Source organism: Megascapheus bottae, chromosome 21, assembly GCF_031878675.1.
Source record: "Megascapheus bottae isolate mThoBot1 chromosome 21, mThoBot2.hap1, whole genome shotgun sequence".
Classification (NCBI taxonomy): Eukaryota; Metazoa; Chordata; class Mammalia; order Rodentia; family Geomyidae; genus Megascapheus; species Megascapheus bottae.
The window spans coordinates 25,709,885-25,854,063 of NC_143529.1; the positions used below are offsets into that span (position 1 = coordinate 25,709,885).

The 144,179-nt window shown below is 40.7% G+C and overlaps 1 long non-coding RNA gene across 1 annotated transcript; it reads left to right on the plus strand.

Moving 5' to 3' along the window:
- The first annotated feature begins 14,190 nt into the window (after positions 1-14,190).
- LOC150048827 (uncharacterized) lies at positions 14,191-117,546 on the plus strand. The gene is made up of 3 exons (XR_016539151.1): positions 14,191-14,292; positions 47,309-47,429; positions 117,468-117,546. It is a non-coding gene; the product is annotated as an uncharacterized LOC150048827 (long non-coding RNA).
- The last annotated feature ends 26,633 nt before the right edge of the window (positions 117,547-144,179 follow it).

Here is a 144,179-nt window from a genome sequence, read left to right on the forward strand (position 1 = left end):
TAATCTTTTGGTCAGAGTCCCTTTGGCTATATTACCTCGTGGTGATGACAATGCAGAAATATGTCTAGAAGGAAGAGATCACATCTTGAAGCAGGAAGCCAGAGAGTGATTCAGGGATTGGACTCAGTGTCACAAAAACTCAGGGATCCTGGGAGAGCTCTCTGAATTCTTTCCAAGGTTAGTTACCCCAGTGACCTAAAGTGCTTCCTCTAGGCTCCGTGCTCTAAAGGCGTCACCATCTTCCACATTGCCATTACTGAGGACTGATTGTCCAACCATGATTGAACCTTTGAAGGACACACTTAGTGTTGTCTAAGCTGTGGGTAATGGTTCCAGGGAACTTAGGTAATACAGGATACTCATATAAGAATATGTGAGGATACTCACGCTCAAGTTTCAACATGTGACATTCTGAAAATGTCTTTTACTTTCCTGCTGCTGACCAGAAATGGAGTTTTATGAAGAAATATTTCTCTATACAGCAAGTCTCAGATGTAAAATGTAGGTATACTGCTAGGGTGTGGCTGAGATGTTTCAGAAAGTCTATAAGTTCCAAACTTAAAAAAATAACAGTATCAGAATCTTTGATAGTATAAAAGCCAGTGTGTGTTTTGGTGGGGGGGGGATGGTTTGGAATGGTTAACTTTCCAACACAATTGAGGCAAATTGTTCTAGTAGCTATGACATTTTTTAGTCATATACATGCCTTCATTTGTAAAACATGCTCTGGATAGGTATCTATCTTTAAAAACATTCTGTAGGATCAAGTTAGAAGAGTATATACAAGTCATACTGGAATATGCTGGGTTTCTCTAGGAAAACACACATATGAAATTGCTTGCATTACAATTTTTGCTCACATCCTCCTCCCCCCTCAGTCCCCACCCAGAACATTTTTTTTGGTGGGTCGTGGGGCTTGAACTTGGCCTGGGCACTGTCCCTGAGCAGAGCTCAGCCTCCTAAGTAGCTAGGATTACCGGTGTGAACCATTGTTCCCAGCTACCCAGAACATTTTTACCTGCACGAATAGCAACAAGTCAAATTATGATTATTCAAACTTGAGTATCTGGTAAATATATGAAATTAGTCTGTAATTTCCAAGAAAACAACAGTCCTAATTTGCTGCCAATGATGAAATTGAAGCTTTGGGACAATATTAAAAGATGTAGGGAAATTTGTACAGACGACTGGGAGCTTGATAGCATCCTAATACTTGAAAGTCTTTTCTGATGAAATCACAGGAAAACAATTGTGACTTTTTGATGTTAAAAAATGCAATGTGTCAACAGTTGGAAAAATTGTAACTCAGAAAATCAGTATTTTCCAAATGGCTAATACACTGATGTTATACAATTTTCTTAGGTAGAAGTCACATTCCAAAGTGTAAGACAGACTGGTGAAGGTAATTGTATAATAAATTCTTCTATACAATTCCACATTGTAATGAAGCTTTAGGAATTTACCACTTGTTAAATTTTGGTGTAGTATCAGAGACAGTATTCATAATTACTTGAAGAGACTATTAAAATACTTCTCCATTTTTCTTGTACTTTTTACAACTGTGGGAGGCTAGGTTTTCTCATGGTTTAGTCCGAACAATATTTCACAGCAGGCTGAAATCAGAAACAGATAAAAAGTTAGCTGATGAGACTTAAGAGATCTTTAAAAATATAAAATGGCTAGTTGCAGGTGGCTCATACCTGCAATCCTAGCTATTCAAGAAGCTTGAGAATCAAGGTCCAGCAAGTCCAGGCAGACAAAACTGCCTAATGGTGAGACTCTTGTCTCCAGTTAGCCAGCAACAGCTAGAAAGTGGAGATGTATCTCAGTGGTAGAAGTGCCTGCTTAGCAAGTGAGAAGCCTTGAGTTCAAACCCCAATACCCCAATAAAACAAAAAGAGTTCCAGGATAGCCTTGGAGCTGGGAGCAAGAAAGAGAACAAAAAGAAAAAGAAATAGAGAAAGAAAGAAAGACAAAAAGGAAAAGAGAGAGGGAGAGAGTTGGGAATAAAACTTGATGGCAGAGTAGTTGTCTAGTATACCTGAGGTCTTGGGTTTTATGTCCAGCACTGTAGGAAAATCTAAAAGAAGTCCAAGAGCTCAAGAATGTTGGTAAGTTATGGTGGATTGCGTGGCTTCCCTGGCAAGAGGTGGTGAGGCTGTGGGTAGCCTGTGGAATGTTACGGGAAAAGGTGGGGTTACAATACCAGATGTTCTCATTTTTAAAGAAAAACCAGAAGTTCTGGTCATTAGGTGAAAATTTTCAAATTTTAATATTGGTAATACATTTAATATTTGGTCATACAAAATGTTTTTAGCATTCTATGGGGGCCGAAAGAAACCAACTGGGGCAGGGTGCTGCCACAGGACGCCACCTCTGCTCCAGGACTGTAGGTTGATAATGCTCTGTACTTAGAGGATTAATATGTGTCTGTGATGAAAATTTTGTTATTAAGGGTTTAAAGAATTAGTAAGGATTTCCAAATTCTGTGTAGGTGATCAAACTTCTTTAAAAAACATCACACACAAAAAGCGCAAATGGCTGGAAGCATAGCAGACTATTGTATTCTGCATGGTAGATATTGTGTTGAATCCATTGGGGTGCCTGGAGGGAGTAGTGAGAGCTTTTCCTTTCTTCCTCTTAATTCCTTTTCCTTTCAAGGAGTGTTTTTTTTTTCTTTCCTTACTTCTTACTGTAAGGAAACTGATTCCAGACAGCATAATAGCTCTTTGTTTTATTCCAATATGGTTGTATTCTTCTGTTCTCAAAGCTTTCCCTCTTTATAAGTTGCACCTCCCCCTGAAATAAAACAATGTGGGATTCCTTAAAATTTCAGAAGCTTCTAGCTCCATTTTAATCCAAAGTGGAAAAACAACTCAAAAGTAGCCCAATTGGAAAAAAAAGTTTTCAAGATTGTCTGAATAAAAAGGCCTTTTAATTTAATGTAAAAGACTAATTTCAAGAGCAAAGCAATCCATAGAAATTGGGCTTTTATGTTTCTAAATCAAAAGACTTGAGATTTGTAGAGTATGAAATCACATGCACTTATGTGTTTCAGCTCCATTTTTAAAATTTTCTGTATATTCTAAACAAGCCTCTTCATGATCAAACTTACAAGTATTACTTCCCTCAGAGCAATTGAGGTCAACTTTTTGTACTGACATCATCATCTTTTTCATTTATAGGAAATGAGAGCAAAATAAATATGGAAGGCTTATGGTGCAGTAGAAACAGGTAAGAAGGAGTCCGATTCATGAATTTGAATTTTCCTCCCCTATTATACTTGTGATGGGATAAGATATTGAGTAAACATTTTTGAGACAAGGTCTTACTGTGTTCCCTGGTCTGTTGTCAAATTCATAATCCTTCCAGAGTAGATATTGAGTAAAATTTGAAGCTTCATGAAATTTACCTGGTTTTTTGGTTAACATTAGAATGATTAGGCTAGTTGTGAAAACTAAATGAGACTCTAGCCCACCAGGAAAGAATGGTAACTACAAGGTAATAAGAGCTAACCATTATTGAGGATTGATTTTTATGTACAAGGTATTATAAATCTAAATACACTCTATGAATGAATTTACTTAATATAGTGACTTCTTCAGAAAGGTGCTATAATCATCCTCAGAGATTAAGCAATTTGTACAAGATTACATAGTTAGAAACTTGAGCAGCCAGGATTTGAACCTTGGCAGCAAGAGCTTAATAATTCTCCCCCTCCTCCTTTTCTTTTCTGTCTCTGCTTTAGACACTTCCTATGTGAGGCTACTGTGATACTTATGAACAATCACAGGAGGTTGGATGGTGGAAATTCCTGATTTTACCTGCCCACATGGGTTGGAACAGATAGCTACATTCCTACCTGAGTTTTCTTACAATGATCACATTGAGTCTAATAAACCTTTTAATAGTCAATTTTGAGGGGATTACTTTAAGACAAAAGAATTTGCAAATACAGAATTTATTCGAAGGTGAATAGTTATTTACAATGAGAAAGAAAAAAAAAACATTTTCAGGTTGGATACTGATGGCTCACACCTAATCCTACCTCCTGAGGAGTCTGAGTTGGGAGAATTATAATTCTAGGCCAGCCCAGCCCCCTCCCTCCCCACTCCCAAAGTATGAGACCATATCTCAGCAGAAAAGCCTGGGCCTCTGGCTTCCTGATGCAGAAGGAAGTATAAAATAGGAGCATCTATTTCAGGCCAGCTTAGGCCAGAGGTGAGAAATTATCTAAAAAACAAACAAAAAAGAGATAAAAATAGAACAAAAGCTAGAAACAGGGCTTAAGTGGTACAGTTACAGCTTAGGAAGTTAAAGTTCTAGGTTCAGCCTTCAGTATTTATAAACAAACAAACACAAAGCTAATAAAAGCTTATGCCTTTAATATAAAATACTTGGGAGGCAAAAATAGGGAGATCATAGTTCTAGGTCACACCTGGAAAAGAATTACTAAGGACAGATCTCGAAAGGACAAGCCAAGTGTAGAGATGCACATGTATAATCTCAACTACACAGAAAACAAATAGAAAGATTCCAGTCTAAAAACCATCCTGGAACTAAGCCAAGAGACACTCTCTGATAAAACACAAAAGTAAAAAGATGGGGACAGGAGTTTAGCCTAGTGGTAGAGTGCTTGCCTAGCATGCACGAAGACAGGGGTTCAATTCCTTGGTACCACATACATAGAAAAAAGCTGGAAGTGGTCCTGTGGCTCAAGTGGTAGAGCTGTAGCCTTGAGAAAACCCAACGACAGTGCACAGGCCCTGAGTTCAAGCCAGGACTGGAAAAAAACAAGCAAAAAGAGATGGGGATGAGGTGGGGCAGGACTCAAACAGTGAAATCCTTGTTTAGCAAGCATGAAGCCTTGAGTTAAAAACCAGCTGCTGCCCCACAAAAGAAGATAGAGAACACAAACATACAACAAATTCCAGGGAACATGGCTTCATATGACAATAATTTTCCTAATATCATTTTCTATAATGAGAATGTAGAGACAATTCAGTTGGTTGGAACTTTAAAAAGACAGTTTGGAAGCGTTCCTTTTGAACTTCATAACTTGTTCTTGGTAATGCCATGTACGTTCAGGTTGGCTGTCAGATTTGAGAAAACCGCTGGCGGGTTGCATTTGTAATTGAGCTGTTCCAGCTGATGTAGTCTGTCTGTGAGACTGCTGAGGGCTTTCCCCAGAAGATCCAGGAATTCTGATAAATTTATTTCACATGTTTCTCATCCAAAAGGAAAAAAAAATCAATGATGCATTTATAATTGTATATGCTACATCATTGAGTATATTTCCGCAATAAGAGAGAAACTTCTGTTCTCTTATTAGGCATTAATAAGAACCAAATCTTCCACTTACAATTTTCAATTTCTGATGATTGGAAGAATTTTCCACAGACTGCTTTCTGGTTCCATACATTTCAAATTATGTTTCTTCTTCAGCACCACATAACTTCCATACTGGATACTACAAGATCCATGCAGATTTTCAAGATGATCTCTGGTTCTTATCCTGGGCAGGATAGGTGGCAGAGCGAGTTGCAGGGCTGTTTCTAAATGCTGTTGCGATACCAGCACAGTTGATAGCAAGATCATTGTGCACAGAAATGACTGTGAGCCACCAAAACAGCCTTTTAATTTTAACCTTCTGTGCCCCAGCTCAACCTCTGTCTAGCTCCATCTCTAAGCTACCCATCTATGGCCAATCTGCAACGTCTGCCACTAGGGAACAGCTCAACAGAGACAGAGCAGAAGGCTTACTGGTCTTAGCACCTTGCATTTAATATGCTGACATTTTGCACATCTTATGAAAGCCATCAACCACACAAACATTGTGTTTCAACTGAGTTTTGTTACAAACTGGGTAATTTCAGAGATCACTCCACGGATTGGCAGAAAATAGTTTAAGAAAAGATGTGTTATCTTGAGATGACTTAGTCTAATGGTAACTAATCACTGAGCAGTAGGCCCCCAAACAGGCAAAAGTCAACACTATTTAGTCATGAATCCTGAGTGTATAGACTCAGATTTAGAAGCACTGAGTATCACTATAATCAGCCTGTCAAAGCCTTTGAAAATCTTCTAACTGTGAGAGTGGGCAATTATGATTTGGAGTAAAATTTCTAAGGCAAATATTAATACTTCTAGAAAACTGTGTAACACAGAACTTTCTTAATTATTTATGAATGTTTGAATACAATTGCTTCATAAAAATCATGAATAGAAAAAAAGTATTGGATGTATTGTTTGATAGTATTGATGTTATATTTTTAGTCTTGATCTATTTGCGTAATTAAATTAATAAATTAAAATGCTATAACTGCTCTGACGATTTCATCTGTATGCTTGTATATATAAGTATCCACAAACTCTCAGTGGTATAAAAAAAACAGGCATGTATTTATCATTGCTGTGAGTTCAGGCTGCCTGCACTCAAGCTGAGCTAGCATGGGCTCTAGGTTGAATTCAAGCTTGTACCAGGTACTGTCATTCTCCCGAGTCTAGCAAGCAGCCAGGGTTACATTTTGCCTTGGGAGTGGCAGAACCTTGAGAGATCAAGTCCAACTGCAGGTGCATTTTAAACCATCACCTGCATTATATCTGCCACTATGCCACACTGGTCTTATGGGTAAAGGCAAAATGAAGGGCAGAGATGTAACTTCTATTTACCTGGAGTTGATATGAGAGGTCATGACAAACCTCTCTGGCAGTGTAGAGGCTCATGTTCCCTTCACATTGTTTTAGGAAGAAAAACAGCTGATTGAACAGTACTTGAATCAATATTAAATTCAATAGTCAAATGTAACTAATAAGCACAGTCTTAGTGGTTTAGAACCATAGAGGATTTATACCCACAGTCCTAGAGGCCAGGAGTCTGAAATCAGTAACTTTGGATTGAGGTTGAGATACTTCAGAGCTATCTTTTCTCCAGAGGCTTCCACATTCCATGGTTTGTGGCCATATCACTCTAATCTTTCCCACTAGCATTGGCAGACCTCTCTCCATTTCTTCTTCATGTCTACATTCAGGTCTAAAATCCACACCTTCTAACAGCTCACTTACACACTCTCACAACCCTACACTTCAGCTGCCTTCAAGCTGCTGTTCTTTTGAACGTTGACATTGCCTTCCTGGTAAGGTAAAGGAAAATGGTTGATGGAGATTCATTTTATGATAGTCAGAGTAGCGAGGTCTAGAGGAAGAGACAATAACATCTGTGCTTGATTTACATTCAGATCCGAGTCCTTCTAGGACATCCTTCCTGTCTCTGATGGAGATGCTACTTCTTCCCCTCCCCTGTGGCTTTAGTCTAAGATGAGAGCCTAAGTCTGCAGGGTCCAGGTAACATCTTCCAGCCTCAGTGTAGAAGGCATGGGAGTTCCCTCAGTGTGAAAGGCTCTCATGACTGATTCCATAATGACTTTGCAGGCTTGCTTCGGAAGACAGGAAGCTGCAGCTTAGGGTTTTCCAAGTGCATGACAGGGAATGCCTCTTACAAGAATGAACTTATGTTTTTGATTAAATGTCGAAACTTAAGATGGAAAGAATAGGGCAGACGTAATCCAGTAGCTTAATTTTTATAAATGAAGTAACTGAAGTTCTGATTGATTAACCTTTACCAGTCACAGAACTAGTGGCAGAGAGGGGACTGAATGCAGTTTTGTGGTTTCCCACTGCAGTGGCTGGGTAGACATTGTAGTCATGCACAGTTAAGTGATATAGTGTATCCTGCAAGGTGTACTGCTGTTTCCTATTTGCACAACACCAAGGGCATGCAGGTGAATCTGGATGGCGGAGGTCAATCACTTCATGTGGCTTCTTTCTTTCTTTCTTTCTTTCTTTCTTTCTTTCTTTCTTTCTTTCTTCTTTTCTCTTTCTTTCCTCCTCCTCCTCCTCCTTCTTCTCCTCCTCCTTCTTCTCCTCCTTCTTCTCCTTCTTCTCCGTCTTCTCCATCTTCTTCGTCTTCTTCATCTTCATCTTCATCTTCTCTGCCAGTCTCAGGACTTTAACTTAGGTTCTGGGCACTGTCCTTGGGCAAGAGCTCTACTACTTGAACCACAGTACCAGCCTTTTTCTATGTATGTGGTACTGGGGAATCAAACCTAGGGCTTCATGCATGCTGGACAAGCACTCTACCACTAGGCCAAACTCTTGGCCCCTTCATATGGCTTCTTGCTGTAATTGGGATACATGAGGCTGTTGCTGGTATAACTTGGTATACTACTTTTTTCTTTATAATTAGGAGTACATTTAAACATAATGATAAAGGTATAGTGCAGAAAATACAATAAGTAACAGTCTGTTATCATTATTAAGTATTATGTGCTGGTCATAACTATACATGCTGTACAATATGTATAACTTTCCACAAACACATGGATAATGCACTTAGCTATGGTGTTATAATGACTCACACATCTTTAGGTGGTAGGAATATTTTAACTTCTCTGTCACTCTTATTGTTCATTTATGCTTGTATGAGGACTTGAACTAAGGCCCTGGGTACTGATCCTTAGCTCTTTTCTCAAGACTGGTGCTCTAATCCTTGAGCTACAGATTTGCTTGTAGCTTTTTGGTGGTTAACTGATGCTAAAAGTTCTTGCCTGGGATGCCTTGCAGTGGCAATCCTTAGATCTCAGCCTCCTGAGTAGCTAGGATTATAGATATGAGACATCAGCACCCAGATCCTGGACTTCTGTTTTGTAAGTGGTCTACTGATGACTGCAATGTCATTATGTTGTGGATGCCTGCGTTTGAGATACCAGACTTTCTGAAGACATTTCTTTCTCTGCAATAATCTTGGGATCTATGGGGATTATCTTCTTAGGCCACAGTATTGTGCTTCTGCTTTTGTCTCTCATGGAGTTTCCCTTTCATGAATCCCCGAAATCTGAAATGGTGAAACATAGAGAATGACAAAGTTACTTTGTGACCATGCTTTATAAAGAATGCAGCATGCAATGGTAGCTGGGAGGCTCAGCTCTACAGGTCATTGATCTGTAACTTTGGGCATGTTACTTATCTGCCCTCCCCACTTTGAAGTTCCTTGTCTTAAGCATGGTGGAGATAGTGGTATTGACCTCCTATGCTGTTTTAAGGAGTCAGTAAGAAGACATCTTGAAACTGTGCAGACAATCCAGTCACACAGTGAAGACCCGGCACATGTCATCTCCCTCTTGCCTTCCGCCAGAGGACTCCTCAGCTCCTTGGCTTTCTGGGTTCTGCTAATTCCACTTCCTTTTGATTCTGCATAATTAAACTAACCTTTTGTCCCCTTTTGATTAAAGCAAGCCACACTTCTGTTACTTGAAACAAAGAATAATTTTGAAAAGTTCTAATATTTCAGGGAAATTGTTATGTAATAGCATGGCTCCCATCCAGAATGTGTATGTAGGTGTATTCTGGTAGCACAAAATGAGCATACACATTCTGTTTGACAAAAAAATTAAAAATCAATATTTGATGCAATAAGTACTAAAATGTAATGTGTGCTGATGGCACTTTACATCTGTGAGTGGAAGTCGAGCCAGTTAGATCTATATAAAGAGGGAATAGACAAATTGATCCAGATAATGATATGTGGGGAAATGGATCATCATTAATATATTCAAGAGCTTGTTATCAATGCTTAAATTACCAAAATATTGACTCAAAAAACTTTATCTGCTAATGCTTGCAGAGAAAATTGCTACATCCTACCATATTCATCAGCTCACAGAGTTCTAAATATGTGTAATATGCAACTATAAATAAAAAAAATCAGCCAATACATTTAGGGGCAAAAGATCATTTTGATAGTCTATATTCCATTAGGGGGAGCAAAACCTAATGTGATGCACCAAATACACTTTTGTTTAGCAACTTGCTGTCTTTGTGCTTTACATAAATTAGATATATAGCAGCAGGTTCAATTAACTTTACAGAATAAAAATAGCAGTTTCTGAAAGCAACCTCAAGACATTTCTGTGTAACTCTACAAGATGCCTTCATGCCATTCAATGAATATAATAAGTGTGCTGGTAAAAATAGCATTTGCATTGAATTTGGAGTAGAAAATAGAATCCGTGGGGATATTAATCTCCAAATGAATGTCCAAGTCCATTAAGAGTTTTAATGCTGCATTTGAAGTTCATAACTCCAGGCATTTCTCTGTCTAACTTAGCTTTGGCAAATGTTTATTTTAGGAAATGCTCAGTCATCTGTTTTACAAGCTGATTTTCTTTACACCTGGAACTTTTCACAAAAAAGTTGTCAAAATCAGCTCCATTTTTTCTAGGGAGATTTGATTCATTGTCCACTACAGTGTAGGGGACATGGAAAAAATGTTGAGCATTGGAAATAAGAGGACTCACAGAGAGATCATAGCCTGTCCTTTGCTAAAAGGATGTAAATTGAAGCCTGGAACAATGAAGTGCCAGAAATCACATAGGAACCTGGCAGATGCGAATTCCTGGCCAATCATGGTCCAAGATTCTTTTTACCACTGTCTCTAATCTTATGTAGAGAGAAATGAGCCCTGAAGAAATTAAGTGACTTGCTGAAAAAGGTGAAGTGGCTACTTACTAGCTGAGGACCAGCAAACCTTTTGATGCTTATCTGCTGGCTTGGTTCTGACCTGGTGATCTATGCAAAATACCCTGTGATATACGGATCACTAATCTTCCCAAATCTATTAAGGTTTCTGTTAATGAAAAAAACATCAGTTCCATTATAATTACACATTAGGTTGAGTATGGAAATGCCATTGGGAAAAATATGGGCTCAAATGTGTGCAGTCTATAGATCTTTGCCTAAACCAGCCCATATGTACCAACAAGAACCCAGTAACAAGTGCATTCTTTGGGGTTTGGTGACTGTGTTTCTTACTTACGAGATAGTCAGCTGGTGGGCTTTCAACTTATAGAATAGATCTACTCTAACATGCCTATCTCTCTCGACCTTTTGAACCTTTCCTCTTAGGTAAGAAATGTAAGACCCAAACTGTAGCACAATTCTGCTTTCAAAGTGAAGATGTAATGAGCCAGCACAAATAAACCTTCAGCAGGCAGCTTTCCATCTTGGAATTTCTTTCTTTCTTTCTTTCTTTCTTTCTTTCTTTCTTTCTTTCTTTCTTTCTTTCTTTCCTTCTTTCTTTCTTTCGTTCCTTTCTTTCTTTCTTTCTTTTTGTGGATCATGGGACTTCAGCTTGGCCTAGGCACTGTCCCTGAGCTCTTCAGCTCAAGGCTACCACCCTAACTCTGGGCCTGGGCATTGTCCCTGATTGCTTCAGCTCAAGGGTAGCTCAAGGCTACTGCCCTACCCTTGAGCCAAGCCCCACTTCCTGTTTTCTGGAGGTTATTTGGAGATAGGAGTCTCAAGTCCTTTTGTGTCCCGGCTAGCATTGAACCTTGATCCTCAGATCTCAGCCTCCTGGGTAGCTAGGATTATGGGGATGAGCCACCACGCCTGTGCCTGGCCTTAGAATCTCTTTCTAAGGATCCCAACTTATGATACCAAAGAAGTGAAAATGTAAACTCAAACCAGTTCTTTGGGAGTTCTACGTGGAACTGAGGCTTAGTACCTTGATTGGATGTAATGTATCTGTCCTCCTGGGAAAAGGGTATTAAAAGGTTTTAACCATGTTGCTCTGAGCTATTTGCATCTGCAGCCCAGGCCTCTGTAGGGGGTTTCAATTCATGAGCAATCATTATTATATGCCTAAAGGGAAATGCCTTGGTGTGGGGCACATGAAGGGCAGAGAAGGGGGCTGCAGAAAGAACTAGAACATTACTTTCTTGTTAAGGGAAGTGGTTTGTAATATGGGGCAGTATGAGAAATCAGAGTGACAAGAAAGAGACAGAATAAGAGGGATCATGCTTAGATTTTCTCTTATAGTCACCTAGCTGAACTACAGTCCTTGAAAAAAATAAAAGGTATCTGGGGGCAAGAAAAGTCTTCCTACATCTCAGAGAGCACACACTCCTTTCCTTTGGAGCTCTAAGCAGTAGCTCTTCTGCCTTCTGCCAGCTCTGATGTGAGAGTCACTCTGATCAACTCTCCAGACTTTCTTGACTGTGGTCGGGTTGGATAAACAAGGCTACTGGGCTTGGTGAATATGGAGGAGTTCAGGGCAACCTTGTGATGCTCCCTGAGGAGGTCTTGGGGGGGAGGGGAAGGTGGCTCATGTGTGAAGAGACCTTGATGTTGGCTCCATTTCTTGGTGGGCCATGGGTGGCCAGGTGCCTGTGGCTAAGGGCTGGAACTGCAGCTGGATATGTTCCTGTGATTCATTTCTATACCTCTTGGGTGGTATGCTGCCCTGAAGGCCAGGAGAACCAATCCAACTTATACAAAAAATAAAAAAACAAAACAAAACAAAACAAAACATGGATTCCCTGCTCAGGTCTGTAGATGTCTTGCCAGGCTGAAAAATGTGTTCTGCAGAAGGCTCTGCCAGCTGCAGTTTGTGGGTAAGGGGTGGGGTGGAGAGAAGCCTGCTGGATAGGCAGGGGGTTGTCATTTTTAGACCATGACTAATAAGAAATCTGGATTTTCTCAATTGTAAAAGCTCTTCCCACTCTTTCCTTTCCCTCTCCACAAGGTAATTGCCGAAGAAGTCTAGAGCTCTGGAGTTGTTTTATGTTCTCCTTTGATGGCCTAAAGTGAATTAGAAGCTGGAAGACATTGTACATGGGAAACACTATATGTGTATTGTGTATTACATCTTAAGCTGGATGTTATATGAGAACAAATGATTTAAGGGAATTTGGGCACACAAAAGAGATTGGCAATCTTCTTGAGCTCAACATTTGGCCCAGATTAGCAACTTTCAAATATTCATGTTTATATTTGAATACAAAGATTTCTTATTTCAAACCAATTGCTGCTGATCAGTAGCATAACTTCAAATTTGTTGCAGCCTACAAGAATGGGGAGGAGAAGAGGGCCAGAGTGACGTGGAAACTTTGAACTTAAGAGCTAGAAGACCTTGGATTTTTTTTTTCAGTTCTTTCATTTGCTAGTGGACAACTTTTAAGTTCTCTTCCCTTCCATTTATTCACTGATAAAATGAAGAGTAAAGATTCTTATATCACTGGGCTGTGGGGAAGAAAAATCATAAATTCTACACAAATGTTAAGTGGAAGTATGTTAAGTGTGTGTATGTGGTGTGTGTGTGTGTGTGTGTGTGTGTGTGTGTGTGTGTGTGTGTGTGAGACCACTTAAGAAGATTGAAATAATACTCTAGTACAATTTAAGTCCCATTCCTGATTTTAAGATAACCTTGTGAGAAAAATTTGAGACTAAGAAAGGGTCAGATATGAGTCACAAACAGGACAATATATAGCTATAGGAAACAGTTATTATTGAATCCAGTTCTCCATTGGATATTTTTTCATGAGTCCTACATCCCAACAAAATTAACATTCTTTCCCTCATATTTTATAATTTTTATGTAGTTGTTCACCACTAGCTCTAACATTCAAAAGAAATACTTCTCTTGCCTTGTCTGCTCCCCTTGGAAATCACTACTGTAGTTTCTAACTTTATCTTGTGGGACCTTTTCCGCCTCTGGAAATTCAAACTATGTCGTTTGCTTTTTAAAAAGGCTCATCCCCAGTTCTATGACAGACCTGTGTCCCCAAATAGTCCACCCATGTTATGTATCAAATCTGCAGTATAATTACATTAGGAGTCTGATACAAAGTAAGCAGTTAATTTGTATATTATCCCATAACATTATGACAAGAGCTAGACAATCAATTGTGTAATAGGTCAAGGAAAGGGGAGGATCATGAAACCATGTTAAAACTATATTATAAAACCTTTGCTAAGCTATTCTACTTGTGGAGGGAACTGATATCTGTTGGGATGCTTTTGGTTGTAGTAGAACATTCCCTGTGCAATCTAGGCTTAATAAGACTTGTTACCTCACTTAAGAAAAGTCTAGCTAGAGCTCAGTCAGGATCCAGGTTCATTTCATCATGCACTAACCTTCATGTCTCTTTTTCTATTTTCTTCTGCATGCTGATTTCATCCCCATGTTGCTAATGAGCAGGCTTCAAAGTACTAAACCAGGAAGCAGAAGTTCATCCAAAGAGAAAGAGGGTCCACCTCTTCTCGCGTCTCCATAGAAGTAACAGAACTTGGAACACTTGAATAAATTTTTTTTTGAGTCACACTGGTTACAGTTGAGTCATATGCCCAATTTAATACTTGGCAAAGAAGAGCAGATTACTTACCATGCATGGATTAGGATGCCTTAGTGTTCACGCTTGCAGCTTTGGTAGGCTATCTTTCTGAGTGTTGCAGGTACTCTGTCTCTTTGTCTCAGTCTCTCTCTCTTTCTCCCTTGGAGTCATTTCACGTTTTCCTTCCCCTTCTCCTACCTTCCTTCGTTTTATTTTTCTGTCTAAGGCCATGCTTTTGCTCATTGGCTGGCACTCTACCACCTGAGCCATGCCTCCAACCCCCACATTTTGGACTCTTCAGAGGATAGAAATGGAAGAAATGGATTGGGAAGGCATTGTAATCGTAAGGTTTAGATTTAGAGGACGTCACACGGTCCTCTAAAGGCAGTAAGGAACTGCAGCCCGGATCTGAGTGATGGAGACACCAGGCGGAAAGAAAGTGCTTATCTGGGGAAGGGGCGGGGAGAAGGTGTGGCCAGGTGGAAAAGGTGTGGCCCACTCTGTATGCAAATAAGACCTCAGAGCTTGGAACCCTCCCTATATCCAATGAGAGGTGTGTGTGTTGGGGGGAGGAGAACAGAGAGTGGTCTAGGATGTGACCTCAGAGAAAGGGGCAGGACCTCAGAGAAGTTACCTGAAGGTAATTGCCTTCAGGTGTGCCAGTTACCTAGGTAACTTAGGTACTAGGTGGAGCTGGAGGCGCCTTCTGCATGAACCTTACAGTAGTGTGTCCCATGTTTCCATTTCAGAGTGGATTTCTTACTGTACAACTTCAGGATTTCAAGATGGAAAATATTATTGAGAAAAAGACTGTCATTATTGAGAAAGATACTTAAAGAGCTCAGGTGGAAAAGAAAACAAAATGTGTGAGGATGAATTAGAAGTGAAAGTAAGATGAGGCTAAGATGATGCTGGGAATGTGTTTTTCCCTCTCGCATGTGTGTGTGTGTGTGTGTGTGTGTGTGTGTGTGTGTGTGCCAGTACTAGGATTTGAACTCAGGCCTTGAGCTTACTGGCTTGGCTGGTACTCTCACTTGACCCACTCCTCTGCCTTGACTTTTTGCTGGTCATTTTGGAGATGGTGCCTCATGGATTTTTCTTCAAACCATGATTATTGCCAGGATTATAGACATGACATACCAATGGTTGGCTCCTTTTAAAGAAAGACGCTGAAAAACATTCTTCAGATGGAAAAATCCCCAGAAAGGTTTGAAGACTTCTGACATAACATTCTTGTTTTCTTTTCACTTAAATTATGCAGAAGTAGAGCTCTTGAGGGAACATTTCCGAAAGTTATGAGAAATAATTTCAGAATATAGCTATAAAAGAGGAAAATCATGATTTCCTAGACCGAAGCAAGCACAGCTGGCAGTTGGGAAAAGCAATATAGGTTTTTGATTCTAAGCTGACTTAAAATCCAGATCAAGCCCAGGGAGGCTTTAAGTTTGAAGTAATTATAATTCTGTGTGATTTGGAAAGAATTCTAAACAAATCCAAGAATAAAGCTAAGTTGGGTAACAAAAGCTGCCACTGATGATAGATATTATTTATTCTTTTTGTACATACTTAAATGTGCTTTATATAAAAGCTTGCTCTGTAAAAAAATCATTGACTTTATCGACCGCTATTGTTCAAGTAAAGGACTCATGTTATGCTCCTAGAGTGGTAGAAGAATCTCAGTTGTAACGACAGGCAAGTGGGGGAGTACCCATCTGTGTGATGCTGCCCTTGCAATGGTACCCACAGAAAGTGAGGCAGGCATCACAGACTGGAGTGACACTGAAAGCTTTTTCCGACCTTACAAGTAGCCCCAGCTCTTGATTGGGGCCAGTAATAACTCTATATCACAGGTGATTACTTCTTTCCTGAACCCTACCTTGAAGAATGAGAAGCCAGTGGTGGGTTGACAGACTTTTCAGATAGTGGGTTTCTAGAAGCCCTAGATGACTTTATGTCCAAATTGTTTCAAGTGACTCTCAGATTTTAATTCAGAAGGATTAGCTGCGGATAAACTCTAGCAGCTGCAAAGCTGAGTCTCTGAAAAATTTCAGAGGTGTGTGCTTGTGTACAAAGGAAGTTAAGGTCCCAGGGAATGCTATAGACTGTGGAGGGAGGGTGCACAGAGATTGGAATCTTGGGCACCCGGCTGGGGTCCTTGGCTGAGCTTGGACCTGCCAGATATTAATGAAGGAGTGAAAGAAGTTTGAATATGGTGCTGGATGAATTTCAGTCCTACTTCTGATGAACTTTAGTACCATGCTGTGGGTATTTGCCTCTGTAGCTCTTCCAATGGCCATGCCAATGGAAGCTGCACACTTTTTTGGGGCCTTGTGGATTAGTTCATTTCCTGGTTCTGGAAAGGAGAGCACAAAGAAATCAATTCAATGTGAGATTTTCATAAGGTGAAGAAGGAAATCTCACAGCCTGGCTCTGAAATAAGATCATTATCCTCTTGGATGAGAATGCTTTTACTTTCAACAACAGCAACAATGATCGCATTATTTACCAATTATCTTCTGTTTTGTAAAGATATTTTCTACATGTTTTCTTAGATCTTTTTGCTAGTCTTGGGTCTGGGCACTGTTCCTGAGCTTAAGGTCAGTGTTCTACCACTGAAGCCACAGCTGCTCCGTGTGTGTGTGTGTGTGTGTGTGTGTGTGTGTGTGTGTGTGTGTGTGATTCACTGGAAATAAGAGTCTCATAGACTTTCTGCCTGGACTATCATTGAACGGTGATCCTCAGATCTCAGCTTCAAGAGCAATTAGGACTACAGGCACAGGTGCTTGGCATCTTTGATCTTTTTTATCTTCACAAAACATCCTACATAGGATGCATTATGACTCTCATAATGAAACAGGATCAGAGATATGACTATGGAGAAGTGGATGGAGATCTCTGGTTCTCCAAAGCTTCAATCTACTCAGAGTACCATGCCCTCCCTTGTGAGCCATGACGTGAAGTTAGCATTCCATTCACTGCGGCGTCCCTCCAAGGTGATTTAAAGATAAGTGGATTATGGTTATGCAAATTGGTCTTACATAAGTTAAAAATTCCCTCATAACTCCACAAATAGCTCATAATTTGATTTCTTTTTGTGGAATATGATAATGATTCTACCATTATAAGATATCATCATTTCTACATAAGACATATTTTTTTTTCTCTTCAAACCTATTGGCTGAGGGGAAGTCAAATCAACATACCCTAAATTCTGTTTTTAAGTCATGATTAGAGTCGACCCTGTATAGAACAAAAGGAAGTAAATTTGAAGCAAAGATTGATGGGTACCAGATGGCCTGGAAAAGGGAGGAAAAGAGCTTTGCAGGAAAAGACTAAGCTGAGGATCATCCAAAGTTGTTACAAAGCAAACTTCAGACCTGCCCACTGCTTTAATGCATACTCCTCTTCTCCTCGTGCCTGGTAAATAATTAGAGTCTGGGCTGAGAGAATGAATGTTCTATACCGTATCAATGGTAAAGAACAGATGAAGTTGAGTGGAGCCCTCATTGAGGTTTAAGTGAAAATTTGGCTTCAAGTTTCTTCACTTTGTTTTGTTTCAGAATCCATCATACTGGTGGAGTTAAAAAATATGTATGTGTGTGGTGTTAATGTGTTCGACAGCATGATTGATTTAACAGATTCTCAGTGAGTCATACCAGAGGCCTGGTCTCACAATGGCAGGACATCAAGCTTGGGAAATGTGTTTTACTTTGAGTAACCAGTGAGTAAGTCAACGACTTCCACGGGCTTGTTTCCACCCTTCCTTGGATTTGCTGATGAGCTGTGTGTGATATCTGGTGGTGGCACCGTTACGAGCGAGGGTGGCTAGGGAAATGGCAGCACCATTATCCAGAGTACTCCAACTTGAAGTACTGGAAATATAAATAAAAGATTGTCATGGCTTTCTTGGTTTTGGAAGAAAAAAGCTTTTCAACAGCAATGTTATTCCATTAAGGTCCTGCTCTCCTTGCCAGCAGTTCACTGAGGAGAATGAAATTTGAAAGGGGGTGGGGTGGGAGGGAAAAGCCAGTGGAGCCTGGCCTCATTAGTCAGTAACTGGATTCATGTGGGGTCATTATGTTGATGTTCCCCACATCATGTGCCCATTGCATCGGGAATTGTCGTGCCTCCCCCGATCCTGACTGGAACACATTGATCCTCACATACACCAAGAAGACTGACAGGAAAGCCAAATCTTGGGGCCAGAAAAAAACTTTTCTCTCCCTTTGGTGCAAAGATCATACTCTTTTCACTCAAAGACATGGACTGTTGAAGTTTCCACTCAGGAGTGAGACAGTTAATACCACGAGGCTAAAGCTCCTGAAATCCCTCATATATTTATTTAAAAATTGTTATTATAAAGTTGATTACGGGGGGGAGGTTATAGTTACATAAGTCAGGTAATGAGTATATTTCTTTTTGGACAATGTCAACCCTTCCCTCATTCTCTCCCAGTTTTTTTTCCTCCTGATACCACCCAACAAATTGTATAGTTTCATTTTCTACATAGTATCTAATGAGTACCACTGGTGCATTTGTCTACCCTCGGTCCCTCCATTTCTGTGCCCCCTCTAGCCCTTCCAAAGACAGATAAACAAAGCAGACAAAAAGAAAAGAAAAAAATAGCAATGAAGAAAAAAGCCATTCTGTTTCCATTCCTGGAATTCATTTTTGATAAATATTATTTAATAGGATCTGATGTACATAGGCTTTGTGCCCCGATATAGTTCTTTAGGCAAAAGAAGTTAGAGAGATCACTTCCCAAATTTTTCCAACTTCCCTTGGCTTCTGGCTGGCAGTTGGTCTAGCATGTCCTGGTTAGGGCAGTGGCAGCTGGACTATGGCAGCATCTAGAGTCAGACTAGATGTTGCTGAAGGGCTGAGGGTTCTCAGTGGCCTGAGTCAACCCGGGTATTACTAGCTGGCAGGAAGCTGAGCTCATGGCTTTTGCTGTTGGCAGAACTGTGCTCACTAACAAATCTTGGCATGGGAAAGCTGGGCATGGGCTTTAGCTAATTGTTTTTGTCATCACTGAGGAAGCAAACTCTGAGAAGATGAGTGACCCATCTAAGACCACAGAGTCACTAGGTGTGAATCAGAGAGTAAGTCGTTTCTGGTTTCCTGGCCTCAGTTGCTCTGCTCTAGCCATCATACCACTCATTCTGGGACTCCCTTGGGACTCTTGCTGGGTTGAGTCTCTGGCCTAGATTGCCGAACCCTGGTTGTGCAGTAGTAGGGACTTGGTTGTAGAGCCTTCAGAAGCCCTTAGGAACAGCTGCCCTCAGGAGGACCCCTTCTTTGAGCAGGACAAGCTTGTTTAGCACCTTGCAGGAAGCAAAAGAGAATGGATCCAATTACATGTTCAGAATACAGGAACCTCCTTTTCTACACTGTATTCTCCGCTCTCCCATGGTGTATGAGTTGCTCGTTAAATTAATGTTTGCCTGTCTGCTGTGCCAGAGGGATAGACATTATAGGCCAATTAGAGATAAAAATCAAACCAACCAGAGTTGTCCTTTTAAAAATTAAAAGTCCTTTTTATGTGCTGCAGAGGTGTCGGCATTATCATAAAGACTAATTAGGACATTTTACAACATCCTGGTAACGGGAGGAAACAATATTGTTAGTAACTTTAAAGATTGTTAAGCATCTTTGGCACTTGGGGTCAGATATTTAAGACACTTTCTGTTCTCACCTGCTGTTGCTGCAGGAAGTATTTTATTGTCTCATACGAAGAAGTGAGCATTTTGAAGGCATAAATGCCCAGCTGTAATGGATGGTCCTTCACTTTGCAAAGCCCTAAAATGGGGTCTCCAGGAAGGGTTGACTGTGATGCCCCATGAAATCTGTAACACGATGTCTATCAGCTTGCACTCAAGGCAGTTTCTGTTTTGGCTAGCAGGAGAAAAAACAGCTTCTTTATCCTGGTACTGGCAGCAGGATAGAACCATGGGCAGTGTATACACCTATTAAAAAATGGTGCCCTTCAAGCAGGGTATGGCGATGCACACTTGCAATCTCAGTATTTGGGAAACAAAGAAAGGACGATGGTGAGTTCAAGGCTGGCCTAGGCTTCGAGTGAGACCTTGTCTCAGAAACAGTCAGAAGCAAAGAAAAGTCCATCCTGCTCTTCATTTGTAAAGAGATGATTCTCCTGTTCTCTTGCATTTTAGAAGACACATTGGAAAGCACCTCAGAAAAGAAGGATGAGGTGGGGGAGTCCGTGGAGTGATTCTTCCAATTCTTCCTAGAAACTTTGAAACCTGACAGTTGACAAAAGGTTGGTGTTGAGTACTGGTTGGCTGCTTGGTTAGCAAACCATTGTCATTTCTAAAAGAACTGAATGTTGTCGTGGAATTTAGATGTTCTCTAACAGGGAAAATAAATCAAGAGTAGACAAAGAAGGGTAAATGTATCACAGAAATATCTGAAACTCTGAAAATCTACACAGGGAGATTTCCAGAAAGCTAAGGAAATCTTGAACAGTTCCCAGTCGAAGGCTGTGCATTTAAAGTTATCTGTGAGACTATTAGAAAGTCTTTCACATTTTCAGAAATTTTAATTGAGACTAAAACCACATAATTAGGCTTCACTTAGTTATCAGTGAGAACAGTAGCTATTTACTTTATAGTCTTAATGATAGAACAAGTGTAAAGAAAACACAAGGCAGAGGTAATACTTAATTCTCAGCTTCATGCTCTGGGATTTTGCTAAGTGAACTATTGGTTTTAATAAAGATTTTTAATAGCAAAATTTCAAAATATAGTCCTGAAACATTAGCATTTCCTGTCTACTTGTCAGCCCCACTCCAATTTTAAAAGATGTTATCTCTTTTTGCAAGGCTGTTTTTAAAACTGTGCATATAATACAGTTTCATTAAACAGAATCAGAAACAAAAGAACCAAGACCTACCATTGTTTTATATACTTTAAAAAATGCTTTTTCCCCTTTGTGAATAGGTTTAAGTTTTATATAATCATAACCATAGTATTTATGCAATTTTACATTCTGTCCTTTTAACCTACTATACTATAATGTTTATCCATGTTATTTTATGGCATTTGTAAATACAGTGCTCAGTGGCCCTGTGATCAGTTATTAAGTAACTATATTATACTTTCTCCTATTCCAGATGACAAATATTCAATCTGTGATTAAGTATGCTTCCCTTCTTGCTGGCCAGTGTGTGGTGTGCATACACACACACACGTGTGTGTGTATGTGTGTGTGTGTGTTTTCTTACAAATGGAAACCTTTTTCTAAAGGATAGATCACAAGTAGTATTGGAGATTAACTTTCATTCCTTTTATTGCTACTCAGATTCTTTATTTATCATGTTTTGGCAACTAGTTGTAATTCCTCCACTATGCAAATGTATTCCTCAATTTTCCTCCTCTTTTCAGTTACTTTATCTCATTAGCCACAGGTTTACAGTTTTAATGCCATTAAATCCATGTAGCTTTTCTTTGTGACTTTTTCTAAGCTTTAAAGCTTAAGAATTTCTCTGCACTCCAGAGGCTTGATAAACATTCAATTCAATTTCCTTTTAGTGTCTTCCTATGACTTAATTCTCTGGTAGTTTACTCCTTAGTGCAGCTGTAGGGGTATACTGTTCTTTAGATATGGATTAAATGTGTTCCACAAAGGTTCATGTGTGAGAAGCCTGACTTCCAGTTTAAGAGTTAGTAGGCCCTTTAAGAGGTGGGACCTATGGGTGTAGAGATACACACCTATAATCTTAGTTACTTCTGTCCTCCGGCTTATAGATAGAGGAGCACAACTTGAGGTCAGACCAGGGAAATACAAAAGACACTATCTGAAAATAACTAAAAGCAAAAACAGCTAGAATTGTGGCTCTAATGGTAGCACGCTTGCCTACCAAGAGAAAATTCTGAATTCAAACTCTTGATTCCCCATCTTAAAAAAAAAAAAGTGGTAGGAAGATGTTAGCGTATTGGGGGAAGTGCATTTGGAAGAGATTGAGCTAATTTTCATGGAACCCTGATTACAACTATCACTAGTTATTTTTACATAATAGATGTATAGTTAAAATTCAAACAAGTTTTGTAGATGTTACAGACATGCAACCCCTCACTGAGAAGGGTCTTAAGTAGAGTCTGCCAATTATAGAGCCCATGGGAAATGTGATCCTGTTGCCTAGAGCTTATGAGCCTAGTGTGTGAGAAACACACTCATTCATCCAAACTCCAAGGATGGACTTGGAGACAAGAAGTGCAGCATATATGAGACTTGGAGGGTGATTTTGCAGACTGGCGTCTGATGGGCACACATACTGTGAGGAGCAACCATAAGAAGTAATTTATCCATAGTGTATAAGATCCCTCCCTCAGTTCCTCATTGGTTAAGCACCGTAACATTTACACCCTCTCTTGGATGTCCAAGTTTAATTATTTTCTATTGGATAATTCAAATATATGTACTGCATGAGCTTGGTTGAACTTTAGAAGCGGGCTTTTGTCTTTTCTTTTGTTATTAGGAAGGCTTTTCTGGGTATGTTGGAAAGACTTCTAGCACATACATAAGTTTGAACCATTTTCTCATTTTATTGTGGTCCATTCTTCCTCTTGATAATCAGATCCCTCATAATTGGATCTATCTGTGATTGTCTTTGTTTCTAATACATAAATTAATCTCATCTGCAAGTCACTATGCAAACAGGCTACTGGTAATATTCCATTTATGCTCAAATGTGTTATCTTGAAAATAGACTGCCACTGATTATATTTCTAACCGAATGTATTTATTTTTATTTATTTACTTATTTATGCCATTTCTGGGGCTTCTGGTACTGTCTCTGAGATTATTGTTACAATTTTTTAACTCAAGGCACGGGTTCTTCTGCTTGAGCCACATCTCTACTTTGGCCTTTTGGTGGCTAATTGGAGATAAGAGTCTCATGAACTTTCCTGTCTGGTCTGGCTTCAAACTGTGATCCTCAGACCTCAGGGTTTACTGAGTAGCTAGGATTATAGATGTGAGCCACCAGTGCCCAGCTTCATTTATTTTTTTAAATTTTAATTTGTTTAATTAATTAGTAAAATACTTGTAGTATTAGGGATGGAGCTCAGGGTCCCATACAAGTGCTCTACCATTTCAGCTACATCCTTGGTCTGCTTTTTTATGTTTTTAACTGGTTGACAATTATATGAAAATTCAAATTTCAGTGTAAAATAATAAATTTTTATGGGAACACACCTGGGCTTATGTGTTTAAGCTGAAGCTACGGCTGCTTTTGCTTTGCAATGGCAGACTTGAATAGTAGCAGACTGTGAGGGCTAGAGAGTCAAAATAATTCAGTATCTGGAACTTTAAGGAAAAAGTTTGTGATCCTTGTCTAGAGTACTGAATTGATTCAGTGGTTCAATGGGTCAATGGAGGAGCAGCCCAGAATATTTTGTTGCCGTGCCATGACTGAATAGTTCTACTGCAGTCCTTGGACAGGAATCTGCTGAAGTGATTACAAACTGCAAGTCTTATGTTTTTTGCTACAAAGTGAACAATGGGGACATCCTGGAATGCTGCTGCAAAGTACATCATAAAGTAGAACTAGACCACTGTTGAGCACATGGCTGAACTGGAAAGCAAGGGCATTTTCAGAGGTGGCACACAAAGTGGAAGGACACACCCACAGCCAGGAGGGCGTTGCAGCTGACCCAAGGGGATCTGATCTCAGAGAGCATGTTGGGGGAACCAGAGACAAAGTTTGGGGGCCAAGGGAGAATTTGACTATAATCCCGCGTCACCCCAGCAACCCCAAGTAACATCAGGACTTCTGGAGGGCATCACCCCTACTGGAAGTATGACTTAAGAAAAATTCAGAGGGAGATTATAAGGAAATTTAGTATCTTAATCTTTGATTACAAATAAGGAAAACATCTTCCCTGAGAATCCGTAACACAATTGCACCTCCTACTGATTTAGTGCCTGATTTATGCAAGGTGAAAGAGGTGAAGACCGTGGGATATTAAGGTAATTCCAAGCTGGTGGTACATTTCAATAACTGGAAGCAGCAAATATCTATGCTTTCTAGAGGAGTAAAGCTCCAAACAGGTGTTACATGCCACTGCCTCACGTGAAGTTCCAATGAATGTGAGCTCACACACAGACACAAATACACATATACACACACAGTGTACACAGTGCAAGAACCTGTGAAGAACCATGAGTGTGCATTAGAACAAACAACCGATAGTGGAAGAAATTCAACAGTATTCCAGGGGAAAGACCTAAGTGCAGAACTCCAAAGAGCCATGACTTCTAAATTCAAAGAAATAAAAGAGCAAATCAAAAGTATGAAGGACTGAAGAGCTCAGGGACAGTGCCCAGGCCCAGAGTTCAAGCCCCATGACCGACAAAAGTAAAAAAATAAATTAAAAAAAAGGGGGGCTGGGAGTGTGGCCTAGTGGTAGAATGCTTGTCTAGCATGCATGAAGACCCAGGTTTGATTCCTCCATACCACATACATAGAAAAAGCCGGAAGGGTTGCTGTGGCTCAAGCGATAGAGCTCTAGCCTTGAGAAAGTCCAAGGACAGTGCTCAGGCCCTGAGTTCAAGCCCCACAAAATGTATGCCAAATGTGAAAATAGTACTATGTCAGTTCAATCTACTGTTTGATGTTGTGGGGAAAGCAAGAGCACTGTTTTATCCTCAGTGGGTGGTTTATAAAATAATTTTTGGAATGATCTAGAGAGTGTCCTGAAACGTATGTGTGAAAGAGTTTGAGATTTTTCTTTTTTTACTGGTTGCCTGAGGAAATACCTCTTCTGAGAAGGAATGGTGAGGTGTCATGGCCCAATATTTAACTCCAAGCTTACCATCCTGGAGAGCGCAGTATGTGGCTTCTTAAGAGGCTCAGGAGCCTTAAAAATACAGCTAAGTTTCAGGACTTAAATAAGGGCAGGGAGTACAATTAGCCACCTCAATCCTGGACAAAACAGTATACTGAAGTGCTATTATGCTGGTATAGATACCAAGAGGCAGGAAAATGATGATCAGAAACCTTAAAGGGAAATATGATGGACTGAGGAAGAAATTACAGGCAAGTGGAGATTGCGACAGTGTTAATAGCCTGGCAAATTAATGGACAGAAGTGAGAGGGTGGAAGAAAAGGTTAAGAGTGACTACAGAGCTGGGAGTGTTGCCTAGTGGTAGACTGCTTGCCTAGCATGCATGAAGCCCTGGGTTTGAGCCCTTGATACCACATACCCAGCAAAAGCCAGAAGTGGTGCTGTGGCTCAAGTGGTAAAGCACTAGCCTTGAGGAAGAAGTGTCCAATGACAGTGCCCAGTCGCTGAGTTCAATCTCCAGGACTGGCCAAGAAAAAAACAACACACACACACACACACACACACACACACACACACACACACACAAACACAGTGAGTACAGAAAAAGCTAAGGAGCTAATTTAAGCTTCAGGACGCATAACGCAAATCTATTATATCTGAAATCTGGTGTCTCACCAAGATTCTTCTGTGGGAACGTAGTGCCAAATGTGGCAATATTAACCCTGAGACATTGAGAAAGCGATCAGCCTCATGAATAGGCTCAGTACTCTTCTACAAGAGAGCTTGAAGGAGGCTTGTTGCTGCTACTAGATAAGGACAGGGCAAGAAGGCACCATCTTTGAAGAAGATAGCCAAAGCTTAGGAGACCTCAGTTTTCTGGTATCTTGAATTTGGACTTGTCAGCTTCCTGAACTGTAATCAACAAAATTCTACTGTTTATCAGTTACTCAGGTGAAGACATTTTGTGATAGCATCGAGTGGACTTAGACATTGTCCCAAGGAGTTCCCAGAAAACCAGTGTTCCAGGGCAGATACAGTGAGAGAAACAGAGAGACAACTTTCTTTCAGACTCAAGTCTCAAGTTTGATTTTAAGATCATTCTTAAAATCCTTTCTAATTTACACATTTGCCTTTAAAAAATCATTTACAGCTCTAATGTTGCTATCCCTTTGACATTTCAGCTCCTCTGCTCCTAAACATTATACTCCCACCTTCTGAAGCCTGATTTTATAGGAAAATGTGCCCAGAAATGCTCTGATTCTGCTCGAACCTATGTTTTCTGTCTGATCTACATAGGTTAATCTTATTGTGAGACAGCATGCAATTAATGAGACTTATTATGTTAATGAACATGCACGTTATTATTTAATAATTGTTAGTGATAAAAACAATTATGGGTTAATTGTTCCAAGTACTATTAAAATAACAAGCCGAAGGATGAATTAATGTCTATAGTTTAATTAAAAAGAAATTCCAACAGAATTGGGAGCAAATGAGTGGTACACAGGAGTCAAGGAACATGGCTGATGTGCAAGAAAGCTAACAGCTGTCAATCTAAAACAACAAATGTCATGCAAAGGAGATTTCAGTGTGTAAAATCTGGGCAGAGTTCTTTTAAGTGTGTTTTGAGCAAATCAGAACTACTAGACAGATCCCAATTTGGAAAGACACACCAACTTATGAATATTGGGACTGTATGGTGGAATTTAGTGCTGATATCAAGAGACGATGAACAAGGAACACAAGGCATAGGTGACATGACCTGTGAAAATCACTCAGTGACCTTTCTGTAAGTCATCCTTCCAATTTCTCATTTTTCTTACTTATCAAAAGAAGCTTTAAATAAGGATAGGAATATACTAAAGCTATTTATCTTACCTTTATGAGAATTAGACTTTGTGGGCCTTTGTGCTTGTATATACATTTACCCATGAGTACATGCTTGCTGACATACAGATGCATATAGATGGTAGATGTCTATAATTAGCATATTTAATAGAATTCCTTATGAATCAGTTGTCTTAAAAGTTTCTGAAAACAATGCATTGAAGAACTGTTTGCTGTTAATGACAAAGCAGGCTATGAGGGCAGACGTGGGTTTGGGGAAAGAGTGTCATAATCGATAAACCATGTCTGGCTTTTGCATTTTTTTATTATTGCTTTAGAATCTTTTCTTTAAACAAATCCATTTTACATTGATTAGTGTCTGTTTCTTTGTTTTACTTGGACTCAGTGACTATTGAATTGAGAGGGAACTTGGAGCTGATGTAGTCTCAGCTGCTCATTTGATAGGTATGGAAATGGAGACCAGAAAGCAGACATTATTTACCCAAACTAGCAGAGTAGATAGGTAGTGAACCTGAAGCTAGAAATCCAGCCTAGCACTTTTTATTAGATACTTTCTCCATACTGTCCTTTCTGAGAGTAATCACATGATATGTCACAAATAATAACACTATTTTATATATGTAAAAGTTTCCCAAATATTTTCTTTTTTTATTGTATTTTATTGTCAGGGTGATGTACAGAGGGATTACAATTACATTCATCAGGTAGTAGATACGTTACTTCTTGAACATTGATATCCCTGCCCATGTTTTTCTCCCACTTTCCCTCCCCCCACCCCCTCTCAGTCATCTTGTTTTTCCCCTTCCCTTCCCTATTTCAAATAAGCAAATTACCGTGTATACAATATACCTATAAAATAATACTATTTTATGTATGTAAATGTTTTACAAATATTTCCATATATGCTATTTTACTGGACTCTCACAACACCCAAATGAGACAAATTTAAGTATTCTGTGTATATTGTAAAAGATGGGAACACCATGATTTTCTTTCCCCCAGGTCATGTGCTAAGGGAATGCTGGCAGGGCTTCTGGAAACCAGTTTGTTCAGTTCTGGCATACAGGTTTTGCATTATATAGGAAAACATAGCATAAGACAGTGGTGATTTATTTCAAGAACCCTTGTAGATCTTGCAAATACTTTTTTTTCTTTCCAAATACCGGTCCATCACAGTTGAATGTCTTCTCAGCATACCTCACTTTGACCCTATACAGTCTATGAGGAAGTGAGGAGGTCAGACATTTAGGGTGTGAACAGCTCAACTGTTTAAATAATCACGTTCCACACCAACTAGGGGTCACAAATCTTAGTCCAGTAATTCAAGCGGTGCTACTTGTGAAGGCAGAGCTTATATAGATAGTAAAGAAAAAAAGAATGTAAGTGGTGAACGTGGCCTAGGAGACAGAAGGGCTAGAGGAAAGGCCTCAGAGGTGGAGATGAGTATTATGCCTTTGGCCATTGTCTTCAGGCTTTCATGAAAGGCAGTTGTTGGCAAACAGTGTCAGAGGTGCAAAGTTGACACTGAGACTTACGCCTTTTTCACTTCCTATTTATGCTTTTGTTCCATTTGGGATAGCCCGGAACAGTAGCTAAAATGAGTAAGTCTTTCATTCAATTCTTACAGATCCTAGTAGATGTGAGAAAAACCAATTTAAAAAAAACAGCATTTATTAAGATGAGCCTATCATGGCAAAGTAAATGCTTATTTTGAATGCTAAGAACTATTCAGAATCTTCTAGGTGTATTAACTCACTGAATTCTGACTATGCTATGAAGGAATTTCCTTGGGTAGGTGAGTAAATCAGGGGACAAGAAATAAAATGTCTCTCTCAATGCCATACCATGCATAAGTGGCAGAGTTGGGATTCAAATCAGGGTTCTGGGGATTCATCAGCGATTGATCACTGAACAAATAGTAAATGAGGCCAGCCAGGATAAATAAATCCTTGGCCTCTGAGCTGTCTTTCCTTCAGGCTATGCTACTGGGTTCCTTGCTTGAGGTGTAGACTCTGTGCCCATGGGATATAAGTGCCTCGTTGACCCTAAGGCTGACTGTGAGGACCAGACATTTAACACCCACTAGGTCAATTTCCTGTGAGACTGAGAAAACCACAGGCTAAAAAGCAGCTGTGCTGCTACTTACCAAGGAGGGGTTCTCCATCTGAATTAGAACATGCCAGTCTAGGGGAACTGAGCTTAGAAGGGTGACGGTGATATTACCACACCCTTCTTTACCTCTAGGTTCTGGGGATATAAGGTAGAGACAAAAGGAAGCGAGATATAGTTCTCAGTATGTATTGAGAATCAGGGCGATTTTCGCTGCAGAAGGAAAAGACAATTGGGACCAAGAAAAATTCTCTATCTTCATTGACTTCAGTAGCAGAAATGTCCGTGTTGCTGGGTGAGGTGGCTCACATCTGTAATCCTGGCTACTCAGGAGGCTGAGATCTGAGGACTGCTGTTCATAGCCAGCCCGGGCACTGAAGTCCGTGAGACTCTTATCTCCAGTTAACCACCAGAAAACCAGATGTGGCCCTGTGGCTCAAGGGATAGCTAAAGTGCTCAGGGACAGTGCTCAGGCCCAGGTTTCAAGTCCCATACCCAACAGGAAAGAAAAAAAATGTCAGTGTTCTAGTAACTTTCACCGTTTTCAACCAATTTCCCCTGATAGAAAAAACAAAAAGCTTTTTCTCAATGAAGTCTTCGGGTAAGTCTTGTGGCACTTTGAGGTGTCAAGATCAGGATGCAGTTCTGCCATGAAGTCAGATGTTTTCCTCATCTGATCAGTGGTTGTGGAGGGATCACGGCCACCTACGGGTCCACAAGCAAGGTTTTTGTGACATGAGAAGAACCATAGCCGTCCCCCCTCGTCCAAATGTTTTACTTCTGATCAGAGAAGCTGTGGGTAGTCTGCTCAGCCTTCCATGGCTGTCTCCTGAGTCCCTGGCTTGAGAAAGTTTCAGTACAAGGCGAGTGTTGCTTCTGCGTAGTGGCTGCAAGGCCGTGTAAGAATCAGGAATTCAATCAGAACAGAATAGTAGTATTTTAAGTTACAAGAAGCCATCTTCAGGGTTGGAACCAACAACCTTCCCTTTGTTCTTTCAAGATGGCTTGGGATTTTTATAGATTATAGTCTGTGATGATGTTAGCTTTTATTTCAATCTACCTAGTTGCTTGTCAGTCTCAGGAGACAACCGAGAAGGAAATACCTTCTTTTCTCATTAGCGAAGGGTGAAGTCTTTCCAGTAAAAAACCAACCAAGCAGACAAACATTCTAAATGTTTAAAGAATCTCAACATCTCTCTTAGAAAAAAAAGAAAAGCGTCACATCACAGGTTATGGGAGTAAGAACACATTTTTTTTTCAAATTTACAGGCAGAAGCTATAAATTTAGGGCATTGTTATTAGCTGATAAATTAAAAATCATTTAATAAGTTCATGTTCCCCTTTGAGAAAAGCTGTACATACAATCCCCAATCAACTTCCCCAACAAACTTCCCTCTAGGGTCTTGTTTATGAGTGATTGCTTGCAAACAAGGGGCTGCTTACTGTCAAAGTTTCATGAGCTACTGGAATGTCTCTTGCCTGTAATCCTGGCTACTTGAGAGACTGAGACCTGCAGTATAGAGGTTCAAAGCCAATCTGGGCAGAAAAGTTCATCTCCAAACAAACAAAAAATGCTGGACAAGAGAGGTGGATGAAATGCTAGCATGTCAGCCACGAGCAAGAAAATCTGAGTGATAGCCATGAGTTCAAGGCCTGATACTAACAAACAAACAAAAAAAAGAATGGCACCTATGCCCAGAGTTCAAGCCCCACGACTGACAAAAAAACAAAAACACAAACAAAAAAACCAATTATCAGGAACAATGACCAGACCCTAAGTTCAAGCCTCAGGAACAGCACACACACACACACACACACACACACACGCACGCACGCACGCACGCACGCACGCGCGCGCGCGCGCGCGCATGCACATGCATTTATACACCTCTAAAATTTGAGGTCAACTAAGGTTATATAATGACTATACCGTAAATGAAACACAATTGAAAGAGTCTAACAAGTTAATTTAAGTCAGAATTAAGGTAGTCCTGCTTTTAACTTTTTGTTTTGACACACGTTCAGATTTAACATTCAAAGGTGCAAGAATAGCACAAATTTTTTTTTATGCCCTCTGTGTAATTCTCTAAATGCTAAAATTTTACCGGTTTGGTTCTCTCTCTGTGTCTTTCTCTCTGTCTGTCTCTTTCTACTTGACTGTGTAAGACAAAGTTGCAGACATAATAGTTTTTGACTTGTACATTCCTTAGGTATGTTTTCTAAGATATAAGGACCTTTTATTATATGATCCTAGTATAATGATTGATCAGAAGTTCATATTAATACAATGTAATTATTTGACCTATAAATCATATTCAGTTTGTGCCAATTGTCCAAACAAGAAAATAAAATCCTGGGCCATGTGTGGCCTTTGGGTGTTCTAGCTTTTTATCTCACTTTACTCTAGCTCTATTTCCTAGTCTTTATTCAAAGAAGTTATCTGTTTCAAAGCATAGAATAGGTTAAATGAGAGAGTGAAAATATCTCCAGACTACCTTTTCTTTTCATGTTTGTAATTAGGATTTCATTGGGAAAACAAGTTGCATACTTGGTCTCTCACTTAAAGGCACTATTTCCCAGTTTCTCTTTAGATGTGACCATTTGGTGTACCTATTGGGCAATGTAGTGAGTGTGGATGTAGAGAAAGCAACCTGTACAGGTTTCTGATCAAGTCCTTCAAGGGAAAAAACGGGCATTGTCTGTCCTTGGTTGTTTGATTGTATACTATGGACAGGGCCTGAAAGCTGGTTATTAGCAAGATATCTGTTACTGTGAAGCTATCATATCAGCCCTTGTTTGCCTCACTGCCCAACTCTACACACTTTTCTCTAACATTAAAGGACTTAAAACATAACTGTCATGCTATTAGCACACCCAGGGCAGTGAATAATTACTCAATTTCAGAAAATATATGCACATTTTTCTTTGTGATTTTAGTTTTTTTATGTGAAAAAAAAACATCTATCTTGAATGAGTCACTATCATTTTGTGTCTCTTTCTGTTTTTTTGGGGAGTGGGAGCCCCAGGAGAGTCCTGGAGCTCAAACTCAGGGCATAGGTGCTGGCCCCGAGCTTTTTTGCTCAAGGCTAGCACTCTACTACTTAAGCCAGAGCTGTACTTCTGCCTTGTTTTGGTAGTTAATTGGAGATAAAAGTCTGATGGACTTTTTGGCTAGGCTGGCTTTGAACTACAATCCTTATGCCAGTGATGTGAGCTGTAGGTTCCTACTCAGCTTAGACCTGTTTCTTATACTGGCTTGTCATGGTAACCTGACTAATAAAATCATTGAGCTCATTGTTTGAAGATTTGCTTAAAGCTCTGGAAATCTATCTGCCAAAGCAGAAAAAGAGCACAGCATTTTACACTGTAACAGTGTAACAATGTGAAATTTTATATTGGTAATTTTATTAAGACTAGATTTCTGCTCTCTGTGCTTGTTTAAAAAAACCAATACATTTCCTCATTTGCATTAGTGTCAGAGTATATTCTTTGTGAAAATATGAAGCTGTCTTTGTTATGCAAATCTACGAGTAGAGGAATTTTTTACTTAAAAGACCTGCCCCTGCAATTTCTGTACTTTGACCTCAGATGGCAGTAGAGTTATTTATGATTGGAGAGGGCCTTGCCTGATGTATCATTACTGGGTGTCCTTAGCATAAATCCCTAAGGGAAATGTTGGCCAAAAACATGGTCTGTTTACTTAAAAAAGTGCAATGTAAAATGAAGAAAATAAAATTTCACAAAAGTACACACAGAACTCTTGGATAAGTGCTACATGGATTCTGTAGAACATGGTCTTGACATTGAACTTTAATAAAAGTAAACTTTTTTCTTCTTTTCTTTCATCCCTTCCCCTCCCTCGGTCCTCCCTAGCCCTCCTTTACCTTCCCTCTTTCTCCTCCTCTCTCTTCCCTCTTCTCTCCTTCCTTGTTTATTCTCTTTTCCTCTATTCCTATTCCCTCCCTCTCGCCCTCCCTCCCTTTACTGCTAACATTTTTTTTTTCCAGGCCTGGGCTTGGGCACTGTCCTTGGATACTTTTTGCTCAAGGCTAGCACTCTGCCAATTGAGCCACACCTCCACTTCTGGCTTTTTCTGTGTATGTGGTACTGAAGAATTGAACCCAGGGCTTCGTGCATGCTAGCCAAACACTCTTACCACTAGGTTATGCTCCCAGCCCAACATTTTTATTATTCCTAAAAACTTAGGTTGAGAGAAAAACAAGTAATGGCTTCTTAAGCTTATCAAAATTTCTATTCATCATTGGCTAATATTCTTATGGTATTTTGTCTCTAAGACATCTTCCCAAATTTTCTCTTCCTGAAAGTTAACACAATTTGAACACCAGTAGCCTTGAACTGCACACAATATTATTTCATTTAACTCATCTTTTAAGGAAGAACAAGATTTGCATTGGTATTTGATTCTTGAATATAGATAAAGTTATTTCATGTGGTTTGTTCTTTGCCTTTCAAGAGATAATGAGAAGGGAATATTCTACATTGCCAAAGAAGAGGGGAAGCAGCAGTGACTGTCTTAGTTATAAAACAGATGCTAAGTCTGGCAGAATAACGTTGTATGGCCTCTTTCCTGTGGCTTTGTCACTGTATGGGGGACATATATTAGAAGATGAAATCTATACATCTTTGATCTACCCAGGGCAACTATATGCCTAGAAAGCTGCTTCTTAGTACTGCTTGAACAGGGATAGAAGAGTCTTGTCCAGCTCTGTCCACACCTCCATGTGGTTCCTTTGTGAACTTTTCCTTCTTGCTCTTCAGAGTTCTGTAAAATTATATGTGCATGTGATAGACATGCATCAATATAATCTGTAGCTTTATTCATAGTGTCAAGAAAATATGCAAAAGATATAACCCCAAATAGAATAACTTGCGTATTCATGAAATGTTTCTTGAACCTACATTACATGTCTGATGCTGTATGAGGCATCGCAGATATCATAGATTTTTATTTTTGTGAGTCATGGGGCTTGAGCTTGGCCTGGGTGCTGTACCTGAGCTCTTCAGCTCAAGGCTACTGGCCTACCCCTGAGCCTGGGTGTGTTTTTGAGCTCTTCAACTCAAGGCTACCACCCTACTCTTGAGCCAAGCCCCACTTCCCATTTCTAGAGGTTAATTAGAGTTAAGAGTCAAAGGTCCTTTTGCGCCCAGGCTGGCTTTGAACCTTGATCCTCAGTAGCTAGGATCCTGAGTAGCTAGGATTACAGGAGTGAGCTACCACGCCCATCTTCAAAGAACCTTCTAAAATAATTCTTGTCTCTGCCATACATATTTTGAGGTCAAAGAACAGACTAATGACTGACTTGAAATATGAAGCTGCCAATTTTCCTTTAACTCTCATTTTTTAAAAATATGAATCACTGAACTTGGTAACAAATGCTCTGTCTTTATTAGAGTTTCTCTTTAATAATGGTGAAAATGAAGGGAGTATTTTTAAATATGAAATCGAGTCTCAACTATGTTGTGACTCAAATCAAGGCTGGGGGTGTAGCTCAATGGTAGAGTGTCTCTCTAGTATGTGCTAGGCCCTAGGTCTGGCCCTTTGTTCCAAGGGAAGAAAATTAAACAGGCAACCTTATTTGATTGTGGATGGAACTCAATGGTAAGGTGCTCTTGTAACATGTGCATGACCCTGGGTTTAAATCCCCAGAATTCCAGGGAGGGAAGGTGGGGGTGAGACCCATGTAGCTCAGATTACAAACTGGCTAAAAAATAGTGAATCTATGTAACACAGGAGACAGCTTTTCAGTGACATGTTTGGCCTTATAATAGGACAAATTTCCCCACAATTTTTAGTGTTTCTTTTTTCTCCCATAAATAAGCATATTATATCTGATAGTGACATTAGGAAGTATTGTTCCTATCTTCATTTTATATGTGAGAAAACTTGGGCAGAGCGTAGATTAACAGCTCATCCTAAGTCATAGACCAGTGAGAGCCAACCAAGATCTAAGTGTAAACTGCTGGGCTCCAGGATTCGCCTTTCCTGCTTCCCTGTTCACTGAAGGTCAGGCCCGCATCAATGGCCAACATACATCCCTCCAGTTTGAAATTGCACCTCAGTTCAACTAACATGAATGAGAAGTCAATACAACCAGCATGCTCACGAACTTAACCATGGAATAAGGGAGGGATGTAGCCATTAAAGCTATGATGAAAAGCAGAAAGCAACCGGTGCTGTGAAAAATAGAGAGCATGTTCCATCAGCACAAAAGAGGAAGACAAAGAGAATTTGTCATGATTTTAGTGACTGGAAAATTCTTAGGTTTTCTTTTTTTTGTGTGTCTCTGATCTTTTATTGTCCCTATCCATCTGAGATATGGTTTTATTCTTGTTGGGTAAGTCTTTTTTTTTCTCTCCTCCTTTACTTTGGAATAATGCATTGGTTGTCATTTCTGTTCTAAAACTACATGCAATTTTATTCAACAGTCTTCATTTGGCTTGAGTTTCAGGGCACTGAACTTCTTGTTGGTTAAGTACAGACTGATTTATCCCATTTTCCCATTATACTTGAAGTCTTGGGGAGCATACATTTCAGCTGTCCCTAATTTGAGCTGAGGGCCAGGAACTCATGTAATAGGTACTGCATTAGTTTGTTACTATTTTCATTTGCTACAGAAAAATGTCTGATACTTGGTAGTAGATAAAGAAGAAAGGTTTTATTTAGCTGACAAGTCTGGAGGTCCAGGATCTTATGGCCATGGCCAGAGCCTCATGGCTACATGACAAGGTAAAAGGCATGACAGAGATGTGTGGGAGAGGGAGACGGAGATAGGACATAGGAAGCTACCCAGATGCAGGTGCCAGACTTGTTCTTTTTGTAGCATCTCAGATTACCAGGGTCCAAGAAAGCTATATTCATCATTCCTGAGGGCACCCCCCCCCTCCAGGTAATAATTCCCTTCCACTAGGCCTCACTCTTAAAGGTTCCAGGAACTGTCAGTATCACTACACTGAGGAATTGGCTTCTAGCACATGAATCTTTGAGGATGCATTTAAACTATAACTAAACCATGGCCAGTAAATACAAATAGGAATTCCTTCTCCTCCCCACACCTATTTATCATACTTCCTAGTTTAATAAACTGTGTGTGCATGTGTGTGTATGTGGGTGTGTGTGTGTGTGTGTGTGTGTGTGTGCATGTACCAGTGCATGTGCAAGCCAGTACTGAGACCTGAGCTTGAATGCTGTCTAAAGAGACATTTTGGTTCAAGGTTAGTGCTTTACTACTTGGGCCACAGCTCTACTTCTGTTTTTTTTTTTTCCCCATTTAATTAGAGGTAAGTCTTGCAAATTCTCTGCCCAGGTTGGTTTCGAACCTTGATCCCCATAGCTCAGCCTCCAGAACAGTTAGTATTACAGGCATGAACCACCACAGCCAGATGAGTCTGGTATACTTTTGACACTCTACACTTTTTATTAGGACAGGAAGAGCTGTTCATTAAATAAATTAACCATTAGCTCGGGACCACGAGTGTCTATATAGACACAGGCGGTTAATTTGTCAATCACTAATGCATTGATGACCCAAAGAACCTGAGACCATGCATGAATTTAACCAGCAGGAGATTGAAACATGGCTGCTAGGAGATGGGCCAGCTCAGAGCTCCCACAATTCAATGGAAGTTCCCCAAACGAGACTTCCTTCCTCCATAAAAAATGGCTACTCTTGGCATCAAATGCTGAAAATATCCACAGTGTTGAGACCTATCGGTTCCCTTTTGACTGTTTTTTTTCCATTTTAAAATAAATTGTACTCTTTCTTACTTGTAATCTGGCCTAATGTTGTCTGAGAAATAAAGAGAGCTATAAAGAAAGAGAGAAAAGATCTTTGTGCATTTGTCATACTGTGGGCAAAAAAAGAGACCTGACAGTAGCTTCAATTAACAGATGAGACCCCAGAGAATTTCTCAGCCGGATCTTCCCCCAGTGTTCTGTCTAATTGAGTTGGGGAGAAAACAGTCTTTGCAGGGACCTTGGATGGCTGCCGAAGGAAACCACAGCAGCTTTAGTGGAGCCAAAAGCTAAAAAATCTCTGCCGCACTCTGGGTTTTTTCTTCTTCTTCTTTCCTCACACTACTCTTGCAGACAACTGAAGCACAGCATCCCAAGGAGGATGGCCTTAGAGAGAGGGGGTGAATAAGAGCTCTGGGATGGAATCTGAGGTTCCACTTTCCACAAACTCTGCCACCAGTGGCCTGCACCACTTGGAAAGGCTTCTTCCAGCTGTGGGCCTCACTGTCTGCAGTTGCGCATGGGTGAACCAGAGGCCTGGACTCTTTCAATTCTGAAACTTAGTAAGTCTTTTTGGCCACAGAAAAGAGAGAGAAAGTGAGCTGGGTATCGATGGCTCACGCCTGTAATTCTAGCTATTCAAGAGGCTGAGGCTGAGATCTGAGGATTGTGGTTTGAAGCCACCCTGGGCAGAAAGTCCACGAGACTCTTATATCCAATTAACTACTCAGGAAAAGCTCGAGTTGAAGTAGTGCTTGTAGCTCAAGTGGTAGTGAGCTAGCCTTGAGTACAAAGAGGCTCAAGGACAGTACCCAGACCCTGATGTCAAGCCCTAGGACCAAGGAAAAAATTAATAGCTTCAAGGGGATAGGTCTGGAAATTAGAAAGGGGCACACATAATTGATATCCTCAAAATCGATTTAAAAATATTTTCACCAGGTACTGGCTGTTCTCTCCTATAATCCTATCTACTCAGAAGCCTGAGATCTGAGGATTGAGGTTCAAAGCCAGCCTGAGCACAAAAGTCTGTGAGACTCTTATCTCCAATTAACCACCAGAAAACCTAAAGTGGCCCTGTGGCTCAAATGGTAGAATGATAGCCTTGGGCTGAATTGCTCAGGAATACCACCCAGGCCCAGAGTTCATGTCTCATGACTGACAAAAAAAATTCTTATTATCCTTAGTAGTAGTAGTAGTAGTAGTAGTTGTTGTTGTTGTTGTTGTTGTTGTTGTTGTTGTTGTTGTTCTTCTTCTTCTTCTTCTTCTTCTTCTTCTTCTTCTTCTCCTCCTCTTCTTCCTCCTCCTCCTCCTCCTCCTCCTCCTCCTCCTCCTCCTCCTCCTCCTCCTCCTTCTCCTCCTCTTCTTCTTCTGTGGGTCATAGGGCTTGAACTTGGCCTAGGTGTTGTCCCTGAGCATTTCAGCTCAAGACTACCACCCTACCCTTGAGCCACCCCCCCCCTTCCCATTTTCTAGAGATTAATTGGAGATAAGACTCTCAGGTCCTTTTGTGCCTGGGTTGACTTTGAAACTTGATCCTCAGATCTCAGCGTCCTGAGTAGCTAGGATTACAGGCCTGAGCCACCACACCCAACTCCTGTGGATCTTCTTTTGTCAGAATTGTTTTTCTTCTGATTTCCTTTCTCGTTAACTATTTTCAGCATATGAACTTTGCTAATATTCCACTGTTCATAAATGCATGGCCGATAGAAGAAAGGCATGATTGCCATGAATATGGGAGCAATTTTGGTTGAAGGTGTCTTATGAGCTGTTCAGGTATTGGCTAGGCCTTGGTTGAAGGCTGTGCCTGGAGGATTCTCTTCAAGTACTGGCAGACAGTTCTTTTCAGGTTCCTGACTCTTGGTTGGAGGCTTCTCTCAGCTCCTGTGTAGACCTTTCCATGGAGTAGCAAGAAAACTCATCATTCACACATCAGTGCTTCTGTCATATGCACACAGATTAAGCCCTGGGGCTATGTGGCCAGGAAGTGGAGGCCATTGTGAATGTTTTCAGAGAGAAGCCACCCCAGGCAGAAGTGAGACCCCTGTTTCAAGTGGAGAATGGCACTTAGAATAATTTTCTAACTTGATAGTGCAGTTTGGATGGCTTGTGGTGTACTGGAATTATTTTCTCTATCCATTTTGTTGTAAGGTTCAGGTACTGGGATTTTAACTCAGAGCTTTTCTCTTGCTAGGCAGGTACTCTATTATTGGAACCACATCTATAGCCCTTTTTGCTCTGATTCTCTCTGAGAAGATAGGTATATACCTTTTTCCCAGACTGGCCTGGACTACAATCCTCCGTATATCCTGCCATAGTTTAGGTTGGAATCTAAAAAATAAAAAATGTCTCAAGGCTGACCTTGAACTCTGCCTCCCAAGAAGCTAGCCTTACAAAGATGAATCACTGGTACCTGGCTTTCTATACATTTTGCCACGGCCTTAAGATTTGTTTCCTCCTTGAATTCCTGTGTTGAAGCCTGGTCCCTAATTGTGATAGATTTGTGAGATGGGGTCTTTGTGAATGGAATCATGATTATATCATGAAGACAGAACCTATGGGAAAGAGATCAGTTCCTTTATAAGAGCCTGAGGATCTTGCTCACCTTGTTGGCTATGTGAGGATACAGCAAGGAGATGCCAGCTGTGAGGAACAGGTTCTCCCCAGACAGCACATCTGCCAGTGCCCACATCCAAGCTTCCCAGCCTTTGGGAGTGTGAGAGATAAATTCTAGTTGTTTACCCAATGAAAGATATTTTGTTATAATGGCCCTAATGGACTAAGACAAATATTTCTTTATTGATGAATTTAAAAATTTTAACCTAAACAGTTTTTTTTATAATTTTACATACATCATTTTTATCTAGTGTACCTTCTGGCTATTTGGAAGAATGATGAGTATCCAATACAATTAGGAGTTTAGAATGCAATCTTGGCCTGAAGCCATCATATTTTCTAGACTCCAAATGGCAAATGAGAATCAAAGTTTCTAATTTTTGCTTTATAAGCATGGCATTATTTTCAGTACAATGAAGGTGGGTGTCAGGAGGGCAGAGAAGTGCCTGAGGCATGCTGAAATAATAGGCCTTTTTTCTGTAAAGTTACCTGTTTTATAGTTACTTCCACTGCTTATAAATTCTACTTGCATGACATTCACAGACATGATTTTCTAATTAGTTAGAAGTCATCAAGGAATGTCTGTCAAGGCTATTGCTCTTCAGGACCCACTAGATAAATTGATAGGAGAAATATTTCCAAGAGGTTATCTTTTGAGGCCAAGGGGTCGAGGTAGGTTTGCCTTAAAGTGGATATGTACACTAACACATGCTTTCCCACTCCATAGTTCAAGAGCTGTGCAGTGGATTTCTGGGTAACATTTGTACAGTCGGAGGAGACAACATGTAGGAGAGAAGGGTGGTGTTGGTGAAGGTTGTCCGGGAGCCTGTAAGGTGGAAGCCCATTTTGTCTATCCTTCCTGCAAGCAGAACAACTCTACCATTTTTTGGTGGTGGCTGTTCATACTGAGTTCCACATAACTGCAATTTTCATTTTGAGAACAGTGTAGCTTCAAAAAGTAAAATAAGTCTTGGAGACAATGAAACTGGAACATGTCAGGGGAGCATCCTTGAGAACAGAACTTTCTTTTTAATTTTTATTTTTTGGCAATCAATATACCAAACAGAGATACCACACTAATGGTTCCATCCTAGTTTTCCTTTGGAGAAACCATTTTTTGTTTTCCTAATGATGTTGTTTTTGTTCAAAATGGTGTTAACTGATGAAATTGTTATCAAAACCTCAGGATATTCTTCCTTTCAACAGAGAATTAACCATCCTGAATTCACCATGGAGCTTACTTCGTTATCGAGTTGGATCATTTGTGTGTGTGTGTTGGGGGAGCGGTGTGGTATGGACTGCCTTGGGCATTTTAAGATACTCAGCCCCAGTGCATTTAATCATGGAAGGTACCTTGTTTGCCTACCTGACACTTCAAATATGTTCACATTTTCCCCTTTCACCTGACTCTGGGGCTGAACAACAACAAAACAACAGCAATAATAAAAGGAAGGTTTCATTTGAAAAGACTGCCCCTAATCTATGGCAGCTGTGACATATGACACCTCCAATTAAAAAGCCAGGGCTTTGACTGTTCCCAAATGAAGAGGCCACGTGCTGACCTTCTGAACAGTCACTTTGGGCATGGAGGGTCCAGGGGCATCTGTTTGTCATTTCCTGTCACAGAAGTGCCATTTGCAGAAATAGCCAAGAAGCACACAAGGGTGGTATAAACATCCTTTCTCAGACATCTCCTTTGATAGCTTTTTTCACTAGAGAAGTATTCTAGGATTAGTGGCATTGAGCAGGGATACTAAGAATGTAGTCATAAAAATGTCATCCATATTCTAAAAAGTTAAGAAAATTAAGGGTAGGGGTGAGGTTGGGAGGGATGGGGGAGAATGATGAGAGGGATGGCACTGGTTAAGATGCATTAGATTCATATATTGCTTTGCGTAACTATTTTAAAGATAGAAAGAAAAAAGGAAAAGGAAAAGAAAGAAGACTCCACTGAATATGGTGGTTCATCCTATAATCCCAGTACCCTGGAGGCTAAGGCAGAAGGAGTGCAACTTCAAAGCCAGTCTAGACTGATCGTGTCTCAAAAGGAAAAAAAGGAATAAAAAGTGTGTGTTTCTATGGCCAAGCTATCCTTTAAGTTAGAAGCCTGTGTGTTTTCTTAGTGAAGACAAAAAGCAAGAACACACATCTTAGTAGAAGAATGTGAAATAAAGAAGATAGAAATCTGAGGCCAACTCAGGCCAAATTAGTGAGACAACTTTTAACAACAACCAAAAAGCTGTTCATGAGACTAATTCCAGGCATCTCAGCTCTTGGGAAGGTGTAATTGAAGACTATGATCTGCGCAGGCTAGGGCAAAAACTATGAGACTGCATCTGGAAAATAACTAAAGCAAAACCAATAAACAAATAAACAATGAGAAATGTAGCTTAAGTGGTAGAGTGCTTACTTAGCAAGCATAAAACCCTGAGTTCAAGACAGAGACAGAGACAGAAGAAGAGAGAGGAGAAAGAGAGAGAGAGAGAAGAAAGAGAAAGAGGGGGAGGGGAAAGAGAGAGGAGAGAGACAGAGACAAACCAACTTATTAGAGGCACCCCCTTTCTTAGAGTATGAGAAATAAATGGTCCAAAGAGCAGAATTTATGTGGGTAAGATAGTTCTGATAGGAAGAAATTTATGAACATGTAGGGGAGTAAGCTGAATTTATTTTATATTACCTTTTTCTATTATCTAAAAGCCTTAAAGGGATGAGGTTGATAATGAGACTTGCCTGGTAGGAAGCAGATTGAGGTAACTGATGCCAATCACCAGATCTTAGCACCAGTAAAAGGTTAGGATAATATTAGAAAAGTAACACTCATCATTATAATTAATAGCAGGCATACCCCATGCATATCCAAAGAAAAGGAGAAAGTGAAGGTAAACAAGGAGTTAATGGCATCCTGGGTTACCTATTTTAGGCGAGCTATTAATTGTCTAGATAATTCTCTCTGCTCTCCCATTGGTTCCCTGTGGCTAATATAATAAATGAGATGGATTACACACCAGAAGTTGGTTTTTTCCTAGATCTGGACATCCATCGTCAAAACGTGGGTGAGGCTGAGCTTTGTCCTAAGCATATTGCATCTTGTCTCAGTGTTCTTTGTCTACCCAGATAGATCGACATACGAATTGTGGAGGGAGCTGGTGGATTCTTGGGCTAGGGTGATGCTGCTGAAATATCTGTCTTCTCAGCAGCATCTCTTCTCCTAGTTTAGACTAAAAATATATAAATAATAAACACAGCTACCTTTCCCCTGTGGGAGGGAAGGTGTGAATCGAGAGGCTCTGAGTGGAGATGACAGAACTCAGTCACACACTGCACACACTGGTGAAGGGATTGATGATGATAGATTTCTTGTTTCAGAGACTGGCAGAGTTACTGACAGACATGAGGGAGTCAGGAAGATGACCCATGCTGAGAGGGCAGCTGGTGAATTTGCTTAGAAAATGGGGCTCCTGGCCTGGTGAAAGTGTGGAAAGTGCCTCCCTCACCCATACCCTCACTCTAACTTACTAGTTTTAAATCTTGGCTTTTGTGCCATATTACGTATGTAGGGGGAGGGGAGGAGAGAGGGTGGGTGGGTGGCAGGTCAGTTTCATATGTCTAGATGTCAGTAGTTGAAAAATTAATGCCCCTTGGAGCCTGTTTTTGATATGTCTACAAAGCAATTTCTATCAACTATTTGTAAATGATGTGTGTAGTTTCGAATGATTTATTATTTTCAAAGTTAGCAAAATATACAGTTCCTTATGCTTATTCAATAATTAGTGTCTAATAAACTCTACCAAAGAACTTCTGTAATTATTCAAGGACCAAATGTTTGACTTCTCAAATATCTGTTTTTCTCAGTCATTGACTGCTGTTCAACCATTTAACTGGTTAATATGGACACCAAGATAAATAAATGGAGACCTTTGAACCTGTAGACTTTGATTGACAGTCCGGACTAAACTGCTGGTCTCCTACCAAAGGAAAACATAAATGCAGTTCTTAACAAAGCTAGACACAGACATGTTTTGAAGGTCAGGTAATTTATTTTTTTTTGAGGGAGAGAAAGGGTAAAACACTAAATTTTATATTAATTACGTATCTATTTTTGGTCTCAGAAAGAAATATCCATTTAGATTTGGAATACTGAAAAGCTTTTTTAGAATGACCATGTTAGAGAGTACAGAAGGGGCCTAGATGATGTGAGACTTTTCTAAATGAAAATCGTTTTGTTCTACCTCTCAGATCTTTGTGTTCTGTCACAAAAATGCATTTCACTACAGTGACTTTGTACAATGTCAGTATTTCTGATCAGATATGAACACCTGAAAAAGATCGAGTTTTGTTTTTTCATTTTCTTGATATGATTTAGCCTTGAAATGGAAACACTGTCATATAAAAATTCATGTTTGTGCCTTCCAGGAAAATGGAATACTGAAATAGTTTTGAAGCTACAATTCAAACACATAGTCATAAATACATGTACACACATAAAGAGGCATACACACACAAGCATGCATATGCACACATACACACTATCCACTATCAGAAAAAAAAATGTTGAGCAAGAAGGTTGAAGAGCAGAAGAATTAAGCTGTAGAAAGCTTAATTTCACAGTAAAGCAAGTTACTTTCACAGTAAAACTCTTCCTTGTCATTTCTTTAGCTCAATATTGAATTGTTCCAGTTTCCTCTTGAGAGTATCTATTAATTTAATAGATACTTGGTTGGAAATATTTCTCCCCCAATCATGCAGATTTCACTTCGATCTGTCTCATCATTCCCCTTTTCCAAAGTGAGTCGTTAGGAGTGTAAGGTAGGATCACAGTCTCAGTTTTGTTGAAGTCAGCCATCGGGGGATGTTAAAAGGAGTTGTAGTTCCAGGTGTGTAAGAGAGAGCTGGGTTAAATTAGGGGGTTGCATCTGATTCCCAAGTTTATTCCCCTGGCATTACCTCAAAAGAGACTATCACTTACAAAACTCCAATTAAGGGGCAGGCCCGCTGGGCAATTGCTCAGAGATAGTAAGACATCACTGGAAAATTTGGAAAGTGTGTGCTAGTTAATTCAGGTTATTACAGGTAACCAGAGAAGTAGGCAGTATACCACCCTACCCCCAAATGGAACATCGAAAATAAAACCACCCCCTTTTCTAAAATGCTCTCTAATCACTAAACAAATACTGGGCCTCAAGAATTGTCAGTGTGAAGTGATTCCCAATTGCTGGGTTCCCTGTACATGTGAACAGATTATTTTGCAGCCAGGGCCAAGAAATCTGATCGTTCATCTCTCTGAACACTGGCCTTTGCAGGCCACAGAGGCTCAAGTGTGTCCTGAACAGGGAGGGATAAAACAGGGAAATACCTGTCAGTTGTGATCAAAATGAACTCCTGGCCCTAATTTCTGCTTCTCAACAATCTGGGTCTATTTTGTTTTGCTGGTGGTGGTGGTGGTCACTGGGCTTGAACTTAGGGCCTGAGTACTCTCCATGAGCTCTGTTTGCTCAAGGCTAGCACGCTACTGCTTTGAGCCAGCTGCTTCTGGGTTTCTGGTGATTAACTGCAGATAAGAGTCTCATTGTCTTTCCTGCTTGGGAAGGCTTTGATCCATGATCCTTAGATACTTAGATCTTTGATCCTTGGATCTGATTAGCTAGGATAATAAGTATGAGCCACCAACACTGGTTTATTTTCTCTGAAGTTAATTAGTAATTAAATAACAATGACTAATATCATTATGCTTCCCCAATCTTCTCCTGTTTCTGTCCAAATAACTGTTTTACCAGCTTACTGTACCACCTCTCATTCTTCCCAGCCCCAGTGTGACCTGCTCCATGTTTCTTACTCTGTGTATTCCATTCCACCTTTTGCAGATCTCCACTTTTGGGTAGAACCAGCTCAGCTGTGGAATGGAACTGGACAGGCAGATTTTTTAGCAGGGTTCTATTTCACTAAAACTGTATCTAGACTTTGATGAGGGATTTCTGGCTTGAAATATTCATTTATTCATTTTAAAATTTTGTCTATCTAGTTGTAGAACTCTGAAATTTTAGACAGAGAATGAAAAAGAATATATTGCCCATATCAAAGAAGCTGAGAAAGAAATAGTTCCAAATTAGTCACAGTAAGAAAGGAAAGATGACTTCTGAGTGCTTGGAGCATGCGTGGTAAGTCACAGGTAAGTTAAGCCTGCTCCAGAAAATCTGGAAGGGCTCCCATTTGCTGAGGGAAGGAAGCCGCTTTGCTTCAGGAACTCTGCCTCCCTTTGATCCTAGATATGTTGCAAGCTGAGCATCCTATCCCAAACCACACAGGAATTTAAAGATATCTCTGGAAGACACTGCTTGATAGTAAGCTTAAGAAGACTAGCTCCTATCTGTATAATGAAACTTTCCTAGAAACACGTTTGCTCCAAAGGGGGAATAAGTGTATTGGTCTATTTCAATATGGATAACGGGTCCAGGAATGGAAGAGAGTCAACCATTGTTGAGCTGTTATAACTCAAGAGTTATGTGTATAAATCCAGATCCATGGATACAATTCATATTAATTAAGCTTTCCCAAAGACAATCTGACTATAATAAAGTCCCCAGTGGCAGTGGTTCAACACAATGCATTATTATTTTTTTCTTTTACAAAACAGTTTGGCTTCAGGATGAGGCTCTCAAGGATGGACTGATGAGTGGCTATGCTCCGTACAAGAGATTCACTGATGCAGATGGATGTTTATCTTCTGTAACACATGTCTTCCAAGTCAATTTCAGATGGTGGGAGGGGGAGAAGTGACAAGAGCAAAGAGAAATTAGCGCAAGAGATTTCTATGATTCTGGGTTAGCAGTTATACATTATTTTTTTTTCTTTTTTTTTATTGTAACAGTTATACATTATTATTTTGTACTCATTTCATTGATTATACTTGGGTATCAAGGAAGAGACTTGTGACCTGAAAGATGGCTTGCAAATGTTGACTTACTGAATATTTAAGACAAGAAAGTGGGCATTTGATGGCTTCATCACAGGCACAAATTCTCATTCTCAATTCACAGTCAGGGAAAATGAAACTTGTTTCAAGAGACTATGGCAGAAAGAGGAAGGCTATTGATCCACAGGGTATTCCAGCATTTCTAAGAATTTCTGACTGAAGCTCTGCCATTTTTGACAATTCTTCTGCCTTTCATTTTAGGATGATAGTAAAGTGTGGATTTTGTTATCCCATGGGTTTCAGCCAAGGAGGTTAAGACAGAGTTATTCTGTAACATGTCCAGCAAGAAAGGGTTAGACTGGGCTAAAAAAATTTACTCATGTCTTTCAGACAATCTCTATAATGCTTCTCACTATTGCTGCCTTCAAGAATCAGTCCTAGATGCATAATGACAACTGGATGGAGGTTGAGGGAAAGTTGAGCCAACAGGGTTAGCTATAAACTTTCCTTGAGTACATTCTGTCCTTTATTAAACACAACTTTCCTACCCCCTCTGTGTTAAAGTCAGTCCTCCCATCTATTCATGCAACTTTGACTGGAAGTCTTAGTGACAGAATAAGCTTTTGGATCACATAATACACACAGTATTACTTTCTCCCACAGGTATTGTTCTGCCAAAAACATGGGCAGAATGGGTATTCTTATCATAAACAAATGTTTATTGAGATTCTTATTACAGAGTTGCTCATGATGCTCAGAAATAGGCAAGTCTGGTACTCTGACCTTCCTGGGCTTACAGATGGGTTAGGGAACTGGGAAATGTATAGCTAAAAAGATAAATAACAACCCAGAGTGAAGTTTTTCTGAGAGCCTAAGGACCCGTGCCAATAATAAGTGCAAGAGGGAAGCGGGGAGATAGTTTCTGAACAGTTCCTAATGTGCTGGCCTCAGTCCTGGTTGATCTCCTGTGTTATCACATTAATCCTCCTGGAATTCACTGGTGGGAGTCACTGCTGAGAGCTGGGATGGCCAGAGTCTTTAAGGAGGAGGTAAGACTCAAGCTGGGTTGAATTATATTGGTGCTATTTCTCAACAGTAATGAAAGCTGGCTGAGCTGAAACCTGGAGCATAATTTCTCACTGGCTGGCTGTTCCAGATAGCAATGGCTTCAGTGCCCTTCAGAATGGAATTTTTCTCAGCCTGCGAAGATGTATGAGGTACGCTTTCCAGGTAAGCATCCTTCCACTTGCCTTCCACCCATTGCTTTAATTAAATACATTTTGCTTCTCTTGGTTAGTCTTCCCAAGTCTTCACAAGTTCTGCAACACCACTGTAGCAGACAAAATGACAGTTCATCGAGTGGAAATTATGCGGAGAAGGAAGGAGATCATTAAGTTCTTTTCCACATTGATGATAAGGATAGGGTTGGGTCAGACTGAAGCATGGAGGGAAAGGATTCTGGGAAAGCTTTCTTATTTCTGACTTCCTTTCCTGACATCATTATTACATTATTGTCTCTTTCTGGTTGGATTTATGGTCAGAAGCACCAAGATTGACATTCTTCCTATATGAGTTAAGAAATAATAGAAAATAAAATGATTAGTATTTACTGAGGGCTTATTATAAAGTTAAGCCTTCCCTATGGATTATTTTATTTGTTCTTTAGAATAATATATGCATGTGTCTTTTACTAATGAGCCCTGGAAAGGTTAAACAAGTTGTTTAAGCTTGTACTGCTAGTGTAAAGAAGGATTGGGGCCAGGTGCTGGTAGGCTCACATCTGTAATCCTAGCTGCTGAGATCTGAGGATTGAGGTTTGCAGACAGCTTGGCAGGAAAGTCCATGAGATTCTTATCTCCAAGTAATCACAAAAAACTGAACTGTGGTTCAAGTGGTATGATACTAGTCTTGACCCAAACACCTAAGCCCCTGAGTCAAACCCCAGTACTGACATGTGTATGGAGTGCATGCATGCACGTGTCCCCTCCACGTACACACACACACACTTCACATCATATATACACACAAATACACAAACGACTGGGGTCTTCAAAAAAATTTTTTTTGTCAGTCATGGGGACTTGAACTCTGGGCCTAGGCACTGTCCCTGACCTCTTCAGCTCAAGGCTACCACCCTACTCCTGGAGCCACAGCGCCACTTCTGGTTTTCTAGTGGTTAATTGGAGATAAAAATCTCACAGACTTTAGTGCCCAGGATGGCTTTGAACTGTGATCCTCCGATCTCAGCCTCTTGAGTAGCTAGTATTACAGATGTGAGCTACCATGCCTGGCTCAAATATATTTTTTAAATTTTTATTTATTTATTATTGTAATGTATAGAGGGGTTATAGTTACATTTGCCAGATAGTAGGTGCATTACTTCTCACACATTGATACCCCTTCTCATGTTTTTGTTCCTATTTCCCCTCTCCCCACCCCTCCAAATCATCTTGTTTTCCTCCTTTCCCTTTCCTATTTCAAATAAACAAATAAACATATATACAATATGCCAGGTAACAAAGTCAGATACAGTAACAATATGAAATTAACCAAAGGGCAACAAAAGAGAAGCAAAATAACATTAAGAACACCAATCACACAGGATAAAGCTCTTGTTTCCATATCCTGGAGATCCTTTCCTTTAACCTCATCCTATATGACCTTATGTATCTACCTTTTTCACTATTGTAATCCTCTGCTAGGAGAGTGCTAGGTGTACTAATTATTACAAATTAGGGAAAGCATTGAGCCTATGTTTCTTTGGGTTTGGCTTAGTTCACTTAATATGATTTTTTTCCAAGTCTTTCCATTTCCTTACAAATGGGGCAATGCCATTCTTTCTGATGGCAGCACAGAATTCCATTGTGTATAAATACCACATCTTGTTGATCCAATCATCTACTGAAGGGCATCTGGGTTGGTTCCATATCTTTGCTATGATAAATAGTGCTGCAATGAACATCGTTGTGCTGGTGGCTTTAGTATGTATTTGTTTCTGGATGAGTAGGTAAATGCCAAGGAGTGGAATTGCTGGGTCATAGGGGAGCTCTATGTTTAGTCTTTTGAGGAAATCTCATACTGCTTTCCAGAGAGGTTGAATGAGTCTACACTCCCATCAACAGTGTAGTAGCACTACCTCCTGGCCACATTTCTGCCAGCATCTGTTGTTATTATATTTCTTGATCATGGTCATTCTAACTGGAGTGAGGTGGAATCTCAAAGTTGTTTTGATTTGAATGGCTCAAATATTTTTGATAAATATGTTATTGATACATAATTTATTCACCTCACAATTTAAAGTGATTTGAAGTGTGAAGTTCAATGGACTTTAGTATGTTCACATGCACAGTGATCACAATTTTAGAATATTTTCCTTTCTTGGAAACAAAATGGAATCAATTACACTTTGAGGCAAAACGGAGTTAAAATTAATCCTAACTCTTGTTTTGAAGTGAAGATAGTGCGTGTCTCATTTTGAGGCCAATCTGGGAAAAAAAAGTTTCTCGGACTCCTTAACTAAAACATTAAAGAGCTGGAAGTGGTGGCAAGAACCTATCATTCCAGTATACTGGAAGCATGACTAGGAGACTGGTCCCAGCTGGCCTAGGTATAAATGGGAGAACATACTTGGAAAAAAAATACAAAAACAAAAAGTGAATGGAGGCATAGCTGAAGTGGTACAGCACCTGCCTTGCAAGCAGCAGGCCCTGAGTTCAAATACTGATTCCATAAGAAGAAGCAACTCTGTACCTAGAATACCCACAAATCCTCTTTCTGACTATAGAGATTTGCCCATTTCATGGGAATGCAGTGTACAATAAGTATCTTGGCTTCAAGTTTTCAAGAATCATTGGCATCAGTATTTTATTCCTTGTGACAGCTAAGTGTTGAAGTTAATGGAGATATCACAATTTATTGATCTAATCATCAGCTGATGGGGATTGCTCTCTCTGCCACGTTTTGACCATTATGAATATTGCTGTTCTAAGTATTTATGTAGAACTTTTAGTATGGACATACTGTTTTATTTCTCTTGGCAAGGTACCTATGAGTAGCATTGCTGGTCCTAGGCTGACTTGATGGTCCAAACTGTCTATACCATTGTATGTTTTTACCAGTGCAGAACCCTCAGTGCTAACCTTTAGCAAGGTAATTTATCCCTTCCATACTTATTTGCACACACACACACACATGAAAAATTCATATTAAAACTCTAATAAAACCAATTAGTAACTGGAGGGTCTTCTTAATGAGACACCAGAAAGCTGACCTCCAGGTTCAGAGGCTTTGATAGCTTTTGATTTGAAGAGATCAACTGAGCTAAGTGCTGAGGAGCTAAATGAAAGCTGCCATATTTGAATGCCCCTTTATTCTCCTAGGCATTAGAAGAATTTTCTGCCTATTTTAAGGGTTAAGTGGATTCTATTCTAGCCTTCTATGTGCAGGTATGGCAATAGCCTGGGATTGTCTGTTACTCTGAAAAGCCATTGACATTTGCTGAAAGACAGCACACAAAAGAAGATATGCATAATATCTATGCATATGTCATGCTGATCTCTTGAAATGTTAGATATTCTGCACATCAAATTTACTGCCACTTGATTGCAAGTGACATAAACCTCAAGGCCAGTCTTTAAAAATGAAATAGGAAAGAAAAAACATTGAAAGCAATTCTTTCCCCACACTCATTGCCAGAGGTTTCTGAAAGGGGCCTCAAAGGTGATTTTCAAGGTGCACTTGACTGAGCCTAGAGGATTTCTGTCTGGGATGGGAGAGCATTTGCTGTAGGCTTATTCTGAGAGCACAGGGCGGATATGAAAAGAACATAAGCCTTGGTCTCTGCCCCCTGGGAAAGTCTATCTTGTGTTGTTAAAGAATAACTCAGTGCTAATGCATGACCATAGGTGCTACAAGGGTCAAGAGAAACACAAGTGGGGTGTGCTGGAGTGTGGCCGAGTAAGCTTACACAAGAAGTGGAACCAGCCTTCAAGGAAATCAAACCTAGGACTGAATGAAACTAGAGGAAATGGCATTGCTATTCCAGTAGGGACAGTGACAATGACATTGTGAAAGCCAGTGTGTATTTTAGGGTCCGGGAACCAAGGGCCATTGCTATAGATGATGGGCACAGGAGGATAGCCTGGCGGAAAGAGTTTGAGATATGGTGTCTGCACATCTGGAGTGAGATTGCTTTTAGTCCTCATGTGAATTTGCTTTGAAAAGAGCCATGTGGGTCTCTGTCTCTTCTTTTGCAGGCTATGGAGGTTGGGTGAGTCCTCATTCTCAAATGACTGTTCCCATTACAAGCTCTGGAGTGTTTATTTAAAAACCTTGGTTCCTGTTCCTGAAGGTTATATGTTTGTAGGTACAAGGTGAGGTCCAAGAGTAGTGGTTCTTTCTCATGCACATTGGAATGATCTAGAGAGGTTTTCAAATTAACGGTGATTAAGTTCTCTGAATCCCAGAGATTCTGATTCTGTGAGTCCTTGGTATGGCCCAGGCTTTGGGAGTTTTCATGGCTTCCCAGGTAGTCTTAGTGGTCATCCAGATTGAGAAGCACTAATTCTCGGTGGATTTGGGGCCTTGGGTTGATTATGAAGTACTGAAGGCCAGTGGAATTGTAGCTTCGCAAGACTTTGATTCAGTGAGAAACTATGTTGGAGTAAGATGGTGGAGGGCTTTTATGCTGGACTGAAAGTGTTGTATTTTGATCTATAGACAGCAGGAGAGAAATCAGATGTTTGAGCTGAGGAACATATCACCTGGTATTCTTTAGATCATGATCTTACCACCAGGAAAAACAGGAAAAGTGAAAACTATCCCTTCATTTTTGCTGTCAGCTGGAAAGGGTATCCACTGCCAACTCAGCTGTGTGACAGAGCAAACATAAATAATCAAGGAGAGGCTGTCAGAGTGGGGAAATAGCTTGAAGTCATAGAGCAGTATGGCATGGGCCTTTGCTAAGCATCTCCAACCCACCCTGAGAGGTTACAGGTTAGGGGGGACTTTAAATTATAAGTTAAATCTCATCTCTGATGACCAGAATATAGGGTACTACCTGCTCTCTTAACATTTGGAAATATCCCTTTTGATGAAGAGCGAGCAGGGTCCAGGCTCTTCGCATACCCCAATAAGTACTGTATTTCACTCCGTGGAATTCAACTATAGGGTGGCTTATCTTGTCTAAATCCACAGAGTCCCTAAGTTCCACAGGGAAATACAGAGAGTTGAGACCTTCTATCTTCCCACCACTGACCTTCTGCTCACAGTATTGCTTATAATTGCTTCTCCAGTAAATATGAACAAAACACAACTCAATTTAAAGGGAAATATTGACAAAAGCCCCAGATGGCAAGGGGGAGATAGAAAGGAAGTAAACTTGTGGAAGTATATAATGAACGGCCACTAGGAGACACTGGTGACTCTTTCAGGCACCCTCACCTGTATTCAGCAGCCTTGGTCTGGGTTCTTGGAGCCAGCAAGCTCTTCTGTCTTTAGTCTGTAACAGCTCGGGGTCTCCACTGGATAATCGTTACAATTCCTTCCAGGTTTGAAATAGTATGTCTTTTCACAACATTTCTAAAATCCATCCCTGCCCAGGAGTCGATTCTCTCTGGTCCTTCAGCAATGCCCTGTTTCACATTGGCCCTGAGAGCTTGTGGGCTGCTCCTGGCTAACCTGGCATCATTCCCAAAGGACCACCAGCCCCACATTTGCATGCCAAGAACATTTTAAGGAATGTGAGCCCTGCAGGCTCAAACATCAAAATCTTTCAATAGGGGAAAAAATCTCAAACCAAACCCAAACAAAACTCATGAAGTCCAAAACAAACCAAGTAGCTTTGTAGTTAACTAAATTATCCCCACTTTCATTTTTTTTTTAATTTGAAGAGCAGTTGCTTTTCCTTTTCTATAAATATCCTATTTGAAGTACATTGGTTGCTGCTGTATGTGCTTCATAGAACAAACAAAAAAATACCCTCAGAATCACCACCCCACTGCCAAAAAACCTGACAAACAAATAAACAAAGTACCCCCAAATGTCAAGCAAGCAAACAAATGAAAGAAACCCTATACCAGTAGCTCTCACCTGTGATCCTAGCTACTTACGAGGCTGAGATTGGAGGATCACAATTTGAAGCCAGCCTAGGTAGGAAAGCTTATGAGACTCTTACTTCCAAGTAACAGCAAAAAGCCAGCAATGGAGCTATGGCTTAAATGGTAGAGCAGCAACCTTCAGGAATAAGGTTAAGAGACAATGGCCAGGACCTGAATTCAAGCCCTAGCACTCGCACACAAGAGAAAGGGAAAGAAAAAGACACTGTTCCATGGGTCATTTGGGATAGATCTTACTGTTTGAAAAATCTATGTTTCTTAGATATTCATGTGTAGGAATCACATGAGGAGGAATTTGGCATAAACACAGATTTCCCTCTGTACCGAGTCTAGCAATGGATTGAAGGGGTGTGGTATGGAGGCCAGGAGCATAGCTCCCTAGCAAGCTTTCTGGTTTGAATGTCAATGGTCTGCTGACTATCCACCCAGAATTTCTGTGCTAAAGAAGGTAAGTGATTCAGGTTCTTCCCGGGATCACTCTTCCTGACATGGCATGAATTTATATCCTTGCTTCCCCACAGTTTCTTTCTGGCTTCAAATGATTATTGAGAACAACTATGATGTAGCTTATATTTAAGCAACAGGATAATATCATCATTAAAAGGCCATGGTGAGGCCAGGAGGCAGCTCAGTGGTAAAGTGCTGGCCTAACATTCACAGGCTCTCTGTTTAATGTCCAGCATGATATCAGTAAGGCTGTAAGTTCAGATAGCTCAAAAATCTGACTTTAAATCTTAATTTTCTGGCTTTGTAAAATTGGGCTGGTTGCTAATTGTCTAGTGTCAAATTCCTCATCGCTGAATTGGGGTCTGGAACATGGTTAACTGAGTCACTCCATGTAAGGTCCCCAGGTTGAGATAAGCAGTTGGTGAAGGTTAGTGTGGTAGGTGTTGGGGCCAAACAAAAGGAAGGAAAATGGAGATAGAAGGTGTTATTCAAGCAAAGCTTGGGAAATAAAAATAACAAGTGTTGGTGAGAATGTCAAGGTATTGGACTGCTTTCAGGAATGTAAAGAGGTGTCACTGGTATGGAAAATCAGGAAAAATAAAAAAGTAGATGCTATGTCTCATGGGTTGTGGATGGCAGGGAGCAAGATCTCTTACCCTGTCCCATGCCAGCTTCTGGTTCCCTGGTGACGTGAGTGGCTGTGTATGTCAAATTCTATAAGGGATGGAATCCAAAGCTTGCAGCGTGATCAAGAGAGAAGGGTGATTCTCTGCTGAGATGTCTCATTGTCAAGCTTCTGGATGGACTTGCTTGCCATATGGGCCTCCCAGCCAAGCTCTGTCTGTGGGTCTACCATGATCATGTCCTGGGCTCTTGTCCATACATCCTTCCCTGGGTGGCTTCCAAGGCCTTGGGGCGTTGGCTTCTGCCTCCTGGAAATGCCTTTTAGGAGTAATGATTCCACACACAAGGGCTGCTGCCTCCTGAGGGCTAGCAGGGATTTTGTGAGCACGTTGCTCAGTGTTCTGACATATCTGCACTTGCTTTGTATGAGGAACTTATGGTAAAGTTGTGTGCAAATAATACAGACCTGGAGTATGTGTCTTTTTTTTTTGTAGGACAAAGAGGGACAACATTTCTTTCTAGGGGCAATGCTATATCTCACTAGGTGTGAACGGTGTCTTCTTCAGCTCTTAGAATGTTTTGTTCCACTAGAAAACTTCACTTAGTGGTTAAACTTACTAAAATAATACAGGACTTCACTGGCTAGCAATTGTTAGAGTGCCAGGGAAGAAGAAGGTGGCTGTATATTTTCCTTGTCATCCCAATCCTTGGGTCTTTTTGTTTTTAATATAATCCTCTGGCAAGGTGCTGGTGGCTTACGCCTGAAATCCTAGCTACTCAGGCAGCTGAGATCTGCAGACACCACCTATGGTTTGAACCACCTAGGGCAGGAAAGTTTGAGACTGTTATCTTCAATTAATCACTGAATGGCCAGAAGTAAAGTTGTAGCTCAAGTGGTAATGTGCTAACAAAATAGCTCAGGAATAGTGCCCAGGTCCTGACTGCAAACCCCAGGATTATAGCACAAATATATATATAATATTACATATTATTATATATTATGTTTATATTATTTATAATATTCTTATTATATTTATATTATATATTACATTATATATAACTATATATTATATTATAAATAACTGTATGTGTGTATGTATATACACACACACACATATATATATATATAATCCTCTGAATTTTTAAAAATCACATTGGCTTTCCTAATGTTACCTTTCTATTTTAGAATGACTTTATAAAATGTCTCCTAAATGTAAAGAAATAATTAATCTGACTTCCGAAGTTTGCTGCTCATTTAAACACCAGAGAGGATGAGATTTGTTGAGGCTATACATTGTTAAAAATGCATGGACTAGGGGCCGGGAGTTTGGCTTAGGGAGTTGCTTGCCTAGTATGCACAAAGACCCGGGTTCGATTCCTCGGTACCACATACATGTAGGAAAAAAGCCGGAAGTGGTGCTGAGGCTCAAGTGGTAGAGCTCTAGCCTTGAGAAAGTCCAAGGATAGTGCTCAGGCCCTGAGCTTAAGCCCAGGACTGGCAAAAAAAAAAAAATGCATGAACTAAGACAGGTGCTGCTGGCTCATGGATCACATCTGTAATCCTAGCTACTCACTCAGGAGATTGAGATCTGAGGATCATGGTTCAAAACCAGCTGGGCAGGAAAGTCCAAGAGACTCTTACCTCTAATTATCCACTAAAATACCAGAAGTAGCACTGTGGGTCAATGTGGCGAAGAGCCAGCCTTGAGCACAAAGCTCAGGAACAGTGCCTTGCGTTCAAGCCCCACAACCCCTCCCCCACCACCCACAAGAGTGTATAGACAAGCCACGAGGTCCCTGTCTTCTAAAACAGAGAGCCACTCCATTCTTTCTTTGATCCTTTTTCCCCTGGCCACCTGGACACACTCCTCTGTACCCTGAACTCCAGCCTTTCAGCCTACTGTCAACTCAGTAAGAATCCAATTCCAGGCCTCCCTCAGCATCTCCAAACAACCCCCCTTCTCCTGATGCAGGGCAAAGCTGAGGAGCTCTGACCCCAGCCAATAATAACAATGTTGTAACATGTTCTAGATTTGCTTCTTAGGGCTTTGGCTTGCTTTCCCCACCTGTCTTTAATTTTTAGCATAACCGCAAGCTGATAGAGATACGTATCAAAGACTTATCAGATGAGTGTGCCCAATAGAACTAAAATGTTCAGGGCATCCAATTTAGCAAATTTTAAATAGCTACCTTCAACCAAGTTCAAAGAATATCATTGTTCCTCAGTTCCTTCTCTTAAAAAAAAGTGGGGGGGGCAGTGGGGGAAGCTCTACCATTTAACTGAGTCAAGACAGCCACTCAGAAGAGACTGTAACAAGGTATTTTTTTTTCAAAGATGGAAAACATGAGAAAATTGAAAGTTAACAGAACATTTTCAAGCAGTAATTTAAGTTTTCACAAAGGCTTAGAGTTGGACCTTATTCTGATGTCATTGAAATATCCCTGGTTTAAATATAAGTACTTTAATAACTAGTTAGGGAAAGAAAAACTTTCTTTCCCAGGCAAGCAGTAATAGAAAGCTTTGTTGGATTCCTTTGATTACAATAGTTCTTTGTTAACAGATTGTAACTTTGCCCCAGGACTGGTGATAAACTCTTAAAAGGTGAGAAGACTTGTCCTTCCCACCAAGGGAAGCTGTTTCACCTCCACATGGATTGAAAAGAAAATAAATGTCTAGCGCAGCAACTTTTTATTCCTATTTAACTTTCTGTGTCTCTTTGGTTGACAAGTCTGACCAAAAAAAAAAATCAATATTTAGTGTGAAAATCATGTAAAGTCCAGCAACATTGAATCTTTTCCACCCCAGTGGAAAAGATTATTCACCCTTGTTGCTTGGAAACCCTTTGCAAGTGAGGAAATATTATTACCTTTAGGAGTAGATCAATGTCTGCTCAAAGCAAAAATTAGATAATTGTGGGATTCATTTGATTAAATGGAATATCAAAAGAAAATAATTTCTACTTTAGAAGATCTAAATAATCTACCCTTACTTTGCAATGATCAAATTAAACAACTAGCCAAATCAGTTATTCAGGTGGAAGAGACTATCGGGTAGTGTTTGGGGTTCACCCAGGGGTCAGTTCATAAGAAAGTAAAACCTAAAAGTTGACCATAAAGCTAGCACCATTGGCTCAGGCCTATAATCCTACCAACTCAGGAGATCCAGAAAATTCATACAGAAAAAGTCTGTGAGATGCCATGTCCAAAATAACCATTTCAAAGCTGGGCTGCAGGCATTGCCCAAATGGGAGAGTATCAGTTGAGCCTATGTGAAAGACCTGATTTCAAATTCCATGCCACCAATGAAGAGCAAAAATACAACTTGAAGTATTTCTATAGTAATAGCTCAGTTCATATTTTAGCTAATGAGATTCTGGATACTGAAACGGAAAAGGAAACACAGATAATTCTGTTTTCCTCTAGTTTTACAGTTAAAGAAGCTGAAGCTCAGTATCACATACCCAGAGAGTCAGGATTAGAATCCAGAGCACTTTCTACATCATGGACTATCTGTCCCTTGTGACTGCCTTGTTTCAGAGACATAACTAAATTGAGATAGATCATAAATCATCTTGATTTTTTGGCAGGCTGTTCTCCCTCTTGTGGGTACCTTGCTATCTGTATTTCTTCAAATTCATTATCATAGTTCACAAAGGAAAAGAACATATGAGGACTGAGTAGAAAGTGAAGGATTAAGAAGGATTTGGACCAGAAAGCTAGAGAAGGGGTCCAATGGGATGGAATTCATTGATTCTAAAACAGGGAAGAGCCCAGCCTCCCTTCCTCTGTCCCTAACCCATGCCAGCACTGCTTGCTAAGCATTTCTTCCATGCTTCATCTACATTTCTACGGTGGATCAGTAGTTTCATTTCTGCCTGAAAAAGTTCCAAAAATACTGAGAGAAAGTCTGGTTATATGGTATTTAGAATTGGCCCCAGAACAGAAACTCCTCTGACAAGGAGCTTGTTTTCTTTGTGTTTGCCAGAACCCGGCCTCATTGTGGAGACTTGGAATTCAAAATAAGCACTTGCATATTTGTGCTTTGTTCCAGCCAATCTCAAACACTTGAGTCTTTCTTATTGGTTGGTTCAATTTAATGATAAACCTTTAATCACAAGGTTAGACATCAGGACTTTTAATCAGGCAAATAGGAAGGAGTTGAATCCAGGCTGGATTGCTATTTTACCAGAGGCAAATTTCTTAATCACTCCTGGCTTCATTTTTCTCTCACCTGCCATGGGAGTAATAATAATAATAGGGTATACCTCTAGAGGTTAATGAGGAGTAAATAAGATAATGATAATGATGGGATTGCCATCAGAACCAGAGCTCAGTAAGTGGTAATTGGCATTATCATGGAGCTGTAGCTGGGTGCACAGGCTGGCCAGGGTTCTGTGGTCACAAAATAGTAATTGGAATTATGGGTTTTCATTGAGTAATCTAGAAGGTTGCTTCCTTTTGAAAGATTTGGGCAGAAGTATAGTGCAGGGAATCTGTGGGTTGTTGCTGCAGGCTCTATGTCAGGTATCCTATGCAAATCTGAGAGGCAGGACAGTATGAAAGCCTGGATAGACTGAGGAAGCCCAGTCACTCATTCACACGGACATTCTAAGATCCATTCTGGATAAAGCCAGAAGGTAGAGGGTCTTCATGGGAACTGAACCCTTATCACTTGCCCCAGGGACTACTAGAAGTGCAAAACTATTTCTAACACTGTGCACTGCACCATGAGATTTTTTTTTCTTGGTCATGGGGCCTGAACTCTGGGCCTGAGCGCTGTCTCCGAGCTCTTCAGTTCAAAGCAAGTGTTTTACCATGTTGAGCCACAGTGCCACTTCTGAGACTTATTTTTTTAATGGAGAATTCCTGACTTGAATACAATGTACATGCAGAAAATAACTCTGGGAATCCCCAACTCTCACTAATGGCCATGCCTATAATACCTATGATACCTGTTTGGGCTTTAAATTCAGATGCTACTACTGACCAATCAGTTGTAGATGGTAAATTACACACTCTCCTGCAGCTCCACTGGAACTGAGGCTTTGCATGTTGAGTTTCAAGTATTTCTAGGAATTTCTCATTTTGCAAGAAAGCTAGAGCCAGGCAGGTCTTCCTGTGGCTTTTCAGAAAAGTGAAATCGAGGACCTAAATATAGGTTGTGTCACATTCACACATTTAGGTTTGCAAGTCTGCACAATATGGGTTGAATTCCGTGAATGTCTTAATCCCCAGTTTTCTTGTGTATAAAACAGGGACAAAAACTGCATCCATGCCAACTTGGCAGTGTGTGGTGAGGCTCAGATCCTGTCTGTGCAAGGGCTTTGTAAAGCTGCTACTAAAGGAAAATGCATTCATAATTTTTAAATTTCTTTTTGTTTTAAAATTTTTTCTGATCATCTTTAAGTAGTTACACAAAAGGGTTTCAGTTGGACATGTCAGCTTATGAGGACCTATCAGTGTTCTTCCTTTCATACTCTTCCCTCATCTTCCAACCCCACCCATCAATTTCCCTAGCTCTCCTTTCACATATATATATATATATATACATCTATATTGACTATTATGACTGCATTCTTCCATTATTACTCTCTTCATTTGCCTGCCCTCGCTTCTTATCTCCCTCAACCCTTATACCTCAAGTTCCAACTTCTTGGTATTCATTTTGTTAGACTATAAGTTAGTTGTTCAAAGAAGTCACATCATTAGAATTCACATGCATCTAACATGCATTCATAATTTTTCTTATCAAAGAAGACAATGGAGTAATATACATCTCACTTCCTCTGCTCTCCCTTTCGCTGCTTCTCCACTTACTTTCCTTACCAGAACTTAAGGTATTGTGTTCTATATTGCAATATAAAAAATGTTTCTGTTTGAATCTTATATGCAACAAAAGGTAGATGAATGGTTAAATTGAATTTGATATCTGCAGTCAGAAGTCTTTACTATCTCCTAATAATATTAAAGCAAAAAAAAAAAAAGACTTGAGTAACCTAGCTGATTGGATAAGTTATCAGACAGATTTGGGGTGAGGGTGGGGAGCTGGTGATGGGGACCTGGCAATTGAAAAATCAGCCAGATGAGATTACAGTCTGGAAAATGCCTATAGAACCTATTCAATTCCACAGGAGAAATTTCCATATCAGAACAGGCCACTTGACCATATGCATTAGAGCTCTGTGTGACCCTGGTTTTAACTTTTATTAGGTTATTCCATCTGGTTCCTGGTCACAATTAGAAAGTGTTATACAAGAGGAATCTCTGCAATCTGAGCTTTTAGTTCACAGAGAATTTTGATTTTTTTCCACTTATCTTTATTGGGCTGCTTATAAAAAGAGTGAAGCTCTTTAACCAAACATAGTCTCCACGTCCATCTGGAGAGACGATGATGGGTAAGTGATTAAGTTGTTAAAATGAAGAAAATGTAGTGCTTGTTATTAGGCAGAGCGAAGACATCGGGTGCTGTTCATAGCTATTTGGCTCTTAGTCTGGATTGTTTAATGAGTGATGGATCATGATTGTGTGTGTGTGTGCATATGTGTGTGTGTGTGTGTGTGTGTTGGTGCATGCATAAGTGTTTATGCACATGCCCACACCATATCTGCACAAGGTAAAATTGAGATGGAGGCTTTTCTACTTATTTCCCCTCTTCTCCTCCTGTCTCCTCTTCTCTCCTCCCCTCTCCTCCCCTCTCCTCCCCTCTCCCCCCTCTCCCCCCCTCTCCCCCCTCTCCTCCCCTCCCCTCTCTTCCCCTTCCCTCCCTTCCTCCCTCCCCCCCCCCCCCCCCGCCTTCCCTTCCCTCCCCTCCCCTGCTTCTGTCTGTTTCTCTGTCCCTATCCTTGTCTTGGTAGCTCTACGTCTGCCTGATCTCTCTCTCCCCCTCTCCCTCTCTCCCTCTCTCCCTCTCTCCCTCTCCCCCTCTCCCTCTCTCCCTCTCTCCCTCTCTCCCTCTCTCCCTCTCTCTCTCTCATTCTTGCTGCCTTTCCTGCTAGCCCCATACTTTCTTCCCTTTCCTAGTCTCTGCAACCTTTCTTTTCAAAGACTGCTTAGGGCTTTCCATTCCTGCATACCAAGGGTAATTGATCATTAACGGCTTAGAGAGTATTAGTAGGGATAAGAGAAGCATTGCTTTTTCAAGTTTTTGCTTCAAAGAGACTCTCCAGTTTAAAAAAGGCTGGAAATGTTGACCAGGATATTGGGGTAGCAGGTCTAGTGCTTGCAAAAATCACTTCAGTCAAGGACTCTAGGAGGTTTTGCCTAGAGAAGAGTTTGTGAAAAAGCAAAGGTGGTTTCTTAAAAAAAAAATATCAGTACTAGAGATGAAGGGGTCACTGTGTTATGAGCTCACTGTGATGAGGAGAAGAAAGGGCCCGGATGCAAACCTGATGGAGAGAGGCTTCTTCTCAGCTCTAGAGAGGAGGGGGCTCCCATGAAAAGAGGACGTGAGCCGGAGGCCCTAGTATGGCCGCACCCCGAAGGGCATATTCTCACACTTGGTGAGCTTTGAGGAAAGACAGGCAAAGGCCCGTGTGGAGGGTGGGTGGGGGGTGGGAGGAGATCTTCCCTAGAGTTAAAATCAACAGGTATTTCCTGTAGAATATGCAGTTTTCGACAGGGCATTGGTGAGTCACTCTTGTAATCCTAGCAATTTATAGGAGGCTGAAATCTGAGAGTCATGGTTCGAAGGCAGCTTGGTCAGGAAAGTCTACGAGACTCTTATATTCAGTTAAGCAGCAAAAAGTTGAAGTGGAGCTGTGGCTTAAGTGGTAGAGCACCAGCTTTGGGGGACAAAGCTAAGGGACACTGTACAGGACTTGATTTCTAGCCCCATTACTGGCATGTGAGAGAGAAAGAGAGAGAGAGAAATACACACACACACACACACACACACACAGAATATGCCATTTTCATTTTGCTCTTTAGTGTTATAAAAGCAATATCAGACTTTTAAGGAAGTTGTCAGCTGTGCCCCTTCTCCTGCCAAATGCTATTTTTTGCATCTTCCTCAGTGCTTCTTTGTTCTATATTTTTCAAGTGGGGTAGCTTTGAGTTTGCTAATTTAGACTTTCACAATTTCCTGGAGACTAAAATTCTTGCCTTGCAGTTTTTCAAGTCCAAGGTCATTCAGATGACAGGAGATACAGTGGAAAATGGCATCCTTCTCATTTTCAACAAACCTCTCCCATTAGTATTCATTTGAGATGTTAAATGTGTGGGTAGTAAATACCAAGGGTTTATCCCCTCATCTAGATGGTATTAACATATTTCCTTCTTTTTTTGTCATGATTCATAAATCACCAACCTATAAAAATCAAAGGCCAAGAATATTTGGTTACCTGTGGCCATGGTGGACTTTCCTGCTCTGGGTTCTTTGTAAAGACTGGAATCTTTGTCCTTTCACCTTTGACCTGAGCTTCCTGTTCCAGCACAAACATTCTCCTGTCTTTTATTCCAACAGATGCCTGGAGAAGAGCATCCCAGCATTACCAGACACTTGGGATTGTTTGTGTTTATTTGGTTTCCTCTACAAAGTGGTCTGGCAGAATGTAATCACTGTTGTCCCTCTGCTTTGTGGAAGAAGCTCTGTGTAATGATGTGCAGATGCCAGTTGCGATGTGTTCAGGCACCAGGTAGTTTGATTCTTGTCTCATTTGAACAGATGACTTGAGGTGTCCTTAGGGGTTTTGTCTCTAAGAAGCCAGCTGACACAGAAAAACAGCCACAAGTCAGCAAGGAAGGGACTGTGTGCTATGAAAATGCTGAAGGAAGCACTCCTTCAGCTATTGGCTCCAAGTCAGACCGAGCTGTCATTGTAGCCTTTCTCTCCCTCCCTCCCTTCCTTCCTCCCTCTTTCTCCCTTCCTCTTTCCCTTTCCCCCTTCTATTTTTTTCAGTATTCTTTTCTTCAAATGTCTTTAAATGCCTAACACTGGAAATAAAATTCTGATGGGATCATTTTGTATCAATTATCTTTAAAATTCTAGAAATTGTAAATGTAGATTTCCACAAGTTGCCAGTAAAACACACTTACCATAACATTTATAATTTAAGTGTATGTGGCCTTAAGAACATTCACATTGATCTCCAGTCACCACCCCATCCACTTCCCAGAACCTGGTCATCATCCGAAAGAGAAAGTCTGCATTCATTTAACATGGACACCCTGTATCTCCTCCCTAGAGATCCTGGTTATCACTCCTCCCCCTTCTTTCTCCATGAGTGGGGAGGAGGGGGGGTTTAGATACCTCCCATTCCTATAAAGGATGGTTGTACTCTTCTTTCACTTCTTATAATCCCTGCTTCTCTCCTTAGAGATATCTCCTCACAGTGCTACGATGTGCCTGTGCCTGTCCAGTTCCTGTTTGGTGTGGCATGCTTATGTGCAACTATCTTTAAAGAATAAAAGAGAGATCGATTAGCACACAAGTGTTCTAACCATCCTGTAATTTACTTATTTTGTATATGGCATCTCAGAAGTCATTTTGGTTTGTTTTTATTTTTTACTGGCTTCATAGTACTCCCTAGTATGGATATGCCAAGATTTATTTCAGTCATTCTCTGGTGGATCCTCTAGTTCCCCCCACCCCCATCTCGTTTTGTTCTATTAGCTGTAGACAGCTCCTGAGTCTTCCCTGTGCACATGGACAAGTACTTTGTCAGTAGCATTCCTGGAAGGGGAATCAGTCAGTCAGAAAGCCTAGGTACTTAACATTTTGATCGATGCTGCCAAAATGTTTTCTCAAAAAGGCATCATCACTAAGTTATACATTCCTTAAGTGAACGATAATATTGCACTTCCTGGCATCCACACCAGCAGGTGATATATATTGTTAGTCTTTTAAACTTCTGCCAGTCTAACAAGAAAATCATCATATTGGCTGTGTCTATGCCTCTACTCTGCCAGTCTAACAAGAAAATCATCATATTGGCTGTGTCTATGCCTCTACTCCTACCAAGAGGGGAATCTGAGTTGGAAAAAGGAAAGGGCAGAGGAGCAGGTGGTCTGTGGAGAGAACACAGATGAGTCATTTTCTGTGTGTCTGTTCTTCTGGTTCTTCTCCTGCTCCCTCCTCCTCTGGATGAATGTAGAAGATTTTGAGGAGGGCCTTCTTCCTTCTTACAACCTCTTCTTGAATCTGGTTTCTAGAGCCGCAAGAATCCTGGTGTGAAATTGAAGAATCAGATCACATATGTTGCCAACTCAAAGAATCTTTAAGACAGCATTCAAGGCCTGTTTCCTGCCTGCTTCTCACCCTGTCTTACTCCCATTCATTTTTTCACCATTCTGGGACAAGATGGGCTTCTGTACTCAGGGTTTTCCTCACACCTGTCCCAGTCTGGACCTCTCCTTTTCAGCTTTTCATTTCCCCTGCTGCTCATCTCTTGTTAATAGGAATGCCATTTCCTCAGAAAGACCTTCAAGAATACCACCAGTCTGTCTCAGTTCCCTCACCAATTGTCCTCAGTGTTTGCCTTTTCCTCTACAGCATACACTCAATGAATGAAGGAAACAATTGTATCAGAATGGCCACTATCCATATAGTAGACATTCAATAAATATCTGTTGGAGGAATTGAGGAAAGCCAAGCATTTTCTGGACTGTTTTTTCTCATTACTCTTGCTTTAGAAATGAGGGATGGTACATGTTCCTGTAATCCCAGCAACTGGTGAGAGTGAAGCAGATAGACAGTTTGAGCACAATGTGAGCTGCCTAGCATGACATTGTCTTAAATAAACCAATAAAGAAAAATAGAATGAAAAGAAATAAGCTCACTAAGGTCTAGAGAGTTTAAAGCCTTCAGCTAGTAATGTTGAGGGTTTCCAGATTCTCTCCATAGTGAACTAAACAGGCTTACCTCAAAGCATTTCACATCATCCCCATTTTACAGACAGGAACATCAAAATAAGAGCTCTTACTTAGATGGGAATGAGGAAAATCCATCTGCCTCATAGCTGGCTAGGCTTCTCCTCTGACAACTCTATCAGAAAGTTACACCTTGAACTTCCTTGCCTTGGTCTGTGTCCTTTAAGGACTTTGGTGACTGGCTCACAGCTTTCAAATAAATCAAATGAGCTTAGGAATTAAAGATTTAATTATCTTGTTAGGGTCTTGTGCATTTGAAAAGAGGATTCCCTGGGGAGAGACATCCTAACCAAGAACGCAAACTCTCCCAGGTGGCCTGTTGTGGCAAGTAAGAGTGTGTGGTGGTCTGTGGTCATCTTTGCTCTGTGACTTCCTGATGTCCCCAGCTCTTCTAGATGAAGACATCCAGCCTTGCATCATTCTAAATTTGTACTACTCTCTAAGCTAAAAAGTGCCTCCTACAGGGGAGATCGTCTGAACTGCTTCCTAGAGATGGATGAAAGGCCGCAAGGATTTTTGCTTTCTCTCTCTGGGCTTCAGAAGCCATTTAGAAGTCACACTCACAGTCTCAAAATAGAGACACAAAGCTGCTTTAATTCACTTAATTTACTTATTTTTATCTCAGACTTTTTACAAAGGGCCTCAGCCAAAACCTGTGCTAGCCAGCTTTGAGGTCAGGAGAGGGTGTATGTGAGGGGGGAGAGGAATAATATCAAGAGCAAGCAAGGCTGGCTGACTTCTGCGTATCAACTGTTTGAAGCGTTTTGGTTTAAAATTCTACCTTCTGCAAGATGAGACAATGAGTTTTGTTCTGTTTGATGCTAGAGTATTTACATAACATCTGTAATACTCTTATTAGGAAGCCTGGTGGATCTCAGGTAGACATCATAGAATAGCTGCAATTTTTAAATTTACAAGAATTTACTCTGCCCATATTCAGTTCATTAGTTTTTGCAAGACTTCTTTAAAAGCTTTCATGTGTTTATGACATAATGTGTTTTACTTCTACTTCCCCTTAGCACATTTTGTATCAACTTCTATATGAAAAAGTGACATTTATCTCAGCCAGTCACATTAATTCTGAAGAATTATTCTTTGAGTATTTGTCTATCTGCCTACCCTTTCTGTTGTCTTTATATTTAAATTTTTTTAACCTATATTGTATGTTCTCCCTTTGGCTACCATAATTTTATTGACAACCATTTTCCTGTGACCATAATCTCAGAGCCTGATAATTACCTTTTATGTTTTCAATGATGTAGAATGATTTTCATTTTGAATGTTAAGATTTTCAGGTAATATATGTATAATTATAAACAGCAAAGAGCAGTAAATATTACTTAATTAAAAATCTCAGTTTTGGGGCATAAAAGAAATGGGAAACATGGTATAATGAGACAACTGTGTACAGAAGGGCTGGTTTTACACATGCCTGTCTTACTTATTCTTGTGTTCTTTGGAGCTGAGACATAGGAGGTACTGAATAAATGTTTATTTCATGGATACATGAGTAGGATTCTTCCTTTTTTTCTTTTTTTTTGTAAGGCCAAATCATTTTGATCTGGGTGGTTACAGTAAATCTCAAGCTCTTGGCTAGCCTAGGCATTCATTCTGCAAACTTTTATGGGGTGCCTACTATGTGTGAAGTACTAAGGTTGGAAATGAATTGTTGAAAAAAAAACAGATGCAATTCTTCCTTCCTGTGTGGGAGCTTGTTTTAATATGTCCATATCACCTAATTAGGAATAATCCCTAATTCAAGCTCCAAGAGACAGATATGGTTCAAGAAGGATAGCAAAACAGAGCGGCTGGAACAGGAGAGTGAGGGCTGGTTCATGGTTAAGTAGACAGAGGTCAGGCCAATCAAGGCTGTTTTTAGAGCTTGAATCCCCATTTTGTGGAGATAGGACCTTTGAGGAGAAAACTGAGATGAAATGAGGTCATGAAAGTAGAGTCCTGGTGTCCTTATAAGAAGAAAGAGAGACAGAGAGAAGGAGAGGAAAAGTGAGAGGAAGAGGAAGAAGGACAGGGACTGGAGAGGGAAAGGTAGAAGGAGAAGGAGAGGGAGAGGAAGAGGAGAATAGGAGAGAGGAGGGGAAGGAAGGGGAGGGGAGGGAAGAGGATTGCAGAGGAGTGATATCTGGGGTGCACAGAGGAAAAGCCATGTAAGGGCATAGTGAGAAGTCTGCATTCATAAGCCAGCAAAAAAGCCCTCACTAGACACTACAATAACTCTTCCAGCACCTTGATCTTGGACTTTCAGCCTCTAGGACTGTGAAAAAATAAGGTTTTGTTGTTTAAGCCACAGTCTGTGGTATTTTGTTATGACAGCCTGAGCAAAAGAAAACTGTGGAAGGTTTTTAAAGCGAGGTTAGCATGCTCAGGTTCATGTTTTGAAAAGATTACTCTGGTGGAAGTGTGAAGAACAAGTTCCAAGTGAATAAAGACAGACGTGTCCCCCTGGGCAGGGGGACAGGACAGAAATGCTCATTTAGAGTCTAATCCTCCTTCTAGTTTGTTGTTTAGAGTTGGGTTGGAAACAGGGTGAAAGAAAAGAATGATCATGACCTGGGCTTAGTTTGCACACCAACAATGAGTGTTATTGTTGATTGCAATCTCCTTCTTGATTTTTCCAAGAGTCAAATTGACCAGAAAGCATCCTGCAAGAGGATGACCAACACTGTAAAATGTGGCTAATTTGCTGTGATCTTAGTATCAGGATTCCTTTTTCTCTGCCACTAAGGTTATTTTATTTTATGTTTTGCCAGTCGTGGGGCTGGAACTCTGGGCCTGGGTATTGTCTGTGTGCTTTTATGCTCAAGGATAGCATTCTAGCATGTGAGCCACAGCTTCAATTTTGGTAGTCAACTAGAGATAAGAGTCTCATGCACTTTCCTGCCCAGGCTGGCTTTGAACCATGATCTTTGGATCTCAGTCTTCCGAGTAGCTAAGGTTATAGGTGTGAACCATTAATGCTTGACTTAGGTTATTTCTGATCAAATTCACAGGACAAGAGTAAATGGATTGTAAAGATACCTTTGACAGGACTAGTAATAGGGTGATTGCCTAGCATTCACAAAGCCCCAAGTTTGATTCCTTGATACTACATACACAGAGAAAGCTGGAAATGGTGTGTGGATCAAGTGGTAGAGTGCTAGTCTTGAGAAAGCCCAAGGACAATGCCCAGGCCCTGAGTTCTAGCCCCAGGAGTGGCAAAAATAAGGTACCTTTGACAATATCTTTGCTGGAAGATACCTTCCTTATCCAGTCTTCCTTACTCCTTCCAAATGATCTGTGTTTTGTTCCATCCCAACCTAACATTTCTGAGACACTTAAACAAATTATGTGATGTAATACATCCCTAAAGTATTTCCAAATTATTGTAACCACAAGGCCAAAGAAACAGGACAGTGATGCGCAAGTGGTCATTTTTGTTTTTCATTCTTTTGATTTTTATGATTCTGCAGTTGGGCAGTTTGCTCTGTGCTCCGCTGGGTGGCTCTGCTGGTCTGGACATTGGGAAGGCCAGCCTGGCCTGGGGTGAAGGTCACAGGTCTGCAGTCAGCAGCTGGTCAGCTGATTTGCAGCTGCTGGGTTGTTCTGCTCCATGTACTCTCTCGTGTGTTTCAGCAGGGCAGACTGGACAGGAGGGCAGCTCTAACAAGCCAGCGCTTTTCAAGCGGCTGCTGACTGTAGACTTACTAATTCGGCCAAATCAAATCCCAGGGTCAGCCCGAATTAAGGAGTGAAAAAAGTAGACCCGACATCTCAATGGGAACTGCCACAAGGTCACAGTGTGAAGGACATGGAGATGGGGAGAGGAGTTGTTTGTGACCATTCTCTCTGTCCAGCTCCTGCTATTCTTTTCCATGCTGTTGACAAATACTGCCATGTTCTCATGCTGTCCTTATTCAATTTAGAGAAGTCAGCTTCAACATAACAGCAAGACTCTAAACCTATTCTAGTGTCATCATAAGAAACACATTGGTAAAATCACAACTTACTATGTTAGTTATTGTGGACTGAATAGTTCCCTCTGAATGTTAAGATCCTAACCCCAAGAAACTCCAGAACTCGACTTTATTTAGAAGGAAGGTCATTAAGATGTAATTAGTGAGCATGGAGTCAGACTAAAGGTGGGCCTCTAATCATATAACCCATGTTCTTTTATTTATTTTTTTAAAGTAAACAGAGTAAGTTTATGTGAAAGGAAAGGGAAAAGCTCTGAAAGATCGAGGGGCAGATTAAATTTAATCTAGTCTGTGATTATATCTGGAAAGGAGCCCAAAGAGATCAATGGAGTCCTCTGGTAGGATGGTTGATGATCACTGGTCTCCTTCCATAATTCCTGTCTTTGGTTTTGTGCCGATTGATTGCTGTTATGTGAATGCACTGCCTTAGCTTTCTTTATTGGTTCAGCAGGCACCCAGGGCATGGTGGGAAATAGAAGTGCTTGAGCAGGAGCCTGAGGCACTGTGGGAACAAGAAACATGCTAATGGGACACAGGTTATCTGCATGTGTTATGTTGCTGCTTTTGATCTCTATCTACCTAATAGCTCCCCTTACTTTCTATTTCCCCACCCTCTTGGATAGAAACCCTAGCTTTTGGGAGGTGTGGAGGGGGTGACTACATGGGCTACTTCCTGCTAAGAGATGCAAGAGTGGGTTTTGCCAGTCTGGAATCCTCAATCTGGAATCCTCTAGGAGGGGTCTTTAAAGGTAGAAAGGATGTGGTTTGTGTGCCTTGTCAGTGGACCACAGTAAACTTCCAGAGGCCAGTTTATATGGGGGCTCCTTTTCTAATGACCATTTTTAGCTTGATAGACTTCAACGCAGAAGAAAGTAACTTAAAAAGCAGATTGAGAATACAGGGGTCACATATTAGCAGCATTATTATACTAGACAGTGAGTCTCAGGAAAGGTAGCAGCCAAGACAACCAGAACCAGGCTATCTCCTCTTGAGATGCATCCTTGGGTAGTTCTCTCCTTTAGTTGTGAGGCTTTGTAGATTAATTTGTGGCTGTGCGTTTGGACTTGTCTTAATCTGTTAACCCAAAGCCATAGTCTTCCCTTACCATGGCACAAGCCCTCTCCCCATCCTTGATCATATCTAAAGCTCTTTTAATCTTCAAAAATGTAGCGGCTAAGGCTCTGTCTCTCTAGATTAACTAGAGTTTGGACTATGCTAAGTCATTAGCTATCCCTAATGACTTTTTGTTTTTGTTTTTGTTTTTTGGGATTTTTGCAGGCTAGAGCAGAAGAAATAATTTCTTCTTTTTCTGACTGTGCCTGATGCAATTTTAAGACCTACCAGCAGGGGTATAAATAGATTGGAGAGTTGTCTTATTTCCAAGATGTCCATACAGGGGCATCTGGGCTTACTTGGGGAGCTATAGAAATAGCAGGTGACAGAATGGTGAGGGTGCAAGATCCCATCCAGTTGTCTATTCTTCTACAATATGGGAGGACAGACATAGAATTTGCCATGTGATGATAAAGATAGAGGCTGGATCCCTGCAGCAAACAGCAGGCCAAAGAATGCTGGTAACCCCAGCAGACGTGGGAAGCAAAGAGTATTCCCTTCACATCTCTGAGAGAGTGTGGATCAGACAATGCCTCAATTTCAAATGTGTAGCACCCACAACCGTGATTCATTTCTGCTCTTTAAGCCACTCAATTTGTGGCAATGTGTTATGACAGTCTAGAAAATAAAAGGAATGGAGTTTTAGAGTTGAGGTTTAGTTAAGTGTTGCAGTATGTGCTTAACATGTACAAGCCTGGGTTCAATCCTCAGCACAGAAAGAGAGAGGAGGAGAAAGGAGAAGGAAGGAGAGGGGCGTGGAGGAGAGGGAAGGGAAAGAAGAAACAGGTGTGTGGGGAGTTAAACCATGTAAAATGAAATGGCCACCGTATACATATATACATACATACATATATACATACATACATATATATATGTATACATAGCAATGTGACACTAATATAAATACCTGATAATTAAAAAGTTTGTAGACAACCTAAAATTATCTTGTATATTATAACTGCCACATTATTATAATTCTGAAAACATTTGATTTAACATGCTTCATTCAAATAGAAGTCATTCAAATTTTCTAGGATGGTCAGACTCTAGTTGATGTTTTTTCTCCACAATACATTTCTCTGGTTTTGTGAAAACATTAGATTGAAGAACTTTAGAATTCATGTGGAGATTTTCTACGCCAAACTAAAATGTTTCTTAGCTCCAAACCTGACTTAAAAAAAAATAAAAAAGATCAGAACTTTGTCTGTGACCTTGGGGTATTAGAAAATCAGGCAGCAGATTTACCAGGCTAGATAAAATGAGCCATTTGGCTTCCAAATAAGATGTGTGGATCAAATCAAATTTCCTTCACTGAGACAGTTCAAATTAACTTGTAACTACTTCAGTAGAATTAAATTCTAGTTAATTTTTTTTGGCATGGAAATAGTAAAAAGAAAGTAATGAAATCTAACGTATTTGAAGTCCCAACTACTAGCTAATCAAGAGGCTTTATCTGTCATGATTATTTTGAGCAACTGATCATTTCCATCAATCAACTAAGCAACCCTGATAAGCCAATCACTTTTTAATCAATGTTGAGCCTCTGAAAAGTTGCCATAGATACCAAGTTCTACAGCCATCACAACAGAAAGCAAGGTTAGAATTGGAAGTGACAGGTGTATTCATCACGTAGTTAACAAGCCTTTGAAGGGAAAGAGAGAGTTTGTCAGAGTCCTTAGGCTGGGTATAAAAGATTGCAAAGAACACTCAAACAATTCCCAAAGAACACTTCAAAAGCAGAGAGAACGATCCGTTTTTCATTAGAAATGCAGCAAGATGTTTGTCTGAAATTCAAGCTGGAAGTCACACGTTCCTTGAAGTCTTTTTTAGGCTGTCATTTACTATGGGGTCACCAACAAGTTCTCTTAAGAGGGTTTCCTTTTCTTCCTTTCCTTTCTGCAACAGAAGTAAGTGAGGATGGTTAAGTGCAGGAACAACAATGATTAAAATAGGCATTCCTGATCCTACTGTGTATATATGTACTGATTTATGTATAGGTTGCATATAATGTTTATGTACATGTATATATATGTACACCTACACACATATATTTACTAGTTGTTAATGCTTTTATCATAAATAGAGTAGAACCAAGGAATACATCTTGGATGTCACTGAACATATATGAAGCAGTAGAAATGACTAGTCAGTCTAAACTTTGGAGAACAGTTGGGGGGAAAGCAAAGGGTTCATTTCAGATAAAAATAAAACAAAGATAGATGCAAGGTCCTGCATAGGCCTTACCATTCTTGAAGGTGCTGAGGCAAGCCTGGCTTCTCTCCTTCATAGAACAGGGAAGCAGCTGGACAGCGAGGGACCTCCTTAGGCTCCAGAAAAGGGAACTGGAGCTGAAGTCATGGAGAACAGGGATACAGACTCTGGCCCTGTCATTTCCTCAGTGTCATAGTACTTTCTTCTGGACTAAACTAAACATTTCATCTCATTCTCATGTTCCTTGAGTCTACAGTAATGTGCATCTGAATCACACAGCTGCCCATGGGTAATAGGCACGCAGGTCCATGTCTGCTTAAGCAACGTGTCTGTCAGCTGGCATCTGCTTCCCCATAGAGGTCCCTGAGCACCATTTTGAGTTCTTGTTCTTAAATTATCCCCTTGAGTCTGGGAGTCACAGAAACAAACTGAAACAGACTGAAAAGTAATGGAAGATCCACAGAACAAGTTCCCCAAAGGCATTCAGTGACCCTTGTGTGGAACTCTGGGTAATGTGGAGCCGAATCAGGAGGAGACTATTAGTCTTATAGAAGGATGGGGGTCTCTCACCTGTTGAATCTTAGTATGATAGCATTTTGGTCAATAATAGGTCAGATGCACAATAACATTGCTCCCATAAGATTACAATGGAGCTGAAAACTTCCCATGGCCTAATGGTTGTATAGCTATTGCAATGTCACACAGAGTGCATTAGTCATGAGTTTATGATGATGCCAGTATAAGCACACCTACTACACTATCAGCCACAGAAAAGTGCTGCATCTACAATTATATGCAGCACATAATGCTTTATAATAAACGACTAGGTTGCAGGTTTATGTTTAATCATTACGTCAGAATGTACTCTACTTTCAAAGCAAGAGCATTCTGTGAGAATGAATGCTGTGCTATGCTGGCAGCAGCCTGCTATCTGCTGTGTCTATGGACAGGTGTCTTTCACCTCTGGATGGCACCAACAGGCCATGCGGTGAAAGTGGCCTGAACAATCTAGGTGTGTGGAGGGGCCTTCCACAATGTACACAGACGGATGAAATGGCTCAATGACTTGCTTCTCAGGTTGTATCCTCGTGGTGAAGCGACATCACAATGAACAAGATAATTTGAGGAAATGGTCCATGCTGTTGGGCGTGGGGGATTAGCCAACGTCACTTGAAGGCAGTGAGATTCGACTTGTGACCTTGGGGAAGAGCATTCCAGACAGAGGCTCTAGCAGCACGATGCTTATAGGAGACTTAGGGGCTCAGTAAAACAGAGCTCAATGGGTTAGCTGTCAACCTATTGAGTGACTAGGAGACCTCTGAGCAAGAGGGGCCAGCTTCAGCCTGATGACACACTTCTTTCCTCAGTCCAAGCTGAAGGTGTGTGTAGACTGATGGCACATGCATAAGGTGGATTCCTGAGGTCTCTTCCTCACCTATTAGAGTCTGATTATTCCTGACATGGCAGATACTGTGCTAAGCACCAGGAGAAGTATCCAGTGAGTACCATCCCTCCCTCTCACAGGGCTTACCTCCTAAGCATTTTATCTGATAAGTTGCCTCTTAGGATGTCTTTTGTCCTTGAGCCTTTCTCAAAAGTTTCCTATCAATGACAGAAAAAGAGACTCCTTTCTGTGTGCTCTCTGTGGAGAAGCTCATGTCCTACATTGCTTTCTTTCTTTCTGGCTAGTGCTCATGGTTTGTAGATTGCCAAAGGCTATTCAAAAGGACTTTATGCCATTTCCTTCTTACTAGAGCAATCAGAAAGGCACACATATATATATATATATACATATATATATGCAATTATATTTGCCAAAAACAGAAACTAAATCTAGCTGACTTTCACATTATGTTTCCTAAAACAGAATCAATGTAAGTGGTGTCTTGTCAAAGGACAGCCTGGCCTCCATGTTTGTGTGACAGAGCTGTTTAGATGGTTGTATACTTTTCTCATGGACATAGGGTTCCTGTGAAGTCAAATCTCTATCATTAACCAGAAATCATTGGCTTAGGTTTTCTTATTAAGCTGGCCAGTTGAACTGTATATAACCTAACAGTACCCAAAGGTATTCCCCCAGCCCCTTTCCCTCAGCTATCAGTCTCACTCATAATCTCTCTCTTGAGCTACCCAGTAAGACCTCAGGGCTTTTCCCTCTGTCCCATGTCATATACCTGCACGTCACCCTATTATGACCCCTTAGGATGAGATTTTTTTCCATTTAATTTTTAAAATTTTTCCATATATTTTTATTGTAATGAATAGAAGGGTTACATTATATTCACCAGATAGAAGGTGCATTACTTCACATATATTGATACTCTTTCTCATGTCTTGGTCCCCACTTCCCTCCCCCACCCCCACCCCTCATCTTGCTTTCCTCCCTTCCCTATCTGACTTCAAATAACCAAATACGCATATATACAATATATCAGATAACCAGGTGAAATATTGTGACCATATGAGATAACCAAGGACAGCAAAAGAGATGAGGGATAACACAGTACATTAAGGACAACAATCACTCTTTATATGGCTTTTGTTTCTATATCCTTTCATTTAGCATCATTCTATATGGCCTTATGTATCTAAGTTTTGTTCTATTGTAAATCTGTGCTAGGAGAGCCCAAGGTTTCTAGTAGGGTGAGATTTCTAAGGCAAATCTCATCACAGCTCTCCCTTATAACTTAGAGATGGTTCCTTGCTGTCTGGAGTGTGTGAGACCCCACTCCCAAACAGGGCTATGAGGCTCTTGTGGGTTCTCTCACCTACTTCTCAGCCTTTGGAGGACTTTTCTTCTGTACCTCCCTCTCTGAGGCTTCTGTTCAACCGTTGTCCCATCAATCCATAGCTTCTCTAAAGAAAAGACCTTCCTTTCGCGATCAGCCTAAAAACCACTTCTCCTTTCTCAGGATCTACCTTCCCACTTGTCTCTTCAGAGTGTGTCAGCACAAGTCTTGTCGTCTTTTTTATTTTATTTTGTTAATTTTTTTGGTGCTTTCCCCTTAGCTTTTTTTGCTCAAGCCTTCCACTCTATCGTTTGAGCCATATTCCCCAAGTCCAAATCTATTCATGGTTGATTGGAGAGAAGAATCTCACAGGCTCTCCTGACTAGGCTGGTTTGGAGCTGCAGTTCTCAGGACTCCGCCTCCTCAGTAGCTAGGGTTACAGGCATGAGCTACCAGTACCCACCTGCCCTGTAATCCTTTATTTTATGTGTTTTCTCTCTCCTGATAGATGCCAAGTTCTTTGAAACCGAAAACTATATTTTCTTCATTTGTAATGGTAGGTCCACAGCAAGGGTAGCCAACTAATATTTATGGAAAGGAATGTACTCATAAGTATGATGAGAGATTGGAAGTTAGTCTAAGAATGGGGACCCACATCTCAGGGGTGAAGACCTGAGATACACTCTGGCTTGAAAGGTGTGGGCTCTGGGTTGGTCTCGAAGTAGTTAATAGTGTGTATGTGAGGTGTATGTGTGTGTGTGTGTGTGTGTGTGCATGTATTAATTTTTTATGGGCTGTGCCCTAAGGGTTTTTGTAAAGGAATTAAGGGAAATAAGCCTGGAAAGTCAGGTTAAGGTTTCAAATGCCAGACTAAGGCATTTAAATGACTTTCTTTGTCATGGGGAATGCCAAGTGTTATTTGAACTTGGAAATGACATAATCTTGAAGGTACTCACTTGGGATTGACACCATCCAAAAGGCACTTTGGAACACTAATTGGCCCTCTGTGGCTGGGCTGGTATGGAAGAGAGCCCAGGGAGGGAGACCAGTGGGGTGTATGAGAGATGCCTGACAGGAATCTAGTAGGAAGTTATCAGAAGGACAGGAAAAACAGGCTCTGCAAAGTTGGTCCTGATTATTGGGTGCTGTCTAATCTGTCTAAACAGATTGTCCTTTAGGTCTAGCAAGGATTCATATTCCTTTTCATATTCTATTTGAAATAGAATAGGTTGGAAATTTTCCTCCTAAACAGTTGACATCCTATAATCCAGGATTATAAGTGGAAAGTAGGAAACAGATATTTTGTATGGTAGTTGAGAATTTTATATCTGTTTTTTTTTTCTCAACCACTGGAGATTGGAGGTATCCTGAGATGTCTCAGGACAGAGAAGACAAGAGGGAGAGGCAGAGAACACAGTACGTGGGAGGGACTATGGTGGGAGGAAGAGAGCAGGTATCACAAATCCATGAAATGGGGTCAAGGCACTGACTCTCAGGGGATCAGAAATGCTCAGAACACTAAGGTCCCAGGCATAGGAAGAATGAGAGAAAGGAGAGGAGAAAAATAAAAGAGAAGGGTGAGAAGGATGGATGAGAAGCCAAAAGAGAGAGGAGAAGAAGAAATATGAAAATTATATGTGTGTTTATCCAATAAAGTCATAGTCTCTTCCTATGAAGATGTATTCATTATTAAGTGTAATATGTCAATTGCATAATAAGAACAAACATCAAGAAAGAATAGCCCTCAAACCTACAAGTCAAAACCAAGGGCTCTCCAGCATACACCTTCATCACTGACTGTGGTCACAAGTCAAGCATGTAATATGATTGATCTCCCGCCAGGGCTACAGCAGGAGTATAGCCCAGCTCGATTGAATTGCTCTGTCTATAAGGACTGAAAATAATTTTCTTTCTCAGGTTCTTCTGCACATATCATGAAGATACATTTGTGACCATGTCCACACCCATGATATGGCACCCAAGTATAGTTAGACCCAGTGCTATGCTGTCTTTGCCCCTCACACTTCTAATTAAACAGATAGCCTTCTTAGCCTGGTTTCCCAATGGCCACAAAGAAAAACCTAAAACTCATACTCCAGTGGTTTTATTTTAAAATGAGATCTCAGGAAATGACAAAAAAGGCTGAAAAACGTACCAGCTAGGAAGAGAAGAAGATAAATAGAAAGAACCTTAAGTTGGGTCCCTTTGTAGAAGCAAGGCTCAGCTCACTGTCCAGAAAATCTGACAGAATCGTCCTGAGGGACAGGGGATGACAGTATTCATGCTCTGACTTCTGTCTTTCTTGGTAAGATTCTGTCCCCCATATAGAAATTCAGGCAATACTAGCCTCTCTGAGTGTCTCATGCTTTCTTAGCTGAGAAGCAAGCCAGACTACACAGTATATTTGGGCAAGGTGCCATCAGGACACTGTTATGAAGCTGGTGTCAGAGTCATATAAAGACAGAGAAGGTGGTTGAGGGCATAAGGGTGTCTGAAACCATACTTCATATCTCTGTGGAAATAGTGACCAATGTGTTGCTTTTATTTTTTTTAATTCTTGATGCCATTTATCCACCAATAATTAGGTCCTAGATATTTTTAGCAAATCAAAGATACGTCAGAGTCACTAAAATTGGCCATCTAGGTTTTCCCCTGCTCAGCCTGTAAATATGGATTTGAGATGAATATCCTCAAACTTCTGCAATCATCAAGGAAGAGATTCAGGAGCCACTGGGCTCTCATGAGAGGATTGCACTGTCCACAATAGGACAGTTGAAGGCTGTCCATCAAGACTGATTGGGGCTATTGTTCTCATGCACAATAAGATGGATTCGGTTGGGTAAACCTTGCTGATCATGAATTTCCTGTTAGCATCAATAATAAAAATGCATATCAATTTCAAATCAGAAAGGATAATACTCACTGGGTTGAAGGCTGCAAGCCTTAACTCAACCCTTTCACTCCTGACTCCTTTGGAGAACCAACATCTAAAAAACCCCTAAAGCTGCCTGAAATCATAAGCACTGAGAAAGTATTTCAAGCCATGTCTAATTTTAACAGAGTATGTGTTTCTTTTTTTTTGCCTATCCTGGGGTTTAAACTCAGGGCCTGGGCATTGTCCCTGTGCCTATCTATGCTCAAAGCTAGCACTCTACCACTTGAGCCATAGTACCCGTTCTGGGTTTTTCTGAGAAGTTTATTGGAGATAAGAGTCTCATTGACTTTCCTGCCCCAGCTGGTTTTGAATGGTGATCCTCAAATCGCAGCCTCTTGATTACATAGGATTCTTCGGAGAGATGATCCTTAGATGCTCACGGGAAGATTCTATTCCTGGCCTCTGGTTTCTTCTCTGAATCGTAGGTCCATTCTGGTCCCTTTGGATGAGGACTCATTCAGACAGTGAGGGTGATACTAGCTGCGACTTTACCTCTCGGGTGATATTCTTTTTTTTTTTTTTTTACTTTTTGACAAAGGTAAGCATACCTTTATTTAAAAGGTATATTTTATTTATTTTTAAATATTTTTATTGTAATTAATAAAAGGGTTACATGGTATTTGCCAGATAGAAGGTGCATTAATTCACATACATTGATACCCTTTCACATGTCTTGGTACCGATTACCCTCCCCCCCGCCCCATCCCCCCTCTTGGTTTTCCCCCCTTCCCTATCAAATTTCAAATAACCAAATACAAATAAATTCAATATATCAGATAACAAAGTGAGATACTGTAACAATATGAGATACCCAAGGGACAGCAAAGGAGATGAGATAACATAGTACGTTAAGGACAACAGTCGTTCGTTATATGGCTTTTGTTTCAATATCCTGGAGGTCCTTTCAATTAGCTTCATACTATATGGCCTTATGTATCAAGATTTTGCTCTATTGCAGATCTCTGCTAGTAGAGCCCAAGGTTTCTACTGATTATGAGAAATGAGGGAAACCATTGAGCCTAAGTTCCTTTGAGTCTGGCTTACTTCACTTAATATGATTTTTTCTAAGTCTTTCCATTTCCTAACAAATGGGTGGATGTCGTTTTTTCTGACAGCAGCATAGAATTCCATTGTGTATAAATACCACATCTTGTTGATTCACTCATCAACTGAGGGACATCTAGGTTGGTTCCATATCTTTGCTATGGTGAATAGTGCTGCAATGAACATTGTTGTGCTAGTGGATTTAGTATGCCCTAGATTCTGGATGGTTGGGTAAATGCCAAGTAGTGGAATTGTTGGGTCAAAGGGGAGTTCTATGTTTAGCCTTTTGAGGCACTGCCATACTGCTTTCCATAATGGTTGAATGAATTTTCACTCCCACCAGCAGTGTAGTAGTGATCCCTCCTGGCCACATCCCCTCCAGCATCTGTTATTATTCATTTTCCTGATCCTGGCCATTCTAACTGGAGTGAGGTGGAATCTTAGAGTTGTTTTGATTTGCATTTCTTTTATGACCAGAGATGTTGAGCATTTCTTCATGTGTCTATAGGCCATTTTTGTTTCTTCTTCAGAGAAGACTCTCTTTAAGTCTTTGGCCCATTTTTTAATGGGATGGTTGTTACTTTGGGGATTAGGAGTTTAGGAGTGATTCAATTTTTTGAGTTGTTGATATATTTTAGATATGAGGCCTTTGTCCGCTGTATGGTTGGTGAAGATCTTCTCCCACTCTGTAGGCTTCCTAATTAATTTACTAGTTATGTCTTTTGCCATACAAAAGCTCTGCAGTTTAATGCAGTCCCACTTATTCAGCCTTTCTCTGATTTGTTGTGATTCTTGGTCCTTATTAAGAAAGTTTCTACCTGTGCCAAGGAGGCCTAGTGTATCTCCTATTCCTTCTTGTAAAGTTTTCAGTGTGTCAGCTTTTACCTCCAGGTCTTTGATCCATTTGGAGTTAATTCTAGTGCAGGGTGACAAAGAAGGATCCAACTTTAGTTTTCTGCAGGTGCTTAACCAGTTCTGCCAGCACCACTTGTTGAAGAGGCTGTCTTTCTTCCATTCTATTTTTTGGCTCCCTTGTCAAACATTAGGTGGCCATAGCTCTGTGGTTTAATATCTGGGTTCAGGTGACATTCTTATGCTTGTGGCTTCTCCCCTTTCCCCAGGTCAGGTTGCTGAATAGATGAAGAAGTCCATGGAGCTTGGGAAAGCTCACATTGCTGTCTCTAGTAATGTTTTTGAGATGTTGTTAAAACTAAACAGTTTCCCCACCCTCCACTAAACTTGCTCTGAGATAGGTATGCACGGAATGCCGACATAGTAGAAGTCACTATAGGACTATAGTTTTGTTCACTGGAGGAGAAAGCATCACTGATGAGGTGAGAGTAGATTTTTGAGTGATTAGGATGAAGACACAGGTCCAGTGGACAGTTTTTAGGATCTACACACAAGTTAGCATGAGCTGTGGAAGAAGACAAGACTTGTCATCATTTGCTATCTGGCATGCAGAGAGGTTCCACAATTCAGAAATTCAACACCTCCAACCACCCAAGGCCTCCTTACTTACTACCCAAAGTCTACGCTTCTGTCTCCAGGATCTCTTGCCATGCAGTTGTCTGTTACTTATAGTATTGTTCAATGTTTCCAGAATAAGATACTCTAGAGGGTACAGCTCTTTTCTTGGTTCATGTAAGAGTAAAGAAAGCAGCAACAGAGGCCAACCCAGTGATTTGTCTGTGAATCCCTAGTGGTACCTGGATCCAACTTACCGACTGGTTGCCCAAGGCAACAGGCCACTGTTGAGTCTATCAGAAGAAGATCAAGAGGAGAGAAAATGGATTGTACTAGAAGTGCAACCATCACTCTGAACCCAAAATGACAGGTTAGGACACTCAGTTTGAAAGCTGTGGTCTCCAAGCCATCAGCAGGAATGTTGGCATTGCCTGGGGTCAGGCTGAAAAATGCAGACTCAGAAACTCTTCTGGTGACATCTAGCAGGTGGTTTATGGTAGAGTTTGTAGACCATTGGATTTAAGTAGACCAGGAATTCTTAAAGCTGACTGCTCAGCTGAGTTCTGCTCAGGTGACATATGAGAACAACCGAATAGAGGGGCAGCAGTGAACAAGATGCTTTCGATTCATAAGTTGATATGCCGAATAGAAATGACCTGTTCAACTACTTAAAGACACAGAGAAGAGAGGGAGAGAAACCTTTAAGGGCGAGACCCAGTCCTCAATGCATTCTTTTTTTTTTAAACTCAGACTTCACACCCTTGCTTAGGTTATAAATTCATATTAACTTATTGGTAGTTCTTTTTATTTATCACCACTTTCATCACTCTCCCCTAGCCCTCCCAACTCCAACCCTTCCCTCAGTTTTCTTCTTTTTTTTTGCCAGTCCTGGGCTTGAGCTCAGGGCCTGAGCACTATCCTTGGACTTTCTCAAGGCTAGAGCTCTACCACTTGAGCCTCAGCACCACTTCCGGCTTTTTTCTATGTATGTGGTACCGAGGAATCGAACCCGGGTCTTCATGCATGCTAGGCAAGCACTTTAACCACTAGGCCAAACTCCCGGCCCCTCCCTCAGTTTTCTTAATTTTGTAGAATATGCATTGACTATTATGACTGCCTCTCCCCTGCCCTCTGCCCCTACCACCTTCCTCTCTTTTGCTTAGCTTTTTAATTCACAGCTGATGCTCAACCATTTCCACCATGCTGCTTATTCCATTTTCCCCTCGCCCCAGGGTTTGTATTAAGGAAACATCTATTTCATTTTTCAAGTGGCTGACTTTTTGCTGGCTAATTGGAAATAAGAGTCACAGACATTTCTGCTCAGGCTGACTTTGAACCACAGTTTGCATATTTCAGCCTCTTGAGTAGCTGGATTACAGGCATGAGTCACCAGCGCTGAGCCTCAATGCATTCTTCAAGGTTTGTATGTGATCTCAGTGTGCTGAAAATCTGCAAATCATTGGGTTAAGTCCTAGGGGAAGAGAACATTAATGAGTTGAACACCTTTACACCTGACTCCATCATTTTCTCTTAGCCTGCTTCTGCCATCTCTCCAAACTTAGCCAGAACACTGCTTAAAAGGACTATTTAAATGCTATCACTTTTGAATAATCATGTATTTCTTAAATCTGGTGTGTGTGTGTGTGTGTGTGTGTGTGTGTGTGTGTGTGTGTGTGAGTGTGAGCATGCACACTGTACTGGTTCTAGGACTTGAAGTCGGGGTCTGGGTACTGTTCGTTCCTTAGCTTTTTTGCTTATATTCTATCACTTGAGCTACACCTTCACTCCTGATTTTTGGTAGTTAATTAGAGTTAAGAGTCTCATGGACTTATTTTTACTTTGGTTTGCTTCAGATCTCAATCTTCAGATCTCAGCCTCTGGAATAGCTAGGATTACAAGCATGAACCACCAAGGCCCAGTGTAAATACTTGTTTTTAATTAATTTAGTTATATTAGAGATATTATTGTTATTTTAGAGGTGATGTCCAGAGGGTTTACATTTACATGAGTCAGGTAACAAGTATATTTCTTCTGGAACCATGCTGCTCTTTCACTATGCATAGGTATATACACTTGTCCTAATTCCTCTTCTGAAGACCTGTACCTAGGGAGGTTATAGACTGGTTTGTGCAGTTGTACCTGTCTCTAGCCAGGTCCTTAGAAGCTGGGGCCTCAGAATAGGGGTTTCCATGGGTAAACTAAGCAATTCCTTGAAGTCCTTGCCAAGGGAGCTTGGAAGATTTCTGAAAGTACTTTTAGCCTTCACTTGAGATAGTCTTGAGAGTTTCTTTATAAAATTGGGTTCTACTCCAGAGAAATCACTATTATATTTTAGGGTCTCTTTTGAGTTGGCTCTTCATCCTGTAAGTAGGACTAGAAAACAAGAAACAGGAAGAATTGTTCAATGTTTTAGTGTATAAATGGAAAAAGGACTGGGTCATGGAGGAGATGATCTAAAGGGATTGAGCTTCTCCTGGGAAGCTTTCAAAATCACAGCCTGTGGGCTCAGGAAGGGGCTGTGAGCATCCTTCCCAAAGCCCTCATTCTAGAGAGCTGACAACCAAGGCCCAGGGAGGGTTACTACTATTAAGTCCAAATCACACAGCAAATTAGTGGCACAATCAATACCAGAAACTAAATCTCTTAACACCCACTGGGTGTCCCACCTTGTAACATGCTGCCTTTGATATTTTACTTTTTTTTTCTTTGCCAACACCAGCTTTATTCCATTCTCCCCTCGCCCCAGGGTTTGTATTAAGGAAATGTCTGTTTCATTTTTTAAGTGGCTGATAGCCTTCATCAATTAGGTAATCGAGATGGTTCTGCAGATGCATTAAGTCATTTTTATATATGCTGGAAAATGAGTCTGTAAAAGTATAATGCAGTGTAATGAGATGTCAAGAGTCATGGAAATGAGAGGATAGTGTATAATCATAGCGACTGCAGTGGGCTTTGGAATTTTCCAGGCTCTCTTGGAGTACTTTCATTGTTTATGTTTTATTGCTTGTGTAATACTTGACATGTAAAACCCAAATAGCCACATTTTTTCCATTTGGACCCATGACTCAGAAAATGGATGACTTTTTTTGTGGATTTTAACCATTTGTCACACCTTTAGTGAGGAAAAAAAAAACAGGAAAGAAGGCTCAAAAATTCCTTTATTTACTTTTTCACAAGTTTTATATTTTCTGGATTTCTTAAGCTGTAAAAAGAGCTTTTTGTGTGATCATTTCATTCAATACTTTGTCTAAACTGAAGCCTTTTCCCTTTTGTCTAATGCCTACCCAGCTGTCACCATTGCCTGCTAAAGTGATTTTTCTCTATTATGTTGTCACTTTACACTCCCAGAGGGTCCAGTCCTGCAGGCCTTACATACATAGAACACACATTAAAGTCACTGAAAGCTTTAAAATGTAAGAATGTGGGTTTGGGGGCCCAGCAAAAAGGGTATGATTATTTTGAAATATCAGGCTCTATAGCTGCCTGGCTTTGTGGCTAGCATGCTAGGGTCCTGCCTGATAAGTCTCATATCTCCTGAACATCTCTGGACATTGATACACTCACTGGGTGGTGGATTTGAGGACAGACCTTACATCCATCTGAAGGGAGATTTTCTAGGATTTCCTTCTCCAAAGGAAATCCCTTCCCTGATGCTACCATTCAAAGTTAGTATCAGAGCAGTAAATGGGTGGTGGGGCTGGGGGATGAGGGAAGATTAGCATACACCTTGTTAGATTCAATGTTTTCTGAGAGCAATGGTTACTTCTATGAAAAGTTGACTCAATGAATCTTAAAGAAAGTACTTGGAAAATGCTCTGGTTGGTCAATGTGGAGACAATATAGATTTTTCTGCTTTCCGGTCTATAAAAAGCAATGATTTAGCCCAGGCACTGGTGGCTAAAGCCTATAATTCTAGTTACTCAGGTGGCTGAGATCTAAGGATCACAGTTCAAAGCCAGCCCAGGTAGCAAAGCCTGTGCGATTCTTATCCCTAATTAATCACAGAAAAAGCCAGAAGTATTGCTGTGGCTCAAGTGGTTGAGTGCTAGCCTTGAGCAAAAACAAAACAAAACAAAACAAAACACAACAACAACAACAAAAAACCCAACAGTGCTCAAGCCCAGTATTTGAGCACATGACTTGCAAAAATAAAAATAAATTAATTTTATTATTTTATTTTTTGATGTCTTTGTTCTTCTTGCCCATAAATGGCTTCAGTATGTGGGTTAACTGATCTTCTGTGAACAAGAAAGAGCCAAATTCTTCTTGGGCATCCAATGTTCTCTCTTCTCTATTGGTCTGAATGTTACATCTCCTTTAAAGAATCAAAAATGCTTTCTCTGCCTGGCAGCCCACCAGAAATATCCCAGCCCTTCTTCAACTTGGGGCACAGCTTTACACGAGGCCCTGGAGTATGAGACATGGTGTCACTGCTGTGAGTTCTTATAGGGATGGTGGGTACTGAGATGAAAGTGCCTTTCTCTGAGCAATGAGATTGGCTTTCTTCTCTACCTAGTCAAAGTCTAGGGCCAGTGCCTCAAGACGACCTCATGAGAGTCTGTACATGTGTGCAGGGTTAGCTGAGGGAATGGTGCATCTGCCTCTCAACTCCTCACAGATCCTCACACAGCTCTAGTACTAGGGTCCCTCCCCAAGGAGATGCCAGGAGTTTCTGGGGAGGCCACAGAGCTCAGCAGGACCTTAGTGAGACTATTTCTGAACAGACCAAGGTGTTGGCCTGGCATGGGAGGCTAGAGGAAAAGAATCTCAACAGGCTTGTTCCTGCTCCGGGAGATCATTGGGCTTCCATCTTGCAGCCACTTGGGGTACGCTGGTGGATGATGTGCTCAGAGTTCTATCAATTAGGGGACATTAATTTGAAGGCAGGCTTCATTGGTACTAGAATCCTTCTGAGAGAGCTGCAGGAATGGGACTTTTTTTTTTTTTTTTGCATATAGGAGAGATCTGAATGCAGACAAGGGAAGACCCAGGTATGAATGAGAGTCACTCCAGCATTGCCACTGACCCTCCCCCTGAGGATGTGTGTGTAGGATGGTCGTATCGTGAGGCTGGACTGCCATCTGTGCACTCCTGTACGCTGCCTGCTGCATTTGAAGCTATGTGCCTTCCCAGAGGGCACATTCCTCTGTTGGTTTAAATATTTATCCATGTTTCCGGAGCTATTGACCCTGAACTTCCTGCTCCTGAGGGCTCTTTATCCATCTAGGGTTCATTTACAGGCTGCTTTATTGTAGAGCTTTTCTTCTACACTTTCCGGTGTCACTCAGGAGCACGAATGCATTTAAGGCTTCTAATATAGGAGAGTTTCTGGACTCGTTTTTAATATTCTTTATACTAAAACATATGAAAAAATGTGGAGGAAGGAGTATCAGCCTTAACGTCAGAAAAGCCAAGAGGAGTGGCTGTGACATGGCAAGCTTTATGTCTTCATGTACACCATTCACATGCTTAATCTTAGGTTCTTTCAGAGTTGTGTGAGGGTCAAATATTGTGCAAATATTGTTGTATATATGGGCATATATAATATTGATGCATATAATCATGCCTATGCTAAGTGTATATACACGACATATAGGTATATTAGAATGTTGTCATATACATGTTAAAAACAAAAGCACTGACCTACCTATTGACTTGGGATTAGTATTTTTTTGCCAGTCCTGGGCCTTGAACTCAGGGCCTGAGCACTGTCCTTGGGCTTTCTCAAGGCTAGAGCTCTACCACTTGAGCCACAGCACCACTTCTAGCTTTTTTTCCCTCTATGTATGTGGCACCCAGGAATCGAATCCGGGTCTTTGTGCATGCTAGGCAAGCACTCTCGCACTAGGCCAAACTACGTGGGTTGCTATGTGATTCTAATAATGTTTGAATTTTATTTATATATTTATTTTGGGCTGGCACTGGGTCATGGACTCAGGGCCTTGTATTCTTCCTTAGCAGTTTTATTCAAGACTGGAGATCTCCCATTTATGCCACACTTCTACTTCCAGCCTTTTGCTGGTGAACTGGAGATAAGAGTTTTGTAGTCTTTTCCACGGAGATTGGCTTTGCATAATGATCATCAGATCTTAGTGTCCTTAGAATGACAGAGGTGAGCCACTGGCACCCACTGACCTTTGAAATTTAAGCAAGAAGTATGCTGATATCATGACTCAGTATTTTTTTTTTTAGTAGACTATCCTTTCTCCTCTTGGAAAAAACATAACAAAAGAAAATAATCAACTCCTTTGATGTTAGCTAGAATTTACCATTTTGGTATAGGAGCTAAGAAAAAGGTTGTCAGTCCACTGTAAAGGAACTGATAGCCTTCAAAGTCCCTCTCTCTCTCTCTCTCTCTCTCTCTCTCTCTCTCTCTCTCTCTCTCTCTCTCTCTGTCACATATACACACCTTTTTCTTTGGTGACTGAGGAACAATAAAAATAAATTCCCTTCCCCTGCTTATTTCAAGACAGAGAGACTTCCAATGTGTTTTACGACTTCATCTTGTCCTGGGCCAATCCTCTCCACTGGTTATGATGAATGAACCCTTGATGCCCATTAGCATAAGTGAAGGGTACTGTGTCAATGATGGGGTCCTAATCAGGGCTGATTCTCCCTTTGGCACTGCAGTTTGGAGGGTGTAGCCAGGTGCTCTCCCAGATGTGCAAGGGAGAGAGCGCTGCTCGCTCCCCAGCCCCCAGCCTTCAGCTGCGGAATGGTTCATGCCTGACTGGGAATCACTCAAGTGTTCCCTGAGCTGTGCACCCTGCTGCATCTAATAAAATCCCCCTTACACCCATCCACCCTCCCCACCGCCCCTCCCCCCACCATCCAGTGCTGCTCTAAGGAAACAGTCACAAGTGTAAGCTGGGAGAGCTTTGTGCAGAGGCCATGTTCTGAAAGAGGTTGTGGATTGTGTCCTGGCATCTCTGCCAACATCGAGGAGGTCCTGGAGCCTGGGTTTCTCGACATTAACAAAGCTCTCTCCCAAACACCCAGTGGGCTCATCTTCATCTGTTTTTCCCTCCAGAGGGGGTCCTTGCACTGTGTAGCTTAGCTCCTTCTTCCCTGCAGCCCAGGGCTCATGATCCAGTGAGCTCTGAGGCACGCCTGTGTGTGTTGTTGGAGAGAAGAAGGAGGAGAAACAAAGACTCCAGATGCTAACTGCAAAGTGGTTGCAGTTACCCTGTTTGCTCTTGGCTCTGTGGGGTCACGACGTGGGCTGGGAGAGCAGCTTTCAGGATTCAGAGGACCTGCGCAGTAACTTCATGTGTCTGCAGCCCATAATTAACAAAAAGGGCTCCTTTATTTTTTATTTTTATTAAAAAATTAATTGTCAGGGCGATATACAGAAGGGTTACAGTTACACTGGTCAGAGAGTGGGTACATTACTTCTTGAACATTGATACCCCTTTTCATGTTTTTCTCCCACTTCTCCTCCCCCCACCCTCCCAATCATCTTGGTTTTCCCCCTTCCCTTGTCTATTTCAAATAAACGAATAAATGTATATACACTATACCAGGTACCAAATTCAGATACAGTAACAACATGAGATTAACCATAAAGGGAAAAATAAGAGAAATAACTTCACATAGTACCTTAAGATCAACAATCATAAAGATAAATCTCTTGTTTTCATATCCTGGAGCTTATTTTGCTTAGCCTTGTCATATATGCAAAAGGCTCCTTTAGGTGGGCATCTTAGGGACCCTCAAGCATGAACACATGACCCAACGTTAGCCAGCCAGACATCTAGTCCTGGAAATTCATACGAGATTAAGAGGGTGCATGGGGACTGCAGTGAGAACTCTGTCACCGCCCCCCTTCATGGAGTTGCCTTGCAGGGATTTCTTCAAGGCTCTCAGCTGCATTCTAAGAATGTACTGGCTCCCCATTTTCCTGAGATCTAGGGTTCCCCATTTCTTCAGTTCTGCAAGCCTCTCAATGTTCTTTTGATAAATCTTCTTATGGCTTAAGGGAGTCCCAAATCCCAAGTTCTAGAACTCCTAACCTTTCTCAACTAGAAAGATTCTACTCAGGACCCCCTGTGATTGCACTTGATGAAAGAAGTTCCCTTAATCATTCTGGCCTTGGTTTTACTTTGGGCTTATTAGGTGTCATACTTACCATAAGAGACCTGATAGGGCTCCATGGGAGAATCATTCCTGTTGGATTGTCAATTCTTCTGGGTGGAGGGAAATAGTCAAGAAATGATACAGTATCATCTCTGAGTCTCTGGACTGGCAGTGAAAGGTAGAGATTGAGATCGTCAGTTCACCTGGCTTTATACCCCGGCTCAGCTGCTTATCAGTTAGGTGAGCCATTCCATGCCTCAACTTTTATTTTTTTTAAATTTTTTTATTGTGATTAATAGAAGGGTTACATTATATTCACCAGATAGAAGGTGCATAACTTCACAAACATTGATACCCTTTCTCATGACATGGTCCCCATTTCCCTCCCACCCTCCCCCCTCACCCCCCCTTATCTTGATTTCCCCCCTTCCCTATCCAATTTCAAATAACCAATTAAGCACATATAAAATATATCAGATAACAAGGTGAACTATTGTAACAATATGAGATAACCAAGGGATGGTAAAAGAGATAAGAGATAACATAATACATCAAGGACAACAGTCACTCATTACATGGCTTTAGTTTCCTTATCCTGGAGGTCCTTACATTTAGTGTCATACTATTTGGCCTGATGTCTCTAGATTTTGTTCTATTGTAAATCTCTGCTAGGAAAGCCCAAGGTTTCTACTGATTATGACAAATGAAGGAGACTATTGGGCCTATGTTCCTTTGAGCCTGGCTTACTTCACTTAATATGATTTTTTTCTAAGTCTTTCCATTTCCTTACAAATGGGGCGGTGTCGTTCTTTCTGACAGCAGCATAGAATTCCATTGTGTATAAATACCACATCTTGTTGATTCACTCATCAACTGAGGGACATCTAGGTTGGTTCCACATCTTTGCTATGGTAAATAGTGCTGCAATGAACATCATTGTGCTAGTGGATTTAGTATGCCCTTATTTCTGGACAGTTGGGTAAATGCCAAGTAGTGGAGTTTCTGGGTCATAGTGGAGCTCTATGTTTAGTCTTTTGAGGAGCTGCCATACTGCTTTCCATAGTGGTTGAACGAGTTTGCACTCCCACCAACAGTGTAGTAGTGATCCCTCCTGGCCACATCCCCTCCAGCATCTGTTGTTATTAGTTTTCTTGATCCTGGCCATTCTAACTGGAGTGAGGTAGAATCTCACTCAGAGGAGTTCTCTGTAGGAGTAAATATTTCTTCCTGATATTGACTCCAAAGTAGATGGCTCCATCCAACAGAGGAGAGGATTCTAGGAAGGCTTTCCCCTAGATGTAAGGCTAGCAGCTGCATGGGAGCTAATATGACCACGTGTAGAAACTGTATCCTGAATTTTAAAAAATGCACTTGATGTTTCACACAAATTTAAGGATTACAGTAAAATAATGCGAAGCAGGAATTTTTCATACATTCCTGAACCCATGCCTATGCAAAAATAGCCTGCTTCACTGTCAACATCTGCATTGGAGTGGTGTGTGTGTGTGTGTGTGTGTATGTGTATGCATAGTTAGTGGGTCTTAAACTCAATACCTTATCATCTTACTTGGATTTTTCCACCAAGTCCCGTGTTCTACTGCTTGATCCACACATCTTTCAGCCTTTTGGTTGTTAATTGGCAATAAGAGTCTCATGGACTTTCTTGCCTGAGCTAGCTTTGAACTGAGATCTCAGCTTCCTGAGTTAAAGTTACATATAGGCTATGGGAGCCCAGCTGGAATGATATATGTGCAGCAATGGGTGAATGTGCAAATGACACATCATCATCACCTCCAAGTCCACGTTTTACATTCAGAGTACTTCGGGTATCTATTTTAGGGGCTTGAACAAATTCATAACTGTAGGTATCTAGAATTCCAATGCCATACAAAATAGTTTCACTGCCCTAGCCTAGAGAGATTTTGCTTACCCAGGGCATGGGGTGTGTGGAAGAGCTGTGAGCACACAGCTTGTGAGTGCCTGTTTGTGAGAGAAATTTGCAGGTTCTGAGTGCCTTGGGGAAGCTTGGAGGGTAAGGGGATTGATGACAAACAGCGTGTGTGTGTGTGTGTGTGTGTGTGTGTGTGTGTGTGTGCGCACGCGCGCGGTGCGCACGCGCGCCACAGCATCTATGTAAAACATACCTGGTTGCCCAGAGATGAAAAACTACTCACCTTGGCAAAACAGGCATGATATTCATTTGGAGGCTGGCTTCTAAGAAAGATAAATTCCTCTGCCACTGCACAAAGAGATAAGAACGCCGGAATGACAGTTTTTTCATTGATAAAAGATTCTGTCTGTATTTCAAAAGAATTTACTTTCTTCCCCTGTACTGATACCCCCATGAGTTAAGGCAGAGATACACTATCTTTCATGTTGTTGTCAGAAAGTGTTATTAAGACAGTGTGGTGACTCAATTGCTTCACTTAGTGAGCTGACTAAAGTGGGATTCAGCCTACATACAGCCATGCTTCCTTCCCCAAAGGAACATCAGCTTCTTGTTTTATGAAGCAAGAAGATCTGGAAGTGTTTTTGGCTGGGAGGAAAACTGAGTTAAGCTCAGAGTAGGTTAACTATGTGAAAAGCTACCTGGAAATGAACCTCTCCTGGTAGAAGTTTTAAAAATTTGCTACCAAGTAGGATGTTTCTTCAAACCTCACTGGAGACACAGGATAGTACAATAATGAATATAAGGCAAGCAGTCATCCAGTTAAGCCACATGAGGAGATGTTACAACAAGGGTGAGAAAAGAGAATTAGAGTCACTATTTGTCAACATCCTGTTTCCAGAGCCCTAGCTTTCTCTCTTTCTTTCGTTCTTTCTTTCTTTTCTTTCTTTCCTTCCTTTCTTTCTTTCTTTCTTTCTTTCTTTCTTTCTTTCTTTCTTTCTTTCTTTCTTTCTTTCTTTCTTTCTTTCTCTTATAACCCTTCCCATGTTTTTCTCCCACTTTCATTTTTTTATTCTTCATTTATTTATATTGCATGCAGACACAAAAAGACCATCAGATGATATATCAGTTTTTTCTTAGGCTTGGGGGGTAGAAAAAATTCCAGGTGTTCAGGCCTTGTAAATCTAAAAATCAAATAGAAAATTGTCATTTTATAAATGACTTCCAATTTTTCTATCCTATGGTGAACAGAAAATATTGTAGAAACATATACTAAAGATGGGAACTTCTTTATGAGCAATTCACAGTTAAAGAAAATAGCATAAATAAGAAAATAATAACTAATAATACAGCAAGATACCTTTTTTCATATATTTTTATTGTAAATAATAGAAGGGTTACATTATATTCACCAGACAGAAGGTGAATTACTTCACAAACATCGATACCCTTTATAATGTCTTGGTCCCCATTTTCCTCCCCCCTCATCTTGTTTTCCCCCTTTTCCTATCCTATTTCAAATAACCAAATAAACATATAAACAATATATCAGATAACAAGGTAAAATAATGTAACCATATGAAATAACCAAAGCACAGTAAAAGAGATGAGAGGTAACATAGTACATTAAGGACAACAATCACTCGTTATATGGCTTTTTTTTTCTGCATCTTGAAGGTCCTTTCAGTTAGCATCATACTATATGGCCTTATGTATCTAGGTTTTGCTCTGTTGTATTTGTATTTAATTGTTGGGGTAATGTATAGAGGGGTTACAGTTACACTCATCAGGTAGTGGGTACAGCACTTCTGGAACATTGATACCCCTTCTCATGTTTTGATCCCCCTTTTCCTACCCCACCCCTCCCAATCATCTTGTTCTTCCCATTCCTGTCCTGATTTCAAATAAACAAATATATGTATATAAATACACACACACAAACACAAACACACCCAAACCAGGTAATAAAGTCAGATACAATAACCACATGAGATTAAGGGGAAAAAATAACTTTACACAGTACATTAAGAACAAAAATCATAAAGATAAACCTTTTGTTCCATACTCTAGAGGTCATTTCGCTTAGTCTCATCCTATATAGCCATATAGCAATATAGCTCTTGAGCTATTGTGATCCTCTGCTAGGAGAGTCCTACCTATGTACTAATTATTACAAATGAGGGAAATCATGGAGCCCATGTTCCTTTGGGTCTGGTTTACTTCACTTAACATCATTCTTTCCAAGTCTTACTATTTTCTTATGAAGCAATGCCATTCTCTCTGATGGCAGCATAGAATTCCATTGTGTATAAGTACCACATCCTGGGCAGGAAAGTTCATGAGACTCTTATCTCCAATTATCCACCAAAAATCCAGAAGTGGGCTTAGTAGCAGTCCCTATCTCATGACTGGTTGTGAGGATTTAGGTCATGCACAGTACCCAGCACACTTATGATAAATGGTAGCTCATATTTACATACTCCTTATGTAAATGTTATTGTAGGCCAAGTATTGCTCTAAGAACTTTGTGACTATTGACTTCAATCATTACAAAATGTAATGATATGTGTACTTTAATGGTCAGATCCTGGTGGCTCATGTCTATGTATGTCAGACTAAGTATCTAGGTACACACACACACACACACACACATACACATTAGCGAATGAAAAGGATATAGTGTGGACTAACAATTTTAAAGTGGACAATTGAGTTATATTTAGTACATAGATAATGCTGTGCTGCAAAACCCACATGTTTGCTTCCCCCACAAAGAAACACAGGGATGCTTTTGACCTCCTTTTTAGATGAAGAAACAAGTTTCTTCATCTGTCAACCTGGGGAGGTTGACAGATGCCTCACCTGGACACCAGGGGCTGTGACTTTGTTGCCACTCTAGCTGCACACACTCATGAGTGCAATCAGTCAGATGAAAGATGACGTGCCCCAAACCACCCAAATATGAGGTGGCCAAATTCAGATTTTTCTGTTCTCATAACTTATATTTTTTTCTACAGAGATAAAATTTATATTGGTTTTTATCAACCAAATTCTGACAGAGTTGCCCATGATGGAAGCTCAGTTCCAGACTTAGATCATTCCGTATACCAGCCATCCCAAGAGTGAGGTTCATAGCCTTTCTGAACAACCCCACAAGGTAAAGGGGAAGTCACACTGAAATGGCCAGCTTGGCTAAGTATCTGAATGGCTCTATTGATCCATCTGGGATGGAAAACAGGCACTACCCCCTCTATGGTAAACTGGCCACTTGGCCAAGCAAAGTATCTCTAATCCAAAGCTCATAACTCTTCTTCTGTGTGGCCACCAATTATTTGGCTAATAGCTTTTGTGAGAGCCATCCTGTCTCAGGCTTCCTGACGCTCAGCACGTCTGTGGCTGCAAGCACTCGGCATGTAGAGAGATTTACAACTCTTGGCCCCTGCAAGCAGAAATACACACTTCCCTCAAAGAATTGAGTTTTGAACCCTACAGACTCCATGTGGACTGAGTTGATTGCTTTGCCGTGTGTCCACCGTGTTCCAATCCTCACATGTCCAGAATTCTATACACAGTTGAAGCTTAAGTCTGAGGCAGATTCCAGATACCATGGATGCTGTGGGTAAAGTTCAAAGTCCACTAGAAGACAGAAATACATTTGTTATTGAATAGCTCCTACTGGTGTAAATGGGGAAGAGATTTCTTCTTCCTCTAAAGGTGAAATACTAAGAATAAAGGGGGGCATGCAAGTAACAGTGCCAGGCAAGTGCGAGGCAGTGGATGGTCCTGACATGTGCATAGAAGCTTTGTCTCTTGTTGCTTTGGGCCCTGTACATGGACAAAGCATATGACAGTGGAATGGATACCTGGGTCCTCAGGGCAGCCACCTAGAGCACTAAGAATAACCATGATGTATGTTTTGCAGGGAGGAGCCATTTTTCATCCATTACCAGCAAAGCGTGTACTGTAACTGTTTTTGCTTTTTCTAGTGGTCAAGGATTTGCAACAGCCCCTTTTAGAAGAGGAAGGAATAGGGATTCTGGATTCTGTCAGATACAGGTTGAGTTCTAGCAATGTTATTTATAATTAGCTGTGTCATGAGAGCATCATCCTTCTGGTTTTCAGTTTTTCATATGAATCATGATATTATGTATCATGATTTTTTACTTTTGTGCCAGTGCTAGGGCTTGAATTCAGTCTTGCACTCTCATTAGGTTTTTTGCTGAAGGCTGATGCTCTTCTATTGGAGCCACAACTCCATTTCCAGACTTTTGCTGGCTAATTGTACATAGGTTCTCTCAGGCTTGTCTTCCTGGGACCTTCAGATATCAGGCTACTGAGTAGTTACGATTACAGTTGTAAGTCATCAACAGCTGGCTATCATTTTCTTTTAAATGAATACATAGAATGCCTATCAAAGTGCATTGCATACAATAAGCAACCGAACATGGGTCAGCATGGCATGCTAGTGTAAGAGAGTAGAGACTATCTGACCATAAATTCAGCAAATTCATTAGGGCACATACTGAACCTTGGCCTTTATAGAATCCTATTCTAACCAGCAGAACTGAGCATGCATTTCTTTACAGCGCTCAGTTTTTACAAATATTTGAAGCAACATTAGTGTTTTATTCTGGTGGCAATTAGCAATTCCTCAGTCACTTTATCAATCCAGTTTGCATGTGCCACTTGGAGACAGGGCTGCCATTACAAGGCTTCATTCTGGCAGGTAACTGTTGTAGTAGCCCAGTGGAGCTGCAATCTAGTAATGGAAAAGTGTTTCATTTTAACTATGAAATTTAACACAAAGAATACAGCTGCTCAACTGCACAGTGACAGTGTATGTTAATTTGATTTATATACGTGCAATGTACCGTGCCTAATGTTAAATGCTGCAAGACTCCAGCAAGCCTGATACTAGCATCATAAATGAGAGATGACCATACTTTCTCAGAGCAAATAGAAGAGTGCCCGCCAGGTTGGGCGAGAGAAATGACAAGGAATGCTGGCCTGTATGGGCAGGGGAGGGCTGGGCTTTCCTAGACAAAGGAGGCAGGCCTCAGGATTCTTACTGCATGGGATATATTGGTGCTGCTCTCAAGTAAATACTCTGTGTAGCTGAGCACTGGTGGCTCATGTCTGTAATCTTACCTACTTAGGAGCTTGAAATCTGAAGATCTCAGTTTACACACACACACACACACACACACACACACACACATACACACACACTGTAGGTCTGTAGCATGGGGACTGGTTTAAGGGTTTCCATTTGGTTCATAGATTCCTTCCATGAATATTGAGCTTCAGCTTCCTGTGAAGGTGAAAAATAAATAAAAAGGAGAAAAATGCCCACTTCACTGTTTAACTGAAGTCCCCAGGAGCAAAGCCTCACCTAAACTGAAGCCCATGTCTAATACATGTTGGGATAAAACACATATGAGTGTACTTGTACAGGTTATGTGATGTGTGTATGAGAAAGATATGTATGCTCTGTGTGCATATGGGTGTGTCATATAATTGTGTATATATGGTTTGAATGGTGGTGTTGGGGACAGGTGTGGGATCTGGTAGTCACACTCACTTTGGAACAACACTGTGAAGAGAGTTATACTGACCTTGGTAGTTGAGCACACAGACAATTTATTTTCTGTCTTCACTTTTCTACATTCTAATAATAATAGTTAATAATTAAAAAACATTTAGAGGGAAAAAATATCCCATAGGTTTACAACATACCCCCCTTATTAGAATAGTTGCTATTTCAAGATTTTTTTTGTAGTGTTTATCTGAATATTTGTAATTACCAGGAGATGTCTCATCTTACAACAGATCTTAAGATTTGCTACTCATTCTCAGTAGCATCCTTAATGCTTATATAATATTTCATACGGTGCTGTGCCATTACTTAGATACAGGTTGTTCTAGTTAAGTGGCTTTCAATATAATAAATAGTACCATTCCACTGGGCTTGGACCTTATTGTCTTCTTTAGCTCTGAGACATCAACAAGCAACAGTGGCTTGCAACTAGAAGCTGTCCCTGAAGAATAACAGATCTGGTTGGCATTCCTAGGACCTCTGCCTCCTGGTTTCAGGGCCTTGCATGGGGGCTGGAGTGATCAGAGCCATGGGGGCTGGAGTGCACAGGACCAAGATAGCAATCACTTGCAAGTGCCACTAGCTCGTTACCCTCCTTTCCCACAATGCTGCAATAGCTCAGTGGCATCTGCTACTTCAGGTCTTGTCCTTGTTTCTGGTGATTCCTGACTCTGATTGGGCATCTGATCACCCATTCCTCCCTTTGTTCATTCTCCCATCTTTATTCTAAAACTGTTGATAGCTAACATCACCTGGTAGTATGGGGACTGTATTTTCTCTAGTAGATAAGTCATGGGTTATAGATTGTCATGTGCTGATGGCTCGTGGCTTCCATCTTGGTGTATATACAGAGAAGCATCTTGAGGAGGAGAAGCTAGAGTCACTAATGGTCAGGAGGCTGATGGTTAAGTAAAACAAAACAAAAACTAGAAAAGAAGAAAAAAATGACCAGCTGGACCTGATCAGCATTTCTACTCTGTCTTGTGCCACCCAGTGTCACATTTTGCCTCCTCTGCTAGACAAATAAAGGAAAGAGGATGCTGGGAAATTCCATCCCCAGATTAACTAAGCCAAGAGGGTCAAGTGGTCCAGTCCAGTAAGGTTCCCCTCTGAGCAAGGGGGTGAGAAGTAGGAGGCCAAGGGCTGTGTGTGCACTTCCCTCACTACAGTCACGTGCTGCAGCAAAGCACACTCCCCAACAATGCAGACCTGTGGTGCTTTTCTATGCACAACAGTGCTAAAAAAGAAAACCAAAGGCTCCTCACTTTTTTGCTTTCTATAGACCTCCTGCTTGCTGCCCTCCTGGGAGAATTCTTTTTCTCTATGAAATTGTTAATGACTTTACCAGCAGAAAGTAGCACCCGTGTACAAGCGTCTGTGCCTGCGCATGTGTGAATGTATGTATATGTGTATATGCATGTGTGCACATATATGTTTTGAATGTAGGCCAACTCCTCCCTTTCTGGTTCATTGTGGACCCCTTTCCCTCTAATGATGGTCCCTTAACCTATGCCAAAGACACCCAGGGGGCAGGAGAGCTCAGAAGGAGGGCTCGGTGAGAGAAGGATGGAAACTAAGCTCCCTGGGAGATAAAAACTCATGCAGCACACAGGGGGGTTTTGTTCCATTAATTTTTATTGGGAGAGGCACATCCCCCGCTGCTTATGCCTGCCTCGCCCTCCGGCACAAAGCCAACTGTGTGTTCTCATGCTACCATCTCTTTACTAATAACTGGAGGGAGACAAGGCAGGGCTGAGAGAGCTGTATCCAGGATTCAAGCCACAGCCCAAGGCCTTCAGCAATGTCAGCTGCTGGAAGGCTTAGAGGTGAGAAGGGAGAGGAGCCAGAGGGGTGAGCTAGCACCCAGCACCCTAACAACACAGCACAGCCCCTGTTAGAGTCAGGATGAGGCAGGGGTGGGGGAGGGAGATAGGATTGTGAGTGGGCTAGCATACCAAAGGTGAATTTGGTATTGGTGTCTCTTGTTCTTAACTAGTAGCTTTCAATTCTCTCTCTCCCCCACCCCCATCACATTGTTTCTCTCTCTCTCTGTCTCTATCTCTCTCTCTCTGTGTCTCTCTCTGTCTCTGTCTCTCTCTGTCTCTCTGTCTCTCTGTCTCTCTCTGTCTCTCTCTGTCTCTCTGTCTCTCTCTGTCTCTCTGTCTCTCTGTCTGTCTCTCTGTCTCTCTGTCTCTCTCTCTCTCCCTGTCTGTCTGTCTGTCTGTCTGTCTGTCTGTCTCTCTCTCTCTCTCTCTCTCTTTGTCGAATCAGAAGTTACCAGAGACAGGCCAAGAAATATCCCATATATGGACACTTCACCATGCTCTGAGGGTGGTGGGGAGGTCCTGGGGGACAGAGAGCAATCTATAGGTGATTGGATATAGACCACTGCCCTCCATCCCTTATAACCTAGTCTTCTATAAGGCCACAGCTGGAAACATTTAGTCCAGATTTCTTGAGACCCCGTGGTTCATCTCAACCTTTGGTAGTCTAATTCTTCTGCTTGCCCTCCCATGGTTTGCCAGCTCTGATTTGTAACCCAGCACCTTATACATCGGCTGGCATCGATGTATTCTTTGAGACCCCCCAGCTCTAGTCACCAGGATCCCATTGTTCTAGATATTTGGGGGAATCAGCACTTTGTACTGGCTGTTTCTTTTGTTCCCCAGGGAGCTAAGGCCTCATCTCTGCCCCAATCTTCCATTTAAAATGTAAGCTGACCCCACATGCCAGTGGCACATGCCTATAATTCTAGTTACTCTGAGGATCTCAGCTGGTTTGAAGCCATAGGGGGCAGGAAAGAATGTGACAATCTTATCTCCAATTAACTAGCAAGAAGCAAGTAGTGGAAGGAAGCATGGCTCAACTGGTAGCATAGCAGCCTTGATTGAAAAGATAACGGACAGTGTGCAGACCCTGAGTTCCAACCCAGGACTGGCACAAAAATCAAAACAAACAACAACAGTAACAAACATAGCTAGGTCCCTTTTTGTTTTTGTTTTTGCTTTTTTTTTTCTTTTTAAATTTCTTTTGAGACAAGGTGTTACTCTGTCACCTATGTGGCTTGATGGACAATCTTTCATCAAGAAGTTGCTTGGAAATATGTCACATATAATTTTATTTTTGGACATTGAACACAGAGGACTTACAGCCAAGTTCTAGCAGTAAATTAAGAGAAGGCTGGTATTTCAGAATTTTATCCAATTCCTGCAGTGGCATTGCTGGACTGTTTCATTGGGAGAGGGGATGTTGTTTTAACAACAGCAGTAGGCTGAGATAGCAATGAAAATCAGTTCTATCATTGCACCCTGACCTTGAGAGTCAGTAATGCCTTGCAACAGATCAAGCAGATGGCATTGCTCCCATTTGGCAGAGGTGGAAAACAGCTTCAGAAAGCCCACACAATGTACTGGAGGTCATGCAGCAGCTAAAGGATACAGATGAATCCTAATGCATCCTTTCTTCTCTTTTGCAAGGACATCTTTCCATGCAGAAGCCATCCCTGAGGGTCGCATAGAAGAAGTTCAAGACAGAATGACTAGGAGGCTACCTAAAGGCTGGCCATGTGAAGTGTTGCAGGTTCATCTGGGCTAGGACATCACTGAAGACAGGCTAGGGGTTGGATCTTTCAATATTGAGATGGAGGGTTTCAGCCTGAGTGGAGTACAGCAATCTGTAGAAATGTTTATTTGTAATTGCATCAGTTCATACGAAGAGCATTGGCTGAAGTTATCAGTATAGAAGACAGATAATACTTCCACCAGCTGGGCTTGTCCAGTCCTTTTGTGGCTCACATTCCTCTCCAGGTATGATTCTTGATGGTTGGGGGGGGATTTGAAGGTCACTTGGTAATATGAAGACTATACTTGTTCTTCCTAATTGGAGAAGGGGCGACGACTGGTATACGTGAGTTGAGATTAGGATACTTGCTATTTAACATCCATTCTACAATGCCCAGGACAATCCTACCACAATGGGTGAGCCAGCTCAAATTACTCATGGTAGTGAGGCTCGCACCTGTAATTGTAGCCATTCAGGAGACTGAGATCTAAGGATCATGGTTTGAAGCCAGCCCAGGTAGGAAAATCCATGAGACGCTTATCCCTAGTCACCACCCAAAAGCCCCGAGTAGAGACGTGACTCAAGTGGTAGCGCTCTATTCTTCAACAAAAGAAGACAATAACAACCACGACAACCTCTTGCTGCTGTGTATGATGGAAATGACTGCTCAGGATCTCCATTTCCACTTCGTTTTTCTGATTCCTTCCTCTCTGCTGAAGGCGTAGAGACAGGGCTAGAAGTCTCTTTAGAACAATTCCTTCTGGGGAATTAATTGGCAAGGGGACAAGGAGTTAAAACCTCCCACAGCTATCAGCTCGCCACCTGCTGCAACATCCATCATGTGCCTGCCCACGCCAAGCCCGCAGGAGGAGAGCGCTGTGCTGTGTTGCCAGGGTGGGTCTTCAGTCTTCAGATGCCCTCCCTGAACCAGGGATGAGGAGGGAACCACAGAGTGGGAGGGCCAGCCCTCCCGCCCTGCTGTCAGCTTCCCACAAGCCCAGGGCATTGTGAAACGCAAATGAACTCCCAGGTCTAAGCTTTGGCTCTGAGAGTTCTCCGGTACTGCAAGAATGCCGGGGGATATTTGTTCTAACTCATCCAATTGGTATTGAAATACCTTCCGAGTGAAGGATAACCTTGTCAACCACTACTCTGGAGATTAGCATATGCCTGCTGGTGTTTACTTCCTTTACCAATGAAGTCAAGTCAAGATCTTTCTCCTGTACACACAGGGCTGGCTTTCCATTTCTCACAGTGTAATAATGAATCATTACCCCCCACCCACACACACACACACTGAATACATAATTTTATATTGATTATTAGAACAAAAAACATGATACCTTTGAAGATTACCTATTCCTCAGCTACTGGTATTACTTAGTAAAAGAAGAAACAGATATATTTTTTTATGTATGGGTATTCCCTATCCTGGGGCTTGAACTCGGGGCTTAGGTGCCATCTCTAAACTTTTTATGCTCCAAGCTAGTACTCTACCACCTGAGCCACAGTTCCATGTCCATCTTTTTGGTGGTTAACTGCAGATGAGAGTCTCACAGAAGTAGGGTGCTGTGCTGGTGGCTTACACCTGTAATCCTAGCTACTCAGGAGGCTTTGATCTGAAGATCATAGTTCAAAGCCAGCCTGGGCTTGAAAATCCATGAGACTCTTATCTCCAGTTAACCACTAGAAAACCAGAAGTAGTGTTGTAGCTCAAGGGATAGGGTAGTAGCTTTGAGCAGAAGCACTCAGGGACAGTGCCCAGGTCGAGTTCAAGTCTCACTACCAATAAGAAAGGAAGCGTCTCATCGACTTTCCTGCCTGGGCTGGCTTCAAACCATGATCCTCAGATCTTAACCGCCTGAGTGGGTAGGTGTGAGCCACTTGTGCCTAATGAAACAGAGATTATTAAACGATTTAAATTCTTTCCTATACACCAGAGTTAGTAAGAGACCAAGACTGGAACCATAGTTTATTTAGCACCCTGCTGCCAATGTCCATTCTGTTAGTCAATACTGAAATAAACTATCAGTTACAAGGTTAGAGGTATCTCTTGTCTAAATGAAACTCATTTTACAGAATGCCCAGGGCATAGGGCTGTGACAGAGGTTACCAATTCGTGTTACAGAGACATGAGACTCTGTCACTGTTTTTCTTGGAGAATGCCATGCCTTTGCCATCAAGAATTCTATATGGTCTGGATTTTCTTTAGCTTCCAGGTATCTGTTTCTGTCTTTTTTTCTCACCGCAAGATGATCTTCCTTTGAATTACTTAAATTCTGGGCTACCTTGAGTTTCTTTATGAATTCTCTGTAGATGTCCTCAGACCACTCTTGTGGTCGGTTATGATCCAGCCACGATTCTTTCATGATATGTGCCTCCTCTGTCTTCAGCCTGGGTGTGAAGCACACTGGATGATGAGAAAGGCTGGGATTAGGATAGGATACTGGTGGTAGGCTTTGTGGGTTCTAGGTCTCCTTGGGTGAGATCTTTCTTCTCAGATCCTGAGTTCTGCCAAGCTCCCTCAGGAGCTAGCCTAGTGTCCAGCAACTTAATACATCATTAGTCAATGAATAAACGAAGAAGGAGATTTCCTAGCAGCTGCATGGATGTGAAATGCTTTCAGCACTAATGGACTGTGGATAGACCTAGATTTCCTATTCATTTACCAAGCAGTGAAGTGGTTCTGAGGCTTGGAGGCACAGCAGAATCATCCAGAGAATGCCTTTTAACAGTCTAATACGCCAAGGCTTCCTTCCAGACCTCCTCTCCCAGGATGCTCAGATGTAGTCTGGGCATTTATGAGTGTAAGAAGCTCTGCTAGTGGCTTTGTTGTCTGCTTGGCTGAAGATCCAACACTCAAGTCATCTACTGGTTGATTGGCTTTTCTGTGAGAACTTGTCCTTAGCGGTGAGAAGCCCACCTTTGTGGTGAGTTTTCTAGTCCCACATAAATGTCAGGTGTCTGCTTTATGACCGTATGTACTTAGCATTAGTCTTACTGATTGAGCAAGCAAAGATAGTTTTGCTAGTGTCCTAGTGTATCAGAATGTCACACTTTTTGCTGACCCATTTGTTTAGGAATATGCTGGATACCTACCACATTCATGACTAAAAGGAAAGGGTTAATTCATGTAATTGTTTTTGGCAGAGGTATTATGATAATGAATGAAACAAATAAATATCCCTTCTCTCGCTGAAGTTATAATCCTTGGGGAGTGGGGATCAGGTAATGAACAGCGTAATTAATGCAGCTACATGATATGTCTCATAGTGGAGGAGGGAGGAGGGCTACATTAGTTACCTATTTTTATATAGCAAGATGAATAGACGCTTAAAACAATAACTATTTTCTCTAAGTTTTTGTGGGTTATGAGTCTGGGATTAGCTTGGCTAAGTGTTTCTGGTTCAGAATTTTTCATAAACATAGTGTCAAAATATTGACTAGGATTGTAATAAGTTGACAGCTTAAACTGAGGTGTATAGAAGGATCCTTTTCCATGATGTTTGCACGGAGGCTATTGGCCTCAGTTTCTCTTCATGAAGAGCTCTCTAGAGACTTGTGTGGGTGTCCTCTGATATAACAGCTGGCTTCTAAGAGTGAGACAGAATAAGAAGCCAGCCACACACCTTCATGGGACCAGCTGCTTCCTGAACGTTTAAAGGGAGTCACTCAAAAAAGGCTCTACTCATGATGAAAGGAATTAGGTCCCAGTCCTGGAATGGAGACATATCAAGAGTTTGTTGATATAGTTTAGAACCACACATAATGAGATGAGAAGAGGAGAGGAATGACAGGTGAAGAATGAGCGTCATTTTGGATGGGATAACTGGGAGTGTTCGCTCCTTGAGAGGAAGAGACTTGAGTGGAAATGTGGAAAAGGCCATGGTGGGAGCAGTGTTCAGAGTCAAAAAAAGCAGGAAATCAAGTCAGGAAGTATGGAGGGCTTCTGGGGCAGAAGAGGAAGGGCTCTTTGATAATTGTAAGGACTTTGAATGCAAATGAAAGGGGGAATTAATGGAAGTGTTTGAAGGTGATGATTTTTTTTGGTGTGGAATTTAAGATGTAGGGAGGCAAAGGTAAAAACAGGGAGACTACAAAACTATGAGGAATGAGGATGGGGTAGACTGGGGACAGATGGGTGAGAATGGTAATAGGGCTGATACTGACAAGATAAATTGACATATTGTATTCATAAACTGCTCTGTTAAATGACAACTACTCTGTACAACTACTTAAAAATAATATAAAAAAAGGAAACACCCCCCCCCCCCACAAAAAAACAGCGAGTCCAGTCCAGAGTTCTTCTAATAACAGGGAGAAGATTATGGTTTGGCTTTGGGCACATGTGAAGATGAACAACAGAAGACAGGGAAGATGGTGGCTGCATTCCAGATGCATGTAGGTGGTGCTTGGAGATTTTCTGATAAGTTGAATATAGACTGAGAACAAAATAAGGAAAAAATTATTACTGTAAGAGTTTTGGCTCCCACCACTGAAAGAATGGAGCTAGTCTCTGTTACCAGGCTAAGGGATTATTATGTGTCACAACATGTTTTATATACAAAACATCTTACAGCTCCTTCATAAAGATTGACCTTTTTCCTTGAATGCTTTTAAACTAGCATAAAGATTTAAATCAAATAATTGTGCATGGATCCTTAGGTAGTGCTTTTTTCCAATTCATATAAAAATGTTTAGGAAACCGGGTAGGCTTTGTTATTTCTATTAAGTATTATTGTTGATAATCTAAAAGAGTGAAGAGGATTATGATTGGCTATGTCTACAAATGACTAAAGTCTATGACACTACTGAGCATAACTTAGGAGACACCTTGATGGAAGACTGATGGGCAAAGACACAAAAATTGTACCCTGTGCAAATTTGTTCTATGTTCAAAGCAAACCAGAAAAAATTTTTTTGGGGGGGGGATCATGGGGTTTGAACTCTGCCTGGGCGCTGTCCCTGAGCTCTTCAGTTCAAGGCTACCAACCTACCCGTGAGCTAAGCCCCTTCCCGTTTTCTAGAGTTTAATTGGAGATAAGAGTCTCAGGTCCTTTTGTGCCTGGGCTGGTTTTGAACCTTGATCCTCAGATCTCAGACTCCTGAATAGCGAGGATTACGGGCGTGAGCAACCATGCCCGGCTAGCAAACCAGAAAATTCTTGATCATACAGTTGGGCATTTTCATTTGAAAATATTTATTGATGGCTTCATATGTTGGAGATGCTGCTCAAGATTCTGATTTCAGCCAGAAGTATTAGGTTGAGCTACATGAAATTGCTGATATATGATATTGCTTGTATTTGTGGTCTACCAAAATGATTATTTCTTGATTGTTTTTTCAAGTGACTTATAATTCGATGTGCTCTAATAATCAGAATTTTGATATGTGTATTTACCTTGACATTCAACCATGTAAAATCTGTTCTTAATACTCTTTAAAATAATGTGGTCCTTATTTACCAGCTTGTCGTTATTTCTGTCTCTTAATACCTGCCACACCGGCCTGTTGCAATTTAAACTTACTTCCTATCTTCTGTGTAAGTGGAGCACAGCTGTTTCCTGTCACCTGTGAGCACAGAGTCCATTCATGTACTTGAACCTGTCATTAAGGTCATATTATGAGATATTACTAGGCCTGAGGATGTGTTTCACAATGAAGTACATCACTTCTCAGTTGCTTTTGCTATCATTTTAGTTTGGAATATGAAGACCAATCTAAGCCAGTTATAGCCTGACTCTGGTTCCCAGCTGCTTGGATCTTGCAGAGATAGGCTGTCCTGTGCACAGCATTTAGGACAACTTTAAGTGATTAGTGCCTCAGCCTTGAGGACAGGTTTAGTCAAGCCAGATTATGGTGACCATCACCATTTAGTAATGTACTTACATTTCTTCCTCCAAAGCTAGATGTTTTTGAACCAAACCAGACCTGTCTATAGTCGCACACAGGCAATTTTGTTTAAGATTTCAGTAAGAAGTCCCATGTTTCTTCCTCCTGTCGGATCCACCTGCATGTTTCATTTCAATATAACATATGCTCAGCTCTGCACATTTCAGAAACATAACAACTTATTGCTCTGTTGGGAAGTGTCTCTCTTCCTATTATATAGCTTCCTCCATGCTCTACAACGTCATTCTGTGTGATCATTTTCTAGAAAACAACATGCTCAGAAGCTTTCCTGAGTTAAGTATCACAATGATCTTGGAATGGCTGCAGGATGTGTCCAGACTGGAACATGATGATTGTACTATGAGAAACAAGGCTGCCATTATTTTTGCCTGTCTTACTTAATTAGCATTACACACACAGCACCACTTGGGTCTGATCCATACCCAGTTTATTGGGGAATAACACCATGAGGTAGGAAGAATGTCTGTGGATATTGAGAAAAGGATTTATATGTGTGTGGCGTATTGCAGCTGGATGAATCCAACACCTGCATTCCCAGAGACTCACCAGATTGCCTTGAAATCCATCATACTGATCCCAATGCCCCCAAACCTCCCTTTTCTTTATCACATTTGGCTTCCAGTGCTGTGGCTCTCATAATATCTATTGTTTGACTGCATCCGTAGCTTTTAGAAAATCCAGGTCCACGAGCGCAGTTCCTACTTCAAATGGAATTGGTGCAAAGGGATGGTGAGTGGAGACAGCCAAGCCTTGCCAGGCGTGGAATAATGATTCCGTCGCAATTCCATTTCCCCTTAATGAGGATCCTGACGCGGCTCTCATTCCAAGGCAAGTGCCAAGCTGCATCCGGTGTGATGGCTGCACTTGATGGGTAATTTATGCAAACAGAACACAAACAAGAAGTCATTAAGCCACCCAATGAGAGTCCTTGACTTTTGCAAAACCAAACAGTTATTCTCATCCTGATGAGTTTAATTTTGCTTTTGGTTGAGTACCGATGAATATATTATATTTAAAATAAATATAATGTTATCAATATTCATGATCAGACTGAATGTTATTTGGTATTTAATGCTCTCTGTTCCCCCAAAGAGTGATCACAAAACTTGATTTTTGTAGAATCACAAAGTGCTCATATTTCAATCTTTAATCTTATGTCTGTTTTGCATTTGAGTAGCCCTTGTTTTTTATTTGCTGCTCTAGGATGTATATGAAGTTGAATTTGAGTGACACAAGGAAACTACAAACTACTTACTGGACAACATAAAGGAAATCGATATTGAATATGATTCGGCTACCTGGTGATTACAATCTACTTACAGGGAAATTAAAATTTTTGAAATAAGGCTTTAGCATGCATGATGCCTCTGTTGCATCTCAAGGGCCACGTAGGTGTATAATATTTGGATGTCAGTTTACATAATATGTTGTGCTCTCAGTGCTTTCCAGATGCCTGGCAGTTTATTTTAGTAATTTTAATTTTATTAGAACAGCATACTATGACTCGGTTGCTGTACAGAGCCTCTGGAAGCACTCACGTGAAAATCATTAAAGCCTAAATGGTTCTGGCAGGTAATCTCACTGTCTTTTCATCTTCCATCCTGGGAAGGTGTCCCCTGTTGATTATTTAAAGGAAAAGAAACATTGTTATACCAGGCACAAATAACAATGCTGAATGGGGAGCCTTTTTTGTGGAGGGGAAGACTGGGCCTTTGTCAATCTGTGGTGTGGAGGTTTTCCAAGTGGGGGGAACCTGGAAAGAAAAAAAAAGTTCCCTAAGATCAGGTGCAATGTGGCATTAACTTCAGTCAACCTCAGAGGGGCCAGAGAGCTCTGCCCCCCAATTTGGGATGGGCAAGCCTCTCAGATCCACAGCTGGAAGAGCTGTATCTACTACCCTTCCTCTATTGATTCAGAGCGACATGCAAAAAAGGGTGCTGGCAGCTCTCGGCCGCCCCCCAGCTTCAGAAACAACTGTCGTCCAGGTTCAACGTGAGGCAGAGGAGAGGAGAACTGGGAAGCATTGCCACAAAAGGGGAAGGGAGCATTCTAGATTACCTGCCCAGACATTTTCCTCAGGGAGTGGGAGAAAGGCAAGAACACCTGCAGATACACAGACCAGAAGTAGATCAGACCCTAAAGAACAAGGCTGGTCAGTGACCAGGGCTTCCTGGGGCTGTGACAGTCTTGGCCAGCTGCTGAAGGCATGAATCACAAAGGTGGATGCTAACTTAGCTGGGAATAAATGATAGAGGGTACCCTCTATTTCTGGTTCCTGTCAAGGAATTTTCTTGTTCAGTCATCTTGTTCCCAATATACTGCAGTGACTCTACCCAATATGACAATACTCAATTTTTGTCTAGATTTGCTAAGCCTATTGAATTTAATCACTTAGCAGAAGTGTTTAGGAGTTCTGCTGTAGACAGCCAGTGCCATGTTTTGAGAGTTATTATTTTATAAGATCCATGGACTCTGAAGCCACAGATCTTACCATGCCAGAATCTCCAAGCTATTGATCTAAATAAGACTTTGTCTCTGGACTTCTGTATCTCTGAGGAATGCTCTCCCCCAGCCCCACCCACCCCCCCAACTCCAGCCCCGCTAATTTACTCTTTCTCTTGGTGTCTTAAACATTCACATAAAAATTCGAGTGATCGGGACAGGAGATTATTTTTAGTTAGGCTGTACAACAAAATACCCTTCAATCTTCTGTACATCAATCTGTCCCCTTGGCCTTGAAGCTGCAGGGAAGAGTTTCAGAGAGAAAGAACAGCTTTCCTTTCCTTTCCATTTCCTGCTTTGTTTGAGGGAGTCTAAAATATATTAGTAGGAGAAAATTAAAGATTAAGTAGAAGAAATTGGGCCTACCTAGCTACTAAGGAGGTGGAGGCCTGGAAGATTACAGCTTGAGACCAGCCTAAGCAAAAAGTTAACAAAAGCAGATGTCAACCCACGGCCAAGTAGGATGTGGTTCCTGCCTGTCATCTGAGCTACCTGGAGGCATAAGTAGGAGAATCTCTGATTCTACCACGGGGTAAAAATATGAGACCTTACCCAAAAAAGTAGCTAAAGTGAAAAAAATGCTTAGAAGTATTGTTCAAGTGGTAGGATCTTCTTAGCAAGCACAGGAGTTCAAAGGCTCAGTGCAACCAAAATGGGAGGGGTGGAGAGAGAGAGAGAGAGAGAGAGAGAGAGAGAGAGAGAGAGAGAGAGAGAGAGAGAGAGAGAGAGAGAGAGAGAGAGAGAGAGAGAGAGGAAAAATTGGGCCTATTCAAAGATACAAATGTAGCCTCATGGCCCGAAATCCTACCTATGTTTATCTACCTATCTTATGTTATTTTGTCTGTGAATGTCATTGCTGGCAATTTTGCAGATCTATTTGTCAGCCTTTGGTCTGAGTCTGGTTCGAAAGAATGCTTACAAAAGACGGGAAGTTGGAAACAGGGAGGGAGAAGTCGATATTTTCACATTCTCTTCTATGGTTCCCGTTCCCTTCAGCCTCTCCATTTATAGTTCCTGTCCTCGCCAAGTCGTTTCTGCAAAGGCTTTGGAAGAGATCATCACCTTGTCTTCAAATCCTTTCAGTCTAAAGATGATAGCAAGTTTCTACTGCTGCTAATCCTTGGATTGCTTTGTTTTGTTTCTTAGCCCTCCAGTTACCTATGCAGTGAATTCCCCAATTAAATTTGTGCTGTGTAAAATATTCATCTTGTTTGACTGGCCAACTAGGAGGCATTTTCTTTCACAGGGCTTGGTGGGATTGAGAGAAAGCAAGTTCAAGGAAGCTGGACTCAGAAGGCTTGGGTTCAAGTTTTGACTACAGGCAAATGATTCCATCTCTTTAGTTGCTGTCTCTTTGGTGGTGAAAGCCCAAAGGGTACAACTCAAAATGTCTCTCATGTGCCTGCAGTAATGCCCCACAAAGGGAATGGGCTTTAGACTTTAATAGGCTTATTGAGAGCAATAGAAATATCACATATGATCTGCCTCATGTTATGACTTATTTTAATTACTCATTATAAATGCTCACTATATATAAATACTCATTATATATACTCATTATAAATATAAGTAGCCTTTTATGCTGAGCCCAGGCACAGCTTCACTAATGCTTTCAACATAATAATCCTGGCAAAGGATCGGGTTTGGCAAGCAAGTCAAAACCTATTTTCCACCCATGATTCCAAGTTTTACATTTTTCAGAGTCAGAGAAACCAAGAGGCTAAACATGAGTGTTGGATGTATGGGGAAATGCATTTCATTTTAAAAATTCTGTTGACATGTCATTATACTCTCTCAACACACACATGCATGCATGCACACATGTATACATATATCTACATGCATGAATAGATCTACTTTTAGATATTATATGTATATAAGTTTTATATCAGTGCATCTATGTGCATGACTATCTATTGATGTACACATACAAATGTACTTAAGATTATAGAATTTGGAGAGGACAACTGGAAGTTCAGTTATGGATGAGGGAAAAACAAAGCCCACTTTTTGAACATAAGGATGAAGATGTAAATTCTATAGAGAAACTGAATTGCAGGAGATTCTTTTTTTCAGCTTTTAGTAGTCTTTCTTTTGCTTCCTTCTTCCCTTCTTTCTTTCTTTTTCTATCCCTTATTTTCTTTTCATTCTTCCCTCTCCCCCCTCTCCCCTCCCCCCATTTCTTGTTGGAAAATGGCCCGTCACCACTAAGTATACTACAGTTTTAAACCACTATTTTGGCAATTAACGTTCCTATCAAATTTTCCTTTTTCACATTTGGAATTTGGAGAGTGGAAAAATTAGTTTGCCAATTGTCATGGAAGATAGAGGCAGTGAAAAACCCACAAATAGCCTTTCAATCATCTTAGAATTTGCCATCTCTTAAGTCTGAGGAAAGCACTGAAGCTTTCCCTCTTTACAGTCCTGCCGAGGGGCAAAGAAAGAAAAAGTGGCAATGCCAAGCTTCTGGGATTTACGTTAGCAGCTCATGTTTTTGGCAGAGGTGATGGGATTGCAGGGTATATGAAACCTTTGTTTCATGTTCCATAATCTATCTACCTGCTGATTTTTTAATCATGAACGCTGTAACCGTGATGACCATAGATTTTGTGCTCATGCAAAAATGAGTGTGTGAAATGAAGAGCAGAGCAGTTGATTTGTTTGGTTACATTTCACAGAGATAGTCTGTTGCTGATGTGTATGCTCCAGATGTCTGACAGCATTAAGGCAGAGATTTTCAGGAACCTGAGGTGGAGATTTTTCCCTGTAGTTTTTGTCCAGCTCGTTATTTGTATGCCATATGTTCTTTCAAATTCACCCCTCTGCTATATCAATTAAAGCCTTTCCTTTTGTTCCCTTTTTGGCTGTTGTCAGTTGTTAACATTTGATTGTCTCTCTCTTGAAGCATTTTCATTTACATGTTTATTGTTGGAAAGGCACAGCTCCTGAGCTGGGCCCATGTGAGGACTGCAGAAGGAGAAAGAGGACATCAGTCTTACCGGCTTCATTGTCTGGTCTGATTTTATGAGAAGAAAGTGCATGGTGATGGGAGAGAGGAACTGCTAGGGGGTAAACGTGTCCTTTGAAAAGCCATTCTTGGCTTTGTGACAAAGTAGAAAGGAAAAGTCAGTGACGGTGGATTTATTCAAGGACTATACATGATGGAAAAGAAACCAGGGCTGCTCTTTTGGCAGGTGGCTGAAGTTTCCTTTCTCACCTAGAGGCTAATTTTCACCAAGGGCACACTCTTGCATAGGAGCTTTCAGGATCCCTATTTTGTCTCTGATCAGCTATATAGACTGTTTGATTGCTAGTGCCTTCACCTCAGAGGGGACCAGCCAGACTCTAGATAAAGCCAGACCTGGGCAACTCTGCAGAATCAATCTCACTGGCCAAGCAGCTTGAGTCATCATTAACTCTGCATCCTGAATATTTCCCCCTATTACAAGCATCTCCTTGCTTGGGACTGGTGGCTTATGCCTAGCTGCTCAGGAAGCTGAGATCTGAGGTATGCAGTTTGAAACTAGCACAGGCAGGAAAGTCTGTGAGACTCTTCTCCCATTAACCAGCAGAAAACCAAAAGTAGAGCTGTGGCTCAAAGTGGTAGAGTGGTAGCCTTGAACATGAAGGCTGAAGGACAACTCCCAGGTCTCATAACTGGAAAAAACACTCCATGAAGTTGGGTAGCTGGTATTCAAGTTTATTGTTTTATTCATTCATATATCATCATCATCATCATGATTATTATTTTATTGTTTGCTCTCTACCAGCTATGTGAATTTCTTTTGTTGTTGGCTACATCTAATTAGTTCATTTAATGCACACTTAGCACACATATATTATGTGTCTAGAAATGTAGCCAGCATTGGAGTGTGCAGAATGGTACCAGACAGACATCGGTCTTCTTATTGACCTTCTAGCCTGTTACCTCTTCACAGATAAGGGCAGAGGGCATGTTTGTCTCCAAGACGGCCTTCATCAATTCCCCCCCTGCTTGAAATTTATGCAAAGATTTGGACTGGCTATACAGAATCTGAGTTCTCAGGAAACCACAGAATATCAAAATCAGCTGAGTCTTCACATGTGGTTCTGGCAGCTTTATCAGGATGGGCTGAGAGTGTCTTGGCTCCAGCTGAGGCATGAGCTGTCATATGGAGGCCTGCCTTGTTCCTCAAGCCACCCTCACAGAACCCTTTTGGTCTGATCCTTGGCCTTGAACTCGGCTGATTCTCAACTTTATCTTTTGTAATGGCATGCCTAAAACCACAGGGAGCCACCTGACACAGTGCTTCCCAACCCAAGTCAACTCACCTTGGGTTCTGAGCCTCCCTCGTGTTCTGTGTGGAGTTCTAGTGCAACCATGAATCCTGCTGCAGCTTCCCGAAGGACTCTGTTTCTGCACAGGAATCAATTCAGGGACTCTGGCCGTGTTCTGCTTGTGTTTCTGTCCCCCCACTCCCCATGGATGGCACTTTTCTGTCAACCCTTTTCCTAGGGCATGAGCAGTGAGCTCATGGTCACTGGTTAGGTGCAACTATTTATTTGCTTGCCAAAATAACCAAGCAGCAACTCTGTTGAACTTATGATATCACAGGTGTTAACAGTTGATAAAAGTGTGCTACAGTTTATTTTCTAGATGACAGGTAACATTTTAATAGACCTATAGACCTTGTTACTTTTACCACAGTGTGAATGTCTCTCTCTCTCTCTCTCTCTCTCTCTCTCTCTCTCTCTCTCTCTCTCTCTCTCTCTCTCTCTCTCTCTCTCTCTCTCTCTCTCACACACACACACACACACACACACACAAACATTTGTAGGCGCAAAAGATTTTTGAGGGACTTTTCTAAAAAATAATTTCAAGGTATCTTTCTGTGGTAGAGCTGATGTTGTGGGGCAGCATTCATGTACTGTATATTTGTTTTGTCTTTGGTTAATTATAGAAGCACCTCAGTATTCTAGGTAAATTGTGCAACAAGACACAGAATGGATCTGTGTGGAACCTTTAACTTTTTTTTTTCTAATCTGGTCAATTCTTTTGATGTTTGTTGTCAAATACATTTTAAAAGCTATTTTGGTCTTGGTTTGTGCCAAGAATGATTTCTTACATTGTTCACAACTTCTTCAACAGGCCCCTGGAGCAATCCCATTTTGCACAAATAGAAAGGACATGGAAGTAATGATCTCATTCTAGGTCACGCAGCAATGATTTGGAATTTAAGCCTTTCAACACTGCGTGATCACCTGAAGGGAGCTTAGTACTCTTCCTCCGAATTCTTTTCCTCTAGTTTTCAGGAATAAACTTGAAGCTCAGAGAGGGTTCTGCTTTCCCTAAGGTCACACATCCATACTACAACAGAAGATAAATAATGTGGTAATCTCCTGCCTAGCCATGCCACGGGGCCAGTCCTTATTCTTCTCTCTTTTCTCTCTGTCCCCATGTCTACCCCTCTCATTGGGTCTCTGTTTTCCAGTAATTTGAGTTCTTTAAGATTTTGCACTTCATTTTCTTTAACTTCTCTTGGTTGTGAATCCTCTCAAGTGCCATTTATTCTCTCTTTCCTCCTTCCACCCACAAAATTGCTTCCCAACCCTCCACAGATAGCATCTCTGCCCACCATGTACTGGACTGCCACTTTGTGGTCTCAGCAGGGAAAGGCCAGGCTGTGCCATCAGAGAATCAAAGCCTCATGAAGATGTCGTCTGCCACATCAGGTAGGGAGAAAGGATGGATTTCAAACTTCCGGGTCTACCTCCAGTCTTCATGTTCATACTCCAAGCAATGCTGTCATTCTTCCAGTTCAGTGTATGACAAAGTCCCTTTGCTGTGGTCACACTCCCTTCCTCATGGTCTGCAGATGAGCTCAAGTCTTCCTGCTTATATACTGGGCTCATGCCTTGCCTTCCTTTGGAGGCTATCTTTCTGCTATTCCCTGCTTATGTAAAGCCATCCCATCCTTCGTGAAGTTTCCATGTATTAGCCTCGAGCAGTTCTGGATCATTTCCCCCTGTGGCATCTGTTGGATTTCCTATGGCTTTCATCCTTCTCGGCCTTGTTGTTTGGTAATTAATCATGTACTTGCTTGTGACATTTCCTGCATAGCATCAAACTGTTATTTATCTCTTGTGTATTCTTTCACTTTCCATACATTCATATTTTTTCTCTTCCTGCTCCCCCCTGAGAACACAGAGTATGTCTTCAGCATTCTGTCACATTTCCCTCCTCTCCTTAGTGCCTCATTGGCCTGTCATAGGTACACTATAAATATTTCTGGAATATCAAGGCTTTGCCTTCTTTAGGTGAATGCTACATTTCTTTCATAACAGCAATCTCTTCGGGTTCAAGTCAAAGAGTAACTAGGTGAGACTTGCTTTTAACAAAAGTCTGACATAATGGGGAAGATAAACCCATATTTGTTCTACCCTGGTACTATTTGCATTCTACTTTCTGACAAAGAATTTTATTTAATTGATTCAGCACCTCTTTAAGAAGTTAAAACCCTCTCATTTTATCCTTAGCCTTTCAGAGTTTGAACTCAGGGCCTAATGCTTGCTTGCTCAGCTGGCACTATACCACTTGAATACACTTCCAGCCTGGCCTTTTGCTACTTATATTTGGAGATGAAGTCTTGCAGATTTTTCTACTCAGGCTGGCTTTGAGCCACAGTCCTCCAGACCTTAGATTCTTGAGTAGCTAGAATTGCAAGCATGAGGCCACTGGCCCCTGAGTCCTTATTCCTATTATTTATATTTTGATTGTCATTCTTTTCTATGATACTTAGGCATTTTATAATACGATAACTCCTCTTCTGTCTTATAAAACCAATGTTCACAGATGACTTTACCTAGCACATGCTAGGCATTTGTGTTCATTGGGAATGCATTTAATTGTTAGTAACAAAAAAAATCCACAACTAACAGTAGGTTAAGCTAATAGCTATTTCTATTTCTTAATAAAACAAGAATTCTGGAGACAGGCACTTGCTAATACTGATTTAGTGGGTATACAGCATGTGACCGGGCCTCTTTAAGCCTTTTTCTCATACTTAATACCTAACGTTGGCAAAGTAGCTACTGCAGCACTGGGTAATGTAATCCTTTTAAGGCAGGAATTAGGGTAGCCCCACCTCCTCCTACCAGCCCATCCATTCATGCACTGGTCCTGTCATATGGCTCTAAAACCTTGTTAGATAGCATGCCTGTCATGTTAGCAAGAGGGAAAAGAGGAATCAGATCAAGAGAAGGGAAGTCACTTTGTGTTATGACACTTAATGAATTAAGAGATAAGCCAATCAAGTTAGTGTCATTAGTTTCAAGTTATGCATATAATACTCAAAGTATTCTCATTCTTTTTTTTTTTTTTGGTGGGTCCTCCCTGGGGCTTGAACTCTGGGCCTGGGCATTATCCCCTGAGCTCCTCAGCTCAAGACTACTGCCCTACTCATTGAGCTACAGCCCTACTTCTCATTTTCTAGTGATTAATGGAGATAAGAGTCTCATAGTTTTTAGTGCCTGGGCTGGCTTTGAACCACAGTCCTCAGATCTTAGCCTCCAGAGTGGCTAGGATTACAGGGGTGAGCCTGGCTTCAATATCTTCTCATTCTTAAAAAGAAAACCTGGCATGTCAAAAGATAATAAATGAAGAAGAAAATTCCGTCCTCATCTCAATCCTGTAACTTTCCTTGTTATAATCTCTGCTCTATCAGTATGGTGAGGAAGTATACTCTTACTTGTGTATCTAAATATGGATACTACAGGGCACATGCGCCCGTGTTTAGTTATCCATAAACATAATTTATAGCTTATTTTCCCAACTGGAATTTACCTTGATATCAGTGAGCACAAATTGTCAGTTTTGGTTCTGTGATTTTCAGTGGAAAGTATGTTTTGGAAAATTTTCCTTGCCAGCACCCAGAGACCTCCTCCATTCTCTAACTCCAGAGTAGTCCCTAATTGGATATGCCTCACCAGCTCTCTCCTGGCTTGGAATGTCTAAGTTTGTCTTCCTTGGATTAATGACATCACTTTCAAAATGAGCAAAGTTCAGGGTCACTGAAAGAGGATCACTGGTTTCAAACTTCCTAAGGTTAGAGCATCCTAACCAGACATCAGAATTCACCTGCATGTTCCCATTTTACACAGCTGCTCATGGCTGAGGAAGGCTTATGGTTGAAGCCACACTGTGAAATCCCACAAAGAAGCCCAAGTCATTTGAAGCAATTCCTCTGGTAAAACTCACTGGTACATTGGAAGACTGCTCCCGAAATATCTACTACACTAACAATGCAGAGCACGAACAAAAATGCTATAAGACTTACCCCTGAAATTTTGCTTCCCCCAATGATGAATTGTCAGCATCCATGATTTTTTAGAAACAAATGATTTTGATTTGTACATCCATCTGTTTGCTAAAGTAAGTAGGATTACAAAGACACGTCCTTTGGCCCTTATACTCTTCTAAAGATCACAGTGGACATTATTATACTGCATGAGGTTGTTTCCAGAGAATCTTCAAAGTGTTTTTGTCACCTTATCTCAGAGGGCAGAGGCTCTATTGGAAAGTGCATCACATACATTAACATGATATGAAAAGCAATGTGATTACATGATGTTGTGTTAAAGGCTGCAGCAGATCAAATGAGAGCTCAGTGTATGTGTGCTTTCGGGGACTTGGCAGGAAAGGTTCACCTGCTGTTGCAACTGTGTGGTGTGCTTTGCTTACAATGAATGCAGAAGCTATGCTGCATCATGAGAAATAATGTCTGATTTCCTTTAGGTATAGAGTAAAACACAGAAAGTCAAAGCATTTGTCAGCCGTTGCAGATATTAACCAAGGTTGACTGAAGGTGAATGTTGCAAGGCAGGAGATTTTTCCCTTGACCTTAGCAGGTACATAGAAACCAGGAGAGAATTCTGTTGTAAGGGGGCAAACATCATTCCCTTTCTGTTTCTTTCAAAGACAAAGATTATTTACATAGACTAAAATGTTAATTTTCTCAGAAATCAAAACCACTGGCAGACTGTTAAGTAAAATTCATGCATGTGATTAATATTGGATGCCCTTTTGTTCTGGTAGGATTTTACTCTTTCAAAAAAAACATATGGAACCCATTCATGCTTGTATTACACGTTATCTGTGTATTCATATAGATGTTTGACTTTGTGTTCAGTGAAATGTCATAATTTTCTCTTTACAACAGATTTGGAAGAGGAAATACTGCTTGGAACAGAACATTACAAATGGGAAAGGAAATGAAAGCTTGTGTTGGTGAATCAAGGATCAGGAAAGTGACCTGTCTATGGGGAAGCAGTATCAGATAGGAAACATTCAATAAAAGCTGGAAGGCAAAAGAAAAAGATTCAAAATGGGATTGCCCTTTTGAAGTCATATCTTCCAGGCTTGTGCTGCAAATTAAGAGATATGTTAATGTTTGGGCAAAGGAATTGATTCTTAGAGAATGGAGACTGGTCTTCAACATTGTGATTTCAGTTTTTTAGGCAGGTGGGACTTCTGGATTATAGGGTAGTTCTATTTTAATTTTTTTCACAAAAGCTTCCCCCCTCAAAATAGCCGAATTAATTTACAGTATTGCCAACAACAGTATATAGGTTTCTCTTTCTTCACATTCTCACTATCACATTTTCCCCCATATTAAAAAAATAATAGCCAATCTAACAGGTACAAGGTGACATTGCATTGAAGTTTCAATTCAAAATTTCTCTTACGAATAAAAATTTTTAGAGACCAGGAATTTGGCCTAGTGGCAGAGTGCTTGCCTAATATACGCAAAGTTCTGAGTTTGATTCCTCAGTTCCACATACACAGAAAAGGCCAGAAGTGATGCTATGGCTAAAGTGGTAGAGCACTAGCCTTGAGAAAGTTCAAGAATAGCGCTCAGGCCTTGAGTTCAAGCCCCAAGACTGGCAAAAATTAAAAGGAAATGTTTAGCATTATTTTTCATATATCTTCTGGTCATCCCTGTGTCATTTTTGAGCAATGTCTATTCTTTATTTTAAAATATGATCATTTGTTTTTTATCATTATTGAACAGTTTGTATTCTTTCTATAAATTGAATATTAGCCCCAAATTAATGTATAATCTACAAATATTTTCTTCTACTCTCTGAGTTATCTCTTCACTTTGTCATTTGTTTCCTTTGCTGTGAAGAACTGGTTTAGTTTGGTAAAGCCCATGTCTATAATTTTGTTGCCTTTTGGGTTCATATAAGAAATTCATTTCCTTATCTGTTTCATGAAATGTCTTGTATCTTCCTTCAGTAGCTTTACAGTTTCAATCCTGATGTTTAAGTTGTTAGTTTATCTAAAGTTGATTTTTTTTAAGACATAATGTCAGCGAGCGTCCATTTGAGTTCTTTTGTCTCTGGGCTTTCTGATAGAAGACCTTTAATATCAGATCCAATCTCTCTTTTATTATTGGTCTGTTTGGGTTTACATATTTCTTTGTGGTTCATAATGCTTCCAGGATTTCATTCCTTCCTTCCAGGTTGTCCAATTTGTATGCCGAATACTCTCTGAAGATCTCCTGTATTAATGTGTTACTAGTTGTCATGTCTCTCCTTTCTGATTTTGTCTTTTTTCTTAGTATAGCAAGAGCTTGTCAATTTTGTTCAGCTTTTCAAGAAAAACAAGTTCCTTGGCATGTTGATCTTTTCTATTATTTTTCTAGTCTGTATTTCTTTTATTTCTGCTCTGAACTTTATGGTCTGCTATCTGCTAACCTCAGGATTGTTTTTCTTGCCCCTTTCTTGTTCCTGGAGGTATAACAGTAGGCCGTTTATTTGAGATTTTTTTCTTTTTTTGATGTTACATTTATTGTTACCTCTATTATGTTTCTATCTATTATTATTACAAGTGTATTGTTTTATAAGCTTTCTTCATAGAACTTCTTTTGCTACATCCCATAGCTTTTGGTATATTGTCTCCTTTTTTAAAAATTGGTTTCAAGATAGCTTTTTACTATATCTCTTTTAATTTTTTCTTTCACCCAATGGTTCTTGAGGGAAAAAAAAAAACATCAACAGCAAAGAAAAACCCTTGACACCATTTTTTTTTCTCTTACTCTCACAACGTTTATCCCAGCCTTCAATACATCTTGATGCTTCCTTCCCCCTAAATGTCTCCATCCTGGTTCAGATCTTCTCCTGACTCCTTCACTCTTGCTATTTATCCTTTGCTAACCTATTCCCCACTCTGTAATCAGCATAGGTGTACAATACACATGTTGAAACAGTATAGCTTTCCATCTCATTCAAAGTATATGATTCAGCTTCTACTGGATATGAAGCCTGACATTCTCTTGTACAGCATTCCATCATAACCATTATATCGTCCTTGCCCTGCCCTCCATTCCAGCCACACTGCCCTCCTTGGTTACAAGAACTTAACTGGGAACTCTTTGCTTGAGGGAATTTGCACTTCCTTCCCCCTTCCCATCATGTTCTTCTCGGGTAACTACATGCTCCACTCTCACTTCCTTTCTGACTTCTAGTTTCTTATTTGAAATATAACTGACATTGCTCATCAGATTCTCTGGTTGAATCTTTGCTCTGTCACTTAGTAGCTATGTGTCACTTGGTAAAAAAAGCAGATATTTTAGTTTCCCTATCTCTTAAAAGTACTGATAATAACTACATTAGATTGGACCATAGATTTTCTATGTCTGTAAGATATTTACTGGTAGAATACCAGTAAATTTTCATGGTTCAGTCTAACACTGACCTCAGGGATAAGGCCCAGACGATATAATTCAGGTACAAAGAAATTCAGGACCTGGTCCACAGTAACTGCTAAAGTGTTGATTTTGCTCAACCAAGTGCTTGGTAGGCCACACTTTGCATTCCTTCTGTTGGTCAGCCTTTATGTTGATGTGTGTCCCACTTCTTAATTTTCACTTTGATAACAATGAATTTGTTCCCCCTTTTCTTCTTCCTCTGCGTGGATATCTTTACTCCACCCCAGTCTGCCTTACCTCCTGTGCTGTTTCTAAACTTGAAAGAAACCCATAGCATGCGTTCCAATGCCTGACTCCTTTATTTGCCTTCATGCGCTCACCTAAGAGGGTGGTATTTTGTATCTTCAACAAATTATTGCACACTCTGTCATCTAACAGCTCCCAACAACGACTTGAAGAATACATGGATGGGTGAATGGACAAGCCAAGAACGTGGAGACATGGTTTTAAGATACCTCTCATGTGCCAATGGGCCAGAAGAAAGATTAAGAACACAAACTATGAGGCATGGTACACAATGTAGAAATCAAGCTAAATAGGACATGGGAACATAACAGGATCAGGAGAAGCAGCGGCAGAGAAAGGAATTTGATCTGAGAGGATGGCTGCTTGCCTTTTGGCCCCTTTATCATTCCTGATGGTGTGGCTGGCTCTTGTCCATGGATGAGTATAGGAAGCAATTTCCTGCCAGAGGGTGAGCTGGAGGCTGGTGGGGCTCTACCCTGAGATTCTGAGTGACATGCGGCACAAGCCCTAAGATGGTCAGCAGATTCTAACAGCTGTCATTTCAGAAGCCCCAGGCTATGCTGGCTTAGGAATGGCATCTCAAATGATTTTTTAATTCAAATGAAATAATGGAGGAAAATTCCCCTGCACAATAGTGCCTTCTGGCCTGGCATCGATGTCTGCAGACCTCAGACGCATTGGCATTATCAGCCAAGCAGAGGCTGATGGGTCAGTGCCGAGGATGAATTTGAGAAGAGCCTGCTGGGGCTCATTGAAATGAATACAACTTGGGCCCTTTCTCCATAGATCATTGACCTTCTATCTAGATATGAAAAGTGCAGGTCTGGAAAGAGACCAGCATGTCTGATAGCTGCATTTTCCCCTAGTCCCTAAGAAGGAAATGAAATGATAATTAGAGGAAAGCTAAGTTCAATGGTGCTAATATCCTGCTCAGTTAGACATTTTCCCCCTGCTGGGATGTTTTATGACCAGAGCACAGAGCACATAGATTTAGATTCTAACTAGTCTATCTTATAATCTTATGTGACCCCCCTGCAACACACATACCTTTTCCCGTGCAAACTGACAGTGTGCAAGGAAGTACCGTCTTTACAACTACAATAAAACTGTCAAGTGAGGAAGAAATTCAGCTGACTCTCTTGGATGGGATGCATCTTGGATAGCTAGACAGAAAGGTCGGGATCTCTTGTAATTTTATGAAATCATAGCCTGGCTGTGGAACTTAAGACCACTGAAGGTTTCCTAGCTTGATCTGATTTTGTGGACTTAAAACTTGCCCACCATCAGTAAACAGAGGAGAGTGACCTCACAGTATAAGAGAAGCTAAAGGAATTGGTTAAGGGTTTGAGTTTATGGGGCCAGGATCTTTGTTTGCAAATCTTGCCTCTGATATGAGCTAAACAAATAATGCACAATTCTTTGTCCCTCATCTGCAAGATGAGAATAACAGTGGTGTCTGTGACTTCTGATTAAACAGTTAACATGTTTGACAAAATACTTAGCATTGAGTTCATGGGTATTAATAGCACTGGTCTTGATTTCAGTAAGAGCACAGAGCATGGATTGATGGGATAGGTACTGCTTCCCTTGTGTAGGTCCTATGAAGCCGAAATGAATCAACCCCTGCTCAAAGAAAATCAAAATCTGATTGTGCAGGGGTGTCGGTTTCCAATGGAGAAATAAGCTGGAAATCTATATTTTCTTTTGAGACTGAAATCCAGGATAATCTGAGGTGAGCATTGTGAAGAGAGGCTTTGTAAAGATATACCTGGTCTTTGCGTGATGATCCATGATCCATAAAACATTTGGTAAGTTTCTAACTAACCCTGACTTTTCATTGCTCAAGAAGAAGAGAGACCTTCACTGAGCTGAGAAGGGATGGCAGTTAGTACTAAAGGAGTGTAGGAGACACGGAGGGGTGATATGCCTGGGGTTTAAATCTGCATCCTAGCTTGATCCACTGAAAGTATCTTCATGCAACAGGCCTGCAGCTGAGAGCATTTCCCAAGAAAAACAAGAGTCTATGAGGAACAAAGCATTGTGACTGGCTCTGCAATTAGTGATGTGTGGCTGTACATTGGATCTGTATGTGAACTAGCTTTTCTATTGTGGTTCAGGTATCAGGATACTGAGGAGATGGGGATGGGATAAAGAAGTTCTGGACATCCTATTTAATCATTCTCTAGGGACACTACAGTGGAAAAGGAGAACTTCAGATGCAACACTTATTAGCTTGCTTGTGACCTCAGCTAACTTGTATTTGTCCAGAGTTCAGAAGGAGCGGTAGCTAGGAAAGGTCTCCGGTTTAACTCTCTATCTCCATGGAAAGGAACCTGGGGTATCAATAGGCTCAAAAAGACATTATTATTTGTTGGAATGACCTTTGTTGCTAAGTAACAACATAGTATTTCCAGAGTGTATTAAAAATATAATTGGCATGAGCTTAAAATAATGTGAGCCAGCATTGGAGATATTAAGCCACAGGGTGAGGATGTGAATTAGCCAGAAAGGTTCATGGGGGCGGGTCAGTGGAATTGTCAGATAATGCTGAACCAAGCCACATTAATTTCTAATAATTTGTAGATAGTAGGCAGTGGAGAACAAGTGAGTGCCTGGAAACTATAGGAGCTGCAAAGCTTGGGTGTCAGCCTAGAAATACGGATCCTCACTCATGCCAAAAACATTAAAATCAGGAGTTGGAATTCTAGGAGTGACATTTGCTTAATCTCATGATAAGTTCTATTTTCTTGACTTTGCTGGGCAGAAAACTAAGTAATGACAGAGGGCCAGAGGGGATCCCCTAACCCCAGGCTGCCTAGCTAAATGTGGTCTCTGAAGTTCAACCAGGGTTAGAATACATTCAAGTGTCAGCAACAGGTTAAGTCTTCAACTTATCATTAAGAAAGCCCAATTCCTTCACAGCAGGATGAAAATCTAACTAAGCCAGGTAGGTAGAACACCAGGTAAATTAAGATACATCTTATCCTTTCACCCTACTGTAAAATGAATCTTAAGGTACCACAGCCTTTGGCAGGGAGTAAAAGAAATTCCGACAATGAACTTGGAGTGGAAGAGGTGAGTGAGGAAAACTTTCAGACAGCCCAGCTATCCTTCTCCATGGTAGACACATTAAGCACAGAAAAAACTACTTCACTAGTTAATTCTTGTGCACTCTTGAAATGTTGAAAGGTGAAACTGGAATTTGAGGGACTTGGACACTAGGAGATTTTTTTTTGTGTCCTTTGGCTTTGTTTGGGTCTTGTAGTTTGCCCTGAATTCTTGATTCCTCTGTCTCATCCTCTCTGGAAGACTGAGATTATAGGAGTAAACTACCTCACTTGGCTATAAGGAGTTTTAATATCATAGTCTGGGCTGACCATGATAATTGAAGGTAGCCTCCTGTTGGGGGTTATTCTCTAAATGTAGGAAGAGAAGAACAGAGGAGTTGAGCAGAGGCTCAGCTAAATCCATTGCTGGGCCATTGTAGGCCTTCTGCTTTCCAATAATGAGCCCTAGGACAGAAGGCACAAGAAGAGCAAAAACTGTGAATACTCTCCAATATCTGTGACCTTCTCTTCCCCTTGTCCATTGCAGGAGAGCATGCCTCCAGGATCACATTGAGGAGGGAAAACTATGGACAATGGGGAAAGATAGCATTATTACGTATTAATAAATACTACTGATTTATTATTCTATGACTTCCTCATCTAAGTGTGGCCTGTCTGGCTATCGAATTAATAAGCTCCAAGAGCCTTGATTTTTGTGGTCAGACAAATCTGCATTCACATCCAAGTCTGGCACTTGCTTAGCTGTTTGATCTTAGGGCTAGTTTCTTAAATTCTCTGGTACTTGATGTCTTTGTGTTTTAAGAGAGGAATAGTAATAGGCTTGCCCCAGAAGGTTGGGAGGATGAAATGAGATGAGTATAAAAGCATGTAGCTTAGTGCCTTCGTGTAGTCAGCACTCAATAAATCTTTCCATGTAACATGGAGCTCAGCAAACTTCTTTCCGAGGATTTTATGAAAGGAACACAAAGCCAAGACTTACTGCTTTATACCCCTTGATGTGTCTGGAGATTTATTCATAGTTCAGGATGCCTAAGAAGTACTTCAGAAATGTCTTCTGGAATTCAGTTCTTCAAAATCCTGATGGTGAAGGAGAGGTTATTTCTGTAGGCCCTAGCACCTAAGAGTACAGAACCACTGCTAAGAAAGTGGTCAACACACAATGACAGTAGCCGGGTACAATAGCTGCCATTTGCTCTTCGAAATTATTTACCACTCCTTTCCTACTTTCTGCTCCAGAAGAATCAATTCTAGGTTTTGTCTCTACAGCAGCTTCATTTTTTTGTTGTCTTGTTTTGGTCAGTTTTCTCTTGGTTCCCAGGTTGGTGGTCTTGGAGGTGGTATGATGTTTTTCAGGGCAGAGACTGGTGAGAGGTCTTTAGGTCTTTGGGGCACGACCTTGAAGGGGATTGTGAGTCCTAGTCTTTCTCTTGTCTCTCCTTTCCTTTGCTTTCAAATGTAATGTGGTAAGTTTGTTCTACCACGTTTCTGCCATAGTGGATCACTATGAGTCTAAAACAATGGGGCAGATTGATCACGGACTAAATTGATTACCTCAGGTATTCGTTATATTAACAGAAAGATGACTCATGCAGGGTGCTAAGGAATTGGTTTATCCATTTTCCTGGCCCATTGCCTATTTAGAAGGTCATAGAACCTGTCAAGGTCTGCCTTGTTGTCTGGCTCTATGTTTCCAAGTTCTGGTAGTCACTTACTCTGTAATACTTTTAAGCCTAGGAATTAATAGCTAAATTACTAGTGCTGGACTATCTATCAATCTGCCCTCAAAATTTCCTAATCCTGTCACCCATTTTTGTAAATAGTTCCTTATAAAATTATTCTACCTTGAGTTTGTTGTCCCACTTTTTGCTAAACTATAGGCTCGTGTATTCTAAGAACTACTTGTATGATGAACCATCTTTTACAGACATGCCTGATTATTCCTTCTAGCACATTTCTGTAAGCAAGTTTAAAATATGGAATGTTTTCATAGCGTCCATAGCAGAAAAGTAAAATGAATAATACTCAAATCATAGATTAGAGGATTAAGGTGATACATGAAAACCTCTTATAGCCAAGCTCCAGTGGCTCACACCTATAACCCTTGGAACACAGGAGATTGATACCTAAAAATTGAGGTTCTAAGTCAGGCAGGGAAGTCTGTGAGACTATTTTTATAACAACAAAACCTATTGTTTCCATATCTTGGAGTTCATTTCAATTAGCATTCTTTTATACATTCATATGTATAGCTATTGAGCTATTGAGCTATTGTGATCCTCTGCTAGGACTATCCTAGACATACACCAATTATTACAAATGGAGGAAACCATTCAACTTATATATCTTTGGGCCTGGATTACTTCACTTACATGTCTTTGGGGCTGGATTACTTCACTTGATACGATTTTTTCCAAGTCTTTCTATTTCCTTATGAATGGGGCCATTACATTCTTTCTGATGGAAGCATGGAATTCTGCTGTGTATATATACCACATTTTCTTGATCTGTTAATCTACCGAGGGGTATCTGGGTTGGTTCCATATCTTATCTATGGTAAATAATACTGCAATGAACATGGTTCTGCTAATAGCTTTAGTGTGGCCTTATTTGGGAAAATGCCCAGGACTGGAATTGCTGGGTCATAGGGAAGCTCTCTGTTTAGTCTTTTGAGGAACCTCCATACTGCTTTCCAGAGTGGCTGAACTAGTTTACATTCACAACAACAGCATAGTAGCATTCCCTTTTGGCCACATCCCTACCAGTATCTTCTATTATTTGTTTCCTCAATCATGGCCATTCTAATGGGGTGAGGAGGAATCTCAGTGTGGTTTTGATTTGTATTTCTTTTATGGCCAGAGATGTTGAACATTTCTTCATGTGTCTATTGTGTATTCTTATTTCCTCTTCAGAGAAGTCTCTTTTTAATGCTTTAGTTTATTTCATCAATGAATCATCTAAAGCCAGAAGTAGCTCTGTGGCTCAAGTGGCAGAGTGCCAACCTTGAGCCAAAAATCTCAGGAACAGTACCCAGGCCCTGAGTTCAAACCCTAATATCAGCACATACACACAAAAAGGAAATAAGAAAAATATTTATAATATACAAATTTCTGTGGACAAATAAGATTGTTATCACTATTTAACCCCTGGAGAGTTATTGTAGGATGAGTCTTTGTAGTATCAACCTTTGAAAGTGTTGTTGTTTTGGAGGCTGGTATTGGGGCCTGATCTCAGCCCCTAGGCATTGCACTTTAGTGGTTTTTTTTTTTTTTTTTTTTTTTGCCATTCCTGGGCTTGAGCTCAGGGCCTGAGCCCTATCCTTGGACTTTCTCAAGGCTTGAGCTCTACCACTTGAGCCTCAACACCACTTCCAGCATTTTTCTATGCATGTGGGTAACCAAGGAATCAAACCCGGGTCTTCATGCATGCTAGGCAAGCACTCTACTACTAGGTTAAACTCCCGGCCCGCTTTAGTTTTTTTGGGGGGGGGGTCAAGATTGGCCTTCTACTTCCTGAGCCATATTTCTTCTTCTGGCTTTTTTCTGATTAATTGGAGTCTGATGGACTTTTCTGCTCAGCCTGGCTGTGAATCATTGTCTTCAGATTTCAAGTCTCCAGAGTAGCTAAGATATTTTCTTTTTTGAGGCAGTTTCTTGCTAGGTAGCACAAACTGGACTAGAACTCAAGATCCTCCTGTCTTATAATCCCTGAGTGCTGGGATTTCAGGTGTATGTCACCATATACAAGCTTTAACCAGCTGAGCATTATTAACATGGCTCACAGGTTCCTTTGTCCTGTTACTGCAGTCTTTGTATTTTCAGCTTCTCCTCTCTAAGATGATGTGGTCTTAGGAAACCTCAGAATTATCTACACAGTGGGAAGCTGTTCTTTCCTCTTGTGATTTTTCAAGGAGATGCAGGCTGTGATGTCTCTTGGGTTGCCTATGTGTAGATGAGACTTGAAGTACAGTTGATCTAGGAGAATTTACTCTTCAAACCAAAGTGAACAGTCTTTTTCAAGCTCCTGGGCTGATCTCGTCCAATGCATTCTGCATAGATCTGTTTAAAAGGGAAAAGGAAAAAAAATCTATTCAAGCATGTAAGGTAAAAATTGCCTTATTGGCTTTTTGTCTGAAATTTTGGCAGAGCATAGACAGATTTCAGCATTTATTGCCCTTTGAGTGATTTCCAGCTTTGTTCCAGGAAAAATACAATGAATCTTGTGGCAGCCGTGATATCAATCCATAGGGAAGGCAGTTGTTCCTCAGGTCACATGGGGTCTCCAATTCCTTTGGCTGTGCTCATCTTTTTTGGGGCTGAGGGGGGACCATCATGCAAGCCCAGGGAAGCCTCTGCCTTCTATTTGTGCAAGTGTCTGTGCAGCCCCAGGTTTGCGTGGAGAGGGGGCGGTGGGGACTCCACACATTCAGCTGTGCTCCATCTGCCCCAGGAACACATCTGGGAAAGTAGGTGTGTGAGGCCCTCCCAGTGGATGGGGAAGAGGTGTGGGAAGTGTTATGAAGGGGGGTTAACAGACCTTTGTCCTGGACACATTTCTGGTGGACTCAGATTGGACTTCAGATTCTGAAGGTTAGCCACTGGCTGCCTTCTTTGCATAATCTTTGTTTATATAGAAGTGAATTATAGCCAGAAGTTTCACTCACACACAGACAGCTAAGAACCCTAGGACCATTGAACTTGTCTTTTTCTAAAACTTTTCCTTTCCAACAGCATTGCTGAGCCTTGTTTTAGCCTGGTTTTGAATTGGACCTTAGTTGGCATAATTTCTTCATCTTGATTATCACTGATTCTCTCTTTTTCTTTTTCTTTTTTTTTTGTCAGTTGTGGGGCTTGAACTCTGGGCCTGGGTGCTGTCCCTGAGCTCTTCAGCTCAAGGCTACCGCCCTATTTCTTTAGCCACAACCCTACTTCTGCTTTACTATTGATGAATGGGAGATAAGAGTTTCATGGACTTTTTAGTGCCTGGGCTGGCTTTGAACTGCAATCCTCAGATCTCAGCCTCTTGAGTAACTAGGATTATAGGTGTGAGCCACCATGCTTGGCTCACACTGATTCTTTGGTGATAGGCACAGGGAGTAATCTAATCTTTGCTAAGTAATCAAACCAACTTGAGATCTACATTAAACAAGTTGCCAGTGGCTTTGGGTCAGGACTTCTTTATTTGTATTCAAATATGGATTTGTTTGAAAGGATGACATTGATCAGGGTTCATAGTATTCAGAAACTGCTTTGTGGAATAGCAAATCCTTTATAGAACTGTGTAGAGATAATAGAGTCATAATAATAATATTAACAGTAATAATAGCAAAAGAGCATGGATATAAAGTCCCAATGCAAAAAAAAAGGCAGATTATATAATGATCTACCTAACTTCGTACTGCCAGGACACCTCTGTCCTACTCCAACCAGTCCCCTGCTTTCCTGCCACATGGGGTATATTGAGGTTATTTTGTTCCTTAATAAAATATCGAATGCATCCTTTATCAGCTACATCCATCAAGCCTACCTATTTCCCCCATCCTCACAGCTGCTTCCATAGACTCATTACATGGCTGACTTCCTCATCTGAAATCTCTCCCAGTTTCCACACTTGTTCCCACCCTGCAGCCATGTGCTCTGGCTAATTCTTTTGTCTGTGATGCACAAGGCCCTTTGATGCTTTCTCATGGCTCCTGTGATAAAGTCTGAAGTGTTAAAGCTTTGATCTGCCTCTTTGGTGTTACCCCATGTCATTCATTCTTCCCTCCTCCTTTGGCATGGCCTTTCTGCTTTTAATCCAATAGAATTTCAGTACAAACCATGACTTCTACCTAGAGAATGTAGTCAGTTAACTTACTTGGTCTGCTACCTGACCTTTCTGGTCAATTCTTTCTATACTTTTGATCTCATGGGCAATTTTCCTGTCCAGGTCAGATTCCCCTATTCTATTATGAGCTCTGTAGTTGAGAACACTTCTTGGCTTATGAAGCTGTTTGGAAGGTCATCATTCTGGTTCTGGGCATGATACCCTTTAGCACAAAGGCCTGACACATAGTAGGCTGTCCCATCGGTGTATGTTAAAAGATATTAGAAAAGAAGGAAAGAGTGAGGAAAAGAACTAAGAGATACATTTCAGATCACATAAGTATTTTAAATCATGGAGAAAAGATGCTATTTTGTGTCATTGTTTTCCTTCCTGCTGTGGTGGAGGGAGGAGATGTGATGACAGTGATATGCATTCCTTAGACCATTCTGTAGACCTCCTGATTGACAGCTCTAGGTAGGAGTGGGACAGGAAAAGAACCCAGAGTGGAATTTGACAGAGAAATCATTAGTTCTGGTTGCAGACATTAATGAAGATGATCACACAGACAATTGGCTTTCTCCTGTTACACAGGACTCTAAAAATCATCTGGCCCAGAATTTCCTCCTCATTAGAATCTCCTCACTCATTAGAATTTCCTGAGACGTTTTGTTGAAATATAGATTCTTAGGTCCAATGTATAAAATCTAAGAGCATAGTTCTGTGGAAACCCTCACTCAGTATGGATATGTAGGGTTTATTGGACCATTGTTTACGAAGTCAGATTTTAAAGATGCAGAGACTCAGTTGGATTTAGTGACCACTGACATAGAGCACAAGTTCTGTCTTTTATTGTATCTTCATTGTAATTATTCCATGCGTTACAGCCTTGAATGTTGTTCAAACATGGAACAACACTCCATTTCTTTGTTTTGTTTATTATCTTTAGCAAAAGGTTATGTCTTTTCCTTTCCGATCACATTTAGTGTTTCCATGTGCTCACACATCATTTATCTCATTGATTCTCATAAGGACTTTTCAATGCAAGTGGAACTGCCCCCCCCCCACATCTTGCTGACTTAACAGATGTGGGTGCTGAGAGGCAAGTGGGCTAACGGGGAATTATTGAGAGTCTTGTAACACATTGATATCACTGCTGATGTTTGAATGCCTTGCTGGGCGATACTCACACTTAAATCTAGTGTGCCACACACCTTATTTTATATTTTATAATATTTAATTTCTGTGCTAAGCATTTGCAATTAGCCTTAAAAGAAATGATTGATGGACTCTCCTCATGTTTTAAAAGGGTGCTTTACAGATACATAAAGGTAAGAAGCTGTTAGGGGAGATTTTATGGCAGATGGTTTTTGGCAGCAATTGCTTTTCTTTTATGGCAGTCTGGAAATTTTCCTGGGTAATAACTTTCTTTTCTTTTCTTTTCTTTTTTCAAACAGGCATAAAATAAAGAGGTTCTAGATAGCTGGATCATTATCAAATGTTTTTCCAAAGACAACCATAAATTGTCAATACCATTTAGGTAAAAGTAAGACTTGTTCACATCTGGAAATCCAATGCATAAATGTTTGAATTTTCCTTTTGTGTCATTCATTCTATCTGGCTACTCAAATGGTTATTCCTTAAGAGGCCATCAGAAAGAAGTTTTGAGAAAAGGTATTCATGCAGCTTCCACAAATGATAATATTTCTCTTAGGAACACAGGAATTTACATTAGGTCGTTTTCTCTTCAGATACTGAGAATAAAGAGAGCTTCAGTTAAAGCTTGTTGAAGAAGCAGAGAACTTTAACTGTTAAAATGAACACAGAGAGAAGCTAAGTGAAATTTGAAGCAAACATGTTACTTGACTTTATAAGTTTATTCAACCAACGTTTGATCCTTTAGTGTATGATTGTATACTAGACTTTGTATTAAACACTGAAGATTTAGGGTTAAACAAGTGAATCCACATAGGCTGCAGACTACTAAAATAGCCGTGGACAGGCCTTGGCACTGAACTGTGGAAAGAAGCCAGTACCAGGAGCTAGTGGTTCATACCCACAGCCCTGGCTTCTCAGGGGGCTGAGATTCAGAGAAATTTCAGTTTGAAGCCAGCCTGGGCAGAAAACATTCATAAGACTTTATCTTCAAAATAGTCAGCAAAACTACTTCAGCTAGTGGTACAGCACTAGCTGAAGGAGCAAGCCTAGTGAGGTCCTGAGTACAAAGTCCAGTGAGCACTCTAGCCTCCTTAACCCAATAGAAAGAACAGAAAAAACATCATCACTTAAATAATAATTATTATTCATAGTGTGTTTTTAGTGTGTCTCAGACACTGTTTTTTGAAATCAATATTAATAACTCACATAACCCTTACAAAACCCTTGAGATGCAGACATTATTAATTTCATTTCTCCACTGAGGAAAGTGAAGCCAGTGGAGGTCAAGTAGTTTGTCCAAGGTCACACAGATAGGAATCAGTGGCGCAGGAACTTAAATCCATCAGCGGAGAGTTCCAAGTCTTCCTGCAACAAGGATGAATGCTGCATGGAGGGATGAATGAAGCAACTTTGTGATGTGACTTTCCAAAATGGACGTACAATATGATAAAGACAATTAAAACATGTATGTAAGAATGGGGCCTTAGTGCTGAGTTCCAGGTGAGAGTGGCAGAACTTTCCAGAATGTGAAAGACAGGAAGCAGAGACCTTAAACCAGAAGATACCTTAGTAAAGCATTCATTTGATTTTATGGACGTGAAGATGAGATAGATGAAATGAAAGCACGGGAAGCTGGGATCAATAACCACAGTCCTGGCTTTAGAAAAGGGCCTAAAGTATGTTGTAGTAAACATAGAGCTTTACAAAAAGATCATTCACTTTGCTAATACAACTAAGATATAGCCTGGCACATATAAAAATGAACAAGATTTGAATGGCAAAACTAGGTTAAATAGAGGCAGTGGCTTTTGGCTAGTGGTAGCCACAGGATTCTGTGTGCTTCAGGTCTGATGCCTGGGCAGGTCAGTGTTGATTCTTAGTATTTATTAGGAAGATTTGAGCCCTAAGGGTCACCACAGAGGTCCCGTGATTGGCTGTCCTTTGCTGTCTCCTCCTTCTTGGCCCTAGATCTTGTACATGGCACAAATGGGTCCAGTTAGATATCCCTGGAAGTCTGAAGTTCATAGTTTACACACAGAAGTCCTTTCTCATCCCCAGGCTTACCTAATGCTGTAAATGGACCCTTTTCTCCAATTCAATTAACTAGTCATTACTTAACCACCAACTATTTTTTTCCTGTCTAGTTACAGTCCTATGAAGTTGCTGAAGAGTAGTGATATCCTCTCTTTTATGAAAATGAGGAAATTTGCATCTCAAAGGATGAATTAGTTAACGAAGGGAAGCAAGCTTTATAAATCCAAGAGTTACAATACCACTGTTGGATGGGAAGGTAGCCTTTCTTCCCCAACCCCATGAGGATAAATAAAAAGCAGGTATCCTTTTTTTTTTTTAGCAGTGCTGGCAGCACAATACCTCTCCTCTCAGCTCTAATGTACAGTTCTGAAAATCTAGACAATGTAAACTTCTTAGGGTGATGGCTTGTGTGGGTCTATTTTGGAGTCTGAGAGCTCTGAATGACAAGTGTGTTTTCTGAATTGTTGGATGGGCACACAAGAAATATCTAGATTGTACCTAGGATTAGTTCACAAGGAAAAGTTATTGATAAGATACCCTGGCTTTAAAAAATAATCAGTCCTAGGCTGGACAAAGTATTCGTGCTTACCTTCCATGTGGATGGAGAGAAAACATGTCTAGAAGTTCATGAAGTTGAGCCTCAAGACTCTGGCAGGTAGTGAATTCAGTGATAGCTTAGATGCAGAGATTGACTATGTGACTTCTAAGCTTCCTGCGCGTGTATGTGCATGACAACACGTCTCCTGGTAACCCCTCAAATTTTCGCCTTTGCTACCACCTTGATGTGCTGATACCCTTTAATCTTATTTTTTTCTCTCTCTCTCCCTCTCCCCCCGTCTCTCTCTCTCTGTCTCTCTCTCTCGCTCGCTCTCTCTCGCTCGCTCACTCTCTCTCGCTCGCTCACTCTCTCTCTCTCGTGGTCTCTGTCTCATTTTTCAATGTGTCATAGCATAATACTTTTTGTTCCATTGTGTCACTTTCTTGCACAAATCTAGTAGATATTTGTTCTTTGTGATACCCATAAGAAGGTGCCCCCTCATATTAGCTTTCATGTGCAAATGGGACAGGGAAGCTAACAAGGAAATGTCTCCTCCATCACAGAAAATGGTAGGCTCGGGGTCCTTATTTGTCAGATTTCTGAGCAAATCTACTGTCTCTGTTGCTTATTTCTGTGTAATAATCCATCCCAAAACTCAGAGGCTTAAAACAACAGTATCAAATAATTATCATAGCTGTAAGATAATATAGCATAATATAGTTTCTTCTTATTATTAATTATTAGTCAAGATGGTGGTATAGCTGATGCTGGCAAGGCTTGGATAAGGGTCTCTGCTGACTTTTCTGGCTCACACAGTTGCTCTAGGGTGGGGTTTTTTTTTTATCTCTTTTACTCTTTTTCTTCTGGTCTTCCTGGCTCAGTGGGTTTACCGAGGGTGGGGGGAAGATCCTATGTGTGGAAACAGAAGAGAGATACAAGGAGATAAGCAGAAGCTTCCAAGAGATCTTGAAGAACAGGCTTGAGAGGGGCACGCTGTTGCTTTCACAGTTTGCAATTGCATTGGCCAAAACAAGTGAAGTTACTAAATGTTAATTAAAAATGTGAGGATAAGAAGAGAGTGTGACCTCCCATGGTACTACAGGGACATCACAAACTGCAGCAGGTTGTTTTGTTTTGTGGAGGTGGTAGGGAAGGAGTCTGATTGGAGCGGGACAAAGGCAAGCATTACAGAGGTGATCCCAAGGTCAGCACTGAAGTCTTTTTGTGTGCTTGTGTGTGCACATGTGAGTGCACACACACACACACACACCCACACACACACACACACACACGTTCAATGCTAAAGGCAAAGAGGATCTAAACACTTGAAAAACCAGCAAAAGAAATTTCCTTACTGCTTGACTGAAACAAGTCCAGCTCCCAGTTACCCACAGATTGTATTATTTTATGCTTTAATTTATGCTTTAATTCTTACCTTAGCTTATTTACTCAATTAAAAAGGAGATTCAACCGTGGAAAACTCCATCACTCATCATCCGGTAAGATTTGCTCTGGAAAGAGGTGCATATGATTTTTCAGACTCATTAACTATTCAGCTTTTTAATTGCATATTCTAGATGCTGTTGGTTTATGTAAATGTTTCTATGGTGTTAAAAGTGACCTTGTTTATCACCTCCTAGTCTAAAAGAAACTATTGCTTATTAAAGAATAAGAAGAGAAGTCACCTCTTAAGGTTTTTAGAGAGGTTGTCACTGGGTTCAATACCAACTGTTTTTTCAGCTCATAGAAAGCACATTCATATAAATAACAGTGTGTAGGGGCTATTTTTTGTGCTAAGTAAAATGCCCATATCAGTTTACAGACAATCTTTTTACTTTGGGGGAAAAATAGTCTACAAGAGACGAGGATTAACTGAAATTCCTTAAGCAGGTTTCTTAGACTGCTATGAATTCCTTTTGTTTGTCCTGAGCAAGTGTGTTACTCTTTAATGAGATTATTTTGATCTTTTCTCCAGGTTTGAGTATAAAGTATAACAAAGATTTCTTTCTATTGCCCTTTTCTTCCAAGGAAATGTCTTTCCGTTAGGCTAATAGTTGATAGCTGAATTATTATACCCAATTGTTCTGATTTATATATTCCGGATCTGCCTAGCATTTTATATTTTTCCTGCTCTGGACTTTGTCTTTACTAGGTATCCAGATCAATCTACTTTTCCCTTTCTTTTTTTCCCCCAACTTTTCCCTTTCTAATGTGTTTGTAGCATTAACTCTGCTATGACCTTCTCCTCCTCCCCCCACCCTCTTCCTCCTCTTCCTCCTTCTCCATCTCCTTTGTCTTCATTTTCATCTCTGTGCTGGTCCTTGGGCCCATGGACTGAGCACTGTCTCTGAACATTTTTGCTCAAGCCTAGCATTTTTTCACTTGAGCCACAGCTCCATTTTGGCTTTTTGTTGGTTAATTCGAGATAGGACACTCACAGACTTTTCTGCCTGGGCTGTCTTTGAACCATGTTCCTTAAGCTCAGCCTCCTGAGTAGCCAAGATTACAGGGTGTGAGGCGGTGGTTCATGGCCTGTGATTTACTTCTTGATTTTCTTGCCAGCCATTCTCTGGCTCTATCACAGTGCGGTAGAAAATGTGCATTGTGCTCCAAAGAAAGTGTTTCTAGGTTGCTCTCCTCCCCAGTCACCTGTGAGAAGCAGGGCTGCCATTCCCACAGCCTCAGCTTTCTTATTGCAAATCAAGGTTAGGTGAAATCATTCTTTTCCAAAGTTAACATGCTTTGATTCTGAGTGCTTTCCAGTCTCTGATTCTGTGATGCTGGTTGAGTTTTGAAGAGGTCAGGAGACTCAAGTACCCAGAGCTTGTACAAATACAGAAATGCTACCTCTTCAGTCCAGAGTCCTTCCTAACCTCTCACATTGCTTCCTTTCTCTCCAGCCCTGTTGTCAATAGCTCCTTAGTGTGTAGACTATCTATACTTCACAAGAGTATGCAGTGCGAGTTTGCTGACTGATAGCTTTAGTCAACATTTCCAGTTCACTTTTCTCTCTGCCCTCTTTTTTTTTTTTTGCCAGTCCTAGGGCTTGAACTCAGGGCCTGAGCACTGTACTTTTACTTTTTGAAACAATACCTGAGAAATAAAAGGCATGAAAAACACAAGAATACAGGTTGTTGTTGAAAAAAATCCTTCATGTTATGGTATGGGGATATGTTCCAAGATTGTAGTCTTGATATTGCTTATAAAAGGAAAGTCTTTGTATCTTATATCCCTAGTAACTTTAGTATCTACACATGAATATGCACACACATTCCCTCTGTATATATGTTTATGTGTGTATATTTATCCAAATGTGAATATTCATGTACACATATTTACACATGTATGCATATATATTTGTATATATATGTATATTCATACATATATATCACAATAATTTTGACACTCATTAAGATATGTGGTCAAAATCTGATTTGTAATGTCTGGACAATCTGTCCCCCTCTCTATCCTGCTCACTCTCCCTGCTTTCTCTCCCTGTCTCTTTTCTCTTCTGTCTCCCTCTTTCCCTCTCTTCCTCTTTTCCCCTTCTCTTCCTAATTTCAAGATCAAAGGCTTTAAAATTTACATATTCTAATAATATCTCCATGATTCTTTTCTGTAATTATGGAGTTCATGTTCTCTACAACAGTTTCTCGACTGTTGATTTATGATGTCAACTATGGCCCCTAAATCTTGTATTAACCACTGTAAATTTGGATTTTAGAACACTTCCAAAGTCATTTGTGTTAAAGAGTTGGTCTTTGGTGTGGTGATATTGAAAGGCAAAAATCTTTAAGAGGTGGGGTCTAGATGGAGGATTTGGGTCACGATGTATGGGGAGGAGGAAGGGGACATGTTCTTGAACAGGATCAGAGATTCTTGTGTCTCTTTCTCTCTCCTTTTCACTTCCCTGCAACCAGGCTGGTGGGATTCTTCCTATCTGCTACCCTTCTGTCCCCATATACCGTGCTGACCCCACAAGACGTGGACTGAAACCCCAAATTACTCAAGCCATATGCAGTCTTTCCTCCTTGTAAGTTGATTTGGTGCAGGCATTTGTTATAGTAACACAAAAATGATGGATACACGCCATTTTGGGTCCTCTCTTTCTAATGACTTGAAAGGTTCGAAGAGATAAGTCTATTTCTGATAATGTGCTTGTTGCTTAATTTTATGCTATGAAAATTTCCCCTAATTTGGTCACCCTGTAGTCAGTAAAAGGCAGATATCTTTGTCATATAGTCATCTCTTTCCTTCCCATTGGGGGTTTTACTTTGTTAACTTATGGAAGCTTTTAGGATTACTATCTTAATGTTTATATTGGAGACTTTTTATAGCTGATCAGATAACATCATTCATTTTCAACATCTAAAATAAAGATAGTGGTCTCAGTGGCATTATATTCTTGAGAACATCTAATGAAATGATGCTTGTAAAAGCATTTAGCTCTATATGGGAAACCTAATGGAGGCTCCATGTATGTCACATCTGATTTAAAGATATTAAAGGACCTAAAGATGAGGAAATTCTGTACTTTCTTTCTCCCTAACACAATTAATGTTTTCGTGATAATGTCATTAATTGTAAAGGCTGGAAAATTAGAACACTTAAGTTGTTTCACTTGTGAATCTTCTGTGTCTTCATTTCTTCATCTGTCAGATGGAGCCGGTACTTCTTGTCCTAATGAGGTTGTATAGAAACACCAGTTCCTATAAAATGCCCAGAACGATGTCAGTGCACTATGGGCATGGGTGTTAGCTATTATCCTTGTTATTCTAAACTTCCTCTCCTTCCCTGTGCATACTTATTTTTTGTAATCCTAACATCTACATCATTATCCTGAGGTCTGCATTTAAACAAATTTGCACAGACATTTAATTTTACTTGATTCAATTGCTTTATAAGAGTTAATCAAATTGTTGTACTATCTGCTGCTGTTGAACATTTAAGTGACTCTCCATTTTCAGAGAAAGTATTACAGATATACCTAAAGGAGCAGGTTAATTTTCTTTCTTGAATGATAGCCTTACAATAAATTTGGACATGGATTTCTGCATTAAGGGGTACAAGTATCTCATGGACCATTATCTATGGCTATATTGCTTTCCAAATGGATTACATCAGTCGTTGTGGGTGTTTTAAAGATTTTTGAAGATTTGACAACTCGGAGATGGGCTTGGGCAATTCAGCCACAGGGTCTGGTCTTTTACACAGTCACCTTGAGGAAGTAGTGACTCAGGAAAGTGGAGTGATGTCTGCTTTGTCCCTCTCCTTAAGGGCGGTTCCTCTATCCCCATCAGATTCCAGAAAACAAAAATAAAGCAGTTGTTTTGGGGCAACTGTTCTGGGGTTGATCCCCACTGCCTTTCCCTGGGCCATTTTATAACTTCTATTCCTTGCTCCTTTTCCGTTTATTCTTCACTATCTTCTCAAGCTGTTCCTAAATTTTGGTGGCCTGTTTTCAGATTCTGCATACTGGTTTCCTGACGTTTGTGCTCTTGTCTCTAATCAAATATTCATTAATGCATTCCCAGTAGGCAATAGTGAGGGCACATTGTATTCTTAGTTCAGAGGAATGTACACCAGGTTTTTAGGGGGCGTGCATTAGCTTTAGAGTTAGTGGTCATAGTTTATCCTTGGTCACGGGTAATAGAGATAGTTTCCTTTGGGCATAAAGAGTAAACACAAATGTTCTGATTCTTGCCTTGGCTGAGCTTAAACTACAATACTCCTATCTTTGCCATCTAAGTAGTTGAGGCTACAAGCATGTATCCCATGTCTAATCCAGTGCTCTATTTCTTGATTTACATTCTAGATGTCAAGATTCATTGATAAAGAATAGTCTAGAACTGAAGCCTAAGCAATGTCTTTAGTATTTCATTGCTTAAGGTTATGTTTTCACTGTTTGCTGGTTAAAATGAAAGATGATGGTCATCAAATGGTGCCTGTGCTTTTGAGTCCTGTTACTGCTTCGAGAATGCAGGTTGGTATCTTGTATGCCTCTCTCCAGTGGGTACTGACTTCAGACCTTGGCACATATACAGTGATCAACATGTTTACATGAACTATTTGCTGAGGAGGGAGAAAACCATTCCTAGCTTAAGCAACCAAATAGTTATAGCAAAACCAAACCAAACCAAACCTAAATCAGAACTTACTATGCAATCTGGTGAATGAGCATTGCGTGTCCCAGGAAAACAAGTTTCCTACGAAGGCACATTGTTTCCCATATGTCTAATGAAAACCAGAAGTCCTAAGTCCTTTTGGCCGGACTAGTAGGCAACAGGGAAGAAGAGGCTAAGAGAGGTTTAGTCTTGAGCTCACTGATGACCTACAGTGAGGGAACTTGGTTTGATGGGGGCTGAAACAAACCAAAGGGATGCAGTGCTGGGAGTCCTGGGGGGAGTGGATATAGGTAGAGATGGGAGTCTTGAATGTGAGTTGCTGGAGCCAAGCCAGAGTGTGGCTAAGTCTTGAGGGTTGATATAAGCAGAGGCTTATATCATGTCATGGAGCAAGAAATATGTAAAATTCTGAGACATGCTTGACTAAATATGCAAAGTTGTATTATTAAAAATTTTACTATCTGTAGTCATTCTGCTAAAGTAAAATATGTAATGCCACTTAATTCCCTGCACCACCATAATGACTCTCTCTCTCTTTCTCTCTTTCTCTTTCTCTCTCTTTTTCTCTCCTCATTGTACCCATTTTGCAGATGATTATATAAGATTGTGCAAGGTAAAATGCATTACAAATTAAATAATTTTTCTTCTGAATCAAAAATATTACCTTGTAACCATCTAGTTTATACCCCAGATTCAAACATAGCTTCTAGCTCTTAGAATAGAAGTAAGGAGAGAGGTCGGACCTGGGAATAGAAGGCAGAATTCTGGTTTGGTAGGAACTAGAATGTATGAACAAGATGATTAAGGCAATAAAGCCAAAGAAGATAGGACCTTGTGCTGAGCATGTATCAAGCACGGATGATTCGTAAGTACTTTTGTAGTAAGTCGTCTGCTGGGAACTAGAGTTACCAAGATGATAGATGCATGATTATGGAACCCAGGTCCTCAGCAACAAAAATAGAACCAAGTTATTAGAGTTATGTGTAAGGGTTTGAGCGAGAATTGAGGAAGAAATGAATAAATACTGAGTTCTTGAGCTGATGAAATGGATCACTGTTTAAGTCTGGGGTAAGATTAAGTCTTTAGGTGGGAGATCAAGTGGCCTTCACCATAAGGAAAGGAAAGTTATATTGGGGTACAGGGTAAAAGGACTAAGATAAGGCTCTTTAGTTTATCCAGAGACCAGAAACAGTGAGCAATTTCTTCTTCTTTTGAGACAGTCTTGATGAATGTGTCAAGAAAAGGATCATTACATGACAAAATGTAAGCTAATTAAAACCCTATGTGATATGATAAGGACTGACAGCAGCCAGCAACTTAAAAGTTGTTGTTTCTTACCACCTAAAAGCCTTTATAAGGGGTCTGACTTCAGATCCTTTGAGAGACCTTAGTTTTTGCTTTGTTAGCTGCTCCTCATCCTTCCAAAGATTTCCATATTTAGAAATAAGCTTCAGGTTTCTGTTGTTTATAACTCCAAAACCTGGCTAATAGACCCGAATAAAGTATATAATGGGTAGAAAAGAAAACAGACTGACTCACTGATAAGGAGAAATATTTTTTCCTTTATCTTTGAATCTAAAGGTTCTGGTTCAATGTGTTGTTCATGATAGATGATCAAAAAATAGTTATTGAACAAAGTAAGAAATGAACAGACAGCAAGATCACCTTAAATTAGTCGGATTGGGCTGGGAGCATGGTCTAGTGGTACAGCGCTTGCCTAGCATGCATGAAGCCATGGGTTTGATTCCCTGGCATCACCCCCCCCCCCATACACACACACAAACCGAAAGTGGCGGTATGGCTCAAGTGTAGAGTGCTAACATTGAGAAAGCCCAAGGACAGTGCCCAAGGCCTGAGTTCAAGCTCCAGGACTGGCAAAAAAAAAAATAGCCAGATCACCATGGTTCTGTTGATGTGGTTTAGAACAGGCAACACAGTCCAAGCCAACTGTTTAAATCTAGCCAGGAATATTTTCTGTTTTGCATGTAAGGCAAAGCCCATCTTCATTTTTATGGCAGCCACCATTTCTCCTGGGAGAAATGGGTTATTGTAATTCCAGCTTAACTGAAATCTGTAAGGCTTACTCATCCTGTGCATAAAATGGATAACTTGTGCATCAGGGACTATATGTTTCTTGCTTATTAATCCATTTTAGAGTTTATAAGTCAACTGAGCATTCAGCTTTTGAAAAATGATTCTGGAAAATTATTTTACATAAGTACTAGTAAATACTGGTATGTATTCCTGGCAGGGGATGGAGATACTCCATTCAGTCTCTGGTGGTCTGAAGAGCACAGTAGTGGGCTGGAAGACTGGGCTGAGTTTGTACAGCAGCAAAGCACAGGCTTGTCAGTTCTACTTTCCATTTAATGATGGTGATTTATTTTAAAACTTCATGAGAGTAGATCATAAGGCAGATGAGAGAAATACATGCACAGATCAATAACCAGCATGACTGAGAATGGGAAAATTGTGAGCTTTCTTCTTTGGGTTCATACATGTGGCCAGTTGGAAGATTTTAATGATGTCATTAACTTTATGTTTGTAGACTGTAGGCATGGCCAGGCTGTTAATCTTTTTATAAATTATGAGCAATGGGATGCTTTGCAGTTTGAAGAGAACATGGATATGGGTAAATTCAGCCTGTTTAATTCTGCAATTGGCCATCTTTCTGTGCTGAAGGAATGAAAATTGTGGCTTCTTAGGAAAGGCTTCACTTTTTATAGACCCGAGAGATTTTTTTATGTCTTTCTGAGATGACCAAGGACTATTGCTTAGAAAGGGCTATGGGTTTGGGGGTTAGCTGTGGCTGCTCTCTGTGTGAATTTGACTTACAACCAAACCTACAGCAATGAAGTAAATGGAGGATAAATCTAATTAATCCAATGATTAAAGTAAAAGCAAATTTTGCCATCAAATAGCTTATAGCTGAGATTTATTATATTGTGATCAAAAAATTTGAAAAATCACTGCAGCTTTCCATTTACATTTTTTGTTAGTGTAAACTTGAATCAATGTAATTATTTGATATTTGATGAAATTATTTCTCCTAATTGGCCACTGCATGAGCATGAATTATTTACCATGGTGCTTAAAGTTAAGTGATTTTAAAAAAAATTGCCCCTGCTTATGAAAGTTAGTTTGAGGAAATGTGGTAAATACTGATGTTTAAAGCTGTCCAAGAATTGTAATAAAGGACAAATCCTGAGGTTATCTTTTCAGCATCATGAACAAGATCTTTATTTAAAAATTCATAAAAAGTAAATGAGGGAAATTTGGTTTTGGAAGGTAAATGCTCTAGTTAGACTGAGCCAAGCCTGGCTAGTAATAGAAGACTAATTATGGATTGGGTAGGAAGGGACTAAGGGTTATGGAGGGCTTCTGGGCCAGGGGAGAGTGAGGTCTGGATATGGGGCAGAAATATTGGCAATGGCAGGGAAGGGACCTGCCTGCCGGAGCTGGGGAGCAGTCTGGAGTCATTCCCTGAAACCACAAGCCCAGCCTTCACATCAAGGCAGGCAAAGAAATGCCAAAGGATCAGTAGGTTTTTCAGGTGGTGCCAGTGAAGAGAAACTTGACTTTGCAGCCAAGAATAACAAACATACACAGAAAGGGGGCAGAATAGCAGTGTGAGAGCCTTGGCAAAGGGTTTTGGAATCTGCAAGCAAAAATCAAAGCAAAGAGTCTAGACCTCAGATGAGGCAAGACTTTGACTTTATGGTCTGAATTGAATCTTCAAAGTATATGTGGAAGCTGAGTGTTAATGTTCCATGCCTATAATCCTAGCTACTCAGGAGATTGAGATCTGAGCACTGGGGTTCAAAGCCAGCTTGGGCAGGAAAGTCCATGAGACTTTTACCTCCAGTCAAACACAAACAAGCTGAAGGTAGAGCTATGTCTCAAGTAGTAGAGCACTAACCTTGAGCACAAAAGCTCAGGGATAGCACCCAGGACCTGAGTTCAAGCCCAAGGACTGGCACAAAAATATGACAAGTCAACAAAAACCACAAAACAAAAGCAAAAACATATGTTGAAGTCCTAACTTTGATACCTGTAAATGTGACTTTATGTGGAAATAGGGAATTTGTGATGGAATCACATTAGATGCAAATATTAGTAACATTCATCCTAATGAAATGTGACAGCTCTTCTTTTCTCCCTCTTCCTCCACCTCTCCCTTCTCCTCCTCCTTCTCTATTTTCTTCTTCCAGCCTGTGCTAGGCACATAGTCTACCACTGGAGCTACATTCTAGCCCTTTTGTTTTGGTGATTTTTCAAGTAGGATTTGTGTTCATGCCTGGACATGCATGGACTTTAATCCTCCCATTTACACTTCCTTTTGAAGTGAGATGACAAGAATGTACCACCACACTTAGCTTTTTATTTGTTGAGATGAGATCTTCTAAACTTTTTCCTAGGATAACCTTAAGCCATAACTGCTCTGATCTTGACTTCCCAAATAGCTGAGATTACAGGAATGAGTCACTGCAGCCTGTCTATGACTCGTGTCTTTTTAATTTTTAAAACTGTTTTTATAAAAGTGATGTGCAGAGGGGTTACAGTTAGATGAATCAAGTAAAGAATATATTTCTTTTTGGATAATGTCCAATTGGTGTTCTTATTAGGGAGAAGGCAGAGACGCACAAAGAAAATGCTATGTAACGACTGAGGCAGTGATGGAATGACAACACTGCCAGCTAACGATGCTGAATATCAACAAAGGCAGGAAGAAGCAAAGGAAGCTGTAAGGATGGAATATGACTGGACATCAAGCATTTAGAATTTGGGGCAATAGTGCATTAAAAAGCATTCAACTAAGATAGTTTTCTTCAAACATGACTCTGTCCGTTTTCACCTCCTTCCTACATACATACATATGTGTTCATATGTATTTAAGTGTACACATGCACATACCTGCAGGCTCAATTCTGTGGGACTACTGAGGTCCTCATCCTTATTTTCACCGGATACTCTGGGACCAGGAGGACCAACTCTCAGGTGCTACTCTGCATCCTAATTTCCCCCATAGCCTTGGCTGTGCTGAGCTGAGCACTAGAGCTTAGAGGTGACTACAGGATGATCAGCCACACAGCAGTCCCCTGCAAGGGGCTTTACCTTCAGTCCTGGACATCCTCTCCCCGATTCCTCTTCAGTGACCTACCCACTGGCCTTGATCTCGCCTCTGACCACT